Source organism: Notamacropus eugenii, chromosome 3 (genome assembly GCF_028372415.1).
Source record: "Notamacropus eugenii isolate mMacEug1 chromosome 3, mMacEug1.pri_v2, whole genome shotgun sequence".
Lineage (NCBI taxonomy): Eukaryota > Metazoa > Chordata > Mammalia > Diprotodontia > Macropodidae > Notamacropus > Notamacropus eugenii.
Window position 1 is genome coordinate 215047878 of NC_092874.1, and position 144179 is coordinate 215192056.

Genomic DNA, 144179 nt, shown 5'->3' on the forward strand with positions numbered 1-144179 from the left:
ACAATCCCAGTTGAGATGGTGGACTGCTTTTTAAGAATTAAAGTTACAGGACATATAATAAACTGGCAATTTCCCTCATCAGCCCTTCTTTCTATGACTTGTGTCACAAAGCCACATTTGTCTATTCTATTCTATGATAGGCAAGCCCAGGGACTTTACTTCCTTCTCTAAAGAAATTACAGGACAGAGGTGGAGCCAAGATAGCAGAGTAAAGGCAGGGACTTGCCTGAGCAATCCCCCAAACCTTTCCAAATATCTTTAAATAATAACTCTAAACAAATTTCAGAGAAGCAGAACCCACAAAAAGACAGAGTAAACATAGAGACAACTTAGGTTGACAGGGAAGTTCTGTCACACCTGAGTGAAAGTAGAGAACAGTCCAGCTCAAGTTGTGCCAGCACAGCTCTGGCCCCAATAAACCAGGAGCAGACACTGAAAGCTACAAGTAGTAGCTGGTTCCCAAGCTCTAAGCCCACAAACTGTAAAGGAATCAAATAACTGGTCAGAAGGAAATACTTTTTCCTAGCACTGAGGCAGGACTCTGTTGCTTTGCCCATACTCAGATCTGGGTCACAGTCCTGGGTGTCAGTCCCAGGGCAAGGAGGAACACTAGCATACCAGAGCTTGTAGCCACAGTGAGGGGCACCCTCCTCACAGTTCCAGGCCAAAAAGAGTGCTTATGGTCACTCACAGACCAGAGCACAAGCCAGGAGAGGAGTGAATACCTCTCCTTAAATCATACTACCTTAAAAGAAGTGAAATCTTATAGGTCCCTAAAAGTATCTCTGAAAACAATTGCACAAAACCCCTGAAGTTTGGGGCAGTGTGCCCTCTACCCTGGAAACAGAGTCCTACTTTGACAAACAGTTAAAAGTTAAATAATAGGCTGGGAAAATGAGCAAACCAGAAAAATTCTGACCATATAAAGTTATTATGGTGACAAGGAAGATCAAAACACACACTTAGAAGAAGATAACAAGGTCAAAGCTGCCCACATCCAAAGCCTCCAAGAAAAATATGAATCAGTCTCAAACTGAGAAAGAGCTCAGAAAGGATTTTGAAAATCAAGTAAGAGAGGTAGAGGAAAAATTGGGAAAAGAAATGAGAATTATGCAATAATGAAAAATTAGTCAACACCTTGAAAGACCTGAAGAAAATAATACCTTTAAAAAACAGAGTAGGCCAAATGGAAAAAGAAGTCCAAAAGTACCTTAAAAAACAGAATTGGCCAATTAGAAAAAGAGGTACAAAAATTCACTGAAGAAAAAATTCCTTAAAAAGTACAATTGGCCAAATTGAAAAGGAGGTCCAAAAGTTCACTAAAGCCAATAATTCCTTAAAAATTAGAGTGGAGCAAATGCAAGCTAATGACTTTATGAGAAATTAAGAAGCAATAAAAAAAAAACCAAAGGAATGAAAAAAGTAGAAGAAAATGTGAAGACAAAAGAAGACATTTCATTGGGAAAACAACTGTCCTGGAAAATAGTTTCAGGAGAGATGATTTTAAAATTATTGGACTACCTGAAAGTCATGAGCAAAAAAAAAGAGCCTAGACATCATTTTTCAAGAAATTTTTAAGGAAAACTGCTCTGATATTCTAGAACCAGACTGTAAAATAGAAATTGAAAGAATTCAATGACCACCTCCTGAAAGAGATCCCAAAATGAAAACTCCTAGGAATGTTATGGTCAAATTCTAGAGCTTCCAGATCAAGGAAAAAATATTGCAAGTAGCCAGAATGAAACAAGTCAAGTATAGTGGAAGCACAGTCAGGATAACACAAGATTCAGCAGCTTCTGCATAAGGGCTTAGAGGACAAAGAAGCTAGGATTACAAACAAGAATCACTTACTCTGAAAAATTTAGTATACTCCTTAAGAGGAAAAAAATGGATATTCAATGAAACAGAAGACTGTCAAACATTCTTGATGAAAAGACCCAAAGCTGAATAGAAGATGTGACTTTCAAATACAAGGCTCAAGCAAAGTATTAAAAAAGTAAATGAGAAAGTGAACTTACATTTCTACATGGGCACATGGCACTTGTAACTCATAACAACTTTCTCATTATTAGAAGGAGTATATATATAGACAGAGGGCACAGGTGTGAGTTGAATATTAAGGGATATATCTTAAAAATAAAATTAAAGGGTGAGAGAGGAATGTACTGGGGGAAAAAAGGAAAGGAAAAGTTAGAATGGAGTAATTATCTCATAAAAAAAGGCAAGAAAAAGCTTTTATAGTACAGGGGAAGGTGGAGGCATGGGGTGGGGGGGAAATGAGTGAACCTTACTCGCATCAGAAGTGGCTCAAAGAGGGAATAACATACACACTCAGTTGGGTATAGAAATCTATCTTGTCCTACAGGAAAGAAGGAGGGGAAGGGGATAAGAGAAAAGGGGAGATAATAGAAGGGAAGACAGGTTGAGGGAGGCAGTAGTCAGAAGTTAACACTTTTTAAGTGTGAAAGGAGAGAGAGAGAATAAATTGGAATGGAGAAAATAGGATGGAGGGAAATACATTTAGCAATAATAGCTGTGAAAAAAGTTGAAGCAAGTTTCTCTCATAAAAACCTTATTTCTCAAACATATATAGAATTGAATCAAATTTATAAAAATAGAACTATTCCACAATTGATAAATGATCAAAAGATATGTTCAGTTTTCAGATGAAGTAATCAAAGTTATCTATAGTCACATAAAAAATACTCTAATTCACTATTGACTGGAGAAATGACAATTAAAACAATTCTGAGGTACTGCCTTACACCTATTAGATTGGCTAATAGGACAGAAAAGGAAAATGACACATGTTGGAGGTGTTGTGGGAGAAGTGGGGCATTATTGAATTGTTGGTGCATTTGGAACTGATTAAACCATTCCGTAGAGCAATTTGGAACTAAGGGATATAAAACCATGCATATCCTTGAACTAGGAAAATCACTACTACGTCTATATCCCAAAAGAGATCAAAAACAAAAATGTAAAGGACCTATGTGTACAAACATATTTATAGCAGCTCTTTCCTGGTGGCAAAGAGCTGGAAATTGAGGGGATGCCCATCAGTTGGGGAATGGCTGAAAAAGTTGTGATATGTGATTATGATGTAATACTATTGTGCTATAAGAAATGATGAACAGTCAGACTTCAGAAAAATTTGGAAAGACTGATGCAGAGTGAAATGAGCAGAACCAGAACATTATACACAATAACAGCCACAGTGTGTGTGTACTGTTTCTAATAGAGTTAGCCCTTCCCAGCAGTGCAAGGACCTAAAACATTCCCAAAGGACTCTTGAGGCAAAATGCCTTCCACATCCAGAGAAAGAATTGTGAAATCAGAAGGCAGAAGGAAGCAGACTATTTTCTCTTGTGTTGCTTTATGGGTTTTTTTCTCATGGTTTATCCCATTCGTTTTAATTCTTCTATGCAACATGATGAATGTGAAAATGTGTTTAATAAGAATATACATGTAGAACCCACATAAGATTGTATGCCATCTCAGGGAGGGAGGGGAGAGGGAAGAGAAGAAAATTTAAAACTTATAGAAGTGATTGTTGAAAACTGAAAACAAATTAATTTTTAAAAAAAGAAAATTCAATTGAGGAAGAAAAAAACTGGCAAATGGCTGTTATATAAAAATGATTGACAAAAGTTTTACTGAAAGAATGAAGATATTCCATTGATACCATTAAAATGTTAAAAGATCTATAGCTTATTGGCTACATCCTCAGAAGATTTGTGGTGAAAGCTGGATAAAAATTTCACAGGATGAAAAGGGATTGTGAGATTGTGATCAGCCATCAGTAGAGTAGCCACGTCAGTGGAGTTGCATGCCCATTGAAGTTTCCAAGGTTCATGGTCTCAGCAAAATTGTAGGTATTTATGAACAAAACATATTGAAACAAAACACCAAACTGCCAAAAGTTCTTAATAAAATGATCATGAATGGACCTATGTCTGATAAAAGAAAAATTAAATTTATTGTGACACATAGTCCAAGGCTAGTTAGGGAGCTAATTTTTCCCCAGTTTTAGAATCTTTATTAATATGAAATCATCTAATGTCATGTTGTTTGTATTATTTTTATTTTAAAAATTAAATTGACTTACAAATATGAAAAAAGGAAATTATAAATGGGATACTCTCAGAAAAACCTGGACTTAAATGAGCTGATGCAAAGTGAAATGTACTGCATACAGAGTAATAGTAATACTGTAAGAAATAAACTATGAATGACTTAGCTATTCTCAATGATGCAATGATCCAGGACGGCTCTGAAGGACTCATGATGAAATGTGCTATCCATTCTCAGGGAAAGACCTGAGAGTGTCTGAATACAGACTGACACATTTTTTACTTTATTTTTCTTTAAGGTATTTTTGGGGGGCTATGTTTTCTTTCACAAGATGATTATTATGGAAAAGTTTTGCATGATTATACAAGTATAACCTATTATAGAATTTCTGGTCTTCTCAGTGTGCGGGAGGGAGGGAGAGAAAGGAGGGGAGAAAATTTAGAGCTCAGAGTTTTAAAATTAAAGCTAAACATTGTTTTTACATGTAACTGGAAAAAATAAAACACTAAATAAAAAATTAAAAAAGAATCACCATAGATTTGAAGCCTTTTAAATCTGCCTCATTAAATGACCAGTCTAATGTAGTGAGTCCCTAGGGTTACATATTTGTGTGTGTATGTGTGTATGTGTGTGTGTGTGTGTGTGTGTGTGTATGTGTGAATTAATAGTACCTTACATGTAGGGTGTGCTGAATAAAATTTTTCAATTGATAAAAAAGAAATTAAAGGGCATTTTCTTGCTAGCACTATTGAGCAGCAGGAGGCAAAAACAAATCGCTGTTGTCACCACACTCTCCCAACCCCTATGATCAGATCGTGCCACTGAGGGGAGGCAGGAAAGGGGCTTCGTTTTTACTCACAGAAGTACACCCCCCAAAAATTCCTTTACTCAGACTACTTTCAAATCTGCCTATAAGTTTTTAACTTTCTTAAAGCAGATTTCAAAAGAATGCTATTTTAAGATGCACTATGAGAATTTTATCATATAATTCCAATTAACCAGTATATGCCTTGAAGATTAGGAGCAAACCTCATCACTCAGGCATGACTTTCAGAGGCTGCCTGACTGTTAATTTCTTATATATATGTATATAAATGTGTGTGTGTGTATATATATATATAAATTTACACATCTACTACTGTTCTTATCTCTTGTGTACCTTATAAAGTATACACCAGAAATCAATATTTTTAAAGGATAGGATAAAGATGAAACAAACAAAGATGAAAGGTTGAAATCAGATTGTGAAAGACTTTACATGATAAAGGAAGTCACATTTTGATCCCAGGATAAATAAAAAATTACTGAGAAGGGTAGTATGGTTGGTGGAGAATGGACTGGAGTGAAAAAAGACTTGAGGCAGAGAGATCAATGAGGGGTTTTTTCAATAGCCTATGATGTGATAAGTGCCTGGAACTACGATAAGGGTTGTTGGAGTTGAAGGGAAGGAATGATTGCTAGTGTTAAAGAAAAACCCCTGGGGGGGCGGAGCCAAGATGGTGGAGTAGAAAGACACACATACACATAGCTCCGAACCCACAACCCATAGAACATCTGTAAATAGCAACTCACTGCGAATTCTGCAAGACCAGAGGCCACATAACATTGGAGCAAAGGAGATTTCTGTTCCAGAGGGACCTGCAAACCTCTCGCAAAAGGTCCTTTGTGCCACGGACTGGGAGCCAAGTACAGCCCTGCCGTGGCTGCGGCACCGAGAGGAGCAGATCCGAGCAGGCTTCAGGGACGGAGTCTCCAGCAGCAGCGCGGGTCCCTCCACCCACAGGTGATGGGGGTTGGGGAGAGGGTCTCTTTGGCGGGTCAAGAGGGGAGTGGGGTGCCCCCATAACTCAGGCCCCCTCGGGAGGCAGAAGCGGAAGTGGGAGCAGACAGGGGCTCCCAAAGCAGGCAGGAGCCTGGATCCATTGTTGAAGGTCTCTGCATAACCCCCCTGAGGGAACGGAGCCTGTGAGGCGGCCCTGCCCTGACCTGAGCACCTGAACTTAATCTCACACGGAATAGCAGCCCTGCCCCCGCCAAAAGCCCTGAGGCTGGAAGCAGCATTTGAATCTCAGACCCCAAGCACTGGCTGGGAGGATCAGCAGGCGAGGTGGGTGTGAGGAGAATATTCAGAGCTCAAGTCACTGGCTGGGAAAATGCCCAGAAAAGGGAAAAGAAATAAGACTATAGAAGGTTACTTTCTTGGTGAACAGGCATTTCCTCCCTTCCTTTCTGATGAGGAAGAACAATGCTTACCATCAGGCAAAGACATAGAAGTCAAGGCCTCTGTATCCCAAACATCCAGACTAAATATTCTGTGGGCTCAGGCCATGGAAGAGCTCAAAAAGGATTTTGAAAATCAAGTTAGAGAGGTGGAGGAAAAACTGGGAAGAGAAATGAGAGACATGCAGTCAAAGCATGAACAGCAGGTCAGCACCCTGCTAAAGGAGACCCAAAAAAATGCTGAAGAAAATAACACCTTGAAAAATAGGCTAACTCAATTGGCAAAAGAGGTTCAAAAAGCCAATGAGGAGAAGAATGCTTTCAAAAGCAGAATTAGCCAAATGGAAAAGGAGATTCAAAAGCTCACTGAAGAAAATAGTTCTTTCAAAATTAGAATGGAACAGATGGAGGCTAATGACTTTATGAGAAACCAAGAAATCACAAAACAAAACCAAAAGAATGAAAAAATGGAAGATAATGTGAAATATCTCAGTGGAAAAACAACTGACCTGGAAAATAGATCCAGGAGAGACAATTTAAAAATTATGGGACTACCTGAAAGCCATGATCAAAAAAAGAGCCTAGACATCATCTTTCATGAAATTATCAAGGATAACTGCCCTGAGATTCTAGAACCAGACAGCAAAATAAATATTCAAGGAATCCACAGAACACCGCCTGAAAGAGATCCAAAAAGAGAAACTCCTAGGAACATTGTGGCCAAATTCCAGAGTTCCCAGGTCAAGGAGAAAATATTGCAAGCAGCTAGAAAGAAACAATTCAAGTATTGTGGAAATACAATCAGGATAACACAAGATCTAGCAGCTTCTACATTAAGGGATCGAAGGGCATGGAATAGGATATTCCAGAAGTCAAAGGAACTAGGACTAAAACCAAGAATCATCTACCCAGCAAAACTGAGTATAATACTTCAGGGGAAAAATTGGTCTTTCAATGAAATAGAGGACTTTCAAGCATTCTTGATGAAAAGACCAGAGCTGAAAAGAAATTTTGACTTTCAAACACAAGAATGAAGAGAAGCATGAAAAGGTGAACAGCAAAGAGAAGTCATAAGGGACTTACTAAAGTTGAACTGTTTACATTCCTACATGGAAAGACAATATTTGTAACTCTTGAAACATTTCAGTATCTGGGTACTGAGTGGGATTACACACACACACATGCACACACGCACACACACATAGAGACAGAGTGCACAGAGGGAACTGAAGAGGATGGGCTCATATCTTAAAAAAAATGAAATCAAGCAGTGAGAGAGAAATATATTGGGAGGAGAAAGGGAGAAATGGAATGGGGCAAATTATCTCTCATAAAAGAGGCAAGCATTATTAGTGGAGGGATAAAGAGAGGAGGTGAGAGAAAAACATGAAGTTTACTCTCATCACGTTCCACTAAAGGAAGGAATAAAATGCACGCTCATTTTGGTATGAAAACCTATCTTACAATACAAGAAAGTGGGGGAGAAGGGGATAAGCAGGGTGGGGGGGATGATGGATGGGGGGACATGGGGAGGAGGGAGCAATTTGAGGACGACACTCATGGGGAGGGACAGGATCAAAAGAGAATAGAAGTAATGGGGGACAGGATAGGATGGAGGGAAATATAGTTAGTCTTATACAACACAACTATTATGGAAGTCATTTGCAAAACTACACAGATTTGGCCTATATTGAATTGCTTGCCTTCCAAAGGGAAGGGGTGGGGAGGGAGGGAGGTAAAGAAGTTGGAACTCAAAGTGTTAGGAACAACTGTCGAGTAATGTTCTTGCCACTAGGAAATAAGAAATACAGGTAAAGGGGTACAGAAAGTTATCTGGCCCTACAGGACAAAAGAGAAGATGGAGACAAGGGCAGAGAGGGATGATAGAAGAGAGAGCAGATTGGTCATAGGGGCAATTAGAATGCTTGGTGTTTCGGGGGGGGAGGGGACAAAAGGGGAGAAAATTTGGAACCCAAAATTTTGTTAAAATGAATGTTAAAAGTTAAATAAATTAATTAATAAAAAAAAGAAAAGAAAAGAAAAAAGAAAAAAAAAAAAAAGAAGAAAAACCCCTGTGAAATGTTGCCAGGACCCAAAAAGGGAATCTGGAATGAACTAGAGTCCAATCATAGTTTACACAGATTATAAAATACATTTATTACCTGAGAATAAAAAGCTTGCAAGCTGGAACAGCATCTGTGTTGACATGTTCAGTTGGAATGAGTGAGATATCTATACATTTTTTGAACACGGAAAAAAAGAAAAGGTGGGAATTTGGACAGATCTTAGGCTGAAAGCTCCAGGAAACAATTCCAGGTGTCAGAGCTGTGGCCATTTGATACACAAATCAGAAAACATGCTTGGTGATAAGCAGACTTGAACTTCAACACTGGAATTTCAAGGCTTGGGTACAGACAACAAGATTCGATGTTTCCAAAAACCATAAAACAATATTTTTGTCTGAGAGCTCCATAACCAACAATTAAGAGAGTCTATGAAGATAAAGGTGTCTCCTATACCAAGCTACCAAATGGCTCAGGATCTGCTTCAAAGCTGATATGAGCTTAATTGGCTTCAGAGTTGCTGATTTTCTGCACACTTAATTAGTTTACTTTTGGTCACCGAAAAGGATTATTGGTATGTCAAGCCACTCTGTATCCTACCCAATACAGCCAGATCTCATGCAGTTCTTCTGGTTACCTAGTGGGCTGGGGATGGGGTCAAGCAAATCAAGGTATCTATTTTCACACTAGAGATGTTGTTGAGGTAGAAATGGAAAGATTTGATAACTGCTTAGCTATTTGGAGAGAGAGAGAGAAAGCAAGAAGTCAAGAATAACACTGAGGTTTCAAATATCTGCCTGGAAAAATGGTGCTGCTCTAGATGCAGAACTTCTTAAATTTAAACTTAAACCCAGAGATTAAAAAATACTGAAGGGATTGAGTGGAAAAAGTAAAAGAAATCATACTCTAGATAATATTAGGGAAGTTCTGAAGAAGGGTAGCTTTGAAGGAAAGATAACATATTAAGATCTTCAATGAAAATTAAAATAAATTTATAGCTGCTCATCTGGTAGGACAACACCATACAAAAAGAAAAGTGGGGAAGGATGAGGCTGTTATTATCAGTAACACTAAGTACAGAGCTGTGCTTTTGACAGGCACCTGCTATAAGCATCTCCTATAGGAGTGGAGTGAGGATTTTATTATTTTTATCTATTTAGTTGCCACTATGGGTACATGGGCGCAGTTAGATTATCATTATTAGATTCATTCTTCTGATGGGCATAAGATAAGGAGGAAGTAGGAGCTTACCTAAAATGCTGGAGGGCATAAGGTGGAACAGTTTTGGACTAAGAAATGAAAGGTAGTTGTGTTTTTGTCAGAAATAAGCCTGATAATTAGAATTCAGTCCACCCTCCCATCTTCCAACTGATTGATCACAGAATTTCTTGAGGTCATGGCACAGACCCAACTTTGCAAACCACTGCTCTCTCTGTTTCCAGTTTTAATCATTCTACTGCTCTCTTCTTAAACCATTCTCTTTCTTCTACTTATCTACCTTTCCTCATTCTGATCTCTTACCTTTTTAGGCTTTCTTTCTTTTTTTAATTTAATTTTTTTGAGTTTTATTAATTTATATGTTTTCAGTTTTCTACAATCATTTCGTAAGTCTTAGATTTTCTCCCTCTCCCTCCTACCTCCCTCCTCGAGACAGCATGCAGTCTTATATGGTTTCGATACATATATTCTTATTAAGCACATTTTCACATTAGTCATGTTGCATAGAAGAATTAAAACAAATGGGAGAAACCATGAGAAAAACCAAAACAAAACAAAACATAACACAAGAGAAAATATTCTGCTTCATTCTGCATTCCAATTCCACAGTTCTTTCTCTGGATGTGGTTGGCATTTTGCCTCAAGAGTCCTTTGGGAATGTTCCGGGTCCTTGCACTGCTGTGAAGGGCTAAGTCTACCAGAAAAATTCCTCACACAGTGGTTGTTACTGTGTACTACGTTCTCCTGGTTCTGTTCATTTCATTCAGCATCAGTTCATATCATCCAGGCCTCTTTGAAGTTTTCTTGTTCATCATTTCTTATAGCACAGTAATATTCATAACATTAATATACTACAACATGTTCAACCATTCCCTAATTGATGGGCATTCCCTTGATTTACAGTTCTTGGCCACTGCAAAGAGTGCTGCTATAAATATTTTTGTACATGTGGGACCCTTTCCCATTTTTATGATCTCTTGGGGATACAATCCTAGAAGCGATATTGCTGGGTCAAAGGGTATGCACATTTTTATAGCCCTTTGGGCATAGTTCCAAATTGCTGTCTAGAATGACTGGGTCAGCTCACAGCTCCACCAACAATGAATTAGTCTTCCAACTCTCCCACATCTTCTCCAACATTTATCATCTTCCTGTTTTGTCATATTAGCCAATCTGATAGGTGTGATGTGGTACCTCAGAGTTGTTTTGATTTGCATTTCTCTAATCAGTAGTGATTTAGAGCATTTTTTCATATGTCTACAGATAGCTTTAATTTCTTCCTCTGAAAACTGCCTGTTCATATCCTTTGACCATTTATCAATTGGGGAATGACTTGTATTCTTGTACATTTAACTCTCTCTATATTTTAGAAATGAGGCCTTTGTCGCAGACATAGTTTTCTGCTTCCCTCCTAATCTTGGTTGCGTCTTTCTTAAATCATCCTTGCAGCACTGTATGATCCAGATAAACTGAACTTCCATCTCTTGTCTCCATCCATGTCTTTGCACAAGCTGTACCCAATGTCTGGAATGTACTCTCTCCTCTATTCTGTATCTTAGAATCCCTAATTTCCTTCAAAGTTCAATTCAATTAATATGTCCTTCTTGAGACTTTTTCTAATACCCCTAGTTGCTAGTGCCCCTTTAAAAAAATCACCAGGCATTTATTTTGTATATTTTGTATAACCTACATTTGGCCACAACTAGAGCAGGCAGTGACTCCAGAGACCTGAAAGACAGAATCAACCTGCTGGCCCAGCAATTAAGAAGGAATTCCTAAGTCCTAGGATCTACCCCTGTCCTTGAAGAGGATGGGTTTTATAAGAGGGAGACTACCAGGAGCCATCCCATGTGACTGCTTGTCTCCATGTTTCTGTAGTCCCCAGACTAAGATCCTCACTATCTCACAATGGAGCAATCCAGTAACTCGGATTGTTCCTTCCTATGACTATTTCAAGGAGCTGGAATGCTGCATGCTCCCCATTTGTACTCCCAGGGTATCCCTTTAGCAGTATCACTTGGTATTCCTCTCTGCTTTGGGGTTCATACAATCCATATTTATAACTCAATCAATATTCTGGTGGTGGTTTCTCATTTATCATCAATCTCTCCCTGTCTCCTGACTGCATGCTTGCTGCCTGCAAACATGCCTATGTCTCCCTCATCCTCAAAAAAACCCCTTACTTGATCCATCCAGCTGTCACCTCATATCTCTCCTTCCCTACGTCTAAACTCTTTAAGAAAACCTTCTACAATAGATTCTCTAATCTCACTCTCTAATCTCTAATCTCACATTCTCTAATCTCACTCTCCTCTCAGCTCTTTACAGTCTGGCTTGCAATTTTATCTTTCAACCAAAACTGTTTTCTACAAAGTTACCAGTGATCTAAATCTACGTCCCTTCTTAACGTCTTTGAGCCTTTAACACTGTTGAACATCCTCTTGTTTTGTTTTAAATTGTTTATTCATGTTACCTTAAATACAAAACAAGAAAAGAAAAAAAAATTTCCATGTACCCAGCAAAACATGAGAGAGGATTAAATATAAAACAACAAAAATCCATTTCACAAAACTCTATATAATAAATCCTGCAAATTGTTTTAAAAGTAACTCGGCTTTTCAATGCTTCCTTCTAGGTTTTCTTTTGTTTTCTGGTATGTACTTTTTATTTTTTTCTCCTTCCTTCCCCCCTCTCCCAAGAGAAGAAATCAATTAAATATTAATATATATGTGTGTGTGTGTGTATTTATATATAATACACATATATACACAGCCATACCTATAAACACACACACATCCATACACACACACACACACACACACATATGAGCATACCATGAATATTTCTATTTGTCAGTTCTTTCTCTGGAGGTGGATAGCGTCTTCCTCTATTGGCCCAAGTTCTTCTATGTTTTTCTGAATTAGCCTACTCATCATTTCTTATATCAAGCCATATTCCATCACAATTATATCCTATCTCAAAGAATGTCTATGAAAGTTTTTCCCCAATTTTTTGCTTCCCTTCTAATCTTGACTATATTGTTTTTATTTATACAATAAAATTTTAATTAAAAATAATTGAAATTGAGGAAGGCAGTCCTAGAAACCTTAATATGGAAAACCCGCTATCTTACTCATCACTCCTAGCCCACTGTCTGCACTTTCTGCACTTACAGCCTATGCCCAAGAGAGAAATCCTTTTGGAAATGTGACCTACAAATGACTCTTTAGCAGTAACAGCCACAGATAACCAGGAAAAAAAATCTTACTGGCTTACTGTCAAAGTTCCTGGTATTTTCATTTGGTAGAAAGGTGGCATTATAAGGAAACAGAATGAGAATTCAAAAGATGAAAAAATCGTAATAGGCTGGGATAGCTAAAAAAAAAAGTGAAACTTCTCATGCCTAGAAACAAGATCTTTGGAGAGGAGAGGATTAGATATATGGACATGGAACTGACTGAACTACAAAGGACAAAGCCATAATCTGAATGAACATAACTGCAACCATGAAGTCAAGAAAATGGATGTCTGACTAGGATGGCCTCTCTAGTGACCCAAGCTTGTTTTTCTTTTTGCAAATCAGTAAACCACTAATAAATAACATTTAACTGGAAAATGAAATGAAAACCACTCCAGTATCTTTGCCAAGAAATCTCCAGATGGGATCACAAAGAATTGGAAATGACTTAAATGACTGAACAACAAGGGAATTCTCAGTGTGGAATCATCCTTGCCCAGGGAAAATCAGAAACTAATGTAAAACTTATATTCTTAAAGAGGTACTTACGATTCTGCAAATTACATTATTTGTTCAGATCCACATAGTCAGTACATATAAGAGGCGAATAAACTATGTCCCATGTGGTACTGTGTCTCCAGGTGAATTAATTATATTACTACTACTACTAATTACAAATTAAAACAAAAACTTACAGCCAATGAGAGATTAAAAGAATGGGACTATTGATCCTTGACTTGTTAAAACTCAAATAAATCATGACAGACACTAATAAATGGGAAAAAATAGACAGCATTTTACATGGAAGCCAACATAGTTTTCTTTATTCAATGTTGTAGCTTCCTGTTGAAGATATTTAGAGCAATTTTTTTCCAGGTTGGTTTTTTTTTGGGGGGGAGGGGGAGGATTTTGACCAACAAAGTCCAGAGTTCTTAGATTATTCAAGAGAGCAAATTAATTTTATATTGGTAGTATGAAACTCTGAATGATTAAACAAGAGAATTTTTAGTCAAGATTGACCTTAGTCAACGTTTGTGTGGGTTATAATGTTTGTGAAAGCTATGGAATATTATCTAATTGTATCAAGTGAAGCTATTGGCCAATAGCTTGTGGTGGATTAACTCTTAACTCCTCTGAATGGTAGGATAAGAAAAATTGTTTTAAAAAGCCCAGAAGTTGTGACAATTATTTTATAATGCTTAATGTTGCTTTTTAAGAAACTGTTTCTACTGATTAAATTAGTCATAATGAAGAACAATATTTAAATTTAATTTTGATCATTAGCAATAAATGAAACAGAATATGTCAAAAAGTTCTTTCTTTGCAGTCATCAAATACTCTTTTTTATGGTTGTCTTAAATTTTGTCACATATGTAGAGACTATAAAACTCTTTGAAGAATTATTTCTCAATTCAATTTAATTAAATTTAGTTTTCTCCTCTGAATTTAATGATTTTATAAATGGAAGGCACATCAGTATATGAAACATAGAATGCCATTATTTAAAGGGATATTAGGGATAATCTATGCATGCTACTCTTTTTATAGATGAGTTCAGAAAAGGGAGTGATAATTGTAGGTTGGAGAAATTAAGACATCAAATATATACTTGGATAGAAGAAAGGCTTAGGTTACAATTGTAGCAATTTTATACTTTTTCTGTATATTGTTATAAACTATGCTGAATAATAAAATAAACTTGCTTTCCAATTTTTGCATAAAAATATTGAAATTATCCATTTTACACTTCAAAAATACTCTTGCCAATTTAAGGTCTCATATTGCTGAATCCCCTTCCTTTACATTTTACCCCCTTAGTTTTGTTGATATTCTTGAACTTTTATTCTTCCAAATGAATTTTATTATCATTTTTTTCTAATTTAGTACCATAAATGTTTAGTAATTTAATTGGCATGGCATTGAATAAATAGATTACTTAGGTAAAATTGTCATATTTTTTATTATATTGCCTTTACCTACTCATGAACAATGATATTTCTCTAATTATTTAAATCTAATTTTATTTGTATAGTGTTGTATGTTTATGTTCATATAGTTCCTGTGTCTGCTTTAACAGACTTAGTGTCAGTCATTTTATACTGTCTAGTTATTTTAAATGATTTAAAAATATATATTGAATAATATTGTTGACATTAGCATAATTTTCCTAGTTTTCTTTTTTAATAAAATCTACTTTAGTTTTAACTTTGTCTGAGACACTACCTCTGCTTTTTTACATAATAAATTCTACTCTAGGCTTTTATTTTTATCTCTGTGTGTATCTCTCATTTTTGTTGTGTTTCCTGAAAGCAACATATTGTTGAATTCAGATTTTTAATCTATTCTACTATTGGTTTCCATTTTATGGGCTAATTCATCCCATTCACATTCTAAATTGCAATTACTTGTTACATATTTCCCTCTATCCTATTTTTCCTCACTATTTTTTTCACCCTATTTGCCCTATGCCTGTTCTTTCATCTAATTTGTTTCTACTGCTACCTTGCCCTCCTATTCTTTAACTTACCTATCCTTCTAAGTGTCCCTCCCTTATCCTCTACCCCCACCCTCCACCTTAATCTACCTCTCTTTATAAGAGCTTCTCCCTCATCTCCTCCCTCTCCTAATTCTTAACCTATGCAACCTTTCAGAAGTCCACCTTTTATCCTATACCCTTGTGCTCTAATTTCTGTCTAAATCTAGAAGATTTGTTATACCATTCTAGGTATATATGTATGTATGTCTTGGCTACAAGCCAAGACCAAAGTGGAGGGAGTGTTGGTACATGATTTTCTATTTGCAGATGACTGTGCACTCAATGCAGCCTCTGATATCAAAGTATGGATCAATTCTCTGCTACCTGTGCTAATTTTGGCCTAATAATTAACACCAAGAAAACACAAGTGCTCCATCAGGCACCACCACACCATCCATATGTGGAACCATTGGTTACAACAAATGGAGAAGTTTTGAATGCTGTGGATAAGTTCACTTACCTTGGTAGTGTACTTTCCAGGGATGTACGCATTGACAATGAGGTTGATGCACACATTGCCAGAACTAGTTCAGTGTTTGGGAGGCTGCGAAGAAAGGTTTGGGAGAGAGGAGGTATTAGACGGACTACCAAACTGAAGGTCTACAGAACTGTTGTGCTGACCTCATTGTATATGCTTGTGAAACATGGACAGTCTACCAGCACCATGCCAAGAAACTGAATCTCTTCCATTTGAACTATCTTAGGAAGATTCTGAGGATCACCTGGCAGGATAAGGTACCAGACACTGAAGTCCTTGCTCAAGCTGAACTGCCAAGTATTCAAACTATGCTTCAGAGAGCACAACTCCGATGGGCTGGCCACGTTGTTTGAATGCAAAATGTACACTTGCCAAAAAGACTATTTTATGGAGAACTCTCATGGGGCAGGCGATCACATGGTGGCCAGAAGAAACAATACAAGGATACTCTCAGGGTCTCTCTCAAGAACTTTAGATTTGACTGTGCCACATGGGAGACACTGGCACAGGACCACTCAGCATGGTTTGCCTGCATCAGAAAGGATGCTGTGCTCTTTGAGCAAAGCAGAATTGAGACAGCACAAAGCAAATGTAGGATGTGCAAATTTGGGATATCCACCCCAAATATTCACATGGACTATCTATGCCCAACCTGTGGTAGAGCATTCTGAGCTCCTATTGGTCTGATCAGCCACAGTTGGACACACTGAAATTTCACTTATCATGGTGACGTCATTTTGTTCCTCTTCAAAGATGAAGGACAACAGCTAAACAACCATATATGTACATACATACATATATATATATACATACATATATACACACACATATATATGTATATGTGTGTATACCGATACACATAAATGTAGGTATGTGTGTTTGTGTGTTGTTTCCTCTTTAACCTATTTCTGATGAGAGTAAGATTCCAGTACTGCCAACCCTCCCCTCACATACACTTGCTTTTTCTGTATCAATTCACCTTTCATGCCTCATGTGTATAAGATAATTACTCCTAAAAAAGGTAAAAATCTCTCCCAACACAGTTTTATTTTTTTTTTAGAATCACCCCCATCATACACAGCTCAGCCCAAGCCTTCCTTTCAAATTAACCAAATAATGATGCCAGTCATACAAGTACTAATAACATTTTCACATATGAGAAGTAGACGGTTTGACCTTATTGAGTCTCTTATAATTGGCTTTTAATATTTATCTTATATTTCTCCTGAATCTTATATGTTGCATTTTCCAAGTTTGGCTCTTTTTGTCCCAAATGCCAGAAATACTTTCAATTAATTAAATGTCATTTTTTTTACATTCAGGATTATACTTAATTTTACTGGGTAAATTACTCTTGGTCATAACCCCAGGTCTATTGCTCTACAAAATATAGTGTTCCAAAACCTATGGTCTTTCAACACAGTAGTTGCTAGGTCTGCTGTAATCCTGATTGTGGCTCTGCGACATTTAAATTGTTCATTTTTCTTTTACTTGCAATATTTTCTCCTTACCCTGGGAGTTTGAAACTTGGCTCTGTTATTTCTGTAAGTTTTTCCCCTGATATCTCTTTCAGTAGTGACTGGTGGATTTTTTTCTATTTCTACTTTATCTTCTTGTCATTTTCCTTAATAATTTCTTGTAATATTGTATCAAGATTCTTTTTTTGATAATAACTTTCAGGTAGTCTGACTATTCTTATATTATCTCTCCTCAATCTCTTCTCCAGATCAGTTGTTTTTCTGATAGGATGTTTGAAATTCTCTTCTATTTTTTCTTATTCTTTTGGCTTTGCTTTAGTATTTCTTGCTGTCTTTTACATCATTAACTTCCCCTTGCCCAGTTCTAGTTTCAAGGAACTATATTCTTTCTTAAATTTTTGATTCTCTGTTTTCAGTTGGTTGACTTCCTTTTCATAATTTTCTTGTGCTGCATTAATTTTTTCCTAATTTTTCCTTGATCTCTCTTATTTGATTTTTAAAAGCCTTTTAAAGTTCTTCCAAGAACTCTTTTTGGGCTTGTGAACATTTAATGTTTCTCATTCAAAAAGGAGTGGATGTTTTAGCTCCATTATCTTCCTCAAATGTGAACCCAGATCTTCTTTATCTCCATAGTAGCTATCTATGATTGTTTTGTCCTTTGCTTACTTGTTTTTATTTCTATTCTTTTTGGTTTTTAGCAGTTATTATTATAATAAAGTTACAGTCCTCAGGTGTGGGGAATGAGACCCCAAGCTTCAGGTCCTTCTCACTGTTATTTTCTGAACTCTGTCCCAGATCCCAACCTTGGACACTCTTTTCCACCCCAGAATCATGGGTAGGACCCTCAGTCATGCTGTCCTGCAAACACTTCTTGCTCCCTCTTCTTGATACCATTTTCTCTCTATGTTTTCAGGACACTATTCCCTCCTAGGTCTCCTATTTATCCAATTGTTCCTTGGTCTCCTTTGTTGGTTCTTCATCTAGATCATGCCCTCTAACCATTGGTGCCCCACAAAACTATGTCCTGGTCGTCTTCTCTTCTCCCTTTATGTTATTTCACTTGGTGATCTCATTAGCTCCCATAGATTCAATTATCATCTCTCTGTTGATGATTCTTCACTTTACTTATACTAACCCTAACATCTCTGCTGACCACTAGTCTAACTTGTCTGCTGCTTATGCTAATTTTGACCTAACAATTAACAACAAGAAGACAGGTTCTCCACCAGCCAGCACCATACCATCCATACATGGAAACATTGATTTGAGCAAATGGAGAAATATGGAATGCTTTGGATAAGTTCACTTACCTTGGCAGTATACTTTCCAGGGATTTACATAGGGATAGAAGTGAAAGTTGATGCACTAATTGTCAGAGCTAAGTCAATGTTTGAGAGGCTCCAAAAGAAAGTGTGGAAGAGAAAAGATATTAGATTGCCTACCAAACTGAAGGTCTACAGGGGTGTAATGTTGACCTCATTGATGTATGCCTGTGAAACTTGGACAGCCATGCCCAGAAACTGAATTGCTTCCACTTGAATTGTCTGTCTTAGAAAGATTCCAAAGATCACTGGGCAAGACTGAAGTCCTTTCTTGAGCTGAACTGCTAAACATTCAAACTCTAGTACAGAGTATACAACTATGATTGAAAATCAGAGTTCTTTGCCTAAAGGACTATTTTACAAAAAACTCATGCAAAGCACGAGCTCATATGGAAGTCAGAAGAAGCGATACAAGGACACTCTCCAGGTCTTTCTGAAGAACTTTAGAATCAGTTGTGCGACATTGGCAAAGGACCACCCAGAATGCCATGACCTGATCAAAGAAGGCACTGTGCTCTATGAATGAAGCAAAATTGTAGCTTTAAGCTTTCTTTTAAAGAAACAGGAGATGCACAAATTTAAGGACATTTCTGCTCCAATTGTTCATGTGGACTATTTGTGACCAGTCTGTGGTAAAGCTTCCAAGCTCATATTGGTCTGATCAGTCAGTCAGTCACACTGTGCCTTGTCTCCAATATATTTTGATCCTCTTCAAGAACAAAGGATAACAACTAATCAACCAATATATCTTGAACTGGATCTCAAAGATCCATAAAGATCTCAAATGCAACATTTCCAAAACTAAAAATATTATCTTTCATACACGTGTGCATGCACACATGCACACACATACACACACACACATTCAATAAACTCCAGAAGCTCCCTGTCACCTACAAAAGCAAATATAAAACCTTTTGTTTGTCATTCAAAGTCCTTCATAACCTACCCCTATTCTCCCCACCAAAAAAGCAAAACATTTTTCAGCCTTCTTATACTGCATGTACTACAGAGCATCCAGGTAGCACAGTGCTTAGAGTACTGGGTTGGAATCAGAAAGGCTCATCTTCATGAGCTGAATTCTGGCTTCAGACTCTCACTAGTGTCTTACACTTACACTTACTATCCCTGAGCAAGTCACTTAACCCTGTTTGCCTCATTTCTTCATCTTTAAATTGAGCTGGAGAAGGAAGTGGCAAACCATTCCAGCATCTTGGCCAAGAAAACTCCAAAATGGGGTCACAAAGAGTCAGGCATGACTGAACCATGTACTCCAGTTCAGTAACACTGACCTGATTGCCATTCCTAAACAATACAACACATCTCTCAGCCCCAAGCATTTTCTCTGGCTGACTTCCATGCCTGAAATGTTCTGCCTCCTGGCTTCCCTGCCACCTTTCAAATTTCAGCTAAAATCTGAGTTTCTACAGGAAGCTTTTCCTAACCTCTCTTAATTCTAGTGCCTTCTCTGTGTTGATTATTTCCTATTTTTCGCATATAGCTTATATGTAGATTGTTCTTTGTATGTTGTCAGCCCATTAGACAGTGAGTTCCCTGAGAGTAAGGACTATCTTTAGCCTTTCTTTCTATCCCCAGCACTTAGAACAGTGCCTAGCACTTAATAGGTGAATGATAAATGCTTACTAAGTGACTTACTGACCTACCTACCTCGAGGACACCCTCTTTACTTCTTTCATGAATTTAGTGCCTGACCCACAATCTTTCTCCCATTATCAACTCCTATTCTCATGCTAAGGAACATTAACATGTATAGTGATACTCTCACAAACATCCTAATATCCTAGGTCCTCAACTAGTTCAATTACCATGAGCTACTACTACACTCGATCTCAACTATACACAGAAAATAATATACTTCATCATCACTCAAATGCACCACTTCTATGTTCACAAACTCTAAAATTCCTTCTTCTGATCACAGTCTGCTATCTTTCCACCTCTCTCTCTGCTTTCCTATTCTTCATACTCCCTATGAACTCCAGTCACTCCAACCTTCAGTTCTTTTCTAGGCCATCACCCCTGCACTGGGTATATTTCACTGAAAAGATAAGGCTGTTCATTATGAGTTCCCTCTTCTCCCTTACTCCTCATATACATCATTAATATACTTTAGGCCACTTCCTCCTCCTTCACCCCTGTTTCACATGAAGCCTTTCTTTTTGCCAAAGAGATCATGCACACATGATCCTATTCAACCCCATCTTCTTTAGTAGATTTCCCCCTCTATGGCTCTGTATACACTAATCTTCAATCTCTCCCTATTTGCAGTCTTCCTACTGCCTATGAATATGTCCTTGCTTATCTCATTCTTGAAAAATCCTAATGTGATTCATCCATCCCTGCTAGCTCTCAACCTATATCATTTCTCCCTTTTTTGGCTAAACTCCTAGAGAAGGTCTATAATAAATGCTTCAATTCCTCTTCCCCTCATTTCCCGCTTAATTCTTTGTAATCTGACTTCTAACCTCACCACTCAACTGAAACTGCCTCCTCCTAAATTACCAATGATCTCTAAATTGTCAAATCTAATGGTCTTTTCTCAATCCTCCTTCTTCTTGACTTCCTCTGCAGCCATTTACACTCAAATCACCCCTTTCTCCTTGATACTCTCTTCTCTCTAGGTTTCCATGACATTTCTCTCCCCTGGTTCTCCTCTTAACCTATGTAACAATTCCTTCTCAGTCACTTGCTAGATCATCATTTGGGTCATGTCCATTAATGATGAGTGTTTTCCAAAGCTCTAGCCTGGGTCTTTTCCTCTCCCTTTATACTATTTCACTTAGGGATCTCATCAGTTTCATTGGATTCAACTATCATCTCTATTCAGATGATACTCAGACTTATTTGTCCAGCTCTACCTTCTTTCTTGATCTCTGCTCTCATATCTCCAGCTGCCTGTTGAACAGTTTGATCTGGAAGGCTTATGGATTCAACATGTGCAAAACTGAACTCTTTCCCTCCAAACCTTCCCCTCTTTCTAATTTCCCTATTTCTGTGGAGATTACCACCATTCTCCCATTCACTCATACTCAACATCTAGGTGTCATTCTTGCTTATTTAATCTCTCAACCTTCTCTACCCTCAATATTTGATCAGTTTCCAGGTCTGCTTGATTTTACCTTTGTTGAGATATCTCTTATATGTGCATTCTTCTTTCCTCAGACACTGCTACCACCCTGGTACAAGCTCTCATTGCTTCATTCCTGGACTATTGCAATAGATTACTATTTGATCACCCTCCCTTAAGTCTCTTCCCACTCCACTCTATCCTCCACTTAGCTCTCAGACTGATTTTCTTAAAGTGCCAGTTCAAAAATGTCATTCCTCCTTCTCTCTCTGACTCCATTCAGTTAACTCCAATGGCTCCCATTTGCCTCCAGGATCAAACATAAAATTTGCTCTTTGGCTTTTAAAACCCCCTAGGACTGACGCCTTCCTATCTTTCCAATCCTTTACTCCTCACACCTTTTCTACTCTGTGATCCAGTGACACTGGCCTCTTTGCTGTTACTTGGATGAGATATTCCATCTCCTGACTCTGGGCATTTTCACTAGCTGTCTTTTATGACTAGAACTCTCACCTTCCTTTTCTGCACCTCCTAACTTCTCTGGCTTCCTTCAAGTCTCAGCTAAAATCCCACCTTCTATAAGAAGTGTTTCTTCTTTATTGCTAGTTCCCAATTTAGCTTGCGTATAACTCATTTGTGCATATTGCTTGCATACTGTCTCCCTCATTAAACTATTATCTCCATGAGAGCAAGGACTACCTCTCTTTGTAATCCCAGGGCTTAGCCCAGTACCTGTCATATAGGTATTTAATAAATGTTCGTTGACTAACCATTTGTAATGGCTTCTGGCTTCTTCCAACTTAATTCTCTCCTCTACTTCTTTATCATTCCCTTTTCTACCCTTCATGTTATATTTTTTACACTCCAACCCTGTCATTCCATTAACTAAGCTAAATTTAAGTACTTTCAAATATAATACAAGGAGGAGGTAATTCCCTTCCTCACTTAATTTGATTTATTCACAGAACTTAGTTATAGATTATGAAGAATAAATGACATAAAAATGGTTAAACTGCCATACACCAAAATAAAATCTAAATGGTACATGATTTAGATATAAAGGTTGATATTACAAGTAAATTAGGAGAGTAAGTAATAGTTTACCTGTTGGATCTATGGAGATGGGAAGAATTTATGACCAAATAAGAGAGAGAAAACACTTAGAAATGATGCCTTCATCACAGATACTAGCTGCAAAAATTCCTTCCCAGTTTTCTGCTTCCCTCCTAATCTTGGTTGAATTATGTTTGTTTGCACAAAAACTTTTCAATTCAATGTAATCAAAATTATCCATTTTGCACTTCATAATGTTCTCTTTCTCCATTCTCCATAAATCTGACAAATACACTATTCCTGGCTCCCTTAATTTGTTTATGGTATCAGTCTTCATACCTAGATCATGTATCCATTTGAACTTTATTCTTATGTATGGTGTCAGGCATTGGTTTATGCCCAGTTTCTGCCACACTGTTATCCAGTTTTCCCAGCAATTTTTGTCAAACGGTGAGTTTTTATCCCAGAAGCTGGGGTCCTCAGATTTATCAAATAATAGATTGTTATATTCATTGACTACTGCGTCTTGAGTACCTCACCTATTCCACTCGTCTACCCCTCCATTTCCTAGCCAGTACCAAGTGGTTTTGATGATTGCTGTTTTGTAATACAATTTGAGATCTGGTAGGGCTAGGCCACCTTCCCTAGCATTTCCTTTCATTAGTTCCCTTGATATTCTGGACCTTTTGTTCTTCCAGATGAATTTTGATATTATTTTTTCTACCTCTAGAAAATAATTATCTGGTAGTTTGATTGGTATGGCACTGAATAAGTAAATTAATTTAAGTAGGATTGTCATTTTTATTATATTGGCTCAGCCTACCCATGAACAGCTGATGTTTTCCCACTTACTTAGATCTGATTTTATTTGTGTGAAGTGTTTTATAATTGTGCTCATATAATCCCTGGGTTTGTTTTGGCAGGTAGAATCCCAGATATTTTATAGTGTCTACCATTCCTTTAAATGAGGTTTCTCTTTCTAATATATAGAAATGCAGAAGATTTTTCTGGTTTTATTTTGTAACCTGCGACTTTGCCTAAGTTGTTTATTATTTCAAGTAGTTTTTCACTTGATTCTCTGGGATTCTGTAAGTATATTATACATCATCTGCAAGGGAATGTACCTTTTTTTCAGTGGTACATGGCACCTACAACAAAAATTAACCCCCTAATAGAGCATAAAAATCTCACATTCTAATGCAGAAAGGCAGAAATATTAAATGCATCCTTTTCAGATCATGATGCAATGAAATTACACATAATATAGACCATGGAAAGATAGACAAAAAATTAATTGAAAACTAAACAATCTAATCCTAAAGGAGTCAAACAACAAATCATAGAAAAAAATCAATAACTTCATCCAAGAGAATAACAATACTAAGACAATATACCAAAACTTATGGTATACAGCCAAAGCAGTTCTTAGGGGAAACTTCATATGTGTATGTGTGTGTGTTTGTCCTTCATTGCCAAAGAAGATCTGGACATCAGAGAAATAATGACATGACTTACACTTGACTTTGTTTTGAGTGAAGGAGGGCTGTGCCAGTCACCAGCTTCACTTCTCCTCCAGAGCCATGTGAATCCAGTGACCAGATATTCATCAGGATGACTGAAGATGACCCAGGATGAGGCAGTTGGGGCTAAGTGACTTGTTCAAGGTCACACAGCTAGTGAGTGAGAAGTGTCTGAGATGAGATTTGAACTCAGGTCCTCCTGACTCCTGCAGTGGTACTCTATCCACTGTACCACCTACCTGCCCCTAGCTGTGCAAATGCTTAATCTCCAACTAAATACCAAATTAGAAATTCTGAAAACCAAAGGAGAGAGTAAGAAAATTGAAAGTAGGAAAACTATTGAGCTAACAAACAAAACTAAGAGCTGGTAATATTTTTTAAAAAATAAAATAGATAAATTAATTTGATTTAGGAAAGGAAAGAAGAAAACCACAGTTCCAGTATCAAAAATGAAAAGGATGAATTCACCACCAATGAAGAGGAAATTAAAACCTTAATTAGGAACTTCTTTGCCCAACAAATAAATTTTTTTTTTTGAAAATCAGAACAATCGTTTTATTCTTATTTGTGTGTGTGATTTAAATTTTCATTTATTTATTTATTTTAAGTTTTCAGCATTCATTTCCACAAAATTTTGAGTTCCAAATTTTCTCCCCATCTCTCCCCTCCCCTCACCCCAAAATGCCTTGCATTCTGATTGCCCCTTCCACCAACATCCCCTCCTTTCTACAACTCCTCCCTTTCCTTATCCCCATCTTCTCTCTTGTCCTGTAGGGCAAGATAAATTTCTATATCCCATTACCTGTATTTCTTATTTCCCAGTTGTATGTAAAAGCAATTCTCAACATTTGTTCCTAAAACTTTTAGTTCTAGCTTCTCTTCCTTCCTCTCTCCCCACCCATCCCCACTGAGAAGGCAAGCAATTCAATATAGGCTATATATGTGTAGTTTTGCAAATGACTTCCATAATAGTCCTGTTGTTTAAGACTAACTATATTTCCCTCTATCCTATCCTGCCACCGATTTCTTCTATTCTCTCTTTTGACCTTGTCCCACCCCATGAGTGTTTACTTCTAACTGCTCCCTCTTCCCATTTACTCTCCCTTCCATCATCCCCCCCACCCCGCTTATACCCTTATCCCCTACTTTCCTGTAGTGTAAGATAGATTTTCATACCAAAATGAGTGTGCATGTTATTCCTTCTTTGAGCCAGATATGATGAGAGTAAGCTTCACTTTTTCCTGCTCCCCTTCTCCCTTTTCCCCTCCATTGAAAAAGCTTTTCTTGCCTTTATTATGAGAGATAATTTGCCCCATTCCATTTCTCCCTTTCTCCTCCCAATATATTGCTCTCTCACCCATTAATTTTATTTTTTTAGATATCATCCCTTCCTATTCAACTCACCCTGTGCTCTCTGTCTCTCTCTCTCTCTCAGAGACGGAGACAGAGTGACAAAGAGATGTGTGTGTGATTAATCCCTCCAACTACCCAGATACTGAGAAAAGTTTCAAGAGTTACAATTATTATCTTTCCATGTAGGGATGTAAACGGTTCAACTTCAGTAAGTCCCTTATGATTTCTCTTTCCTGTTTACCTTTTCATGCTTCTCTTGATCCTTGTGTATGAAAGTCAAATTTTCTTTCCAGTTCTGGTCTTTTCATCAAGAATGCTTGAAAGTCCTCTATTTCATTGAAAGACCATTTTTTGCCCTGAAGTATTATACTCAGGTTTGCTGGGTAGGTGATTCTTGGTCCTAGTCCTAGTTCCTTTGACTTCTGGAATATCACATTCCATGCCCTTTGATCCCTTAATGTAGAGGCTGCTATATCTTGTGTTATCCTGATTGTATTTCCACAATACTTGAACTTTTTCCTTCTAGCTGCTTGCAATACCTTCTCCTTGACCTGGGAACTCTGGAATTTGGCGACAATATTCCTAGGAGTTTCTCTTTTTGGATCTCTTTCAGAAGGTGATTGGTGGATTCTTTCAATATTTATTTTGCCCTGTGGTTCTAGAATCTCAGGGCAGTTTTCCTTGATAATTTCATGAAAGATGATGTCTAGGCTCTTTTTTTGTCCTGGCTTTCAGGTAGTCCCATAATTTTTAAATTGTCTCTCCTGGATCTCTTCTCTAGGTCAGTTGTTTTTCCAATGAGATATTTCACATTATCTCCCATTTTCTCATTCTTTTGGTTTGGTTTTGTAATTTCTTGGTTTCTTATAAAGTCATTAGCTTCCATCTGTTCCATTCTAATTTTTAAAGAATTATTTTCTTCAGTGAGATTTTGAACCTCCTTTTCCATTTGGCTAATTCTACTTTTTAAAGCATTCTTCTCCTCATTGGCTTTTTGGACCTCTTTTTCAAATCAGTTTAGCCTATTTTTAAAGGTGTTATTTTCTTCAGCATTTTTTGAGTCTCCTTTAGCAAGGTGTTGACTTGCTTTTCATGATTTTCTTGCATCTCTCTCGTTTCTCTTGCCAATTTTTCCTCTATCTCTTTTACTTGATTTTCAAAATTCTTTTTGAGCTCTTCCATGGCCTGGGATGACTGCATATTTATTTTGGAGATTTTAGATGCAGAAGCCTTGACTTTTAGGTCTTCTCTTGATGGTAAACAAAGGATGGGAAAGGATACCTGTTCACCAAGAAAGTAACCTTCTATAGTCTTATTTTTTTCCCTTTTTTGGGCATTTTCCCAAACAGTTACTTGACTTTTGGGTCCTTTGTCAAGAGTAGGGTATACTCTGGGCACCTGTAAGTTCTCAGTTCCTCCAATATGGCACAGCCAAGGGAGAAGAGTTTACTCCCTGGACTGGCTCGTGGCTGAGGTTCAGATCACTTGCTCAATTCCCCCAGGGGCTTTAAGCTGAGGCTCCAACAATGCCTGCCACAGCCACTGCCTCTGCCCACTACTGCCATAGCTGCCACTACCTGGGGCCGGGGCTGGGGGAGGACACTGCTCCCTTGTCACTCAGGTGAAAGAGCTCTCTCACTGACCTTTGAGGTGTCTTTGTTGCCTGTGGGTTGAGGAATCTCTGAACCTCTGCTGCTGCTGTTGGGGACTCCAACCCTAAGGCCTGGTCCAGCCCTGCTCCTCCCTCTTCCCACACAGCCAAGGCTAGACTGTGCTCCACTCTGTGTTTGGTGTGACAGATCTTTCCTGTCGGCCTTTTAGGTCACCCTGGGCTGGAAATCTCCTCCACTCCATCAGTCTGTGGCTTCTGCTGCTCTAGAATTTGTTGAGTCTTTCTTTACAGGTATTTTATGGGCTGTGGGGAAAAGCTAGTGTATGTCCATATTTCTGGTCTGCCATCTTGGCTCTGCCCCCAGTAAAATTGTTTAATAACATTTTTCAGAAAAAAGAGATTGAACAAGCCATCAGTGAACTCCCTAAGAAAAAATCTCCCAGGCCAGATGGATTCACAAGTGAATTCTACCAAACAACTGAAGCGCAATTAATTCTGATAATAAAAATAGGTGAAGGTGTCCTACCAAATTCCTTTTATGACACAAATATGATGGTGAAACCTAAAGCAGGAAAAGCCAAAACAGTGAAAATAAATTATAGAACAATTGGTTAATAAATATAGATGTAAAAATTTTAAATGTTATTAGCAAAGAGATTATAGCCACTTATCACAAAGACAACGCATTATGACTAAGTGGGATTTATACCAAGAATGTAGGGCTGGTTCAGTATTAGCAAAACTATCATCATAATTGACCATATAAGTAAAAAAAAAAAAATTAACAGAAATCATGTGTTATCTCAATAGATATAGAAAAGGCTTTTGACAAAATATAACACCCATTCCTATTAAAAACACTAGAGAGCCTAGGAATCAATGGAGTTTTCCTTAAAATCATAAGTAGAACCTATATAAAACCATCAGCAAGCATTATATGTAATGGGGATAAGTTAGAAGCATTTCCAATAAGATTGGGGTGAAACAAGGATGTCCATTATCATCACTCCTATTCAATATTGTACTAGAAATGTTAGCTCTAGCAATAAGAGAAGAAAAAGAAATTGAAGTTATTAGAACAGGCAATGAGGAAGCAAATCTATCACTCTTTGTAGATGATATGAATGATTTAGAGAATTCTAGAGAATCAACCAAAAAATTACTTGAAATAATTAATAACTTCATCAAATTTGTAGAATATAAAATAAACCCACATAAATCATCAGCATCTCTATTACTAACAAAGCCCAAAAGCAAGAGATATAAAGAGAAATTCTATTTAAATTAAGTGTAGACAACATAAAATATTTGGGAGTCTACCTGCCAAGCCAAATCCAGGAACTACATGAACACAGTTACAAAACACAAATAAAGTCAGATCTAAACAACTAGGAAAATATCAATTGCTCATGTGTAGGCTGAGCTAATATAATAAAAATGGCAATTTTACCTAAATTAATTTACTTATTCAGTGCCATACTAATGAAATCACCAAAAAAAATTATTTTATAGAGCTAGGAAAAATAACAACAAAATTCATTTGGAAAAACAAAAAAATCCAGAATATCATGAGAATAAATTAAGATAAATGAAAGGTAAGGTGGCCTACCTGTACCAAATCTAAAATTGTATTATAAAGCAGCAATCACCAAAATTACTTGGTACTGGCTAAGAAATACAGTGGCAGATCAGAGAGATAGGTGAGGTACACAAGATACAACAGTCAATGCCTATAGTAATCTACAGTTTGATAAACCCAAAGAGTCCAGCATGTGGGATAAGAACTCAGTAGATGACAAAAACTGCTGGGAGAACTAGAAAATACCAGAAATTAGGCATAGACCAACATCTTACACTTTATACCAAGATAAAGTCAAAATACATACATGATTTAGACATACAGTATGATACTATAAACAAATTAGGAGAGCAAGGAATAGTTTAACTATGATATCTATGGAGAATGGAAGAATTTATGATCAAACAAGAAATAGAGAACATTATGTAATGCATAATGGATCATTTTGATTACATTAAATTAAAAGGGGTTTGCACAAATAAATGCAACCCAAATGAGAAGGGAAGTAGACAGCAAGGAAACAATTTTTACAACTAGTGTCTCTGACAAGGGCCTCATTTCCAAAATGTATAGAAAACTAAGACAAATTTATAAGAATACAAGTCATTCCCCAATTGATAAATAGTCAAAGGATATGAACAGGCAGTTTTCAGAGGAAGAAATATGTGAATATAGTTATATGAAAAAATGCTCTAAACCACTACTGATTAGAGAAATGCAAATTAAAACAACTGAGATATCAACTCACACCTATCAGACTGGCTAATATGACAAAACAGGAAAATGATAAATGTTGGCGTTGTGGGAAAATTGGAACACTAATGCATTCTTGGTGGAGTTGTGAACTGATCCAACCATTCTGAAGAGCAATTTGGAACCATGCCCAAAGGGTTATAAAACTGTACATAATCTTTGACCCAGCAATACCACTTCTAGGGTTGTATACAAAAGAGATCATACAAATGGGAAAAGAACTCACATGTACAAAAAATGTGTATAGCAGCTCTTTTTGTGGTGGTCAAGAACTGGAAATTGAGGGGATGCCCATCAATTGGGGAATGGCTGAACAAGTTGAGGTATATGAATACAATGGAATACTATTGTTCCATAAGAAATGATGAGCAGGTGGACTTCAGAAAAATCTCAAAAGACTTGCATGAACTGATGCTGAGTGAAATGAGCAGAACCAGCAGAACTTTGGCACAGTAACAGTCACATTGCGCAGTGACCAACTTTGATAGATAATTTTTGCTCACCTCAGCAATACAATGATCTAACACAGTTCCAAAATTCATGATGGAAAATGCTATCCATATCCAGAGAAAGAACTATTTTTCCTTTTTTTGTTGTTTTTTCTTTCTTGTGGTTTTGGTTCTAATTCTTCTTTACAACATCACTAATGTGGCAATATGTTTGATATGATTGTGTGTGTGTAAATATATATATGACCTATATAATATATATATATATGCCTTTTGGGGGAGGAGGGAGAGAAAATTTAAAACTCAATATCTTGTAAAGGTAAATGTTGGAAACTAAAAATAAATAAATGTTTGAAAAAAGAGAAAATGCAAATCAAAACAAAACCAAACCAGTAATAGTAAAGTTTAAAAAAACATGTTTCAATCTGCATTTAGACGTCATCAATTCTTTCTCTAGAGGTGGATAGCATTTTTCATCATTAGTCCTTCACAACTGTCCTCAAGATGATTTCAGGTAACATTTCTAGGAACCCTAAGGAAGCAAACCACAGTATGTAACAGTTCTATTTTAACATTCTAGAAGTTGAGCAACCAAGTCATTACCACATTTCTCTTGGTATCAATGAGATTCCTTCCAGAGGAGAAGAATATTAAGGATGTAATATGAATAGGATGTAGAGAAGCCACTTCCCTTGATTGATTTGTTGCACCAACACCTTTAGGAATGGGAAAGGTGAGGAGCTAGTTCACTGGGCCCACTCCCTCTCCCTAAGTGTACTTCTTTTGCCCTTTCTCTGCACTCAAGCATATAGTCCAATCAAGTTTAATTCTGTAGAAACCAGGTTTCCAATGAAATGAAAGTTATACTCCAATTTCTCATATATGAATGTCCACGCCCAGTCTCTAGAAATAAAAATAAAAGCTTAAATTTTCTCTTATTTCTGGGGTTCCCCAAAGAGGGATAAGAAAAGTACTCAATGTATGATTATCACTCAATAACCTTTGATGCTGACTCTGTTCAAGTTTAGCAATCAATCCAGATTCTGGTGGCTATTATCTTTCAAAGTCCCTGAAGTTCTCTTTCATTTCTCAATTAATTCAGTGACTAACTCATGGTTTTTCTCTCCACCACAATTCAGGCCATCATATGAGAACAATTCAACAGATGATAGATAGATGTATATTATATATCTGTATATATGTGTGTGTGTGTACACACACACACACACACACACACACACACACACACACACACACCCATAGATATTGATATTCCCTCAACTATTCTACCTTCCCAGTTCTTCTGTGTATTCAATTCCTATATCCTCCCCTTCAATATTCCACATCAGCTGCATAGCAATACCCACAAGTGTTCCACTTCTATATTCATGAATTTCAAATTTTATCTGATCATAATCTTTTAACATTCCTTCTTTTCCTATACTTTTCTCCACTTAACTCTTCTCTTCAGCCTTACTGTAACTTCTATGCCTTCCTCCACTTCTGTTTTTTCCCAAGATCCTTATTCAGTGCTAGTACATTTTTCTCTCTTTCCTTTTTCTACCTCTTGGTTTGACTCTGCACTATCCTCTACCCTCCACTCTCTTGCCTCTTTGTCTTACTGCCTATAAGATTTTACTTGACAAGCACCAGCCTTGGATTGCTCCCACCATCCACATCTTCAGCTACTACTGAGATTAAGATTAATCCTGTATTTTTTTATTGGTCCTGTTTAAAAGTAATTGATTTTGACTGATTAAGTCAGTGGTGGGAAACTTATGTCCTTAAGGTCACATGTAACCTTCTAGGTACTTAAGTTTTGACTGAATCCAAATTTTATAAAACAAATCATTTTATTTTTATTAATACATTTTGTTCATCTTTTATATTTTTATTTTTAAAATGAACATATTTAAGATATCAAAGATGAAGTGTTTCAATGAAACAATCCTTCCAGATTGACCAGCACAATCAGAATATTAGCAAGTCATAAGGGCTAAATTGATGGCTGCTATGCTCATTATTTAGTTCTAACTTCCCCCAGTTGACTGGAGCCACTACTCCATGAGGCTGGTTGGCAAAAGTTGATAAGGGTCAAGTACACCACTCAGTTAGAAGTTTTTGACAACTGTGCACTGTGTTTGTGTTTAAAATGGAATTTGTGAACGGTTGCACAGTTCAACAGTATTTTTTAATTCTGTCTGCTTAAGAGTCCATTATGTCAAAGAAGACCAAGAGAAAGCTAAAGGAAGAAAACAGACTTTTAAATGAAGATTGGGAATTGCAATATTATCTTGCTTCTGCTAAAGATAAGTTGATTTGCTTGCTTTGGGATACTGCAATATCAATATTTTAAAAATTCAATGCACACTCAGAAGGACCACTAATATTTTAAATTAGAGGGATAGGCATGAAAATTTGTATTGCAGAAATTAAAAGATGAAAAGCAAAATCTGTAATAGGAGTTAAAAAATCTTCCCTGCCCACTGATAGGCCGCAGGTGGAGCAATTGAGGAAGGCTTGATTAAAGGAGGCTTGTTTTGTATGGGAACTCACACCTTTTGCTGATTGCTGGTGAGGCGCTGGGTCACCCCTCAGGTTTTGAAAGGTGAGGTTTTCTTTTGGGGCTTAGTTTTTGGAAACTTTAGAGTTTTGTGTGCCAGATGAGACTCTGGGCAGGCCCCCAGCTTTGAATACCCAGATGCTTCTCTCTCTGGTAATGATGTACGTATTGCCTACGGGCAGACAGTTAGGAACCTTGTCTGTTGGTCCTGCTGGTATTTTCTCTGTCGGTATATGTGTTTGATTAAAGTGATTGTTGACCCCTCAAAAGTTGCTTCCATTTCAGAAAAGCAGATCTAAGAACCTGTACGGTAGGCCCTCCTGTGTATGCCAGGATCCTTGCTGTTGAAAAGCAAAAACAATTCTTTCAAGCAGCAATAAGACATGGAAATAATGCCACTAAAGCAATTTATAAAGTAACTTATGTACTCGAGGGGGAAAGGGAAGTCATTCAGTGAAGTAGCAATTGTGAAAGAATGCATCGTCAAAGTTGTAGGATGCTTAGATAACCCTATAATATTTCAGAGTACAAACAACTGCCTCTTTCAAGGAGACCCATAACTGATCAACAGCAGGAATTAGCTTTCAACTTAACAGAACAACTTCATGTCATACCTAAAAAGGAAAATGTTTATTATGCAGTCTCTTTGGATGAGTCAACTGGTACTACTGACTCAGTGCAGGTTTTATACTTCATTTACATCATAACAAAAGATTTTCTTTCCTTTCAAGAGTTACTTGCTTTGGGCCTTCTTGTGAACAGAACCCGGGGAATAGATATCTTCCACAACTTTCAAGAAAATGTCATGCTAATATGAAAATATGCTTAACATGAATGTCTATATGGAGCCTATATTCCATTGCACACTGTCTTTGGGAGGGAGGAGAGAGAGGAGGCAGAGAACATTTAACACTCAAAAGCTTATGGAACTGAATGCTGAAAAGTAAAAATAAATAAATTTTTTAAAAGATAAAATATCATGAAGTTGGACTGAATTTGGTAAATTTAGCGAGTGTATGTACCGATGATGTGCCTTCTATGACAGTAAAATGTCAAGGGCTTATTGCACAGATGAAAAAAGCATTCTCATTTCTTTTCATTGTTATCTCACATCGTCAAAATCTCTACGCTGAAGCTACTTTTTTAAGTGACACTTTGCAACAAGTTATAAGTATTGTTACCTATATTCATGCAAGTGCAACACTGTATCATCAGTTTCATGACAAGCTAAAGCTGAACAATGAGGTACTCAGTGTGGATGTGCTGTTGCATTCTAATGTGTGTTGGCTAACACAAGGACAGGTGTTAGTAAAAAATTTTTCTCTGCAAGAACAGATAGCTAAATTTTATGACGAACAGAATTCTCAATGTGAATTATTGAAAGCAGATTTCTATAGGAATGCTGCAGTTGGTTGTGATGCATCAAATCAAAATGACCTGAATATTTCTTTGCAAGGTAAAACTAAATCTATATATGCGGCAAAAAAAAAAAGCATTTAGAAAAAAAGCTATCTTTTTTCAAAATACTTCTTCAAAAGGAAATTTTGGATGAACATTTTTTCCTAGTTAGCAAAGGTTGTTGATGAGCAGGATGATATATGGGAATCCTTTGAAGAATATGAAGCTGTTACAGACCTATTAATTACAGAATACAATGAAAGGCTCACCGACTTTGAGAATCATGACATTACACTCAAATTAGCATTTCAGCCTCACCTAGCTAATATCACCAAGGCATCTAAAGAACTATGGATGGAATTGATTTCAGTAGATAACATTTTAAAGCCATTTTCTGATGCTAAGAAAGATCCAATTGAAATATGGGAAAATGCAGTAGAATACCCATGCCTTTGGCAACATTCCTGAAAAATGTATTCTTGCTTTTCAACAACTTATTGCTGCGAATTTACATGCTCCTACCTATCCCAAATCAAGATGCCCTAAAGGTCACAAATGACTAACACCCACCCAGAGAATCAACTAAAACTGCAGTTTTTGTGCTGCCACAAAATATTTAAATGCTTTCCAACAAAAAGCAGATGCAACAAAGACATTAAAAGATTAGTTGACTTTAAAGTTAACAAACAGTCTTCAATTTTTGAAATTATTAAGTACATAGTAATTAGATTTTTATAAAATAATGTACATTTTAAAGCATATCTAATTGAAATATCTTGAATGTGACCTTATTTGATTACTGCTAAATAGTAATGTGGCCTTCCAACAGGAAAAAGTTTCCCACCCCTGGTTTAAGTCAAGGGTCTTTCTCTTTGAACTTAGTTCAGAGTTCAACTGGCCTGTAATATGTGAAGTTTAAAAATCCAGCTTTCTTGCCCCAAGGAATTTAACTGACCTTGGGAATATGTGCCTGATGTCTTTACTTCACCAAACTAGCCTTCAAGGATGTCTGATTTGCTGTCCTAAACTCTGGGCTGCCATCTTGTACCTGCACTCAAATACTGAGCACTTCTTAAACGCATGAGAAAAAAAGGGGGGTTGCTAGCCCCTGTTACCAAACTTCCAACCAATCATATTGTTCCCCCTGCCTCCACTTTGCAACCAGTTATGTTGTCACCAATCCCATGATGTCATCTACCTTATTCTGTTCTTTGGTATATACTCCCCAAAACCTGGAAGAGAGGAACTGTACTTTTGCTTGGGATTTTTGGCATAAATGGAGGCAACCCATTGACCAATTTATTGACAGGTAGTATGCCCTTGCTAATAAATGTTATCTTGCCTGAAGATTTGCCTCAATATATCTTTTTGTTAAATTCCAATTTTTTGTTTGTGTTGAGTCATTTCAATGGTGTCTGATTCTTCATAATCCCATTTTGGGTTTTCTTGGCAAAGATATTGGTTTGCCATTTTCTTCTCTAGTTCATTTTACAGATAAGGAACTGAGACAAACAAGGTTAAGTGACTTGCCCAGGGTCACACAATTAGTAAGTATCTGAGATCAGATTTGAACTCAGTTCTTCCTGACTCCAGTCCTGGCATTCTATCCACTGCACCACAATTGTGACACAACAAACTGCTGAACAAAGGGGGAGAAAATTAGCAAACTATGCTGATTGAATCCTCTACAAATTTGTCACTTAATCTCAATTGGGTCCTCACTATGGCAAGATAATCCTTTTATGCTTCTCTAATCAATTTGCTTTCCAAACCTTTTTATCTCTCCTCGATTTTCTCTTTTGCCCTCCTCCCTATCTTGCAGCATTCAGATGTCTTTCTCCCCCACAAGCTCTTCCTTCACTCTGATCTCAAATAAAGAGGTGGCTGCATATGTCTTTCCAAAGGCTGTCCTAGGCATGCTATCCTTGCTCTATACTCTCTCTATGATCTCATCAACCTCCATGGGTTTCATTATCTTCTGTGCAGATAATTCCCAGATCTAGCTAGCTAGCTATCATCGTCTCTTCCTTAAGTTTCATTTTGAGAAGGAAATTTATATCTCTAAAAGCTTTCATCAACAAAAAAGAGAAAGAACAAATCAATGAATTTGATAAGCAATTAAAAAAACTTGTTATGCAAATTAGGACAGAATGTGGCTGAATGGAATACATTGGTAGTGGGATAGGTTAGAATGGTTTATTGATACTCATAGATAAGTAGAGGATAGGAAGGTACAGACAGATATTCTTGCCCTCAAAGTCCCACAGGGCATCATGCGTTGGGTGATGACACAGTTGAATATATGAATATATATAGTTGAGTATATGCTCTCTGATTGAGGCCTAGATTTACACAGGATTTTCAAATAAATGTCCATTGTGGCACCTGTAACATTGCTAGTGGGGGAGAAGGGAGAAGTGGATGAAAGGGTCAGGGAGGAAGAACAGATAGCAAAAGGAAGGTTTCTAAAAATTAGCAAAGAAGGACTAATAAGGATAAGGACAATAGAATTTTAACTATGCCAAAACAGCAAGCTTGCTGCTGAATTTCAGAGGTCAGTTATAATCGGAAATGAATACAGTTTAAGCCTTAAGCAATAAGAGAATTGTGTGATAGGAAACAATCCTAACAGAGTGAGATAGTAATCTCCTTTGGCTATTCAATCCACCCCTTGCTCTCACTATCCTGTCCTGCCTCAGCAAAAGCTTTCCTATTTGGGAGATTCTTCTTACCCAACTGGATGGACATCAGATAAACACTGTGATGTCTGGTGAATATATTTCAGGACACATTGGACCAAGGGTGCTAGAGCTAATTGTTAAATTTTCAGTGTGAGCATTTTACCTTGGAAATTAGCAAATGCTACAAATCAGGGTTTGATTTACTATTTTGTTGATTTCTAGTTTTAAGAAATTAATAGAGAAAAGTATAATAATGCAGATTAAAATTAAATGTGCCATGCATTTTTGAAGATCTGGTCATTAACCCAGCACACCACTGAATTGGATATTATAATTAAGATGAGGATAAGGGTAGCTGATTGCAGAAGGCCTCTGAGCCATCCTCTCAAAGAACCTAACCCAGATCGAGAGAACAAATCCCATGGATATAATTATTCCAGCTTGGAGAATCAGGGGGTCTGTTCTCTAATCTTTTCCAGGGATTATTCTATCTCGCTAATATTTACCGAAATCCTTCAGTACCAATAGATACTAGTCTAAAACAATGTTAGGGTTTCTTTCTTGGGAACCTATGGTCTTATCTGTTTCATTGACTCTAAGGGTTATGGTGACCAATGAGTTATGGATCACGTATTTTGCTTCATATTTAGGATAGAAAGACCCTGACTAATCTGTGGAACCCAGTGTCTCAAACACCTCCTCAAAGGTTGGCCCTAACGACCCTGCCAAATATCTGGGATTCAGGGTATCCTTTTGAACTGCAAATGGTCTGAGACAGCTTCCTGGGCCAATATGACTACAGTATTCTGCTTTTGTGATTTTTTGTGAGTCCCATTCAAAGCTCAGGCCAGGCTTGCCCCCAGGAAGTGTAGTAGGCACTATATAAATGCTTATTCCTTTTCCTTCTCCAACTACTGTTTGTCAGGAATTGTACTAAATGCTTTACAAGCATTATGTCATTTTATCCTCACAACCATCCTGGGATTTAGGTGCTATTATTATCCCCATTTTACAGCTGAGGAAACTGAGGCAGGCAGATGTTAAATGACTTGTCCAGGGTTCCACAGGTAATAAATGTATGAGGCCAGATTTGAACTAAAGTCTTCCTGACTCCAGGCCCACACTCTATCCCCCTGTACCACCTAGCCTGATGCAGACAGAGCTCAAGGCTCTCCTCTCCACCATTCCTTATCTGTCTCTTATATTCAGAGTCTGATAGTTTCTCTACCATATTGCTTTGTCCACCTGTGAGTGTGGAAGAATAAATATAGGGTCTGATGTCCTAATATTTACATGATCCTTATGGATTCTCCTGGTTTCAAATTGTGTGTTTGGGGAAAAATTAATTGGACACAAGGGGAAAAAATACTATGGACCTTTGCCCAATGACAGTAACTATAAGATGAAGAGTTTGGGATGTCCAGATTGCTGTTGGGTATTCCGCTCCCATTATTTGTAGGGCCTACTAAAAACAACATTTGCCCATTGATTTCCAATGGTTTGGTTGAAAAAAGAAATGTCTGGATGTAGATTTATACAAACAGGAACAAATGTCCTTCAGTCTACAAGTTTCAGTGTCAGCTTTATGTGTTCCTCTCTTTTTCTCTACCATCTGCAAGGAACAGAATAAGATCTGACTGTCTCTTCTTGGAATTGTTTGATGATGGTAAAAGCTGCTCTTTGGAGTCTATCAACTCACACTTTCAGACTGCTTAGTATCTTGTGTCTTTAGGACTTACTTAAGACAATTATTCCATCCTTTCACAATTTCTGCTGCATGTGAGTAATATGAATCATGGAATCCTCTACTATATCATGCTGTGTTGTCCATTTCTGAGTGGTTACTGATACAAAAGCTGTGTCCTTATCACTAAAAACATAGTCAGGGTATCCCAGCTAGAAACGAATGTCCTTTTCTAGGACTTCTTTGGTGGACATAGCACCGGGGTAGGATACCCTGCATGGTGACCTCCATACCATGTATAGATGTGACACAGTGGAGCTTTTACAAAGGAATATTTACCCCAAAAGTTATAATCACAAATATACAAATACCTTCTTCCCCAGCATATAGGAGGTATAATCCTCCTACCCCCTGTACCACTACCCTGGAGAAAGGAAGGGGATTAGGTTCGAAGCTAGGCTCAGTTCCTGTCTAGCACAGTCTCAGTTCAAAGTCCAAAACCCCTCTCCAACTCAAGTCCCAGGCACTTTGGTTTCTCTGGGCTTCCAACTCTGCCAGCAAACTTGGCTCCAAGGTCACCACGGCTGAGTAGGGATTACCTCCAGCACCTGAAAATGAGGACAAACAACACAGAACAAAAGCAAACACCTCCTAAGACCCATTTCTTAGAGCTGGAGCTAAAAGACATGGACTAGGAAAGAATCATCCTCACCCCTCACTGGATCAGTTCATGGCTTCCAAGCTGAGCACAACAGAGAGGCAGTGGTTCAGATAAAGGCACCCAAACAAAGGAGGTAACTCCATCCAAGTAGTAGGGGAGTCAATGGACTCCAAGTCAGAGCTGGGCATGCCTAGACCAGCCTGGGTTATACAGGAATCCAAAGCCATCAGAGTATGCTGGAAGGTCTCTCTGTAATGCCACTAATCTTATATACTCAATTTATGTCAGGGGATTTTTTCCTAGCAAAGGATTTTGTATGCAATATCAGAGCTAACAATTTATCATGGGTCATGTGGAGGTTTCTTTGAGAGCCTATTACTGCACATTTTTCTCATGGCAATGACTTTCACAAGCATGAATATACTGGACAATGGAGACTTCACAGCAAAGGTCTGGTTAGCTTGCTCATTTAAGTATTATTCTGAGAAGTGCCCTTAATTCTGAGCAGAGATTTAAATTATTTAGAATATCTAATTATTGGGCTTGGTGATGATGTTTCTCCACATCAAGGCTCCTAGATATGTGATGGCTTGATCATCCAGTAGAAAGATTGCCATGAGGACTACTGCAATGTTCAGAAGTCAGTGAACAAAAATATGTTTTCTGTGGACTATTCCAGCACGAGGAGAACTGCCTGGAGTTCCTTGGGCAGAGGTGGTGTAGATGACCCCATCTGCTGTGAAACAGGTATTTCTTCCTTCAGGGAGCTCAGAAGGAATTTCTGATTGGAGAGATGGTTTCACTTGAGGCTTACTGGGAATAAGATCTGTAGCTGCCTGTTGCTTGACAAAAGTATCTTGTAGGTGACTGATTCGCCAATGGCCTGGCTTGACCTGACTGAATATACCATTTCCACTTGATGATAGATGATTATTGGTCTTGGCCTGCCTTATGGGATTTGGCATCAGCTAGTGCCCCCTGAAGGATTAGAATTTCTGGCCCAAGAATGACAAGGCTGTTTCTAGTCAGTCTTTCAGTTTCAATAACAAGCAAGGAGTTGTTTTTCAAGATATATATATTTCAGCATGGCTCCAGTCAGAGTTCTGGTCAAGAACTCCAAAGGCTTAAGTTCAGCAGAGTCCATCCCACTCACTGCTAGTAGCTTATAGAGCTGCTAAGAAAAATGTGTGAGAGGATTGTAAAAGTGTAATGCATGCTTAGCCATGAAGAAGCAAACTTGTCCTATTCTTCTACCCAAAAAGAACTGAGAAAAATGTATTGGCCAAATCAGCCACAGCATACCAATCCCCAGGGATGACCACCAATGCCTCTGTAATACTCTCAATGGCAGAGACAGCTGGAACCAATGACTCAACTTCTTTACTCAGGTACTGGTAATCTATAGTCACTCTTTAAGTTCCATTAGCTTTGTGTACTGGTTAGACTGGTTATTGATTTGAGAGATGGTTTACCTGAGGATTTAGGCACCTAGCAATTTCTGTATCAACAGAATTTCTGTATCTCTCTCTCTCTCTCTCTCTCTCTCTCACACACACACACACACACACACACACACACACACACACACACACACACACACACCGCCTAACTTTACATTGCCTCAACTGTATTACCCACTGGTAAAGGGGCAACACAGGATGACCATAGTCAGCTTTCCGCTCAACTGTTAAAGCTAGAATGCCAGATAGTATTATAGGTACAAGATTATCTCTTGCACTGATCCAAGCAAGTAAGCCAATTTTATAAATCACTCCTATAAGGTACTCTTTTGTGGGAATTCCCATTAATGTTCATCTCAGTGACAGGAAAAGGGAGGAGTAACATGTGTAGAGACTTGGGCTCCCCACAAGGTGGTGCTAAATCCATATCCAGACAGTGCGATATGATGGCCTCTCTGGTTGTAAATGCCCCTCCCTACCCCCAACTATTACAAGTTCTAGTATCTTAAGAGTACAAAATAGTAGTAAGTTCCTTCATGTAGACACCTTATAATCATGGGCAATAGGGTCTTCAGCCTCTCTGGGGGTGGATGGTACTGACTTGAGAATCCGACATTATTCATAATCTAGTTTGGTCTCTTTAAAAATGCGGTGAGGTCAAAATAGAGTGTCACTTGGTGTCTGTATTTGATCCTCTGAGACCAGGGTTGGGGTGTGTGGTCAAAGGAAGAACTGGGGTAACTTGTTTTAGCTGTGAACACGAACAATAAACTTCAGATGACATCAATTGCGTTTTCATATCATATAAAAATTATTGACAGAAGGATGGACTGTCTTACTAAGTGCAGGCAGTGACTGGCTTGACCCATCCTCCTTCACCCTTTACCCACTGGCTGTGGCTATGTGCTGAACCCAGATACTTCCAGGTTGTAGCTGCTGCCCTTCTATAGAGTGTTGACCTGAAAACTTTGTTAAGAAAAGGCAACAGGCTAAATGCATACATTTTATTAATTAATTAATTAATTAATCAATTCCCTATTAAAGATAACGGTTACATAATGCATTATGGAGCCAGAAATGTTCTGGCTACCCAGTGCAGAAATCTTCTGGCTTATATACATTTTGCCGTGAGAAAGGAACTCTCCTAGTTGAACAAATCATAAATTTAGTAAGACAAGACAATTAACAAAGTAATATTGGTCAGGCCTTGAAATTCCAGCTGGGTAAACATATGTCTCGGTGACGAGAAAGGAAATCCCACCACTAGTGAGTGGCAGGTTTCCTGCCCTAAACAGATAACTGACATAGGAAAAGGCTAAACAAAGTTCAATAGAAATTACGACCTAACATATCTATATTTTCTTTACCATTAATATGCCATAACATAGTATATGTCTATAGATAATAAGATACAAAGGAAAGCCTCATTATTCAAGATATAGTGTCTTAGGTTAAAGGTCTCCTTAAGGAGTGTAGAGTCGGCCTTGGCTAGCTTTTGCTGACATAGGAAGAGGCACTCTCTGAGTTTACTTCAGAGAGAACAAAGAGATTATTCCAAAATTTTATAGTAAACATTATCAAGAGTAATTCCAACCTGGGTCACTAATGGGAATAGCAGTTGCTCCTGGAGGATATTTTGTGGTATCATCGCTAGCCAAATGATCCCCAAACTTCTGGGTTTGTCACCCCAAGAAAGCTTCAATTGTAGGGCTATGTCTCTAAAATCCTAGGTAGTGGGGTCTTCTGAGTATCTCCCAAGTTTCTCTCTAACCTGAACGTGGTCTGAGATGGGGAATAGAATAAACACTTTCATTGTCCCACTAGAAGCAGGCACTACCCTCAGGGGAAAAAACCCTGAGGGCCCTGTAGGGGTGGAGGCTTGGGTAGAGAGATAGGAAGTCCCACTTCTTGTGAGGGAGGGGCTGGGGAATGCTACCCCAATTGGATTAGGCTGCAAGGTTAACAGATTTGGATAGTAGGGGGAAAGATCTGCTGGCACCTGAGAGGGCCTGAGGCCTAAACCGAGGTAGCATTGATTGTATTTAGGTGCAGAAACAGAAATTTTAATAAAGAAAAAAGGAGGGAGTTTGTGGGAAACAAGGAAAGAGTTCTGTTTCCACAGGGTAAAAACTTCCAGCTTTGAGTGGTGATAGTTAATCAGAGTTGTGACCTAGCACGGTCAGACTGAAGGTCAGAAATTTGTTCACATGCTTGATGAGCTATTTTAGGGGAAGTCTATCAGAGAGGAGAACATGAAGTCACATGGCCAGTGGATGGTGTGGCGGGAAGTTCAAAATTCAGAACAGCATAAAAGGACTTGCATTGCTATGAACAAACTATAGTCTTCCTGTAGCCTTACTTAGTAGCTACCACGTTCATTCTCCCTGATTAATAAAAGCTTTCCTGATTTCACAAGTATTGTTCTTTAAGGTAAGCATGTTTCTTCGAGTTGAGGGCTTGCTAGTTGGGCTCATTTCTCACATTTTTAAAAACCTTTCCTGTACCTGAGAGGTCTGAAAATTGCCACTGTTATCAGTGATTCAGTTGCCCCAAATTCTGCAGGTCTGCACTGGAATGGCTTACTCTGAACTGCATTCCTCTCACCCTGGTGCAACAGACCTTTCCTACCAACCTTCCAAGGTGTCAGGCTGGAAATGTGTTTCACTACATCTCTTTTTGGGGTCTGTTGCTCTAGAATTTGTTTAGAGTCATTTTTTAAAGGTATTTGATGAGGTTTGGGAGGAGAGCTCAGGTAAGTCCCTGCCTTTATTTCACTTTCTTGGCTCCATCCCCCAATACATTGTTTTTAAGAAATAGATTTGGAATATAAAGATGCGCAGAGCTGGAATTGAATTCATCATGTCTAACGAGAATTGAAAAAAGCAGAGGTGGCAATCATGATCAAACAGTGAAAATATACAGTGAAGAGAGAAGTAGGGAACTTACATTGTGCTTAAAGACACAATAGACAATGAAATAAATATGCATGCTTGTATACACACCTATGTATATTGTATATATTACGTACTGCATTTAAAAAGGTTTGAGAGACAATTTCTGGGTAACTTAATAATTTTATTAAAAATGATAGCATTTTAATAAAAGGATGGTCATTTGACTTTCTTATACCAAAAATTATCATGGTGATGGGCTCAAAAATTGTATGTTCTTTTGGAAGAGGAGTGTTCAGAAGTATGGCAATCAACTCTGATTTACAATTAATGAGACAATGAAGGGATGAGAAGGGCATCATTTTACCCTTGGACAGAGACTATCTCCATACACTGACCACCCCAGCTTTGGGCAATTTAGACAAAAAGGTCTGTCTCCACCCAACCTTGATCAAATGGAATTCACTTTAGACTGAAGGTTGGGTGGGAACAGACAGAGATTAACTGAACCTTCACATACTGAGGTCTTAGAAGGATAGATAAAAGGGAGACCTCTGAATCTCCCCAAATCATTAGTTATTAATAATCATTTCTCTCAAAACACACTGAACATGCTAATTGATGTAGAGTGAAAAAGAGCCAAACAATTGCTTGGGCCTTCAATTTGCTCCTTTCAGATCTAGGAAAATCTAACAAAAAGATAATCAGGATACTTAATAAGGTATTGAATAGAATTTTTTAAAAGTTAGCAATTACAAAACAGAAGTTACAAGAAGCATGCATAGTCCTCAATTTCATAAAAACTTTACAAAAACTGATTATGTGCTATAACACAAAAAGCTTATACACATGTAGAAACACAAAGACTTTAAATCACTGAACAGGACACAATAAAGAGTACAATTAATAAGAATAATTTTAAGAAAGAATTAAACTAATCAAATTCCAAATAAGATATCAAAGAACAAATCATAAGAGCAATAGGAAATTTCCTCAAAGAAAATAACAATATAGCAAAACTTCTAAGATACAGGCAAGGTAGTGTTTGGCCTGGGGAAAATTTGTTTTTCTAAATATTTTCATGTTTTTTATGGAGAAAAATTACTAATAAATTGAACATTAAGGCAAAAGAATTAGAAAAGCAAAAAAATTTAAAACTCAAATAATAACAGACATCCTAAAGAAAAAATAAGAGGGACATTGCTCTTAAGCTTGCTCAAGGGATCCCTGTTCTCAGGAATTCAGGAAGGATTCTTCTCTTTAAAAACTGAAAACACGCCTCATTTTGTATTTCTAGGCCATCACCTCTCTTATGAGAGATGGGAAGCATGATTGATTATTGCTTATGTGGATGAGCAGAAGTTCCTAATGAATGAGACTTAAATTCAGGACTAAGTTTAATCTCATTTAACAACTAGAGAACTAGGAAGTTAACTGATTTGCCTAAAAATCACATATGTAGTGTAGCTGGCAAGGGTTCACTAGAGATGCCCAGAATATTCCCAACTGAGACATTATTCTAAGCTGAGATGAACTCTTTAATAGATTTGGCCATTCAACCAGTTCTGAGTCCACAAAACCATACTGTCATTTTAGCACATCGTTACATCATAATTATAAAGATAAAATGAGGAACTATCAAATGCGCTATGAAAGGCTTAATGCTTCATCACAGTAAAGGTCAGAGAAGTATAATTAAAGTACTTGGAGAAAGAATAAAAAATTCTGAAGAGGATGAAAACTGGGAGCAAAGAAAATTCAATACTACTCTCTCCCAGATTCTATGCCCGTTTCATGCAGCTTTCAAAATTAACTTTCTTCCACAATAACTTGAACACTAGATCAATAGATCATTCTCTCCAGCTCTCAACTATACTAAAAAAAAATTTTTTTAATTTTTTTTCATCAACAAAAACCACCTCTCCCTCCCTTCCCCACTCCCAATTGAGAAAGGGAGATAAAATCCCTAATACAAATAGTTATAGTCAAGTAAAAGAAATTGCAGCATTGGCCAGATCAAAAAACAAAAAAACCAAAAACCTGTCAATCTGAACTTCCCATGTCTTTACCAGAAGATACGTATATATGTAGCATATTTTAAAATGTGCTCTCTGGAATTGTATTTGGCCACTATGTTCATCAAAGGTCTTAAGTCTTTCAAATGTTGGTTTTCTTTTACACAGACAGACACAGGAGATTCTGTTCACCTAAATGCATCATTTCATGTCTATCTAGGTTTCTCCGAAACAAACCTTTCATTTCTTACAGTTCAATAGTATTTTTTTTATACCACAGCTTGTTGAGCCAATTCTCCAACTAATGATCACCCCTCAGTCCCCAATTCCCTGCTACCTCAAAAAGAATTGCTAGACATTTTTGTAATCTTTTCTTTGTTTTGATGAAGGAAGACTAATCTCTTCTTTCTGGTTCCCAGTCCATTTTGTTTCTATGGAGTGAAATGCATTTCTGTGCCCAACTTAACGTATTTCACCTTCCTTGGATTAGTTCAGATGAGTGAAATTTTCAAGTGTCACTCCCTCTCCCCATCCTCCTGTTTTAAACTATTGGCCCATACTTATTAGATCATATTTCCCCATGCTTCCCTTTCCCCCTCCCCAGTGTATTTCCTATGTCTCTCCTTTTCCATTCTTCTGTTAAAAACATCACACAATAACAGACCCACTTTCAGGACTTTTAATCAGACATTCTCTATGACCCCTGATGTTGATAAGGTTCTGAGAGGACACATGTTATCATCTTCCTATATTTGAATATAAGCTGTTATGTACCTCTGCACTTGTTTCTATGATATTGTGGTCATTATCAGGAATACATTGATGTCCTCTTTTTCATTAAAAGTCTATTTTTTCCTCCTGTGGGATCATACTGCTTTGCTAAGTTATTCTTGATTGTAAGCCTATTACCTTTTGCCTTCTACAATATCACATAAAGTCCTCCACTATTTTATAGGCTACTAAAAAGTGTGTAATACTGATCATTGGAGCAGCAGTCAAAAAGACCTAAACTCAAATCCAGCTTTTCATTTATTACCTGTGCAATCCTGGGCAAGATGCTTAACCATTATCTCAGTTTTCACATCTGTAAAATAGGGATAATTATACTATCTACCTTTCAGGGGAGTTGTAAGGATCAAATGAGGTAATATTTGTAAAGTATTTTGCAAACCTTACTCCATAAAGGATAGTTATTATTTCTGGCTTCCTGTATTTTTTTCTTCCCATGAAAGAAACGTGAACTATGTGCAAAGCACTGGAGATACAAATAGAAAAGATAATCTCTAACGTTTTTATACTACTTTATATACAGTACAATTGTTTACATTAACATCCTATTAAAATGTGTTGACAAACTCACTGAAAATAAAAAAAAACCCACATCAACTTTTTCATTTTTTAAAATAAATGTTTATTTCAAGTACGAAAAGTAATGTTTAAACATCCAAATTGTTTTCAATGTAATAAGTAAAAAAACCAAGACTTTGGGGAAAAGTTTACAATTCAAGTACAAAATTTAAAAGTACAAAATGGCACTTTTAACAAAATACTCAAGAATATATTTCAAAATTCACAATTAGTTAAGCTCTGCTAATATAGCTTATAAACATAAGAATGTATTTACAATTCTAATTAAAGTGTACAAGTAGTTGTTGAACAGCTTTTCCTCAAATTTAAGGATGAAATTTTAACAGTTCTAGTCAGCATTTGAAATACAAAAATAAGAAAAAATCAAACAAAACAATTATTTTGTAATTATGTCTGTTTGGTTCCACAATATAGCAGCTAAATACTTTATGGTTTCCCTGTTAAGCACAATCAGTTTTCTTTGCATCAATTTATTTGATGCTTTTCTAAGCAAAGATATATTAAACTTTCTCCCCATTACAAACAAGTTGTTTCTAAAAGATGTTACTAAGTCAGAAATAAAGTTTATGACTGGAAAGCCTTCATAATTGCAATGGTGAATCCACTGTCGGCTACAGAATTGAATTTTTTAAAGGAGAAAAGAATAGAAATTAATTAATCCTTGGAAGGAAGAGCATTTGGACATTTTCAGTACTACACACTGCTTCCTAAACTTTATCTAACAAAAAGTAATTACTTTGTAGGACTGTCATCTAGGCTTCTACTTCTTTTCTCCAAATATAATTTCTTGTAGGTCTGAAACATGGTTTTTGAATCTTTTGGCGGGTTCTGAACAGCCTTGCATCCATCCACACTCAATGTTTTCTTGTACACTCTTGAATTAGATACAGCATTGTCATCTAAAGGAAATAAATGTTACTGTTACTTAATATTTAGCACCAATGAAGTATGGAATATTAATTTAATGAAAATCAGCTACATTAGTTTCATTTAAAAAGATGTCAACGCAAAGTTTTATTTATGTATAGTCTGTTTTATGATTTTCTTTTCATCTTCTTCATTCCCTAATGTTTCTCTTTATTCTATATCTTTCAATTTTATCATGTCAAAATAGATATAATCATTTAACTCTATATCCACACTTCAAAATAGCTTTGAGTTTTGGTTTGAATGACTCGTATCTCACTTCAACAATCTCAAAGGTCAGGTTTGTGTCTCTCATCTTGTTCAATTCTGTTTCAGATAGCCTAGTTTGTCCTATCAAGGCAGGTATCACCTTCCCTTTCCGTGTCCTTTTCCCTCCACAGGGTGTACTGCTACATTTTAATGTCCCTTTTCTAGATTCCATGATTTCCCTCTCTCTGCCCCATGGATTCCTATCACTACTTGGCTTTGTCTCCATCTGATCTTTCCCCAAATATCCCTTTGTCTGTTCCTTGGCACTTATTCAGTGTCCTGTGTTTCTTTCCTTCTCTTCCCCAACCCTCTTCCCACATCTTTGCAGATTCGTAAGAAAGGACTTCAGATTAAGGTCACAAAATTTTAAAGATTATGTACTCAAAACACCATCCTCAAAAGAAAAATATGCTCTACAACCTCCAGCTTGTGTTGATATCTGATTCCTTGTATTCTTTCCTTTCAAACAATATCCCATGTTCCTTCTGTTTCCCCATGTCTCTGCTTCAGTGCTGTCAATCTACCTCTTCTTTACCTCTGTATCTTACACCTTCAGTTTCCCTAGGTTAGTTTTTCATTTTTCCCATGTTTATCTCATTTTTCCCTTCTATTTTTCTTTAAACTGATAAATCTAATTCTAATCAAAATAATGCTATTATTCTAAGCTTATCATGCTTTCCTTTACCAATTTTATTTTCTCTTTGGTTCTCTTGCCCCATTTCAGTCTGCTTTTTACCCATTTTCTCACAATTTTGGCATTCCTTTTCAGTCTTTTTCCTTCTGTTTTGAGTTTTTGAAATTTTTATTATAACAAACATTTCCATAACATAGTATAATTTAAAAAAATGATTGTACATGAAAACTGCAAATCCATTATATACAATTTGCTATTCCTTTTTGATTTAAGAAGTGTTTCACATTCTACCTTTCCTCTAACAACAGTACAATTTTAGAAAGAATAAGGGGAACTCATTCCAACAAGACTCCTAATTCGGTCTTCGTCAGGAATCCAGCTCACAAGTTCACAATTTGCAGGCTGTACTCTTCCTTTTTAAAGAATCATAGCACCGGAAATTTTGCCACTCCTGCAGCTCTTTTCCTCTGTTAGATTGTTAATTTCTATCTTATTGAATGTTGTTTCCTCTTTGTGCCAGCAGAGGATCTCAACAAATACACTGATTTCAACAGAAACTTTTAAGCATCTTTGCTGAACTGCTACTTACAAACAGGCAAATCAAAGAACTCCTTTTTCTGTACTCATGCATATACACTTGAAATAGGAGAGCTGTTTTATTTAAAGAAAACATGAGAAATAGACACTATTTTCAATGAAAATAATCTGCTATATAGTAAACAAAGTGTTTAAAATTTTGGGTACTTTTAGTATGAGTTAGGGACAATATTTAAAGAGATGAGCTTGAGAACAATAAAATTGGGCAAATTTACAACTGGCTAATTGGATCAAGGACAGGTGACTGTCCCCTGCCAATCCAGAAGGTGGTCTCTAGCGACTAACATTTATATTGTGACTTACATAAAATATACATGGCAGAGTCAACACAAACCTGGAAAAGGCAGCTCACATTAAAAACAGGCTAAAATGGTAATTTAAAGCCAATAAAATTTAATTTAACAGGTCTAAATGTTAAATTCTATACTTGGTTCTAATAATTAACTGACTAAAAGCTGTTAGGCCTTTATTTTAGATATTTCTTATGAAAATTATCTAGGGTCTGGTTTTCATTAATTATAAAATGAATAAGTAAGCAATGTGACATTATAGTTAAAGAAAGGTTTTGCAAACTTGGGCTGTATTAGATTCAGAGAAGCAGCACTTCCACTCTGCTCAGACCATGTATCTAGAGGACATGTTCACTTCTAGGTATCAAAGCATATGAAGAACAGTAACAAAATGAATTATATTAACAGTGACCAAAACGGCAGAAGGACTGAAAATCAGGTTTAGAAGCATGGTTTTTGCTGTAGTTCTGTTGTTTTAGTTGTGTCAGACTCTGTGAACACATTAGAATTTTATTGGCAAAGACACTGGAGTAGTTTGTTTTTCCTTTTCCAGATCATTTTACAGATGAGAACTGAGGCAGAATTAAGTGACTTGCCCAAGTCAGTAAGCTAATAAGCTTGATTTGAACTCAGGAAGACTCATCCAAGGCCAGTACACTATCCACTGCACCATGTAGCTGACTTATATAGAAAGTATAAGAAGAATATAAAAGCCTAAAGGCTGTTGGCTATGACCTGGAAAAGGGAGAGAATCTGTTCTGAGATTTGGCTCCAAAAGCAGGAAACCTAGCCATAGCAGCTAAGTAGAAGATGCAGAAAGTTTCTGGTAAGATACAAAACAAACCACCTTCTTCTGAATCAATGAAAATCCTTTGGAGGCAGTAATTCACCATTAATGGAATCTTTCAAATGTAAATAGGATGGGTCACTTGTTGAGGATTTTGTATATCGGGTATACTTAAGTTAGTGTGAACTAGATAATCTATGTTATCCTTTTCTAGGTGCTAAAGTCCACGATTCTGTAATTATTTAAGTCTCACTCCCTAGTGTCATGCATCCATCCACCTTTCATTTTTCTGTTTTTGCTTTTTTATTTAAATGTGTACTGTGTACCTTTAATGCTCAATGTTTTCAATTAAACAAACTACTGCACATTCAAGATAGAATGTCTCGCTTTTAAATATAAAATTCAGATTACTGTCTCCACTTTTATAAACAACAATCCTACTATTTAGTTTCAATTTCTCTTTTTTCTTCATCAGAACTGTGCTGGAAGTTCCATTTTCTTCTTATTAAAAAAATTAACACAATAAACCAAGATAAACATAAACCTTGCCCACTTCAAAACATATGAGATAAAAAGTAAATCACAAATAATAAAGAACAATAAGTATTAATATGTTATTTTCATTAAATATGATCTACCCCAAACAAGGACAATAACAGTAACATCCATCATTCCAAGGAAAGATGGACATTAAAACTGAGCACAGGCAATGTGTCACCTTTATCTTTGACTGCTTCTATTTTCCTTTTCTTCTGAGGAATACATTTTAACCAGTCTTCTTTTGTACTTTTAATGCCTGCAAATGATTAAACTGTCATTTTAATATATCTTAATTTGCAAATATTTCTAAACTCTAAGATAACTATATTTGAAGTAGAAAGGCTGCATTGCGCACGCATGCACACACACACAGAGAATAAGGCAGAAAGCATTTTATAGAACTAAAAACAATATTAATCTTCATGACTTAAGTTGTCTCAATGAGAACACATTCTTACATAAGGTACTTTTTTTTCTCTTTTGCAGAAACTAAATAGCTTGCCAAATGGAAAAACAATGTTTTCTTCCCCTCTCTGAAGAAGAAAAAGTGCCATACCTGACAAAGATCAAAAGTGCCATGTAATAGTACTACTGAAAGGCAGAAAAATCTTTTAACCTTGTAGAGAACGAATGTTTCTATAGTTCGTTGGCACATCAATTTGATCAGACTGTAAAGTCTAATTTCAGTATTCCAGTACGATATAACAATGCATGTATTAAATATTTTCAATTAAGCTGAGTGATTTCCATATGGATAACCAACTAAGTGTTCTCAAGTACTATTTCAAAACTTGAATGAAATAATACATACCTGTCTTATGATAAATTAAAATAAAATAATCTATCAAAAACCCCAAGAAGTACAATTTCCCTTGCTAATGTTTTTTTTTCCTTTTTAATACAACACATCTCTCTTAACAATAGACATACTGGAACTTTTACATACTATTTCACGTAACATTTATGACAACTTTACTTTTAGAGTTGTGGGGCATTAGTTTTTTAATATAGCAAAATAAGAATATATAGATGAAGAAACGGTGCTAGAAAACAAAGTCTACCAAAGAACAATTTTAGTTGCTAGCAGAGTATTTGTTTTAAACACAAAACTTTCTCACACAGCTGATTACAGTATCAATATTACATTTATAAAAGTATTATGCCATTTGAACCTCACAACAGCCTTACTGAGGTAAATACTAGCTATTATACACATTTTACAGATGATGAAACTGAGTAAAAGTTAAGGGCCTGGTTCACTGTCACACAGCAAATTAAACGTCCTTGGCAGGATCTGAACCCAGGTCTCTTAATGATTCCAAGTCCACTACAAATGTGATGTTTCTCAATTGTAATTAAACTGGGTAACTGAATCACTACCTTATGTAAGCAATCATCTTTTTAAAAATGCCATACCTTGCACAGGAACTTGCTCCTTCCTGGGAAAAGACTTAAAATCTGGATGTTCTTCACTGTTTCCATTCTTAAATAGTTCTTCTGGACATAATTTAAATTCTAGCATTTTGGGTTTTTCAAATTTATCCTTCTCAAGTGAAAATGAATCTTGGTTGGACCCATTATCATCATTACCACACTTAATTTGATTCACAGAACTCCTGGGTGAACAGTCTAATTTTGTCAGGCAAATACTTTCTTGTGCAGTACGTTTAAATGCAACTCTGTTCAAATAGAGTTTCTTTTGTTCCTTTTGATCCTTTCCTTGGAGAGGAATTTGGTTATATTTGTTAATTTTTCTGTTTAAAATAGCAACATTATCAAGCTGTTTCTCACCAGCTTTTTCTTGTACATTCCTTGCAATGCCACATATTTTGGACTCTTTAGAATGATGGATCTTGCGTCTGTGAGACTTAGTGGCTTTCTTATGGTGTGCTAAATTGTCTAATGCCCTTTTATATTTCCGTACACTGTGTCCCTCATTTGATATTGCACAATTAACCAGTTTTATAGTGAGTTTGTTTCGCCATGTATATTCAGAAACATGTGGCCTATTTTTTTTAAATTTCTCGTTTTCGTGCCTTTGCTTTAAGTCTCTTTTACCAACTTTTTCTTTTTGCTTCTGTCTCTGAAAATAATCTTGAGAAGACAAGATTTTATTAATACATGGACTACCATTAGACTTTGTAGAGTTCAAGTTCACATTTAAAGTATTCATTATGTTCTGGTGGACATTTCTTTCCAAGTTTGTTGACTTTGCATCGGTAGAGGTTTTTTCTTCACAAAAATTTTCTTCATTTGTGCTTGAGAGAGATTCACACAACTTAGACCCATTTACTATAAATGTTTTCTGTTCTAGCTCTAATTTTTTCTTTTTCTGCTCCATATTAGATATACTAGGTTGTTCCAACTTCCATTTGGGATTTTTAAACTTTGAGCACCCTGACTTAAATTTCCGTTTTAACTTCTCTGTTGATACATCTCTTGAAGAACTTTCCTTCTTAAGAAATTCTTTGTTTTTAATTGACCAAAAATGTGATTTTCTCTTTTCTCCATTTAAAGCGATTAAGTTTCTTGCCTTAAATATCTTCTGTGCATTTCCTTCAGAATCTCTTTCATTACATTTTGCTGCTTTCTTCCCAGAAGAAAAACTAGTTTTTTCTTTTTCCATGCCCTTTGGTGAACATTTTATTTCATCTTGTTCCATTTCAAGCAAACTTCTTTTACCTTCAGGATATGCTGGAGAATTCTGCAAATTATTCTTTAATGAACTATTAATTTTTGTATCAAGAATGGTCCCATCAGTAGCTGGGTCTCCTTTATAGCAGAAGTTTTCTGAAAGAGAACTCTGGCCTTCAAGCTTCTCTTCTGTTTTAATTTTCTTTCTAGAATCACACAGACACTGGGGCACTCCATCATAAACTGTAGATAGCCAACCTAACGCACAGCAATGAACATCATCTTTTCCTGAAGAGGGTACCGTGGAATCCTGACTGGCATTACTGCTTGTAGTTTTCGCATATGAACCACAATGATTTTGGACTTCTGTTACTGATTCCTTTTTCTGAGAATTTTCCAATTTGTCTAGGTTGTCATCTTCCTTGCAGATTTCTTTATTCTCTTTAGGGAACAATTCTTTCATGCGCTCTGAGCTCAATATTGTAATCTTAATTTGGTTTACTGGATCTTCAGAGTCACAGTTGCCTTTGATACTGGTTTCTTTATCTTTAGTTACTGGCTTCATGGTTAGTTGCAATGATGAATTTCTATTTTCTATTGGCATATTGTGTGTGTCTGCACTTTCAATACCATAAGGAAATTCTTCTACAAGTTCAGACAACTGGTCATCTAGATATTTCACAGATGCTGCCTCATCAAAAATAATCTCACTGTTTGCTTGTTCAATATTTTGGACCATACAAGATAAAGGCTCTTTGGTGAAATGCGTGCTGGATACATCAGCAATTTCCTTAGAGTTAAGATCTGACTGATGATCAGTTGATGAGCAACTATTATTACTCACAATTTCCATCTTCTCAATATTTTGTTCCACATCATTTTTTACTTTTGCAATTCTGTCATTTGTTTCACAATTCTTTAACTTAAATGATTCTGAAGTCCCCAATGTTTTTGTCCCATTAGATAATTTAGGTAGGGAATTAGTAATTTTCAGCAAATTTTGCCCTTTAAAATTACTCACAGATTCAAACTTGGTCTGATTCAACTTCTCATTAAGCTGTTTATTATCAATTGCAGTGCTGTCTGGTAAAGAAGCCTCTTTCTTATCAATCTGTGCTGAAGGGACACAGTTGAACATATTGGCTATTTGGGAATTATAAAACATATCACCTTCAACAAGAGAACAGACACTGGCAATTTGTAACAAGTCATCATTCATCGGAGTATCACCCAACAACTGCTTTGAGATTAGATCTTCTTTGTTTTGTTCTATACCTTGCCCTGAGCTGTTTGCATTGTTGGGAGAACAGATGTCCTTTTCTAAATGTGAAAGGAGTGGCTCAGAGTTGCCTAGTTTTTCTTTCTTTGTTTCAGATGAAAAACTTGAGTTTATGTTTGAATGCACTATTCCAGACGATTTTTTGTCTTGTGATTTTGAATCAAACTTATTAATCTGTGCAAAATTATCTGTTGCAACAGAAATTTCTGTCCCTTTAACAGTATTAACATTTGTTGAAGCAACTGCTTTTTCTTTAGCTTGGTCTTGCAAACTACACACACTGCCTTCTTGAATAACTGGAAACACTGATTCGAATGAAGATTTAATTGGCTTTTGAGGTTGGTCACTTGATGTTTTTACCTCCGAAAGGATTAAAGGTGAAACCACGGCAATTTGAAGTTCAATCCCCTTTGTCAAATTTAAATTTCCAGATTCAAGTTTGTGACCCACAGGAACACTCACAGTTGGTAAAACTGTTTCATTTGTGTTTCTTATAGCTGTAGGAGATGACGTTCCATCTGATACTTTGTTTTTTCCTAATTTGTCACACTTTTGAATGCTAGCAGATTCTGATGGTGCTTTTTTCCATAATGCAAGACATGCTGTTAGCTCTTCCATGGAGTAATTATTATCCTTTGTACAAGATTTCCCATTAAGCAAAACTGAAGTCCTGTCTTTCAGTTTAATAGAATTATCCAAACCATCTGCATTTGAGAAAGTAGTCACTGGAATTCCTGTGTTTTTGAATTGTGATTGAGTACTAGTGACTTCTGTTTTTTGTTTTACTACAGAATGGATAGATTTATTACAGTCTTGCATATTTTCACTTACAACTTTTGCTGATGTTTCCTGATTCATTATTTTGGGAGTAAAATCTAAAGTTGTATTATTGCTTTTAAGGAGATGAGAAAGTAGTTTATAATTGTCCTCTTTATTTTTCAAAACTTTTTGTCTTTGTTGGGCAACAGAAGTTTTCATCATATCTGCAGATTGTTGAGGTCTGTCAAATCTATCACCTTTATTAAAATCTAAGGGGGTCTGATCTCCAAGTGTGTGTACAGGATTAACAGCTGATAGGATTTTCTGACACACAGGCGAGGGTTCTTGAAAAAGAGCATTTACATGTTCTGTTTGCAATTTTCCAGAACAGACTGAATTTGGCAAGACTGAATTGCCTTGATTAATCTGTCTGCTGCAATCTACTTCTTTAATACTAGTGTTCCATGTGTTGTTAGTTTTATTTGTATTTTCTGTAGACTGAATTACTGTCAGTGGTTGATGTTCTGAATTAATTGACATTAACTGTGGAAAAGACTGATCCTTAGAAGGAAGTTGCAGAGCCGTAGCAGGATTCTGTGGCAAGGAAGAATTAAGTGTTTTATCCTGACTTTCAGAAAGAAAGGATTTTTTAATTTTAATTTCTTTTGCTAATTTCAAAAATTCATTTTTCATTGCCAGTAACTTTTTTATATCCCTAAATAATCCTTCTTTTGTTATCTTGGAATCACTTTCTTTTGATATATCAATGTCTGAATTAGTTGAATGACTACCTTCTGTAAGAGAACCACCACCTTTTACAAAGGTACTACTACTACCTTCCCTGAGAGAACCACTATTTTTCCCAAGAAAACCATTGCCTTCTCCAAGAGAATGACTATTTATCTGGTTACTTGGTCCTGGGATTCTGCTCATTAATTCAGAGGAGGCATCGCAATGAGTTGTTCTAATCTGCTTGTTTTTATAGTGAGGTATTCCACCAACCGCCAAAGAATTGCCTGGTTCATTAAAGGGATAGTTTGTTTCAACATTCAGTTTCTGATGGCTGTTTTCATTAGTGTTCTGCCACTGTTGTTGACAATCTCTTCCAAAAACTCTTTTTGGTTCAGAAAGCTGTACTTGTTGAGTATGTACAACTTCATTAGCTGGATTTTGAGCTAAATACTGACTATTTTTTTGAAATGGTGGGATTAATCTACAATAGTAATTAGGAAGATTTCTATTACTGGTCTCAGTAACTGTACTAATAGCTGCATATTGTCGTGACTGTACCATTGGATATGGTGGTGGAGGTGCTGCAACAGCTACAGTAGGGTTTAAAAGTTGATTATTTGTAACCTGTAATGGCGTAGCTGAAATAGTGGGTTGTTTTTGAATGTTTGTATTAGATAAATTGGTTACTACAGCTCTGTGTGAATCAAGATACTGACTTGGTTGATGAAAAGGCAGAGCTGGTCCACTGGACGTACAGGGTGGTACCCAACCGACTTGCTGTTCTGCTGAATATAAATTAGATGCTTGACTTCCTGGATACAACGAAGGAACTTTTGAAGGATTAGATGAAAGCATCTGTAGCTGCATAGTATAGGTATTTGATGAGACATACTGGTCCTGAGATTTAAGGGCATTATGTACACTACCTCCAACACTAGTTTGCGATGTCACACCAGACAATCCTCTGCTGAAAAAGACAGAATCACTCACTGAAGAACTTAACCAAGAGTTTCTTGGAGCTCCAAGTGATCTGTGTGAACTCTGATCTGGTTGATTTGGTACTACTTTCAACTGTGAATAAGGAATTCTTTCAGTGGAAGTTTCTGGGATGACTACCCTACCAGACATATCTGGATGAGAGGCTTGCTGAGGATTTTTAGGACTTTCAATATTTTGATACTGCAGTGACTGTAAAGTTGCATTTTTATTGTTAGAGCAAACAAATACTTCCTGATTATTTCTAGAATAGTTACAAGAATTCTGAGGCGTTAAGGTATGTGGACTTAAGGCTTTTTTCAGAAAACTTGACTGACTTTCTAAATAGGATGGAAGAGCAGCACTATCTTCTGGTTTGGTATTCCAGTCCATTGTTCTTTTGAAGATGTGCCAGTATAGTCCACATCAGCTAATTTTTAAAGATCAGTAATCTGAAAGACAAGAAAAAAATTATTCTTTTTCCAGTAAATTGCTCCTTAAAGAGTTTATGACAAGACACTAAACTGAGAAAAAAAATCTGGCTATTATAAAACATTCAACTTTTGTTCACTGTATTTCCACCATTTTCTCTATCATAGGATCATGAAACTAGTTGGTTTCTAAAGGAAGAAAGACTGCAGGGGAAACTAAATAAGGCCAACACTAAAAAAAAAAAAAACAAAACCCTTTCAGTCCAGACAAAGGAAAGGTAAAGGATAAATAAACACAAGGTAAATGTCAATTTAAAGTTTCACAGATGATCAAAATTAATGCACTTTTAAAAGGTCCTGGCAAAAAAAATTACTCCAATGCTTCTTCACAATACGGATGTGACCATGGGCAAAAGTGTCACATCTACAACGGAAGAAATAAGTTGAAAACAGGTTCTTCCTGAATCCTGAATACAAGCCAATGTTTTAGGCTTTTACACTAGATTTTAAGAAGTAGCTAGACAAAGTATAGAATTTTACTTGTAGTTATGTACGCTACCTCCAACACTAGTTTGCGATGTCACACCAGACAATCCTCTGCTGAAAAAGACAGAATCACTCACTGAAAAACTTAACCAAGAGTTTCTTGGAGCTCCAAGTGATCTGTGTGAACTCTGATCTGGTTGATTTGGTACTACTTTCAACTGTGAATGGTGGGAGAACAGTGGGAGAACAATGTCTACATTGGAAAACATTCAGGAAACAAGTTAAAAATTAACATGTGGTTACAATAAGTTGAACAAAAGTTTCCCACTGAAAATTTGAGAGCCATGAACTTCCTTTTAAAAAATATTTTTATATTGTACTTTAAAATAATTGGCTTCCTTTGTAACTCTATATATTGTTTTATACATTTAAAAACAGTCTCAGAAATCTGGGACAAAAAAAAAAAAGAACCTCTGAGTTAAATGCACTTGCCTACAATCAAACAGCTAAATAAGTTATCAAAAGCAAGACCACATGCTACAAACAAACAAAAAATATTTTACACAGCATTTGCTGCTGAAACCATTTTGTTGTTTTAGAAAAAAGAAGCAGTAAAAACTGTTAAGTTATAAGTGGTTGGTTGAAAAGACTAAATCTTCTACTATATGCTATGAAAAATTTATAACAGAATCATCTAAAAAGCAACATCATAAAGGTCATGATATAAGTAAGACCTTTCAGATCAGTAAGAGGAATTCTTAATTAAATAAAGATTAGAATTCAAACTCCTCTGCACAAGCATTAAGACTGCTAGAAGGGAATCTGATAAATTGGGAGAAGGGAGGGAATCTTTACATCAAATATCAAAATCAAAGCCTAATATCCACAATAAATAGGGAATTAACATAAAAATAAGACTAAGAATCAATCCAAAACAATCAGAAATTTATGTTAAAATAACTTAGATTTTACCTCATATCCAAACTACCAAAGGATAAAAGACAACAATAGTCAGTGTTGAAATGTCTTTGGCAATAGAGACAGACACATGAACAAACTTGGTAGAGCTGTGAATTAAACTATGATGGAAAATAATTTGGGACTATTAGAAACAAAAATATTAATCTACTGATTAATCTTTGATTCAGGGTATTCACTTCTAATATCCACTGTATTTTACTAAGAAGATCAAAGACAGAAAGGCCTTATATACACCAAAATATCAGTGCATTTTTATGATAGCAAAAAAGTGGAAATTATTTTAAAAAACAAATTACTGTCCATACTATTACGCCAAAAGAACTAATAAATGAGGAATAGAGTATCATGGTAAAATCTGAAGTAAACAAGGAAATCAATAACATCAACAAAAAAATTAAATGAAAGATGGTTCCAATAAAACCATAAAAGGTCGCACTATGAAAAAAATAACACATTTTCTACAATTTTCTTTTTTTACAACTTTTTTTCAATTGTACCTACTGGAATTCATAACTAAATAAAAGATAAAAGTTGATCATTAGAAGAGGGGGGAAAATATTTGCATCAAACATCACTAGTCTGACATACAACATACTTATGAGCAACTGGCACATTTCTAACACTACAATCCATTCTCGAATAAATAAGTAGCCAAAGGACAAGTAGTTCTCTGAAGAACTGAAAACCACTAATGACTGACTGTCCATGAAAACATGTTCCAAATTACCATTAAAAAGAGAAATCTACCATACACTTACTTCCAAACTACCAAGGATGAAGGATGTAATCACCTGTGTTGGAAGGGCCGTAGTAGATACATTTTTGGTACAGATGTGAATTGGTCTATTGGTTCTGGAAAGTAATTTGGAGTTATGTGTGAAAAAGTACCCTTTGACCCACACATCCCACTCTAGGACCTACTCCCTCAAGGGGCAATCATTAGCAAAGCAGATATCCAATATAGGAACCTAATTTATGAATCTAGTCACAAAGGGAAAAAATGGCTATTAAGAACTCAAGAAAAATCTAGGAAAATTTGTATGAATTGATGATATGAAAACAAATAGAACCAATGTAAAACAAGAAATACAGCAAATAAAAATGCTGAAAGGAAGCTAAAAACTAAGTAATTATAATGATGTATGATGAATCTTAGCCCCAGAGAAGAGATTAAAGAAATAACACCTTCCTTTGGTTGTGAAATATTGCTTCCATTGTAAAACTAAATTATTACATAGGTTCCTTTTCACCCATTTTTTTCCACACTATAAGTAATGTCTCATGCCCTAACTTACAAGTATACTGAGACTTAAATATGTCTATGAATGGAAAGTTACCACTTCCTTTGCCCCCTTGATCTTCTACTTCTTGTCAGTGTTCCTAGAAGAATCTAGAGGGGTAAAGAATTCCTATAAAATAATGAGAATGCTACTCCATAGATTGATTAATACACTAAGAGGTTTAATAACAGGGTAAGGTAAGAAGAGGAGGCAGGGGACTTAAGACTAGAGTCCTGAGCATCTGGCACTCTCAAGGAAACCTTGTGGTGTGTGGTTTCTCCTTCATTCTTGAAGAAGTCCATGACATCAGGAAGATGACACACACGACTTGCAACTGAATTGGATCTGAGTGAGGGAGGGCTGTGCAAAGTCACCAGCCTCCCTTTCTTCTCCAGTCATCTGGGTCCAATGGCCAAATATAGATCATTTTATATAGATTTTATATACAGATCATTTTATATAGATTATAATATAGATCAACTGGAGACAGTCCAGCATGCAGCTAAGGTCTTTCTAAGTTCTCACACTACCTGAACTGGGGATTAGCTAGATAGAAAGAAGCTTTTCTAATAAATCAGGGGTGAGAACAAGGATGCCCTTTATCACCACTATTATTCAATATTGTACTAGAAATGTCAATTTTAGCAATAAGAGAAGAAAAATAAATCAAAGGAATTAGAATAGACAGTGAGGAAATGATGGCCTACTTAGAGAATCCTACAGAATCAACTAAATAACTACTTGAAATAATTAACAATTTTAGCTGCAGGATATAAAATAAACCCATATAAATCATCAGTATTTCTATATATGACCAAAAAAGCCCAACAGCTAGAGAAAGAAAGAGAAGTTCCATTTAACATAACTATAGACAATAAATATAAAATATTTGGGAGTCTACCTGCCAAGACAAACCCAGGAGCTATACGAAGACAAAAAAAAAAGCCAGATCTAAACAACTAGGAAAATATCAACTGCCAAGCTAATAATAAAAATGACAATTCTATCTAAATGAATTTACTTAATCAAACAACCAAAAGCTATCAAACTTCCAAAGTATTTTATATATAGAAAAAAATAACAAAATTCATCTGGAGAACAAAAGGTCCAGAATATCAAGGAAAGTAATGGGGAAAAAATGCAAAGAAAGGTGGCCTAGCTCTAACAGATCTAAAATTTTATTATAAATAAAGAGGCAATCATCAAAATTATAGTGATGGATCAGTGGAATAGGTTAGGTACACAAGACTCAGTAGTATATGTTGTTTGTCCTTCTTTCTTGAAGAGGAACATCAGGAAAGTGATGCTGTGACTTGCAAGTGAATTGGATTTAAGTGAGGGAAGGTTGTACAAAATCATCTGCCTCACCTTCTCCTCTGGAGCCATCTGGGTTCAGTAGCAAAACATAAATCAGGATGACTAGAGATGGGCCCACATGCAATGGGTCAAGACCACAGCTTTTTAATGAATGCTATGGTCCTTCCCAGGTCTCAGTTTGACTGAGACAATACCTATTCAGCGATTAAGGTTAGGTAAGAAATGAGGCAAAGAATGGCCCCTTTTTAAAAAGAAGTCCAAATGAAAAAAAATCAATCTGGGAAAGGAAGACTATCTACTATTTGACAAATCCAAAGACTCGAGAAGAATTTACTATTTGACAAAAACTGGTAGGAAAACTGGAAGATAGTATAGCACTATCTGTAAGAAACTAGGGATTAACCAACATCTCATACCCTATGAGATCGGTACATGATTTACATGTAAAGGATGATACCATAAGCAAATTAGAAGAACAAGGAATAGTTTACCTGTCAGATCTATAAAGAAGGGAAGAATTCACAATTGAACAAGAGATAGAGAACAATATGAAATGCAAAATGGCTAATTTTGATTATGTTACACTGAAAAGGTTTTGCACAAACAAAACCAATGCAATCCAATATTAGAAGGAAAGCAGAAACCTGGGAAACAATTTTTATAGCCAGTGTTTCTGAAAAAGGCCTCATTTCTAAAACAGAAAAAGTACTGAGTCAAATTTATAAAAATACAAGTCATTAGCCAATTGAAAACTAGTCAAAGAATATGAACAGACACTTTACAGAGGAAGAAATTAAAGCCATCTATAATCATATGAAAAAATGCTGTACATCACTACAGATCAGAGAAATGCAAATAAAAACAACTCTGAGTACCACATCACACCTATCAGATTGACAAACATGACAAAACAGGAAAATGACAAATGTTGGAGAAGACATGGGAAAATTGGAATGCTAATGCATTGTTGGTGGGATTGTGAATTAATCCAACTATTCTGGAGGGTAATTTGGAACTATGCCCAAAGGCCAAAAAAAGCAACATTGCATGACGATCAACTCTGAGAGACTTGGGTCTTCTCAGCAATGTAATCATCCAAGAAAATTCAAAAGACTAATGATAGAAAATGCAATCCACCATCCAGAGGAAAAAACTATGAAATCTGAATGCAGATTGAAGCATACTATTTTCTAACTTTTTTTCTTTCTCGTAGCTTTTCCCTTTTGTTCTGATTCCTCTTTCACAACATGACTAATGTAGAAATATGCTTAATATGAGTATACATGTATACCCTATATCAGATTGCTTATTGTCTTGAGAAGGGGAAGAAGAAAAATTTATAACTCAAAAATTTTATAAAAGTGCATGCTGAAAACTAAAAATACATAAATTGAGGGGAAAAAAAAAACACCACATCATACCAATAAGGAAGGGGAAATCCAAAAGAATGTCAACAGTGAGTCACATTTCTAGCCCAGGTTGGCATAGAAAGAAAGATTGGCTGACACTGGGGACATTCTCTACATGAGCACTCCAGTACAAAGAAGTTGTACACCAGACCAATAGAAAGTCTCTCACTGGAACAGGTGCCAGCTGCTAAGCTTTGGTGCCCATTACCTACTCAATTCCAGATCACAGATCCAGGGCCAACTATGCAGAGGACAGCCTACTTGTGATATTCCCTGGTTAAAGAGCACTTATGGATCCTGGGCTGTGCATAGAAAGGTTTAAAAACAAGGAATAGCAGTGTGGCTCACAATATGCAATAAGGTCTCACTTTGAGTCTCCAGCCCAGTCTGGAGCCTACAAAGGAATAACCAGGGCAGGAATGCCTGATCAGAGAGAAGCCTGCAGTTCTGTCACTCTAAACTAAGTTTCCCAGCTGTATGACAAAGGTTAAGTACAGCAACAGTTTACTGCTATTTACACCCAAACCCAGGTCAAGAACTTGTAGAGCTCAGATCAAGAAGGGCAGAATTGAAACTACTGGATCAGACCACTCAGGGAGTACTGAAAAGCCTGCAGATCTCCAGACTAAGCTGTCCTGAGATTATGGACTAACAGAATACTCAAAATTCCAAGAAAATAATAACAGGAGGAGCCCATACCCCCTCCTCTCCAGAAACAAGCAGAGCGTAGCACTAACATCAAAGTTCCAATCAAAGTCCAAAATTAGAAAACAGACTGAAGGAATGAGTAAACAAAAAAAGAACTCCACCATAAAAAGGTATTATGGTGACAGGGATATCTAAGACACAGCAAAAGATGAAAAGGACTCCAAAACATCTACAAAGCAAAGCCTCAAAGAAAAACACAACATGGGAAAAGGTGAAGCAATAGTTTAAGCAAAAGAATTGAAAATGGTTCTTTATAAATGAAATGAAAGCTCTAGAATAAGAAACCAGAAGCTATTGACTCCATGAGAGAAGAAATATTAAAACATGTCAAAAAACCAAAATAAGAAAAGGGAAGATTATCACATGGGGGGAAAAAACCACAGAAAACAGATCAAGGAGAAACCAGTTAAAAATAAAGGTCCCTGAAAGCCATGACCAAAACAAACAAACAAACAAAAAAAAAGAATCTAAACATCCTTTTCAGACATCTTAAAAGAAAACTCCCCAGATCTCTTTGAACCAGAGGACAAAATAAAAACAGAAAGTCACTGCAGAAATGCCAAAATTAAAACTCCAGTAACATTACCAAAACTCAGAGCTTCCAAGTGAAAGGAAAAATACTATATGCAGTCAGAAAGAATTCAAATATCAAGAAGGAATAGTCAGGATTACACCTGATTTAGTCACCTCTATAAAGGAGCAGGGAGCCTGTTGTTACAGGATACTGAAGGACACAGGCTTATAGCCAAGAATAACTTACCCTGCAAGTCTGTGCATAATGTTATAGCAGGAAAAATGGGCCTTTGATGAAACGGAGGCCTTCCAAGCCTTCCTTGATGAAAAGAAAAGTGAGTGAAGCTTTGAAGTTCAAATGGAAAACATAAAACATGAGCAAAAAAAAGTTAAGCTGCTTAATATTCGAGTATGAGGAGATGGGTAATGTCCCTCTGAACACTAACATAATCAGGGATAAGGGGAGACTAATTAGTCAAGAACCAGGAGTGGTTCTGTTATATCTTGATGATCTAAAGAAAAGAATGGAAAGAGATGAAGAGGGAAGAGAAAAGAATGGCTGGGAAAATTGTCTTACATAATCAGGGTGCATGAGTAAGGAGGAGGGGATCAGGATTGAGAAAGGCTGACACTTGAATCTCATTCCCATCTTAACTGTTCAAAGGAGGGAATACACACACACACACACACACACACACACACACACACACACACACACACACACACACAGTTGGGCACACAAACACAACTGGAAGAAAAGAGAAAGGAGAACTTAGAGGGATGATAGATTAAGGGAAGGATAAGACCTAAGCAAAACAAAGTATATACAAAAGTTTTTATAAATCTTTTTGAGGTATCAAAGAATAGGAATCTAAGGGGTTGTGTTTATAAATTGGAGCATGGATAAACAAATTATAACAAATATGACAGAATATTATTGTACAGTGGGAAAGGATGAAAAGGGATGGTTCAGAGAAACCTGGTAAGACTTGTATGAACTGATACAATGAGAAATGAATAGCATTAGAAGAAAAATTCACACAGTGACATTATGGTAAACAAAAACAATTGTGATCAGTATCATGACAAATCACAATTCCATAAGACTCAAAATGGGGAAAGTGAAGGACTCAAGAATGCAATGAGACAATTTTTCTTGAACATGGTAAATATAGAATTTGTTTTGACTAACTATACATACTGTAAAAGGTTTTGATTCTGTTTTTAAGGGAGAGAAGGCAGATTTGATTCATAAAAATGTTTTATCTCTTTAATGATCTTAAGTACAAAACTCCTTTTTAGGAAAGAGTACCAAAAGAATTCAACAAATTCAATACAAACATTTTTCCATGTACACTATGGATATAAGTGAAAAATGACAGTTCTTGCCCAACTCTGCAGTATTTGCCCTTAAGAAATCATTCACTGCCCCATATAGCTTCAACTGTATTTTGGCCAGATGGCTCTATTGCTCTGGGAAAAACTATCACTTCAGTGGAAAATCAGAGACTAAATGAGGGCAAATGTGATCTTTCCTTGTTCGCAGTTAACAGAAATGTTCTAGCCCTAAGAACTGCTGAAACTAGAACTTCTGTTCAAGGAAAGAAAGAACCCCTTTTCTTTCTAACTGCATACTCCACAAGTTATACAGCTCTCTCTAGACTACTCTCCTGTAGGACAACTTTCCCTGATTTCACAGATGCTAGTGATAAATTTTGAACAACTTACCTACCAAAATGTATGGTCTTGGCTTATATCATAGCAATTCTGGATGTTCCACTGAGATTACTAATGCCTCCATACCCACAGAAGAGATTCTATGTTGGATTGCAGCTGCAATACAAAAAGGTAAGGAAACATCCTTTAAAGTTCACTACTTACATGGCCAGAAGAAACCAAGCATCCTAGGTTGCATCCTATACCCATCACAGGAACACAATACATAGGTATTTGCTCAAAGGTTAGTTTCAGCATACTCAATTAAGATTCCTTAGGCGTATTACTCCAAATCACAGAAAGAAGACTTGAAACCAAAGTCTAACCAAAGAGGCCAAAAAATTAACAAATGACAAGCACTGATTTAGTAGAACCCTGCCCAATGAAGGGATGGGGTTCTGTTCTTAGTCACTGGGGGAAAAAGTATGGCCAACAGAGATATAATAGTACAACTATCCCTGCCCCCATTAAGAAAATGGCATACTTCATGTACACTCTTGTTAATCAAAAACTTTGCAATTTCCTAGCTAAGAGTAATTTTATTTTTCTCACCCAGGATGGAAATGAGTGATCCTAGATTAATTTATCCTAAAAACTTAGACAAAAATCATCTCTGAGGCACCTTGAAACCTTAAGAAACTAAGAATTCCTTAGTTTCTTAATCAAAGATTAATTTAAGAGACTGTAACACAAAATACCTTGTCGAAATTGAAAGGCCTCAAAGAAAAACTTGTTGACTGAAGGAAGAATCTTGAATCTGAAAGCTTAGGAATCCTCAATTATTCCCTAGTGTTACAGCTCCAGAGGAAAACATTCTGTGTTGCCTATCACCTTAAGAGCATTCTAATCTTAAGGGGATGCTCATCAATTAGGGAATGGCTGAACAAGCTGTTGAATGTAATGGAATACTACTGTGCTATAAGAAATGATGAAAATGAGACTTCAGAGAAGCCTGGTAGTACTTATACAGAGTGAAAGGAGCAGAACCAGGAGAACTTCGTACACAGTAACAACCACAATGTGCAAGGAATTTTTCAGGTAGAGTTAGCCCCATTCCCAATGGACTCTTGAGGCAAGATGCCTTCCACATCCAAAGAACTATGGAATTGGATCAAACAATGAAGCAAAATATTTTCTTCTGTGTTATGTTTTGTTCTGAATTTTCTCATGGTTTCTCCCATTCATTTTAATTCTTCTATGCAACATGACTAATGTGAAAATGTGTTTAATAAGAATGTATGGGTAGAGCCCACATAAGATTGTACGGTGTCTTGGGGAGGAAGGTGGGAGGGAGGGGTGAAAAATCTAAGACTTATGGAAGTGACTGTAGAACACTGAAAACAAATTAATTTTAAAAAGAGTATTCTATTCATTCACCCTGCCCTGTCCATGATAGTCTTGGACCTCTCATCTCTTCCATTTTAATATTAACCTCTGCTGCTCTTCATTACTAGCATTCTTCCTGTGCTTCCCCTCAAATATCTTTTTCACACTTGGATCAGTGGCACTGAAATCCAGAGGCCATTCCTTTAAGCATTACTCTAAAAATGCTCCTAAAATTGGATTCTTTGCTCCACGTCTCAAAGGAGGCTCTAAGGGGTTTTGATGACTTCCCACACATCCTCTTCAAAAAAAGAACTGAAAAATTCACACCTAGAACTTTTCCAAAGACAGTGAAGAGTTCACTAAACTTCAGAAGAAGCTTGAATTGACTTTTGAAAGTTATAGTTCCTTTGCCAGATCATTCTCCCCAGTACTTAGCTAAGAAAATTCAGTCATGATGGCCAGAGCCACACACCCTAAGACTAGCTTAAACTAGGGAATAATTCTGTGAGGCTTGAGGTTCAAGGATACCAGATGGGTCAAGAACTGACTCCCAGGGGCAGAGCCAAGATGGCGGAGTAAAAGCAGGGACTTGCTCTAGATCTCTCCCAAACCCTTCAAAATACCTGTAAAAAAAAAAAAAAAAAAAAAAAAAAAGGACTCAACAAATTCTAGAGCAGCAGAAACCACAAAATGACAGGGTGAACAAATTTCCAGCCCACAGACAACCTGGAAGTTCAAGAGGAAAGGTCTGTTGTACCCGTCTGAGACAGGAGCACAGTCCAGTGCAGGCAGAGCCAGCACAGACAGGGCTGGAGTAGGCCTCAAGGAAACACATCACTGGAAGCTGTGGCAGTTTCCAGACTTCTCCACCCACAAAGGCCAAAGACAACCTAGAAGGTCAGTAAGAAAGGTCTCTGGGATCTGGATGAGAGAGAAATGCAGTCTGACCCCAGCCCCAGGAGACAGACTGCAGAGATTTCGGCCCAGAGATGGTGGGAGGATGGAATGATCCTCTCTTTGCTGGCATGGAGGCAGGATTCTCTCACTCTGCATGTGCTTAGATCTGAGTCACAATCCTGGGTGGTGGTCCTGGGGCAAGGACATGTGCTAGCAAGGTGGAGCTTGAGGTGATGGTGAAGAAGTAATCCTCCTCACTGTTCCAAGGCAGAAAAGAGTGCTTGTGGTCACTCACACACCAGAGCACAGACCAGGAGAAAAGTAAACATCTCACCTTTGATCCTACATTCCTGGAAGAACTGAAAATGTATAGGTCCCTAAGAACTATCTCTGAAAACAGTTGCACAAACTCCTGAAACTTCAAATAGTACACCCTTCACACTGGAAGCTAAGATCTACCTTAACAAAGAGCTAAAAAGTCAAGTAATTGGCTAGGAAAATGAGCAAGCAATGGGGAAAAAAATCAGACAATAAAATCTAACTTTGGTGACAAGTCAAAACACATAACCAAAAGAAGGCTACAAAAGTCAAAGCTCCTACATTCAAAAGCCTCCAAGAAAAATAGGAATTGGTCTAAGGCCATGGAGGAGCTCAAAAGATTCTGAAAATCAAGTAAGAAAGGTGGAGGAAAAATGGGAAAGAAAAATGAGAGTGATACAAGAAAATCATGAAAAACAAGTCAACAGCTCGATAAAGGAGACACAAAAAAATACTGAGGAAAATAACACCTTAAAAAATAGACTAACCCAAATGGCAAAAGAGGTCCAAAAAGCCTATGAGCAGAATGCCTTAAAAAACAGAACTGATCAAATGGAAAAGGATGTCCAAAAGCTCACTGAAGAAAATAATTCCTTACAAATTATAATGGAGCTAATGACTACATGAGAAATCAAGAAATTATAAAATAAAACTTAAAAAATAACAGTGTTCACACTGGATAAACAACTGACCTGGAAAAATAGATCCAGAAGAGACAATTTAAAAATTAATGGACAACCTGAAAGCCATGATCAAAAAGAGCTCAAGACATCATCTTTCAAGATATTGTCAAGGAGAAAACATAGCCCAGAATGGGAGTCCAGTGGAACTATGTGAGAGAGAAGCGCAGAACCCAGGTAACAGTAGCACCCGCAGATTGTCTGTAAGTCACCTACTTGAACTTCTGGGAACCAAGATGGCAGAGTGATTTGTAAATGCTATCCCCATCCTCTTGTTGACCTTGAAAAACCCAGAGAATATTTCCAAAGGAAAAAGCCTGGAATAGTGGGATCAGCCAAAGAGGTAAACATTCTTAGTCCATGAGGCTAGGAAAACCACAAAGAGGGGGTCCCTCTTGCTGTGGCTGAAGGGGACCAGTGCAGGACTGGAGCTGTCCTAGACAGCCTCACCTCAGCGAACCAGGAGGAGATCCTGAGCTCCAGGGGGTGGAGTCCGTAAGTGTTAACACCAGGATCCCAGGCATCCTTCAGCACAGCCAGGGGAACTGGGAAGACACTATCAGAGACAGGGTTCACCAAACCACTGAGCTTGCCTGTGCTCTAGCTCAAAAGAGGAGACCTCCTGCAGCCAGACCACTCTTTCTCCACACCTCACACAGAAAGCTCCAAGGTAACTCCAGGGAAACTCAAAAAGACTTTACCTGGACTCTACTTTGGCACACCAGTCAGCTCAGCACCAAGTAAGCTGCAGCATTTTAGCTGCAAGCCAAAAGAGTCTCAAGTTCTAACCACAAGACAGAGGGACAGAGGGCCCTTGTGCCCCAGAAGCAGGGATCTACTTTAAAAGTCAGGAAAAGGGTGATCATTACGAGCAAGAAGCAAATCAGAAAAGACCATAGAATCTTTAAATGGGGATAAGGACTAAAACATGAATACCAAAGAGGACAGACAGCATTCAGATTGTACTCTCATGTGAAACTTCAGAGGATACTATGAACTAGTCTCAAGCCCAAAGAGCATTCTTGGAAGAACTCAAGAATGATTTTAAAAGCCAAATTAGACAAGTAGAAGAAAAACTGGCCAATGATTTTAAGAATATGAAGAAAGAAATCCTGGAAGAATTTCAAAAGAAAACTGGACAAATGGGAAAAGGAAGTACAAAACCCAATTGGAGAAAATAACTTCTTAAAAGGAACAATTGGGCAAATGGAAAAGGAGATGCAAAAGTTAATTGAAGAAAACAAGCTATTAAAAATTAGAATTGGGAAAGTAGACAATAAACGACTCTTTAAGACATCAAGAATCAGTCAAACAGAATCTAAAGAATGAAAAAATAGAAAAAATGCAAACTATCTCATTGGAAAAACAACTGATCTGGAAAACAGATCCAAGAGAGAAAATCTAAGAATTACTGATCTATTGGAAAGCCATGACGAAAAAAAAGAGCCTGGACAATATCTTCCAAGAAATCATCAAGGGAAACTGCCCAGAGATCCTAGATCCACAGGGCAAAATAGTAATTGAAAGAATCCACTGATAACCTCCAAAAAAGATCCCAAACTGCAAACACCAAGAAATATTGTTGACAAATTTCAGAACTATCAAGTGAAGGAGAAAATACTGCAAGCAGCTAGAAAGAGAAACAAATTCAAATACTGAGGAACCACAATCAGGATCATACATAACTTTGCAGCTTCTACATTAAAAGACTGGAGAGACTGGAATATGACATTCCGTAAGGGAAAGGAACTGGAACTACAACCAAGGATCACCCAGCAAAATTGAACATAGTATTTCAGGCAAGGAGATGGACATTCAATGAAATAAGGAATTTCTAGACCTTCCTGATGAAAAGGCCAGAGCTCAATTGAAAATCTGATATTGAAACTCAAGTCTCAAGAGAAGCATAAAAAGGTAAACAGAAAAAAAAAAACCAAAAACCCTTGTTATTCAATATGAACAAACTGTTTACATTCCTATAAGATGATACTTGTTAATCTTGAGAATTGTAATTTACTATATTTAAAAGGGATATACATAGAGGAAGTGCGTATAAATTAAATGATGTGATGATAAAAATGTGACTTAAGGGTGAGAAGGGATTGTGACTTGTGAAGGAAGATGTGAAAAGAAGGAGGCAGATAAAGATAAATTACATCACAGGAAGAGGCACAAAAACAGATTACAGTAGAGGGAAAGAGGGGAGGAAGATGAGCACTGTTTGAGATTTACTCTCATCTGATTTAGTTCAAGGAGGGAACAGCAAACTCAGTTAAGTATAAAAATCTTAACTAGCTCTATGGGCAGTAGGAGGGGAAAGGGGAAAGAAAAGAGAGGGGAGGCTAAAAGGGAAGGAAGAAGTAGTAAGGTTAAAGGGAAGTTAAAGAGAGGGGGCTGAAAGAAGGGCAGGAAGAGTAAGGAAGGTAGTGGTCAAAAATTAAAACTATTGAAGGGTAAGAGAGAAGGGAGAACTAAAAGCATAAACGGGGAAAAATAGGATGGAGGGAAAGACACAGATTATCATAACTATGAATGTGAATGGGATGAAGTCTTCCATAAAATGAAGGCAGATAGCAGAATGGATTAAAACATAACCCAACAATATGCTATTTACAAGAAACACATTTGAAACAGGAGCATACACACAGGGTAAAGATAAAAGGCTGGAGCAAAATATATTATGTTTCAGCTGATGTAAAAAAACGGGTAGCAATGCTATTTCTGCTTTTGTTTTGTCTGAGATTAGAATTAATTTGATTAAATCTAATCAAAAGAGATAAGGAAGGAAACTATATCCTGCTAAAAGGCACCATAGACAATGAAGCAGTATCATTACTAAACATACACGCACCAAGTGGTATGGTACCCAAATTCTTGGTGAAGTTAAGGGAGTTTATAGGAAGAAAGACAGCAAAACTACACGAGTAGGGGACCTCAACCTCCGCATCCCCTCAAAATAAACAAGAAAGAAGTTAAGGAGGTGAATGAAACTCTAGATAAGGTGGATATGATAGATCTCTGGAGAAAACTGAATGGGGATAGAAAGGCATACACCTTTTTGTCAGCAGTGCATGGCATAAAAACCTCACAATCCAGTGCAGAAAGGCAGATAATTAATGCATCCTTCTCAATCATAATGCAATAAAAATTATATGTAAGAAAAGGCCATGGAAAGATAAACCAGAAATTAATTGGAAACTAAATAATCTAATCCTAAAGAAGAAGTGGGCTAAACAATAAATCGTGGAAACAATCAACAACTTCCTTCAAGAGAATGACAATGAGACAACCTACCAAAACATATGGGGTACTGCAAAAGCAATTCTTAGGGGAAATTTTATATCTCTGAATGTTTACATGAATAAAATAGAGAAAGAGAAGAACAATCAATTGGGCATGTAGCTGAAAAAGCTACAACAAAAAAAGAAAACCAAATTACCAACATCAAAAATGAAAAGGGTGAACTAACCTCCAATGAGGAAGAAATTAAAACAATTAGAAATTACTTCGTCCAACTGTATGCCCATAAATTCAACAATCTAAATGAGATGGATGATTATTTTAAAAAAATATAAACTGCCCAGAATAACAGAAGGGAAAGTTGAATATTCCAATAATCCCATCTCAGAAAAAGAAACTGAACAAGCCATCAATGAACTCCCTGGGGAAAAAATCTCCAGGGTCAGATCGATTTACAAGTGAGTACTATCAAACATTTAAAGAATAGTTAATTCCAATACTATATAGACTATTTGGGAAAATTGGGGAAGGAGTCTTACACCAAATTCTTTTTATGATACAAATATGGTTCTGATAACTAAACCAGGAAGAGGCAAAACAAATACGATTATAGACCAATTTCTCTAATGAATATAGATGCAAAAATTTTAAATAAGATATTAGCAAAAAGATACAGCAACTTATCATGAGAATAATACATTATGACCAGGTAGGATTTATACCAGAAATGCAGGGCTAGTTCAACATTAGGAAAACTATCAGCATTATTGATCTTATCAACACTAACAGAAACCTCATGATTATCTCAATAGATACAGAAAAAGCTTTTGACAAAATACAACACCCATTCCCACTGAAAACACTGGAGAGCATATGAATAAATGGAACTTTCCATAAAATAATATGCAGTATCTACCTAAAACCATCAGCAAGTATTATATGCAATGGGGATAAGCTAGATGCATTTCCAATAAGATCACAGGTGAAACAAGAATGTCCATTAGGGTACTAGAAATGTTAGCTGTAGCAATAAGAGAAAAAAAAATTGAAGGAATTAGACTAGGCAAAGAAACTAAGTTATCACTCTTTGCAGATGATATGATGATATACTTGAGAACCCCAGAGAATCAAGTAAAAAACTATTTGAAATTAAAAACAACTTTGGCAAAATTCCAAGTTACAAAATAAACCCAGATAAGTCACCTGAATTTCTATACATTACTAACAAAGCCCAACAGCAAGGGATAGAAAGAAAAATCCCATTTAAAGCAACGGGAGACACAATGAAATATCCGGGAGTCTACCTGACAAAAGAAATCCAGAGACACAATTACAAAACACTTTTGGCACAAATAAAGTCAGACCTAAGTAAGTGGAAAAACATCAGTTGCTTGTGGGTAGGCCAAGCCAATATAATAAAAATGACAATTCTACCTAAATTAATTTACTTGTTCAGTGCCATACCAGTCAAACTACCAGATAATTGTTTTCTACAGCTAGAAAAAATAATATCAAAATTCATCTGGAAGAACAAAAGGTCCAGAATATCAAGGGAACTAATGAAAAGAAATGCTAGGGAAGGTGGCCTAGCCCTACCAGATCTCAAATTGTATTATAAAGCAGCAATCATGAAAACCACTTGGTACTTACTGGTAAAGAAACAGAGGGGTAGATCAGTGGAATATGCTGGGTAGTCAAGACACAGTAGTGAATGATTATGGCAGTCTACTATTTGATAAACCCAAGAACTTCAGTTTCTGGGACAAGTGCTTACTGTCTGACAAAAATTGCTGGGAAAACTGGATAACAGTGTGGCTGAAACTGGGCACAGACCAATGCCTGACACTGTACACAAGAAAAGTCCAAATGGATAAAGTTTTAATCTCCTATGTCCTTGGGACCAGGGAACATAAAGTAAGAAAGATTTATCATAAAACACTTGTAATCCTTTTGACAATATCAGATTCATGAAAGTTGAAGGAATGTGGTTGCAAAGTCACAGACTAACCTATCAAAGGTGTAATAGGACAAACCTCTCTTATTTCAAGTAAAACATCAAATACTTTTTTGGCACAAGCAATTCATGCATAGTTCAAATCCACAGTCAAAAAGATCTCATGGCCAGGCCAATGAGCTAAATGGTGGCAGACGATAAATAGAGTGTGGATGATTCTAACATTACCTTCATAAGACCATGTTCTCAACCTTCCCAGAATTTTATATCTGCTTGATATAATGCATAGGGAGTAATCCCTGTGAGCTCATGGCATTTCCCTCCCAGTGATTATTTAATCAGCTTTTCCTAGATCCAAAGTCAGTGAAAATCAAAATTACAGTTCTAAGAGGCTCCACCTCACATAGCAGGTTTCATTGCTTATAACTTACAGGTGGTAGAGTTGTTTCTAAAGTGAATACCAACAAGTTCACAGTTGTGCCATAATACATGACCATCATTTTATAGTGACATTTTTCGGATTTCATTTTTAAGAAAAAACAAATCACATTCATACCCATTAAGCTCATATAATGTATTTCCTGGGGCCATCTCCAGTAGTTCTGGTCTATATCTTGCCACTGAACCCAGATGGTTCCGGAGCAGAGAGAGGCTGATGGCTTTGCACAACCCTGTCTCACTTAAATTCAATTCACTTGCAAATCATGACACCATCTTTCCTAAGTCACAGTCTTCTTCAAGAATGAAGAACTACGTATTTCTTAAAAACTTCAAATCTTTTCTTCCCTTCCTAGCTTTAAACATACAATTCACACAAAGTAATAAAAATAATCATCCTGAATTTTGTACAGAAAGTGAATGCATATTTGTTCACATAAAACCAGAAAGGCACTGAGACTAGGTCAATATGGCATAATGAAAATATAAAGTCTAGACAGCTTAATGAAAAAGTGTTTCAAAATGGAGTCAGTGGATCCAAGAATAAAATCCTTTGAACATAATAACCTTATAAAAACTGACAAACAGCATACTAAAATGTGTAAAGGTAACTTGCTGTTTCTCTAATGTCCTACTTTTTAACATTACACAACTAGCATGAGTTAAGAAACTATGCTTCCAAAAGGAATGTTAAGAAACTACGTTTCTTATCAAATTACGATTGATCCACAGATCCCACAATAATAGTCAAACAAATTACCATATAAATCAATTCCATCTATATTGTATAAACCAACTTTTAAAACTATTTTCTCATTTTCTTAACAAATTGTCATAGCCTCATATTTGGCTACTAGTGCATGGAGTGGGTGAAAGAAGAAGGGGAAATCATTCTATAGCCTCAGCTCAGAATTCACAAAGTTCTCATTCACAAACGCAGAAACCAGAAACTTGTACTAGCAGGTTTAGGGAGGGGAGGGAGAAGAAGGTAGCTCTGAACTTCAAGACCAAATTCCAAGTTACAAATCACGCCCCCCTTTCCCCTAACATCAAAGCAACAAAAAAAATCCGATTCCCCAGGGACGAGTCATTTTTACATAAATTTCACACAATCTCTAACAAGCCTAAAGAGGTAAACTCAAAAATCCCCAGTAGGCTATTTCAGCACATAAAGTCAAATCTCACACCTCAGTTTAGAGAGAGGAGAGAGGAGAGAGGAGAGAGAGGGAGAGAGAGAGAGAGAGAGAGAGAGAGATATCACCACACACACTCAAAAGTGATTGTTGTAAAATTATAAAGAAAATACATGGAAGAGACAGAAAATAACCTTTGACTAGCTCTTTGTAATAGTGAGAGATCCCTAAGTATGGCACATTTCACACATTTCCAGACTTTTTCAATGTATTGATCAGTTATGATTTTTTCTTCTTCCTCTTTTCCTTAAATATTATTTAAATATTTTCTTCCATATGGGAAAGGGAGGGGAAAGACCACTTGGGAAGATTATGGTGAAGACTTAAAAAATAATTAAATGACGTTAATAAAACTTATTTCAAATAACAACAAAAAATTTAACTAAAGTCACAGAGTCAATCTTTCTTTAATTTCCAGTATCATAAAATTCTCTAAGTTGGGAAGGGGAACCTGCCTATCTGCTTCTATCAATTCTCAACTGACCACAATAAGGAAAGTAAAAATAAAAATTCAATTCTTTTAACCCTTTTTTCTTTGGTTGATTAAACCAGAGAAAAAAAGAATCCTGCCCAGATGACAAAGACACAAAATGCTGAAAGATACTGCTAACAGCATAAACTTCCTCTACACAATATTTCCATATTCTCTTTCTTCGCATGCTCTCACTCACTCTCATATGCATAGAAACTGAGTTTCCTCTAAGGCTGACAAGAGAAAGACACAGAGAAAACTCAGCAAAAGCTTCCAACTTTTGCCATTGGTACTTACCCTCAGGGCAACAGAGAAGTAAGATTCAGAATCAAATGGCCGCTGAGATATACTTCTCACAGGTTCAAGTGCCAGTCCATTTAGTGGCAATTATACCGGACAGATCTGGATGGGTCCTTCAAAACTGTCAAAGAACCAGAAAAACAGTCACATAAGCCAACAGAGGGGAAAACAGTAAGACTGCTCTGAGCACTATTTTCATTATACTTTCACCGACTTTTCTGGAGGGCAAATGAGGTGTCTAAATGTAACACCAATACCCATAACAGCTGCTATGAATATGCACACATATTTCCAGGGTAAATTTGCAAAATATAATAAACTCTGTTCCTCCCAGACAAAACCAAAATATTTATTTGGAGCATCACTATGAGGATACCAGGAAGTAAGATTTAGCAAAGTACTCATCACCAAACCAGAGAGCACAGACATCTCAAGCATTCTTTCTATTAGGCCTCCCCACAGAGTTATTTGTTAACATTTTTTTCCCTTAAGCCTCAGGCTTGGTATAGCACTATCTTCCCCACCCCCAGCAAGTTCCCCTAGGCAAATTCCTCCCCCAGTAGGCTCTATGAGACAGGATGTATCACAGCTGTAAGCTGGGACGGAGTTCAAAGCAGGTCACATAGGCCTATTAATGGACAGGAAAGATCTTCCTATTCCATTAACATTACACCAACAACAGAAGAAAAATTTCACAATGTTAAAACATTCTGTGGTTTTTCTTTACCATCTAAAACAATCTGTCTCATAGCCATCCCTTTGGCTTTATAATTGTATGTTTGCCACAACAGTTCCTCAAAGTTTTGCATGGTTCCAAGATGAACTCATCTTACTTCTCCTACTTCATTATACAAGAAATTACTAAACTGTTCATATTCCAAGGAGTTTATAGTCAGAGAAGATTTCTATCTATACAAATGTTCATTAGCAATATTATTTGTGATTAAAAACAACTTGGTGGGAAAAAAATACCTAAACACGAGGGAATGGATGAGCTAAAGCATATGGGAGTATAACTAAATATGGTTTATGCCATATGGATTATGATTTCAGAAAAATATAGTAAAACTTTCATGAAGTGATACAGAAGAAAAAACACTAGATTAAAACAAATAGGAGGTAACACAACTAGGTAAAAATATGAGATAATGCTGGTAACAAATGAACATTAAAGCGTACTTTTATGTAAACTACAAAGTGGAAAATGTTCTGGTATTAGTCAGTTTTCATTTTGCTTGAATGTCTTGGGAGAGAGGATGCTATTTCAAGCAAACAACAAGCACCTATTCTACGCCAGTGACTGTCAGGCATTGCTTAAGTTGTATCTTAAAGAAAGGGATTTTACAAAGCAGAGGGAAGTAAGGAGGGAGTATATCTCAGAGCACACCTGGTGCAAAGACAGTTTGTGAATGTATGAGTATGTGTATGTGAGTGTGTGTGTGAGAGAGAGAGAGAGAAAGAAAGAGACAGACAGACAGACAGACAAGGCCAGCTTGGCTGATTCACAGGAGTGTGGAAGGATAGCAATATCCAATGGGGTCATGTGATGATAAGCCAACAAAGACAAGTTGAGGCGATGACCATCAATTGAGGAATGCTCAAATAAGTTGTGTTATGTGATTATGATGGAACACTACTGTAACTGTAAGAAATGATGAGCAGGATGCCCTCAGAAAAACCTAGAAAGACTTACATGGGTTGATGCAAAGTGAAATGTACTGTGTACAAAGTAAGAATATTGTAAGGTGCTGACCGGAAAGTTGCTCAGGGTTAGGGCCCAAGCCCCCCAGGTCCCCCAGACCAACAGGTCTTAGTCTGACCAGCAGGGCCTGTCAGTCTTGGCTGAGCGAACTGTGAGCAATGAATGAGGCGGGAGACGAGATGATAAGCAACTCCGTTTATTCAGTTGAGAGTCAGGGTTTATAAAGGCTGTAACCACAATCACATGCAGGCTGAGTTCATCCCATTACTTCACCATCTCATGACTATCCCACGTCCTTATACCCAAAATAAGTAACAAAGCTTATCTTGTTCCTGAAGCTAGTTCCTGGATTCCCAGGCCCTACTGCAACTTTTCTTGACGGAACATCGTATCTGCAGGAACATCAGGTTCCAGGGTCATGGAGAGCTTCTGCCAGAGTGTGAGTAAGCACAAGTCTTGATCACGGGACTTGCATTCCCCTGAGCCTTCTACAGAAAGTTATTTTTTAGAAAAGGAAACAGGCTAAAGGCATACATTATTTATTAATTCCCTCAAAGAAAATGGTCACATAGCCAGGATCAAGACCTGGCTGACCCAGCACAAAATTCGTCTGGCTTAAATACATTTTAGCGTGAGAAAGGAACTCTCTTAGTTGAACAAATTGTAAATTTAGTAAGACAAGACAATTAACAAAGTAGTATCAATTGGGTTTTATGATTCCAAGCTGTATAAATTTCCTCTCTGTAACATATGTCTCCCTGATATATGATAGGGAGAAAATTCCACCACTCTAGTGGCAGGGATCCTGTCATAAACAGGCCCTTGAAGTTGTTGACACAAGAAAGGGTTATCTTAACAGAGCTGGCAAAGTTGGAATTACAACCCAGGACATGTGTGTTTTTCCTTATCACTAAGATGCCAGGAAAAGGGTCTCCTAAGGGAATTGCTAAGTCAGCCCCATTTGCTTTGCTGACATACTAAAAGGTATTCTGAGTTTACTTAAGATTAACAAAAGAGACTATTAGGGCCAGACTCTTAATTCAAGCTTTGGCCCTTATTAAAGTCCAAAATTGATATTAAATATTATCAAAAGTAATCAGCCATTCTCAGCAATACAATGATCTAAGACAACTCTGAAGAACTTAGGATGAAAAATGCTATCCATGCTCAGAGAAAGAAGTGATGGTGTCTGAATACAGAGTTAAGTATACTTTAAACTACTTTTCCTGAGTTTTTTTTTCTTGTCTATGTTTTCTTTCACAACATGACTATTATGTTTTCCATGACTACATATGCATATACAGAATTGCTTGCTTTCTCAACTGAAGGGGAGTGGGGATGGAGGGTGAAAATTTGGAACTCAAAAGTTTTAAAAAACAATGTTAACATTGTTTTTAATGTAACTGGGGAAAAAATACTAAATAAAAGCTTAACAAAAAGTTCAGCAAAGTAGGAGAGTGACATGGTCAGGTCTGTACTTACAGAAAATCAGTTTAGAATGGAAGAGTGGATATAGTTGAGGAACAGAGACCAATGAGGTTGATGTGACTATCTAGGTGAGATAAAGGGGAATACACCACCAGTGAAGAGGAAATTAAAACAGTAATTAGGAGCTATTTTGCCCAACCACATGCCAATAAATATGACAATGTCAGTGAAATGAATAAATACTTACGAAAACATAAATTGCCCAAATTAACCGAAGAAGTAAAATACTTAAATAAACCCATTTCAGAAAAAGAAATTGAACAAGCCATCAATGAACTTCCTAAGAAAAAATCTCCTGAGCCAGATGGATTTACAATTCTACCAAACAATTAAAAAACAATTTATTCCAATACTATATAAACTATTCTTTCTATGATACAAATATGGTGTTGACAACTAAACTAGGAAGAGCCAGAACAAAAAAAGAAAATAATAGACCAATTTCCCTAACACGGATGCAAAAATTTTAAAATATTAGCAGAGATTACAGCAACTGTAAGCATGAGGATAATACACTATGACTAGGTGGGATTTAGACCTGTAATGCAGGGCTGGTTCGATAACAGGTAAACTATCAGGTTAATTGACCACATCAATTAAAAAATTAACAGAAATCATGGTTATTGTCAATAGACACAGAAAAAGTTTTTGACAAAATACAACACCCATTTCTATTAAAAACACTAGAGAACATAGGAATCAATAAGAGTTTTCTTTAAAATGATAAGTAGCACCAACAAGCATTATATGTAATGGGGACAAGCTAGAAGCATTTCCAACAAGATCAGAAATGAAACAAAAATGTCCATTATCATCACTGTTACTCAATATTGCATTAGAAATGTTAGCTTTAGCAATAAGAGAAAAAAAAGAAATTGAAGGAATTAGAAAAGGCAATGAAGCAAAGGTATCTTTCTTTGCATGATATGATATATTTAGAGAATCAACTAAAAAACTACCTGAAATAATAAACTTCTTTACTAAAATTGTAGGATATAAAGTAAATTCACATTAATCATCAGCATTCTATATATTACTAACAAAGTCCAACAGCAAGAGAAATTTCATTTAAAGAAACCATAGACAATATAAAATATTTGGGAGCCTACATGCCAAGACAAACCCAGGAACACAACACATTTCATGCAAATAAAGTCATATCTAAATAATTGGAAAAATATCAGTTGCTCATGGGTAGAACAAGGTAATAAATAGAAATGACAATTCTATGTAAATTAATTTACTTATTCAGTGCCATACCAATCAAACTACCAAAAAATTACTTTATAGAGATAAGAAAAAAAACCAATAAAATTCATCTGGAACAACAAACGGTCCAGAACATCAGTCTATGTGTTTGTCCTTTGTTTTTGAAGACCATGACTCAGAGAAATGATGACATGACTTGCACTTGACTTTATTTTGAGTTGAGGGAGGGCTGTGAAAGGTCACCAACCTCACTTTCTCCTCCTGAGTCATCTGGGTCCAGTGACCAGATAGATATTCATCAGGATGACTGGAGATGGCCCAGGATGCAAGAGGAGACCTTGGCCCCTTTCAGGCTGGCCTTTTCAGGTATTCAGAGGGAGGTTAACACCTATTGAGTGAATACACCGTCCTCTTTAAGAAGTAGTCAGAGAATGGCCCTTTTAATGAACAAAAGAAAAAATAACAATCAACAGAAACTTAGTAGTTATAATCACTCTAAGCTATCCATTAAGTGGAGCTTGGGCAGGGAGTATGGCAGAAACCAGGCACAGACCAATATTTTATGCCGTACACCAAAATAAAGTCCAAATGGGTACATGATTTAGATATAAAGGCTGATACTACAAGTAAATTAAGAAAGCAAGGAATAGTTTACCTGTTGGATCTGGAGACAGGAAGAATTTATGACCAAATAAAAGAAAGAAAACATTTAGAAATGCAAAATGGATAACTCTGATTACATTAAATGGAAAAGTTTTTGCACAAAGCCAATGCAACCAAGATTAGGAGAGAAGCAGAAAACTGAGAATTTTTATAACTAGTGTCTCAGGCCTCATTTCTAAAATATAGAGAACTAAGTCAAATGTACAAGAATACAAGTCATCCCCCAAATGATAAATGGTCAAAGGACATGAACAGGCAGTTTTCAGAGGAAGAAATTAAAGCTATCTATCGTCTTATGAAAAAATGCTCTAAGTCACTATTGATTAGAGAGATGCAAATCAAAACAACTCTGAGGTACCAAATCACACCTATCAGATTGGCTAACAGCACAAAACAGGAAAATGATAAATGTTGGAGATGTAGGAGAGTTAGAACACTATATCATTCACTGGTAGCGCTGTGAGCTGATCCAATCATTCCGGAGAGCAATCTGGAACTATGCCCAAAGGCCTATAAAAATATACATACCCTTTGACCCAGCAATACCACTTCTAGGGCTGTATCCGAAAGAGATCATAAAAATGGGAAAAGGACCCACATGTACAAAAAATATGTATAGCAGCTCTCTTTGTGGTGACCAAGAACTGGAAATCAAGGGAATGCCCATCAACTGGGGAATGGTGGAACAAGTTGTGGTATATGAATGTAAGGGAATATTATTGTGCTATAAGAAATGAACAGTCAGACTTCAGAAAAGCCTGGAAAGACTTACATGAACTGATACTGAGTGAAGTGAGCAGAAATAGAACTTACACACAGTAACAGCTAGTGTGTGAGGACTATTTCTGATACTTACAATTCAAGGACCTAAAATATTTCCAAAGGACTCATGATGCAAAATGCCATCCACATCCAAAGAAAGAACTATGGAGTCATAACACAGAATGAAGCAGAATGTTTTCTCCTGTGTCATGTCATATTTTTCTCATGGCTTCTCCTTTTCATTTAATTCTTCTATCCAACATGACTAATGTGAAAATGTGTTTAATAGGAATATGTACAGAGTCCATATATGATTGCATGCTGTCGTGAGGGAGGGAGAGAAAATTTGGAACTTATGGAAGTAATTGTTAAAAACTGAAAACAAATAATAAATTTGGAAGAAAAAAGAAAATAATTATGGAGTCTGAATGCAAATCAAAGCATAACATTTTGTCTTTTTTTGTTTCTTTCTCGTGGTTCTCCCCTTTGGTTCTAATTCTTCTTTACAACATGACTTATATGGAAATGTTTAATATGACTGTACATGTATATAGCCTATATCATATTTCATGCCATCTTGGGGGGGGGAGGGAATTTAAAATTCAAAACCTCATAGAAGTGAATGCTGAAAACTATGAATAAAAGGAATTAATCTAGGTTACAGTCTAAACTAAAATGATGGCTCCGAGTAGAGAAGTGATCAGACATGAAAGATGATGTGGAGGTAGAAATGGTAGGATTTGCCAACTAACTGGATGTGGGGTAGCGGATGAGGTGTCACAGACTCCTTGAAAGACAAGAATAGTGATGCCAAGGGCAGAAATAGAAAGTGAGGAGGAAATGGAGGACAGTAGGATCATAGGGGAAGGGAGTAGTAGTTATGTCTACATTCCTTTCAGTAAGGAAATGCCTGACTCATGGTCCTGAGTACTTATGTTCCTTCTCAGTATTTATTCACCCATGATCTCTTCACAAATTGCAAGGTTTTTCAAAGGTCATGCAGTATCTGAACAGTAATCTACTTTATAAATGGTCATCAAGACTCAGTTTGGAGACTCACTGCATTATAAGAAAATATGCTATACCTACTAAGGTATCTACTACTTTTGGACTACACTAAATGTTAATTTTTCCTCATATCCAGCCAAAATCTACAAGTGCTTGCTGGAAAAAGCATATTCTTATCTATTCTCTGCATGTATTTACATATTTTCTTATCTATGTACTTGTCTTGTTTCCCTCCCCTCCTTTTCCCTCCAAATACAAACTCCCTGAAGGTACAGACTGGCAATTTAAATTAAATGCCTGTCCTTGGATCAACCAGTCTCTCGGCAACTTCTAGTACTAGAAGGTTCTAGGTGGCAAAGGTATGGTAAGAACGTATTATAAGTTTGGGAGTTAGGTCAGTCAGAACAAAGGCTAAGGCATGGGATGTAATGTTAATTCTGTAGATCTGTTTAGGCAGTGACAGAGTTAACAGGAAATAATTATAGAAAACTAGGTTGATATGCCAGTTACTAAGTGGCTAAAAAATATAAACAAGTAGTTTTCAAATGGAAAAATTGTTTCTGGAAGTTACCAAAGTATGGTCCATGAAGAGAAATATGAAAAATGTAAATTAAGACATTTATGAGCCTCCATTTCACATTGTCAAACTGTCAAAGATGAGAAGATGAAAATGTGGGAAGAGCTGTAGAAAGACAGATACAAAGGTGAGGTGCACATGGATGTATTCTTGTAGAGCTGTAGATTGGACCGACCATTCTAGAAAACAATTCGGAGCTATTCTTCCATATACATAACTCTTTGACCCATTCACAACACTATTAGGCACATATCCCATAACCATAATAATATAAAAGCAAATAACTGAAAGAATAATGGTCATATAACTAATCATGATTTTAGAGGATAATGCATGCTTCTGGTCTCTGCCACAGAAATGAACTAGAATGAAGCATGAGACATGCATCTTCACAAATGGCCAATGTTAATGTATTTTACTTAACTATTTGTTACAAAGGGTATTAGTTACTGGGTAACAAAAGAAAATATCAATAAAAGAAAAAAGTTCAAAAGAGTAAACAGACCAACTGAATTACTCTATTATTTTTAAAAGATAAGCCTGAAAGGGCTTTAAATCTACTGAGGTAGATGTGTGACCCAATAGATAGAGCCCTGGGCCTGGAGTAAGAAGACATAAGTTCCGTGAAAATGGAATGACTTTACTAATCACCCTGATTTGCTTGAGCTCTCTTACTATCCAGAGATGGACTGATCAAGACACTCAGGAAGCAGACTAAGCATCTCTTGAGCTTGACATAACAGAGATCCTTTTGTGATTCTGAGTAAACCAGAAAGACTCCTGCTACGTCAGCAACCACAAGACCAGATTAAGCTTGCATAGACATCCTGAGTCAGGGGCACTTCCTTGCTTTAAGGAAACTGTAATCTTGGCTAAGAAAAGAACAGACATCCTGAATCAAGGACACTTTCTTGCTTCGTGGCTTTATAATTCCCCTCACCTAACCCTTTCATGAGCTCAGTTCCAACAGTAGCTCTGTATGCACGCATGCCAACTTGAGAGAAATAAAAAACATGCATACAACCTAATTCTATTTGTCTTTCTTAACCAAACTTAAGGTTAGAGTTTGACAGTTCAAATCAATGAAACTGATTCTGTAGCAGCAGGTTGGCCACTAGATAATGAATTCACCTTACTGCATTAGTTTCCAGTCTGTTCATTCAAACTTCAAACACTTATTAACTGTGGACACAGCAAGCTACTTAACAGGTTTGCATCCTCTGGAGTTTAGCAGTGTCTAGGCATTAGCTCAGGACTGCACAACATATAGCCTTCGAGTCACCCACGAAAAAAATATAGGGCTGCCACTGTGTGCACTCCTGTTTGTCATGTCACCGCTGCAACCAATCTTCATCAATCCACTATCTTTAGTTTAACCTATCTGCAGCCCATATAAGTTTAGCCTAATTTAATTTCGGTCCCTACCTATTGTCAAGTTGTACAGGTCTACACTAGCACCTACCTCCCAAGGTTGTTTTGAGTATTAAATGAGATAGTAACTTATACACAGAATATCAATGCTAACTATTATTATTAATGGGCAGGTAGGTGGCGAAGCGGATAGGGAGGCCTGGAGTCAGCATCATTTTCCCAAGTTTAAATCTGGCCTCAGACATTAGCTGTGTGACCTTGGGTAAGTCACTTAACACTGTTTATCTCAGTTTCCTTAGCTGTAAAATGAGCAGTAGAGGGAAATGGCAAACCACTCCAGTATCTTTGCCAAGAAAACTCCAAATGAGGTCACAAAGAATCAAACACAACTGAAAATTACCATCATTATTATTAAATGCTATAAGTATTTTACCTTAGGGGAAGTAGGGAACCACTAATGTGCTCTGCAATAATCCAGAAACTTTTTCATACTGGAAGCTCACTCCACCTTTGGACCTGGCACATTGAAAGTAGCTTCTGCTCTTTTGGTCTCTGGCTATTTCCTCCCAGAACCTCCATTTTAAGGGAGAATCCCAGGACCCTCTAGACACACCTACGCCCACACCCACACCAGTCCTCCACTTTTCTGCTTATTTTTGTGCTTGTTCCTCCCCTAGAAGGCAGAAACAATCTTTCTTTCCAACTATATTTGTATTTCCAACAGTGTCTGGAACATAGAATGATGTTAATGAATGCTGGTTGACTGATTTGAGTACGAGAATAACTTGGTCAGAATTATGCCTTTTTGATTCAGTTGAAGGCAACATCTAAAGATTTTATCTGAATTATTACCAAAAGTGTTGAACTTTGGGTACTACACAAGAGATTTCCTACACTTAAGCTGATTCTGCAGCAGGTTTGCTATTAAGATGAATTCATATCAGTTCATTAGTGGCCAGTCTGTTCAATCAAATCATTTTGCTTCCACCCAACTATAATGAGTTGCACTCCTGCCTTAGACATTTGTCACTAGTTATATGCAAGCCACAAAACACTCGGAACCTACATTTCCTCAACAGGAATAAAAGCAATTTTATATGAGACTTTGGGCTGTGTTGGTTAACTTTGCAGAACTGTTTTTCCATTCTTTTTTATTCTTTATTACAAAGGACAGCTTAGGAGTGGGGGTGGGGAGATCATACAGTTGGGAAACGTAGGTGATGCAAAAACAATTAGGCTGTTCTTTTCCTTTAAATGAATTCCATTTACAAAATTCTATTACAAAATCACTGACTGGACAGTAGTGACCAATCTGTTTTCAGTAGATGTTTATCTATTTTACTTTACTCACAGGTTCAAAGAGGTGATTTTTCTTTGAAAAAGACTAATCTTCCCATTTTCAAAGGGAGTATCTCTGCACATGAGCTTTAAGGTTGCTGGGTCAGACTGTGAAGAGCCCTGAAAATTCAATTTCCCTACCTATATAAAATCTTTAAAAGTGGTAAAACAGAGCCAATCATTAGTACCTCCAGGAACTGTGCCAGAACTGAATCAGTTTAGGGTACAAACAGGACTTAGAACACATTTTGACTGTCTGAGTATTGTGACCCCAAGATTCCATTCCACAACAAAAGGATACTGAAGCAAGAGAACTCTGAACAGTTTCAATTTAGTAGGGAAACCAGTGGTCCCTAAGATAGTGCATCCAAGACTCTGCTCTACTGCTGAAAGACTCTCTGTTTTATGGTAATATTTATACCGGTGTGGGGGAGGAGAGGAAACCTGTGGCCTTCTAGGTCCTTGGGTATAGACCTCTGACTGAATCCAAGTTTTACAGAACAAATTCTTTTATGAAGGGATTATTATTATTAAGGGATTGTTATTAAGGGCACTTATACTAAGGCCATACTTGAGTCCTAGGGGGCCACATGTGGCCTTGAGGTGGCAGATTTCCCACCCAATTTATACAATTTAAGAGATCACTAAAAATAGAATATGGCGTGCCATACCAATTAAACTACCAGATTATAGCTAGAAAATATATCAAAATTCATCTGGAAGAACAAAAGTTCCATAGCATCAAGGGAACTAATGAAAAGAAATGCTAGGGAAGGTGGCCTAGCCCTATCAGATCTCAAATTGTATTATACTCAAGACACAGTAGTCAACGGAACATAGTAATCTACTGTTTGATAAACCCAAAGTTCCCAGCTTCTGGGATAAGAACTCATTGTTTGACAAAAATTGCTGGGAAAACTGGATAACAGTGTGGCAAAAACTGGGCATTGTACACAAGGATAAAGTCCGAATGGATACATGATCTAAGTATATGACTGCTACCATAAACAAATTAGAAGAGCAAGAACAGTGTATGTCAGATTTATAGAGAATGGAGAAATTTTTGACCAAACAAGGGATAGAGAGCATTATGAAGTGCAAAAATGGATAATTTTGATTACATTAATTTGAAAAGTTTTTGCACAAACAAACCCAATACAACCAAGTTTAGGAGGGAAGCAGAAAACTAGTGTCTGTGATAAAGGCCTCATTTATAAAACATAGAGAGAAATGAGTCAAATGTACAAGAATACAAGTCATTCCCCAATTGGTAAAATGGTCAAAGTATATGAAGAGGCAGTTTTCAGAGAAAGAAATTAAAGCTATCTATAGACATATGAAAAAATGCTCTAAATCACTCTTGATTAGAGAGATGCAAATAAAAACAACTCTGAGGTTATCACATCACACCTACCAGATTGGCTAACATGACAAAACAGGAAGATGATAAATATTGGAGAAGATGTGGGAGAGTTGGAACACTAATTCATTGTTGGTGGAGCTGTGAGCTGATCCAACCATTCTGGAGAGTAATTTGAAACTATGCCCAAGGACTAAAAAAAATGTGAATACCCTTTGACCCAGCAATATCGCTTCTAGGACTGTATCTCCAAGAGATCATAAAAATGGGAAAGGGTCCCACATGTACAAAAATATTTATAGCAGCTCTCTTTGTGGCGGTCAAAAAGTGGTGGGGAATGGCTGAGTAAATTGTGGTACATGAATGTAATGGAATACTATTGTGCTATGAGAAATGATGAACAGGAAGACTTCAGAGGCCTGGAAGGACTTATATAAACTGATCCTGAGTGAAAGGAGCAGAACCAGGACAACTCCGTACACAGCAACAATTACAATGTGCGAGGAATTTTTCTGGTAGACTTAGTCCTTCACAGCAATGCCAGCACCTAAAAAATTCCCAATGGACTCAAGGCAAAATGCCTTTCACATCCAGAGAAAGAACTATGGAATTGGATCACAGAATGAAGCAGACCATTTTCTCATATTGTTTTGCAGTTTCGCCCATTCATTTTAACTCTTCTATGCAACGTGATTAAGGTTAAAATGTATTTAAAATGTATTTAATAGGAATGTACGTAACCTATATAAGATTGCAAGCCATCTTGGGGAGGGAGCAGAGATGGAGGGAATTAGTTAAGAGGGAGAGGAAAAAATCGAAGATATATGAAAGTGATTATAGAAAACTGAAAACAAATAAAATAATTTAAAAAATATAAAAAGGCGAAAAAAATAGAATATGGTGGTACCATTCTTTGGTTAATTCCAAAAAGGTTACTCGAGTAGCCAAGGAAAGGAAATGGAACTCAACGTTCAGCCATAGGATGGAGTCAAAGGAAAGAGCTCCCATATTTGGTCAAGGGGTAGTCACCTGCTTGTTTAATCAGTGACTAGGCAAAGAGAGTCTGGGACTTTCCACTGTTTTGTCAGTGGCTAGACAACAGATTCTGGGACTTTGCTCTGTTTGTTACAACCATTTGGTGCACAGAAAATAGGAAACTGTGGTTTTCTAGAACACAGCAACTAACAAGAACATGGGGGGAGGGAGGGAGAGGGAGTGTAGTGCAGCAGGTATCTCACTGTTCCTAACACAGGTTTATATAACAAACTTATATAACAAACTATAAATCATTTAAACCATGTAATCAATACATAGATGTTGTCATCAATACATGTTAGATTAATCATAACTCTTATTCTAACATTAACTATCAGAGGTAACTCAAACTTAATCCTATTCTGCTCAATTCACTAATACAACCACTGGTACCCATTAAATCACAAAGAACTGACTAAAGGGTGATTAAATTGAGTAGGGGTATCAAAATTATCTTCATAGGGAGCCAAGATGGCGGAGTAGAAAGACGCACATATACGCTAGCTCCGAACTCACAGCCCATAAAATATCTGTAAAAAAGATTCTGGAGCAACAAATTCTGGAGCAGCAGAAGCCACAGAACAACAAAGCAGAGATTTCTGTTCCAGAGAGACCTGACGCAAAAGGTCCGTTGTGCCCGGGACCGGGAGCCAAGCCTAGCCCTGCCTAGGCCAAGCAGCACCAAGAGGAGCAAATCTGAGCAGGCTTCAGGGACGGGATATCCAGCGGCCGCACAGGTCCTTCCACCCACGGGCCCCCCAAAGGTTGGTGAGAGGGTCTTCTAGGCTTGCCGAGAGGGGAGTGGGGTGCCCCCATAACTCAGGCCCTCTCAGGAGGCAGCAGCAGAGGAGGGAGCAGACAGGGGGCTCCCCAAGCAGGCAGGAGCCCAGACCCAAGGCTGAAGGTCTCTGCATAACCCCCCTGAGGGAACTGAGCCCTGTGAGGCAGCCCTGCCCCAACCTGGGCACCTGAACTTGATCTCATACTGAATAGCAGCCCCACCCCTGCCAAAAGCCCTGAGGCTGGGAAGCAGCATTTGAATCTCAGACCCCAAGTGCTGGCTGGGTGTATCTGGAGGCGAAGTGGGTGTGAAGAGAATATTCAGAAGTCAAGTCACTGGCTGGGAAAATGCCCAGAAAAGGGAAAAAAAGTAAGACTATAGAATGTTACTTTCTTGGTGAACAGGTATTTCCTCCCTTCCTTTCTGATGAGGAAGAACAATGCTTACCATCAGGGAAAGATACAGAAGCCAAGGCTTCTGTATCCCAGCCCACTCAATGGGTTCAGGCCATGGAAGAGCTCAAAAAGGATTTTGAAAATCAAGTTAGAGAGGTGGAGGAAAAATGAGAGAGATGCAAGAAAAGCATGAAAAGTAGGTCAACACCTTGCTAAAGGAGACCCAAAAAAAAGCTGAAGAAAATAACACCTTGAAAAATAGGCTAACTCAATTGGGAAAAGAGGTTCAAAAAGCCAATGAGGAGAAGAATGCTTTCAAAAGCAGAATTAGCCAAAAGAAAAAGGAGATTCAAAAGCTCAATGAAGAAAATAGTTCTTTCAAATTTAGAATGGAACAGATGGAGGCTAATGACTTTATGAGAAACCAAGAAATCACAAAACAAAACAAAAAAGAATGAAAAAATGGAAGATAATGTGAAATATCTCATTGGAAAAACAACTGACCTGGAAAACAGATCCAGGAGAAACAATTTAAAAATTATGGGACTACCTGAAAGCCATGATCAAAAAAAGAGCCTAGACATCACCTTTCATGAAATTATCAAGGAAAACTGCCCTGAGATTCTAGAACCAGAGGGTTAAAATAAGTCTTCAAGGAATCCACAGAACACCGCCTGAAAGAGATCCAAAAAGAGAAACTCCTAGGAACATTGTGGCCAGATTCCAGAGTTCCCTGGTCAAGTAGAAAATATTGCAAGCAGCTACAAAGAAACAATTCAAGTATTGTGGAAATACAATCAGGATAACACAAGATCTAGCAGCTTCTACATTAAGGAATCAAAGGACTTGGAATAGGATATTCCAGAAGTCAAAGGAACTAGGACTAAAACCAAGAATCACCTACCCAGCAAAACTGAGTATAATACTTCAGGGGAAAAATTGGTCTTTCAATGAAATAGAGGACTTTCAAGCATTCTTGATGAAAAGACCAGAGCTGAAAAGAAATTTTGACTTTCAAACACAAGAATGAAGAGAAGCATGATAAGGTGAACAGCAAAGAGAAGTCATAAGGGACTTACCAAAGTTGAACTGTTTATATTCCTGCATGGAAAGACAATATTTGTAACTCTTGAAGCTTTTCAGTATCTGGGTACTGGGCGGGATTACACACACACACATGCACATGCACATGCACATGCACACACACACAGAGACAGAGTGCACAGAATGAATTGAAGAGGATGGGATCATATTTTTAAAAAATGAAATCAAGCAGTGAGAAATATATTGGGAGGAAAAAGGGAGAAATGGAAGGGGGCAAATTATCTCTCATGTAAGAGGCAAGCAAAAGACTTTTTAGTGGAGGGAAAAAGAGGGGAGGTGAGAGAAAAACATGACGTTTACCCTCATCACATTCCACTAAAGGAAGAAATAAAATGCACACTCATTGTGGTATGACCTCCTGTCTTACAATACAGGAAAGTGGAGGATAAGGGGATAAGCAGGGTGGGGGGGATGATGGAAGGGAGGGCATGGGGAGGAGGGAGCAATTTGAGGTCACTCATGGGAAGGGACAGGATCAAAAGAGAGAATAGAAGTAATGGGGGACAGGATAGGATGGTGGGAAATATAGTTAGTCTTATACAACACGACTATTATGGAAGTCATTTGCAAAACTACACAGATATGGCCTATATTGAATTGCTTGACTTACAAAGGGAAGGGGTGGGGAGGGAGGGAGGAACAGAAGTTGGAACTCAAAAAAGTTTTAGGAACAACTGTTGAGTACTGTTCTTGCCACTAGGAAATAAGAAATACAGGTAAAGGGGTACAGAAAGGTATCTGGCCCTACAGGACAAAAAAGAAGATGGAGACAAGGGCAGAGAGGGATGATAGAAGACAGAGTAGACTGGTGATGGGGCAATTAGAATGCTCGGTGTTTCGGGGTGGGGGGAGGGGACAAAAGGGGAGAAAATTTGGAACCCAAAATTTTGAGAAAATGAATGTTAAAAGTTAAATAAATAAATATTAAAAAAAATTATCTTCATAGCAGATTATAGCTAAAGTAAGACTACATGTTCTTATGGTACAAATTAATAGAAAACACAAGTAGTACAGTATTAAGAGCACTCACTTGTCTGTGTAGTCAGTACAGGGTTCAATTTCCACCTATGACGATTTAACAACAGTGTGACCTTGGGCGAGTCCCTTAAGTTCAGGTTAGTGAAAGGGAAAAAATGAGAGCCCTAGACTATCAGTGCTTCTTAAACTGTGGGTCTTTTACATGGAGTTTAAGAAGTGCTGAAAGGGAGAGTGGAAAAAAGTTGAAGAAGCCCTGGACTGGATTGCCTCTGAGGTATTTTTCTAAAATTCTATGATAACAAGATCCTATTAGTACTGGGTCATTTTTCACAACGCAATTCCTTTTCTTCCTTATTAATCAGAGACCAAGACGCACAGATACAGACACACACATACAAATACATAACCCTGCATGCACACAAAAGTGAAAGTATGCTTCAATCTGTATTCAAACTCCAATCAGTTCTTTCTCTGGAGGTGGATAGCAGTAAATTCCATTCCTGATCACCATATTTAGAGTTTTTTCTAGCAACAGTCATAGTTACTACACCGATCAATTCAAACTGCCCTGTCCAATACTTCTTCGGACCCAACACCACAAATCATGGTTTAAAGAGGAATAATTTAGAAACTAAGTAGCCTATAAAGGGATTAGGGCTCATTAGCATAGCAGGTAAAATGACAGGACCTTACTTACCATAACATTTTAAGACAATGACCACTCAAAAAAAAAAAAAACCAACAAAGCAAGAAGCATTTAATAAGCAAATAATTTATTTTAAGCAGTAAGTGCCTACTTTTATAAGACATGGGCAATACAAAGACAAAGGTATGATAGTCCTTTTGCTCAAGAAATTTCCATTCCACTATGGGATATAAAGTTCCCAGATCAGTAAAGAGTGCATATATGTATGTGGATGTATAGAATATATAATGGAGAAGTTACTAACAACTGAGGTGAATCAAGAAAGATAGCACTTGAGATGAGTGAGGCTTTAAGGGAACAAGGAATTCCAAAAAGTATAGGTAAATAGGGAGAGCATCCCACACACTGAGGTATGATAGAATGTAACATATTTCTCCATATTCAGTCAGTTTAACTTCTTCTATGTCACCTAGTTTTGGAAAACTCCCTCCCAACTGTCACCAATTTAAGGAATGTCACAAAATTCTCCCTCTCACTTCAATGTATTCTAGATCTTCTCCACCAATAAGAAACCCGCTGTCTCAATTCCTGTAACTGATTTTCCTGTTTGTCACTTCCAACAAAGTATCTTAACTGTTTAAATACCAATGGTCAGGATCCTAGGCTACCAAAAACCTTGGACCCAATCTGTTTTTTGCTATAGCATCCCTTGCTAAATATATCATTTGTCTGGATGAAACTCAGTTTCTTTATTCTACCAAAATAAATTAGACCCCAGTGTGTGAGGTTAGGATTAGTATGCAATTAGACAGGAAAGATGTGCTGAACCAGACAGTCAAGGGATTTAAATACCAAATGAATTATTTGTATATTGTCTTAGAGATAAAAGAAAATTACTGAAACTTCTTGAGAAGAGGAATGTCATAGTCAAAGTTGTACATTAGAAATATTAAATTGTTGACAGCATAGTAAACGGATATGGAAAGACTGGAAGCAGGAAGATCAATTCTAGAAGGCTATTTCAATAATCCATGCTACAGACGAAGAGGAAGTAAAATCAGGATATTGGCTATGAATGTATTTACGTAAGAGGAGAGAAAAGAACCAACTGTTGTGGTCAAACTGACCAGACTTGCCGACTATGTTTTTTGTTTTTTCTTTCTCGTGGTTTTCCCCTTTTGTTTTGATTCTTCTTTTACAACATGACTAATGTGGAAATGTTTAACATGACTGTATATGTATAACCTGTATCAGATTGCATGCAGTCTTGGGGAGGGAGGGAGAAATATTTGGAGCTCAAAATCTTATAAAAATGAATGTTGAAAACTGTCTTTACATGTAATTGGCAAAAAAAAAAAAAAAAAAACACCTTAAGTGGAAAAATTAAAAAAAAAAAAGACTTGACAACTATTTGGCTATGGGGGTGAGGCAGAGTGTAAACAGCTTAAAATGACTCCTAGTTTGGAAACATGCAAACTTTAAAGAACAAAGAATGGGGGTTTAGGCAGAAAGGATGATACCTGGATAAGCAGGTTTCGGAGTTACCTGCAAAAAAGAAAATTAAATTGGTGGGAAATGACAACACCAACAGATACAGGTACAAAACAAATATAAATTTCTGAGATATATTCTTAGTTCTGTAATTCTTAACCTTTTCTGTCTTGTTAAAACTCCCTATAGCAAGTTGGTGAAACCTATGGGGCCTTGTTTTTAAAAGCATAAATTAAAATACATAGGATTACAAGAAAATTTTTACCAAAATAGTAAAAAACAAAACAAAACAAAACAAAAACCCTTCATGGACCCCAGATTAAGAACCCTTGCCTTACTTTATGCTTACATGTATGTAAGCCTTTAACATATAAGGGCAGCTAAGATACTGGAGTGCCCTTTCCAGCTAATATTACAAATGAGGAAACTGAAGCAAACAGGGCTAAGTGACTTGTCCAGGATCACAAATCTAATAAATGACTGAGGAAAAAGACCATGTTGAAATATAACCTTACTTACTAGCTGTGCGACCCTGGGCAAGTCACTTAACTCCCCCTACCTGTATAAAACTAAAGAAGGAAATGGCACACCAGTCCAGTATCTTTGCCAAGAAAAACCCATGGGCAGTATTAAAATGCTAAAAAAGACACGACAACATAAGATAAGCCCCTCAGGTCAGAAGGGTCTGGTGTCAGGAATAGTGGACATGACTGAGCATCAACAAAAAATGTATACAATTGCTCTATTCTCACAAATTTATCTTTCATTAGTAAAGATAGATAAATAAATAAATAATAAAACGAGATAATAATCAAAAGGTAACAAACAAACTGGATAGAGAGCCAGAGTAGGGAAGACCTAGATTCAAGTCAAGCTTGTGACTGACTTGCTGTGTAGGCCATTATCACCGCCCTCAGCTTCTAAGAGGGTGAATTGTTCAGCAGTGGAAGAACAGCTTGGCCAGAGGGAATCTTCCTCAGTGAGGTCTACCTTTCACCAGTAAAATCACAGGTCCAAATTGAAAACAAAACAAGCTATAAAAAATACATGTAAAACCTTAAGAGTTGACATCTACTTAACGTTTATTTTCTTTTAAAGCTTACACACACACTTAAGAGCTACAAAACTCTCCCCTATAAAAGGGGAGTCAAACATACACACTGGTAAATACTGATGACACCAAGCACTATGCTCAACCCTGATTTAAAACTACTCCTAAGTACAAACCATGAACACTAAGTCTATTTTTACTATTTTGTTACTTAGGCATTATAAAAAACTGCCATGCTTTGAAACAAGCTCTCAAGAGCTTAATGAACCAATTGTTACACTTAATACTCTCCGGACCCTGATTTAGGGGAAGAGATGTCCCTTGAGGCAAGTCTGACACAGAGGTATTTTTGTACAGAAAAATACCCAAGGAAAAAAATACCTTTGAAAACAGAAATTACGTTCCTGTACTTAAGTATTGACCACCTAGAGATGCAAAAACAGAAATAGATCGATTACAAAAAGACATGTGCAGCAAAACAGTAAAAACTGACATAGCCATTTTTTCTTTAAAAAAAAAAAAAAAACAAACCCGATTCACAATCCTAATCATTTAGCTACCACTCTTAATACTAATGCCCTTATCACATCTATAGCTCGTTTGTAGATTTGTCCGCACGTTGTCTCTCCCATTAGACAGAGCTCCTTGGGAGGAGGAAGGTTTTTTCCCTTTGTATCCTCAGTTGCAAAGGTACTGCCTAGAACTTCGCTTCAGAAACGCTCATTCAGGCCGCTAGGTGGCGCCGCGTATCCAGGGCTGGAACTGGAGTCCCAAGACCTGAAGCCGAATTTCACCTCAGTGACCCTGGATAAGTCACTTACCATTTGCCTCGGTTTCCCCATCTCTAAAATGGAGATATTAGCACCTACCTCGCAGAGTGCTTGGAGAATCAAAAGAGCCATTTGAAAAGCGCCTGGCGTTGTTATTATTCACTTCAGTTTTACTCAATCTTCCCTGAGACCCTTCCTCTCGCTGGCATTACAAGAATTCAAAACACTCCGCGCTAGCCAGCCACAGCCGTCCGACTCGCCTCCGGTGTCTGAGTCCCGGCCTCCAAAGCATCCCCCGTCTCCCTCCCAGCCTCGCGAAGCCTCCCCCCCGCACCCCCAGCCCCGGCACAGGCACTCACGGAAGTCTCGGGGATCTCGGCCTCCGCCGGAGGTTCCTGGAGTGCGCATGGGCCGGGGCCGGGGAAGCTGCTCCCGGCCCGGAGTGGAATTCCGTGAGGACCCCCCCGGAGCCGGCCGAAAACGCGGCGGCCAGCGCGGCGCTCGCTGCCCTCCTCTGGGCAGCACCGCTGCCTGGGCGGCGTGGAGTGGGCACTCCCGCCCGCAAAGGCACGAGGAGCCCAGTCCCACGGACCAGACCGAGGCGCCGAGCCTGTCACGGCTCCTCCTTCCGCTTTCCAGGTTCTCCCCACCCCCACCCCGAAGCTACCCACAGCTCCCGCCCCCTTCCGGACCGCGGCGGTCCCTCCGGGCCTAAAGCTGGTCCGCCTTCCGCGAGAACAAAAGCGACGCCCCCCCCCCCCCCCACGCCCTCCGACCGCGGCTAGGGCCCTTTACCGAACAAGTCCCGGGGCTGCTCCGCCGCCGCCGCCCAAGCTACGCGGGACCGCGCTGGAGGCCGACGCACCGCAGGGCAGCTGGCAGCCTCAGGCTGCCCGGGGGAGGCAGGGACGGAGGGCACAGGCGGGAGCGGGCCAGGACCACCTCCGGGACCCTGCCGCACCCACGCCGACGACCAGCGAGTGAGACCTGAGCTCTCCCTCCCGGACTAACCCCGGGACCGCCCCCAGAAGAGGGCCAGGCGGGATAGGAAAAACTGGGTCCTAGCGACCCCCGGATTACTGTTGGCTAGCCTCTGATTCATTGTATCTAGCCTAGTTAAAAATGAGGACCTTCAATTTCAAGATGGGTTAAAGCTTCAGGTTTTTAGCTCGAAAGCCTGAAGATTTAATCAGCTTAAATATTTAAATGTAATGTTGATCTAGAAAACTGGGCTTCTTGATTAAAGGGAAAAGGTCATGCTTAGGGTCTTTAATTGCGTGCAAAGGGTTCTGATTCTGATTGATTAAATACGGTCAGGATTTGGCATCTCCCCGGAAGGGCACCCGTAGTGTGTTCAACTCTCCCTCCTGGGGAAAAAGAAACCAAAAAGACTTTTTAATCTAATCTGCAGTTTGAACATTTTCTTCATCCCTAAGTCTAGCTAATCAACAGAAATAAATCAAGCCCTGATTTTATAGCTTTGCCTGATTTCCGAGATGGCTCACTGAAAATTTAGCAATTGGCTGGATCTCCATGGAGCTAGCTCCAGCGCGTATATCAACACTGTGGTTGAGATCTCTGGGTTCCTCCTAGAACCTCCATTTAAAGAGGTCCCCAGTGCGTGAAAGTCTTTATTTCTTATTCTGGACTATTAATCTGTCAACCAAGACCAGAACCAGCCTCTAATCTGTGGGTGGTCAGAGCTGGACAAACAAAGCAGCCTAAGGACAGGAGAGTCAGGACCCAAAGAAGTGTAAATTCCAGAGTGAGGAAAATGACCTACAGAAAGCCAGCCCCACATCTCATACACATGCTGGGCTGTACCATGATATAATCCTTTTTTTTAGGTCTTGAGTTACTGCTTCCACAGGCCCTGTTTAAACTCTAAAAATCATGGGGGTCATGCCCACCCTTGGGGCATAGAATGAGAGTTCCGTGACTAGCTGGTCCAAGTAATACACTTTGCCAGAGGGTGATATCATCCAGAGTGAAAAGGATTATTGTGTCAAGTGCTGGACCTTAGCTCTGGGAAACAGGATATCTCCAAAATATTTTGAAAAATCTAATACTGCTAACTCAATCACTGATTGACATCACCTCCCTCAGCCTCCTTTCCCCTCTGACTGGACCAAACTCCTCCCAATGCTTTCCTTTCTATAAGGCAAAAACTGGATGTCCATCTCACTCCACTGGGCATCTGTTGGCTTTTTCTGGTTCAAACAAGATGCCCCCTGGCTTCTCTCATCCATTTTTCTGATCCTTTTGTGTGTTGTTTTCCGTTGTGAGATGGTAAACTCCTTGAGGGCAGAGACTGTCTTTTTATGAATCTGATCTCCAGTGTTTAATCTCTCCCTATCTGATGATACCTTCATTATAATCTTTAAATATGCTCAAATGTTCCCATCCTTAAAAAAAACATTCAATCCACCCTGCCATCCCCTCAAGTTGTCCTGCTATATCTCTCCTCCCTATTTCAGCCAAATTCCTTGTAAAAGCTTTCTAAGTTTCCTCCACCTCCTCTCATTCAAATAGTTGGAATCAATTACATCAATAGAAACCACTCTCTCCAAAGTTGCACATGATTTTGATGACCAAATCTGATAATCCTTTTCTAAAATTCAATTTTCTGTTATTTTCAGTTCTAAATCATCTATCCCTCATCCCTTCCCCCACCCATTGAGAAGACAAGAAAAATATAACCTATTGGAAATGTGTATCATGTGTCGACCTGTAAGTTTGATTGGTGGACACATGCAAAACAAATTTCTTTATAACCATGTTCCATTTGTTTTTTTCTATAGAGGCACTGGGTCAGAGGGTTATGCCCTCTGGCTCTGAAAAGTAGATAAATACTTCTAGGGTGAGGTTTTACTTTGAAGGCTTACTGACTGGAAGTGTTCCTTTAGGCAGACTAGGATTATGGGAAGCCGCTTAAGGAATCCTCCCCTTCCTCCCCCCCTTGAAAAACCCAGATGTTCCCTCTCTGGTAAAGATGTATGTTTGTTAATGGTCAGATATTTTGAAAGCATGTCTGTTGACTTTTGATTTCTCTGTATTTTCTCTGAAGTTCAGGGTGCTGACTTTTTCCCCTGAGCTAACTGAATGATACATGTGCTTCATTAAAGTGATTGTTAACCCCTCAAAGGTTGCCTTTCCTTTCAGAGAAGCAGATCAAAGAACCTGTGGTAGCAGGGTCACCCTGAGTGGGATAGGTTTAGTGAAGACTTCTCAGATTGTAATTCTTCTCCCAGGGGTGAGGTAAGACTGAGAGGCTCAAGGTTACTATATTTTTCGAACAGAATAATTCCATATAAGGATATAAAACTGTGTAGTACATTAGGGTCCCAATGATTGGATAAAGTTTACCTAATTCTTCAATGTCTTCATTTCAAAAGGAATTGGTTAGATTTCGTGTCTAGAATGTAAGATCATATTCTCAGCTAATGAGAATAATGGTCAGTGGGGGGGAGGGGCTTGCGTTTGGGTCTATATAAATCACTGCCTTTTCTTTGTCTTCTGGCTTTCCTTCTCCAGGTGAACTGCTGTAGGATTGTCCCGATTCTCAAGAATCTAGTAAATCAACTTTCTGTGATCACTTTGAGAGGCCTCTGAGTAACTGATTTAAGTAGGGACCTGAGTCCCACACAACCCCAACCCCATCCCTCGTACATGTTGAGGTGCTTACTGATACACCATGGAGGTTGTGTTCATCCTTCATTGCCATTGCCAAAGAAGACCATGCCATCAGAGAAATGATAATAAGACTTGTACTTGACTTTGTTTTGAGTGAGGGAGGGCTGTGCAGGTCACCAGCCTCACTTCTCCCCCAGAGTCATCTGAATCCAGTCACCTGATATTCCTCAGGATGACTGGAGATGACCCAGGAAGCATGGGGAGACCTTGGCCCCTTTAGGGTTGTATACACCATGGAGAAGATATCTACAAACACAGCAAATCATAAAACAGATGTTTGTTGCTCTTCAGATAAGTTAGAAACCAAGAAGTCTGTAGCTCTTTAGATAAGTTAGGAACTAAGATACTTATTGCTCTCTCTCAGCTGGTCAAAATTGGTTTTAGCAGTTGCAGGCATCTCTGAGTTCAACTAATGTTTATTCCCAAAGGAGAGATGTCTCAGGAGGGGAAAGTGAGGCTGGTGATCTTGCCCAGCCCTCCCTCACTCAAAACAAAGTCAAGTGCAAGTCATGTCATCATTTCTTTGATGTCATGGTCTTCTTTGAAAAAGAAGGAGAAACACAAACTGTGAGTAGATCAAGCTTGCTGAGTGGGGACCCAGTTAGCTGGGTAACGCAGCTCATACTTTCCCCTGTCTCCCCCTCCCCTTCCTTTGGTGGGGTTTACTGGCTAGATGTCCTTCCTCCCTCCCTCCTTTCCTCCCTTCCTTCCCTCCTTCCTTCCTGTTCTGAAAGCCCATAGCCTTTTCAAGGGAAGTACAGGCATTAGAAGGGTTCATGTCCACGTAATCCATAAATGTTTATTAAGCACCTACTAAGTACTGGGCACTATTCACCAGGTAAAAAACAGTTCCCTCCATGAATCTATAACGAAGGAGAGAACACACGAACAAATATATATAAAGCAAACTACTGTCAACTGCACTGGAACTGGTCCCCAAGCTATGGGTGGTCGGAGACAGGAGAGTCAGGAATCAAGTGAGAAGTTTAATTTCAAAGTGAGGAAAATGCTTGAGTAGAAGTCCTCCTGAGGACAAAATGAAGTGAGGCCTGCTCACTTGTGTCAGGGATATGGTTTTTAAGCATGAACATTGATGGGGTTCAGACTCTGGGAGCCTCCTTGAGCTCCCCTTGAATCTTCACACTTAATCTGGCCTTTCTCACTCAAATCTAACCTTCCCATTTGTTCCCGCAGTCTCAGGAAGCCCATGGGCTTTTCATTATCATTTCAGGTCTCTTGCACCCCCCACCCTTGATCCCAGCAAAACCCCATGCCCCAGGCTGCCGACCACTCCCATCAAGATCTGTATCATTTCCATACTGCCCCCATCAAGATCTCTGGATTGCCCCACCTGCTTCCCACCTGGGCGCCCCCTAGTCTGCCTCCTAGTCTGTCTCATGATAGCCTCCAGCTGTTTCCAGCCTTTGACCCTCCTTGGATTCCCTCCTTGGACTTCTCCTCAAGACCCTTCCTAAACCCCTCCTCCCATCACCCTGGACTACCAGACCACCCCCACCACCCCCAGACCCCTCCTATACTCTTTTCTGTATTTAAGTTCCATCTCGCCTCCAGGAAGGCGCTCAGATTCAATCCACCTCAGACTCTGTCTAGCTGGGATTCTATCTGGCCCGCTTGTGAATACAAGCATTACAAATGCTTAGGCTCCTTAAGAGGCAACCTAAGATGGCGAATCTTTAATAAACTTTGTTTTCTTTGGCTTTAACAAGGCTTGAGTCGAATTGATTCGAGCACGACCCAGACCGTCGGTATTTTGGGGTCCCCATCACCCCTCAACCTCTTCAAACATCACAAAGAGGCAGGACTCAATATAGTCTTCTTAGGTCTTGAGTAAACAGTTCCCTTGGAAGGTCCATACGTACAGGCATTTGGGGGACAATATGGGCATTCTTGGGTCCTGTGAGAACAGTCTCCAAGTTATTAGAATTGCTGAGCCTTGTGATTGTCTCAGGTCTTAAGAGTCATTGAGCCCTGTGAGCTCAGTTTCTGTGGAGTACAGAACTAGAGTTAGGTGGGGGGAACAGCAGTGTAGCACTTCCTTTTGATGGGGTTTAGGCTTTGGGAACCTCCTTTAACGCTCCTTGAATCTTCCCACTTGATTTGGAATTCACCTGAGGCTATAAGCCTTTCATTATCCCAATTCTCTATTAGCCTAGCCCTCTACTGTCTGTTATCTCCTGACTACTTTTTGGCTACTTCCCACCCTAGATCTATCAAAACCCCATTCTCTTAGTTTCTGACCTCTACCTCTAGTTATGGAAGCCTACTGGCCACTCCCTTCAAGATCCTCCCTAGACCTCCCCCCACCCCCATTCCATCACCCCAGCCTACTTAGTCAACCCTAGATCCCACCCACAGTCTTTCTGCATGTAAGATCCATCTGGGCCTCCATGAAGGGGGACAGATTCAATCCTATCCACTTACATTATTACCATTACAAATGCTCAGATTCCTTAAGAGTCTGGTCAATGTGGCAGATCTTTAATAAACTTTGTTTTTCTTTGGCTGAAAGAAAGCTGGAGGCGAATTCATTCAGGCAGTTGTCATTTTGGTGTGTTGTCATTTTGGTGTCTGAGCACCCCTAAACTTCACCAGTTTGGTTCACTTAGCAGTTACAAGCAACAGAGATTGTTCAGGAGTGGGATTGCTTTCTGCTGCAGTATGTCAGCTACAGTTCTAGCTCTCAGGTCAGGATTCCCTAGGAAATAGGGTTCCAATTCTGCGTTTGCTGTGGCTGAGATCATCCAAAGGGTGAGTGCAAAGGAATGTTGTTATGCCAAAGTCATGACAGCCTGCTTGCTGGGCCTTAGCTCTGGACAAGGTGTCTGCTGATATCTTGACAGTATATACAGCATATAGTAGGAAATAACTAACAAAATGAAGGCATTATCAAGAAGATTTGGGAAAAAGATGGTATTTTCGTTGGTACTTAAAGCCAAAGAAGTTAGAAGGTAGAGCTGTGGAGGGAGAATATTCCAGTCTTGGAGAATAGCCAAAGAAATTATTATGCAAATAACTTGTTCAGCTATACCCTATTGATGGGGACCCTCTCAGTTTCCAATTTTTTACTGCCACAAAGTGAGCTACTATAAATATTTTTGTACATATAAGCTATTTTTTCTCCTTTGTATCTCTAGGCTATAGACTTCGTAACTTTTACTGGATCAAGGATATGTACAGTTTTATAGCTTTGTGTGCATAGTTCTGTTGAAAGTGCGTTTTGGGGAAATCATAACGGACTCCATTTTCTGCTGTATTTGCTTTATATTTCTTCTTTTTTTCTGACACTGAATATCTCCTTCAGGAACTTCCTTCCCCCAGTCACTTTACAGTAACAAAAGAAAACTCCAAGGACCTTGAATAGTTCTTCCAAACTCATTTACTTCTCTTAATTCTCCCTACTAAGGTATATAGTAGGAGCTAAACAAATGCTAATAAGTAACTGAATGATAAGGAAGATACTAAAGACACTGTCTTCTTTGGTCTGGTGTAAATGGCTGTGCTAAAGATCTTTAACAGTTTAAGTATTCTTTTTCTTTTGCTAAAAACGTATCTTTTCAGGTGTATTGTACCCCTACCTGTTCCTTACCCAATACTATTTTGTAAGCCTGCCTGTGTCACCTACTCGATCTTACCTAAAATTCTGGTTCATGTGGCTAACTAAGGAGGAGAGACTATCTGTCTATCCACACATATGTACATGTATGTGTATGTGTGTGACCTATGAAATTATAAGACGCATGTCCATCACCCACTCTTGAGTGGATCAATAAATTGTACTTTACTAGTTTACCTGTTGTCTTGTTGGCATATTCATGCACTGGCTAGTGTCAAGTCCTAAAATAAATCAAAGGCATGAGTTGAGAAATAAAGTGTTCTTTATTAACTGAGGCAACAGGGTAGTGTATTTATTTAATTGACATAACAGGGTAGTAAACCTGCCACCCTGGGGGATGTCCCTTGAGTGCAGAGCACAATGAATTTCCTAACTCCAAGACCCACGCAAAAGCTTATACCTTTAGACAAAAAAGGGGGAGAGGGGAATACGAGGTAGCAAAGTCTGGTCATGAGACCTTAGTGACCCTTAGCAGTCTGAACAAAGAAAACCATTTCATTTTGGCTGTTTTGCCCTTTATGCCATGGATCCCAAAGGAAGGGGGAAAGGATGTTAGAAACTTGAGATCCAGCTTAAACTAGGTTCCATTACAAGGTAAAATCTCCCAGTAGGGGGACTTAGGGTGTGGTTCAGCTCAACCTAATCAAGAGTAAATACCTTAAGAGTACCAATGTAAATACATTACTGACATTCCCACATTACTAGAATAATAAAGGGAGTGGCAAGTTACATTTTCTATCAACAATTTTCTGTCACTAGCAAAGAAAATTGTTGCAGCAATTCCAAATTCTATCATGGTTGGACTAATTCACAGCTCCATCAATAGTGGACTTATGTACCAATTTTCTCACATCCCCTCCACAATTTGTCCTCTTCCTTTTTGTGTCATATTGGCCAATCTGATTGGTATGAGATGGAACCTAATTGTTTTAATCAACATTTCTCTAATTATTAAAGTTGTAGCGTGTTTTTTCATGCCTTGGATTTCTTCTTCTGAAAACTACCTGTTCATGTCCTTTGGCCATTTATCAATTGGGAAATGGCTATAATCTCCTTATTCTTGGAAATTTGAGTCCATTGCCTATATATTTTAGAAATTAGATCTTTTTCAGAAAGACTTGCTGAAAAGATCTCCTCCCCTTTTTAATTTAAGCTGCATTGGTTTTGTTTATGCAAAAATTTTGTATGGTCAAAATTGAACATTTTACTTCCTGTGAACCTCTCTGTCTTGTTTGCTCATGAACTCTTCCCCTGTCCATAGATTAGACAGATAATTTCTCCCATGCTCCATTAACTTATTTATAATATCACTTTACGTCTAAATCAGATATCCATTTTGAATTTCTCTTGGTGTATGATCATTTCTTGTTTCTCCCAGATTACTTTGTGTTTTTCCCAGGAGTTTTGTCAAATAATGAGTTCTTGTCACAAAACAGATCTTTTGGATTATCAAATATTAGTTACTATAGTCATTTGTTTCTATACCTCATCTGTTCTATTGAACAACTTCTGTATTTCTTTTCCTGTATTGTATTGTTACAATTACAGCTTCATAGTATGGTTTGAGATGTGCAAAGCTGCCTTCTTTCCCATTTTTTCTTCATTCGTTCCCTTGATATTCCTGACCTTTTGTTCCTCCAGATGATATTTGCACTTTTTTTTTTCTAGTTTCATAAAGTAATTCTTTGATAGTTTGATAGGTATGGCATTGCATAAGAAAAGTAATTTAGCTAGTACAGTGATTTTTAATATATTGGTTTGATCTACCCATGAGCAATTAATGTTTCAGTGTGAGGGTGCTTTTAATCAATCAACAAGCATTTACTAAAATGCCAAAGACTGTGCTAAGTGCTGTTTGAGCTACATCTTAAAAGAAGAGAAGGATTTTCCAAAGCAGAATGATATAAGGAAACGGGAGTACATTCCTGGATATAGTCAGTACAAAGACAAGGAGATGGGAGATGGAATGAGATATGTGTGTGTATTTGCATGTATGTGTGATTTCTTCTATGTTTTTTAACAGTGTGATATTTTGTAAAAAAAAAAAAAAGCAAAACAAACTTTTTCTGCATCTGTTGAAATAATCATGTGATTTTTGTTTATTTTGTCATTCTCATGATCAATTATGCTTATAGTTTTCCTAAAATTGAACCATCCCTGCATTCTGAGTATAATATAGCCATAGTCATAAAATATGATCATTGTGATATATTGCTATAATCTCCTTCCTAGCATTTTATTTAAATTTTTTGCATCAGTATGCCTTAGGAAAAATAATCTAGAGTTTTCTTTGTCTGCTTTGACTCTCCATGATTGAGGTATCAAGACAATATTTGTGTCACAGAAGGAATTCATTAGGAGTCCTTTTTTTGCCTTTTCAAACAAAGTACTGGAATTAATTGTTCTTTAAATGTGTGGTTGAATTTGCTTATAAAGTTGCTTATAAATCCATCTGGCCCTGGGTTGTTTTTTTTCCCTTAAGGAACTTATTTATGATGTATTCAATTTCTTTTCCTAAGATAGGATCATTTAGATATATTCTTTCCCATTCTATTAATCTGGGCAACATATATTTTTTGTAAATATTAATCCAATTCATTAAGATTGTCAGTTTTACTGGAAGATAATTGGGCAAAGTGGCTCTAAATAACTGATTTTATTTTATCTTCATTGGTTATAAATTCACCTATTCTATTTTTGATACTAATAATTTGAGTTTCTTCTTTCTTTTTAAAAAGCAAATTAGTTAATGGCATATTTATTTTATTGGGGTTTTTAGGTTTGATTGGTTGGTATTCTAATTTTCTTTTCTAATTATTCTAATTTTCTTTAGTTGCATGCCCAATTTGTTGATCTGCTCTATCTTTTATTAATATGTGTTTAGAGATTTAATTGTTCCCATCATTAAATTGTCCCCCAAATTTTTACATCTCATTGTTATTATTATCTTTAATGAAATTATTGTTTCTATGATTCAGTCTTTGACTTACCCATTCTATAGGATTAAGTTATTTAATTTCCAACTAATTTTTAATCTTTGCTTCCGGGACCTTTTATTGAATATAATTTTTATTACATTGTCATCAGAAACAGATGCATTTAATATTTTTGCCTTTCTTCATTTGTTTGTGAGGTTTTATGCTTATTTGTGAAAGTGACATGCACAGCTGACATCAAATATATTCCTGAAAGGAATAGAATCCTTTCAATATTTTCCAGAGATCTATTATATCTAACTTTTCTGAAATTCCATTCATTTTCTTAACTTCCTTCTTGTTTATTTTATAGCTAGATTTATTTAGGTCTGAGAAGGGTAAATTGAGGTCCCCTACTATTATTGTTTTACTATTTCTTTCTGTAACTTAAATGTTCCTTTAAGAATTTAAATGCTATTACATTTGATACATGTATGTTTAGGGTTGATATTAATTCATTGCCTATGGTAACTTTTAACCAAATGTCATTTCTTTGTTTATCTTTTTAAATTAGGTCTATTTCTGCTTTTGCTTTGTTTGAGATCATGATTGCTACCCCTGCCTTCTTTTTTACTTCAGCTTAAGCATAGTTGCTTCTGCTCCAGCTCTTTATTTTAATTCTCTGTATCTTTCTGTTTTAAGTGTAGTGCTTATAAACAACATTGTTGGATTCTTCTTTCAAATCCATTCTGATAACCTCTTCCATTTTATGGGTGAGTTCACCCCATTCACATTCATAGTTAAATTTCTTAACTGTATTTCCCTCCATAATTTTCTATTATGCTTGTCTTTCTCTTTTTTACTCTTGTCTCCTCTTTAAGAGTTTATTTTGCTTTGACCCACTTCTTCCCTTAATTTATCCTTCCTCTTATTTCTCCTTCCCATTTCTCTTAACCCTTCTCCCTTCTACGTTTCTGTTAGGTAAGATGAGTTTCTGTAACCAACTGTGTGTGTATATTTATTCTTCTCTCCAGTCAGTTCAGATGAAAATGAAATTCAAATGTTACCTACTTCTGCCCTTTGTCACCTCCATTGTATTAACTCTTGCATGTCCCATTTATGGAAGATAGTTTCACCATTCCTCCTCTCCCTTTCCTCCTCTCCCTGTGTATCCTTCTTCCGTACCCTTTCATTCTTCATCTTGGATCATCTGCACATAATAGGATCACAGCTATACCCTCTGTCCAATTAGACTCCCTCTAAGAATCCTGGTGATGATACGGTTCTTATGGGTTACATGTATCCTCTCCCCATATAAGAATGTAAACAGTTTAACCTTATTTAGTCCCTTGTGATTTCTTGCTCGTTTTTACCTTTTTATACCTTTTCTTGAGTCCTGTGTTTGAATGTCAAATTTTCTATTCATCTCTGTTCTTTTCATCAGGAATATTTGAAAGTCCTCCATTTCTTTAAATGTTTTTTTTTTCCCATGAAGGATTATACTCATTTTTGCTGTATAGATTTTTGTTTGTAATCCTAAATCTTTTGTCATATTCTAAACTCTCCTTTTCTTTATTATGGTGACTGTTAGGTTTTGTATAATCCTAACTGGTTCCATGGTATTTGAATTATTTCTTTCTGTCTCTCTGAAATATTTGCTTTTTAACCTGGGAGTTCTGGATTTTGACTGTGATATTCTTGGGAGTTTTTATTTTGGGGTTTCAGTCAGTTCTTTTAATTTCTGCTTTGTCTTCTGGTTCTAAAATATCTGGGCAATTGTCTTTTAGAAATATGATTCCAGACTCTTTTTTACTTATGGCTTTTATGTGATTTGGTGATTCTTAAATGATTTCTCCGTGATCTGCTTTCCAGGTCAGTTGTTTTTCTTGAGATGTTTAACATTTTTTGTCTTTTTTTTCAGTCTTTTGTCTTCTTTTTTTTATTCCTTAATTTCTTATGGTATCCTTAGCTTCCATTCAGCTAATCCTAATTTTCAAGGAGTTATTTTCTTCGTTAATGTTTTATACCCCTTTTGCTAATCTGCTAATTTTCTTTTCATATCTTTCTTCCATAGCTCTCATTTGTTTTTTAAAATAATTTTTAGCTCCTTCTTTAAGCTTCTGGGAATTATTGTTGGGCTTATTTCCATACATTTTTGACTTTTTTAAAATCAGTTTTTTTGTCAATATTTTCTTGTTCTTACATCACCATGGTATCTCAACATACTCTTCCCTCTCTCTGAGAGCCATCCCAGATGACAAATGATATTTTTTTTAGATAGGAAAAAAAGTCATTGAAAAATTACAAACACATGTGCAATGTTTAATACCTATAGACCTCTCACTTTCATAAAGGGGTAGGTTGGGGGTATTTTCTCATATCTTTTCATTCAAGTCCCACTTGATTTTTATGATTTTGTTACATTTACTTTTTTTTTTTTTTTTGGTGTATCATTGTTCTTTCCATTTACATTGTCATAATTACCAAACATTTTTTTTTTATTCTGTTTAGCGTACATTCATGTACATTTTCCCAGGATTCTCTATAGTCATCACATACATAATTTCTTATAGCACAGTCCTTTATAATCATGAACCACAATTTGTTTAGTCATTGCCCAATTAACGGGCATCTACTTTGTTTCCAATTTTTAGCTAGTGATATTGTGTTATATATATCACTGCTATAAATATTTTAGAGTACATGGAACTATCTGCATTTTTCTTTGAGACTTTGCTCATAGATGTTTTCAAGTCATTGTATTCTTCTGTGTTTGAATCTTGAGCTTCCCATTGCCATGGTAACTTCTTTTTTTGTTTGTTCATTTTTGACTTTGGAATTTATGTTCGTATTGGGCTCTATTCACTTTGGGGTAGGAGGGAGTGTCTGGACTGAGCTCTCTTTTTATGTACTTCTGCTGTTTTCACAGCTCAGTCTATGGGCTTACAAGTTTTCAGTGTTTCCTAAGTGGTGTAATCAAAGGACAGTTCTATTCACTGGCCTCTTGGTCTGAGTTCTGCAAGTTGAGTCTTGGATTTTGTGTAATTGACTTTCAGTAGAGTGCTACTGGAGTCAGTCACTGTTAGCTTGCTGGGAAGTTCTTCAGGTTCAAAGTGACTGAACTTCTGACTCCCCTTTATTCGTGGTCTCCAACCCTGGTTATTTACTGCAGGCTTATGCATTTGGCTAAGGCTTAGAAATGAGTCACTGCTCTGTTCCTGGCCCCAAAACCATAAAGCTAAATATCTGGAATTTGCTCTGTGCCACTATTCAGATAGGACTCTGTGCTCACTTGCTGTTGTTCTTCTCCTCCCCAAATCTGTGACCTAGATTTTGGTAATGGGTGATGGAGATACCAGATGATACCTCTTTCTGTGCCTAGTACTGGTTCATGAGTCCCTTGTGACCTCTTTCTGCCCTGTTGTTTCCTGCCCTGATGTTTTGTTTCAGCTCCCTTCCCATAACTGGGTTCTACAATACTCCCCATCCCTGTCATCACTGCTGCACTTTTCTCCTGCCAAGTTTCCACCACAGTATTTCCTGATCTCTCTCTGTGTCTTCCTAGCTGCCCTGGACTGGAAGAGTGACTTGCTGTGATTTTTTCTTGGCTTTCTCATGCAGAATTTGGTCTGGCATATTTTCTAAGTTTTTGTGGAGGAAGTATGCTGGAAAGTTAAGGTCAAATGTTTCTTCTTACTGTGCATCTTCACTTTACCCTCTCCTGATAGTCTTTTCTCAATCTTCATTCTTCTACTGCATTTGACACTGTTGAACACCTTTTCCTTGTGGATACCCTCTTCCCTAGTTTTTCACTATTCTCTACTAGTTCTTCCCCTACTTCCTTCTTAGTCTCCTCAATTAATTCATCATCTGTCAGAGGAGGGACTCCATTCTCAGCACTCTCTTGGTTCAGGATAGATTCTGGGAAGAGATGGGACGCTCATTAGTCAGTCAACATTTAATAAAACAACATTTACTTTTTCCCTAACAGCAAGAACATGCAACAATGATACAGTAAAACTTCAACTTTGGTAGATGTCTCAATGTCTCACAGAAACACATCTGATTAACTTGTGTGGTTTTAGTTACTCACCAAATCTGATTAGTCTATATTCTATGTAACTGGTATATTTTATGACCCAAGATAACCAGGAAGCTGCTTCAGGGAAGCCATGGCCAATCAGATCCAGGGGGAAGCTTTGTTTTCTTGTATCAAAAGCTTTCCCATGCAGTGGGTGGGGGGGAAAAGCTGCTTTCAGGAACCAGTGTTCCTATCATGTACCATCCTACAGTAGCAAGGTCCTAAGCATCTTCTACAAGCAAGATATCATAGGCCTCTCTACCTGTAACAGACTATGCATGTGTAAAATTGATTTGACATTATATATGTTTATTAGGGCTGACGGTGATAGAATATGGAATCTGGGAACCTCCTTGAACTCTTCCTTGAATCTTCCAACTTGATCTGGTAGTGTCTTGAGGCCCATAAACTTTTCATTATTACTATGCCCAAAATCTCTGTTATACTTCCCACCCTTGATCCTATCAATATCCCATTCTCCAGGCTACTGACCACTCCCATCAAGATCCTCCCTAGACCTTTATTCACCCCAGCTTACTGGTCATTCCCATCCAGACCTCTAGACACCCCAGGTTATTGACCACTCCCATTAAGACCATTATCCCTGGAATCCCCACTTTTCTAGACCATCCCCAGATCCCTCCCCAGTCTTTCTGTATATAAGATCCTTCTTGTCTCCATGAAGGTGCTCAGATTCAATCTAGCTCAAACTCAATCTAGCTCAGATTGTATCTGGCCCTCTTGTTAATATAAGCGTTAGAAATGCTTAGACTTCTTAAGAGTCAACCCAATATGGCAAATCTTTAATAAACTTTGTTTTACTTTGGTTGAAAGAAGGCTTGGGTTGAATTCATTCGAGCAGGACCCAGTGTGTCAGTATTTTGAGGTCCCCAGCAGCCTGAACCTCAACAATGGTACCCTAATAAGACTTACAGTCATCATTCCATGCAATCAAACTTTATTGGTTACCAATACAAACATCAAAACCTCTAGGAACAACCCACCAATCTGATTCATAAAGTCTAGTAAGCATATCTCATCCTGGCTACTCACAACAAGTTCCTCTCTCTGCCAACCCAGAGGCTGTGTGTCTTCCTTCAAGGTGGCATTTTGGCAAGTCTCCATCAGTTAGAAATACTCTTGTGTAAATACAGAAATATAGGAGCTTTTCTTAGCCACAACCTAGGAGTAAGATGATAGGGCTCTGGTGGTTTTTACGATTCTGTCTAAGGGAGTTTACAAATTACTTTTAAGTTCAGATTAGTGATAATATCAACCAAAACTAGTATCAGTTGTTTACTTGATTTGGAACACATACATCATTAGCCATTGTTTACCAAATCTGGGAGACACAAATACATATGCAGGCACATACCATTTGTTTTCCACATTTGAGTGACACATTTCATTGTCAAACTATAACGTTCAAGTGCTTATCTTGTAACAGAGAAACAACTTACATAACTACTTAGTCACAAAATAGAAGCTTAAAACAAAATATTTTGCTCACTCTGAGTTAACCTTCTAATTCACACTGGATATTCCAACTGTTCTTTGTGCTTCCTTTTTATTCTTTGGGAGTTTCAAACTAACATCTTTTCTACTACTAGTTGGAAAATTGATGCTCCCTCTAAGGTCCAAATCATACCTAGAAACTTAACTGATGGTTGAGCATTCTGTATCATTTGTAAGGCAAGTATCTGTCTTTAATTAATCCCTCATCAATTCTACCTATAATTTTCTCTACTGTCATTTGTGATGTCCCCTAATTATAATATTATCTCAATAATATTGAATAAGGCAAGTACTCATGTCAATTTTATCTAGGTCTTGTCTACACAAATTATGACATAAAACTGGGCTATTAACATATCCTTGTGGCAACATTTAAAAGAAGGTATTTACTCTGCTCCATGCCACATGAAGGCAAATTGTTCCTGACTTTCTTTCAACCACTTGTACAGCAAAGAACCTGTTACTTAAATGAGTAACTTAAAAATCAACATCAAGCATATCTTTAAAGTTTGCAAATGATTTCTGAAATATTAGGAAGGGTTTCCTTAATAGGTTCAGTCTTGGCATTAAGTGTCCTATAGGTCATTGTAAATCTCTCCACTGGCTTTTATTGACTGGCCAAAACAGAGAACTCTAAGTGTTAGTTTATCTTCCTAATTATACTTTCTTTTGCTCAATTGCAGCAATTTCCTTGTTTCTTCCTTTGAATCTCTGCCCTGACCTGCAGGGCCAGTATGAGTGGGGGGATCGAGGAGAACGCCTACCTGAAGGGGATGGGTGAAAAGAGGAGTGAGACCAAAGGGGTGGTAAGCAAGGTCTGATTTTATTATCAGGGTTGCAAACTTATATAGAGAAAAGACAAAGAGATTCCAAGCAAATTCCGTGGTGGGCCAGCTCTATCTTAGGATATCGTACTTTGGCTATCTGTGTTTACATAACATCTACTGCTTCACCAGGTCCCGCATTGGTATGTTTGCATAGCCTCAGGCAGTCCCTTCTCTTATCTCTCCACGGGATCGTGGGGTGCGGTTTTTCTTCTCAGGCGGGACGAAAGCAAGCAGGTTAGAGGAGGTACAGGTGGGGGGCCTCAGTCCCCGACATGTCCCCCTTTTGACTAAAATTAAAACATGCGGGCGGACTGAAATTAAAATATGCGGGCGGGTGAGAGGCCTGTCTTAGGCTATGAGGCTGGTTTCCATATTCAGAGCGCTTTTTCGGCAGATGACCCTGTCTTAGGCTAAGCAAGGGGATCTACGTGGCCGAACAGCCACGGCCTTGCTCTACTCCCGTCATAGGGAACAACTGCAGCCGCGCCTATGATCCTGATATATGGGGCCTCAATATTCCCGTCATGGGCACTCTCACAGCTGCCGCTCCGTGTTTATCCCCTAAAGGCCTTCCACCACCGCATGCAACGGGACTCTGACTGCACAAGCTTGGAGAACTGAAGTCCGTCCTCCTCGTTGTCTGCAGGGTTCTCCAGAAGTGCCAGGCGATGATAATGGATATTGATAGGGCTTTTAAGAGAAGCCTCAATCTGCGTTTTAATGAAAGAGGTTAGTCTACTAAAAGCCCAGGGCCCAAAAGAAAGAAGTAGGAGGAGACCAATCAAGGGTCCAAGGAGAGGGAGGAGATATGGGAGGACTCCATTCAAGCCACTCCAGAGGGGATTTTCGAAAAGTTCTTTGCGTCATCTCCTGAAAAACAGGAAAAGAAAAACAGATGTGTCTCAGGGAGGTGTAGTCCCCTGGACGGTATTGTAAGCATCTGGCTTGTCCATCAACTTGATCAGCCTTTCAGGCAACCATCTAGCATTTTGGCACTTTGAATCATAAATACAAGCATGGCCTTTGCCCCAGATTAACACAGGATCAGGGCCCTGCCATTTGCCAAGAAGGGGATCTTTCCATTTTGCCTGAGCGTAGGTTTGGGCCGTAGAGGAATGCCAAAGGCGGTCTGCTGCACTCTTTGCCGCAGCGTCAAGGGTGAGAAAATTTAAAACAAAAAGGGCGTGATTGAGCAACGTTTTGGCATTGCCAGCTCTGGGATAAAGAACTTCCCCCCCTGACTGTAATTTCAGGACCATGTTTTTCAATGTTTGATGGGCCCTTTCCACAATTCCTTGCCCCTGAGGATTATAGGGTATGCCAGTTACATGCTTAATATGTAGTTGTGTACAAAAGGATCTGAAAGAAGAGCTGGTGTAGCCGGGGCCATTATCTGTCTTAAGAATTTTGGGCTGCGGGAGGACTGCCAAGGCACTAATGAGGTGATTAATGACATGCTTGGTGGCCTCTCCAGGTTGCAAGGTGGCAAAGATAAAACCACTGAAAGTATCAATGGACACATGAATATATTTAAGCCGACCAAAAGGGAGGTAATGAGTGACATCCATTTGCCAAAGCTCCCCGGGAATGAGACCTCGGGGATTGATGCCAGTATGAGGTTCAGGGAGAAGAGTCAGGCAGCCAGGGCACTGTTTCACGATCTGTCTGGCTTGTTCCCGGGTGATAGGGAACTTGAGACGAAGCGTATGGGCATTAAGGTGATGCAGCTTATGGGCTTGCGTGGCAGCAGCAACAGGAGAGGTAGACAGAGCAAGTAAAATGCGACGAGTTGCCTGATCAACCTGATCATTCCCTTCAGAAAGGGGACCGGGGAGGTCGGAGTGGGCACGAATATGTCCAATGAAAAAGGGGTGCTTGCGGGAGAGGATTAGAAGCTGAAGAGTGGCAAAAAGAGGAGACGCATTAGTGGAGGGACGAATATACGGGACAGTTTCCAATAGAGGGACCGAATGTGCAATGTAGGAGCTATCAGTATAAATATTGAGAGGACCCGGAACAGATTCAAAAACCTTGATGACCGCTGCAAGTTCCACCAGCTGCGCAGAGATGAAGGGTGTGTCAAAAGAGGTGGCCTTTCCATCAACACTGAAGGCTGCCTTCCCTGTGGCGGATCCATCAGTGAACGCCAAATGGGCGCCTCTGATGGGCTCCGCCTTGGTAATCCTTGGGAAGACAACAGGTGTTTTCTGAAAGAACTGGACAAGCTTGTCTGAGGGATAATGATTGTCTATAATCCCTGGGTAGGAAATGCAGTTAACTGCCCAATCGTCATCATTCTGAAGCAGCCATTGAATCTGTGAAGCGGTGTAGGGGCAGACAATATGATCTGGTTCCCGACCAAAAAGCCGAAGGGCTGCCTCTCGCCCTAGGCGCAGGAGGCCAGCCGTTAAATGCGGGTAGGAGGGGAGGATCTTTGTAGGTGTGGCTGGCATATGAATCCAAAACAACGGATGCTCCTGCCACAATAATCCAGTGGGGGAAAAAGCAGTAGAAAAAATTAAGAGCCAAAGAGGTTTTAGAGGAGCGTAATACCCAATATGTTGATCATGAATAGCTTGCTCAATTAAGGCAAGGGCCTTACGGGCCTCCGGCGTGAGAGAACGGGGTGAATTTGGGTCGGAGTCTCCTTTTAGAATATCAAACAAGGGTCTCAATTCCCCCGTAGTGAGCTTAAGATAAGGCCTAAGCCAATTCAATTCTCCCAGAAGCTTTTGGAAATCATTAAGGGAACAAAGGTGACTTACTCGCAAGCGAACCTTCTGGGAGAGAATGCGATTAGTTAAAAGTTCAAACCCCAAGAAGAGCTGCGGGGGGTAGGTTTGTATTTTATCGGGGGAAATTTTAAGGCCCCGATTTTCCAATGCCCTAATGAGCTCCTGTGATACCTGGGTCAATTCCTCATCATCTGAACCTGCAAGGAGGATATCATCCATATAATGGATGATATAAAGCTTGGGATACTGCAAGCGAAAAGGGTCAATTGTTTGTGCTACATATTTTTGGCACAGCGTAGGGCTATTAGCCATGCCTTGTGGCAAGACTTTCCACTGAAAACGCGGGGAAGGGCCCACACAATTGGTAATAGGAACACTAAAAGCGAAGCGCTGGCAATCGGAGGGGTGGAGGGGAATGGAAAAGAAGCAATCCTTAAGGTCAATTGTAATCTTAGAGAAACCTTGTGGTATGGCTACAGGAGAGGGGAGCCCAGGTTGAAGGGCCCCCATAGGAACCATAGTTTTATTGACGGCCCGCAAATCATGTAAGAGCCGCCATTTACCTGACCTTTTCTGGATAACAAAAATGGGCGTGTTCCACGGGGATGTGGACGGTTCTATGTGCCCTGCAGCTAATTGCTCCTGCACTAAAGCGAACGCTGCTTCCAGCTTTATCTTGGGTAAGGGCCACTGGTCTACCCAGACGGGTAGGTCATTTTTCCACGAGATCCTATCTGCCTGGAGTGCAGGAGGACCCGTGGCCCTCACGAAAAATGGTTCTGATTATCTGGGCCTTCAAAGCCAAGGCCTGCTCGCCCTTTCCTCCCTTCAGCAACAATTGGGGACGGTTGTCCTTGCCCTCTTTTGCCTAGCCTTTTCCCTGGGAGAAATCCCTGGGAGACCATCTGACGGGTTACAACTGTATTTGGACTGCACATAATTATCCCCATCTGAGAAAGAATATCCCTTCCCCATAAGTTGACAGGTAGGCCGGGGACCACAAAAGGCCGGACAGTCCCTTTATTTCCCTCCTTGTCTTGCCAGGGCAACCATTGGGAACTCTGTAGAGTATAATGGGACTGGCCTATGCCCTGTAAGTGCGTCATGGATGGTTGAAGGGGCCAAGAAGGCGGCCAGCTATCTTTTGAAATAACAGTTGAGTCAGCTCCGGAATCTAATATTCCTTCAAAAGATCTGCCTTGAATGGTAAGCGTAAGCATGGGGCGGTCCTGGGAAATGGCCTGAACCCAATAGATGTCTGAGGACCCGGGCTTGGAGTGGCCTCTAACGGTGGTGAGGGCAGGGTATGGGGTTTGTAGGGGGAGCGGGAGAGCCTGTGCAAGGCGTTGCCCCTGATAGACAGTGAGGGGTCCCTGTAGGGTTGAAGCAAGTATCTGGATTTCCCCCATATAATCACCGTCAACAATGGAGGGGTGGATTAGAAGGCCATTAATAGTAGTGGAAGCACGACCAAGAATAAAAAAATAAAAATTGGGGGGCGGGGGGCCAAAGATGCCTGTAGAAATTATATGCACCCCACCTTCCGGGGTCAATATTGTGGTGGAGGCGGCACACAGGTCCACCCCTGCGCTTCCTGAAGTGGCTCTGTAGAGTTGGGTGTGGGCGGGCTGGTCCCCGAGGCCCGCGGGACGGGGATCGGCTGGGGGGCCCGGGGCTGGCCCCTCCGGCCGTTTCCCTGCAGGGGGTGGCCATTGACATCTGTCGCGGAGCGACAAGTGTTCGCCCAGTGCTTCCCTTTCCTGCATCTGGGGCAGAGGGTGGAAGGTTGAGAACCCCTATTTTGGGTTGGAGGAGGGGGGGTATCTGGCGAGCTGGGGCACTGCCGGGCAAAGTGACCGGGTTGCCCACAGCGGAAACACTCCTTCTGGGAGTCCCCCGGCTGGAGAGCCGCCCCGACAGCTAAATGTACAGCCTGGGATATTTTCGTAGTAAAAGGATCTATGTCTCTGCAGAGGCGGATCATCTCCTCTAGGGTTTTATCCCTCCATTTCCCGCGCAAGGCAGAGCGACAAGCAGTATTGGAGTTCTCATATGCCAGACGCCTCACAAGCTGATCCTTAGAGGCCTCCTGACCGAGGGTCCGCTCGGTGGCCTCCAGGAGCCTGCTAACGTATTCAGAAAAGTCCTCCTGAGTCCCTTGTATTATTTTATTAAGCGGGGCAAGAGGAGAACCAGGGGTTGGTAAAGCGCGCCAGGCGGCAAATGCCGCGTTGGCGGTTTGCGCCAAGAGACCTATGGGAAGGCGGCGTTGCTTGGCCTCACCTGCATATTTGCCTTGACCACTCAGCTTTTCATAGGTCCATTTTGAAGCGGGGGAGTTGGGGGACTTCCCATTGCTCTTTGCCGTGGATTGACAACGATCATAGAAGTCGGCTTTCCACGTCAAAAATTGTCCCCGTGAGAGAACAGCTCGAACCACGCGGAGCCACTCCGCCGGCAAAAGATACCCTCCACGGGACATGGCCTCAAGGGCGGAGAGGGTGAAAGGGGCATTGGGGCCATATGCCTTAACAGCGGCATTGAGATCTTTAAGCCCCTTGAAATGCAATTTTCGGTATTCCGGCCATTCCCGTTCCGCCTTCCTACTGCTCTGCCCTTCTTCTCCCTCCTCTTCCTCCTCCTCCTCCTCCTTATTCTTTTCCTCTTCCTCCTCCTCTCCCTCACTCGCGGAGGAGTCTGTAAGTTCACCCGCCCCAGGGGTTTGTGGGGGCCCAAGTCGGCGGGACCGAGTTATAACGGGGAACATCATGGGCTGCGCTTCTTTTGAGTTTTTAGTCTTAGCGCCAGTCCTGTTGGACGGGTCCTTGGTCGACTGAGGCTTACTGGGAGAAAGAATGACTGAGCTCTGGAGGGAGTGCTGCAGGGAACTCAACTCCGAGGAGAGCTGTACATATTGCTTTTGTAGGTCTAAGACTTCTCGGAGCTCCTTAACCTGGGTGGAAAGTTGGTGTCTAGCATTGGTAAGGACCGAGGGAGTGGGAACAGGGGGCAAAAGTACAGGGGCGCAGGTTTGGGATAAGTAAGGAGGAAGCAAATGTTGAAGAGCAGGCCAATCGGGATCATTATATCGGGCGGCCTCATCCTCAAGTTCCGCTTCATCCCCAGGATCTAACGTATCAGGGTCAGGATTCTTTAAGGGAGGGGTCTTGTGTTTAGTAATAATAGGGAAAGTTAGGGACTCGGTTGTAGGGCGGGGCCCTGTAGGGAGGGGAGGATAAATGGGCTTTGGTGGCTCTGGCGGAATATCAATGACCACGGACGGGGGCCTTGGGGGACTTTTGGCTATTGAAGGTAGTGATTTTACAGGAGCCGCCCGTGGTAAGGGGCGCTCTAGTGACTTAACAGAGGCGGCCCGTGACAAAGGGCGCAAGCAAAATTCTGCCACCGAAAGGAGCTGTCGCTCACCCGGATCTCTGGAGGCGGATTCCACTATGTCTCTAATGATTCCCCAATAGGAAAAGACAGAAGGGGGGATGGCCTCCGGGCCCTCAGTTTGCAATTTCTTATTAAGCTCTCTCCCAACCTTTTGCCACTTGCCCGGATGGATGTCCGGCCCGTTAACAATAAACCAGGGACAGACCTCATCAACAAAAAGAAAGAAGTTCACTAAGTCCTTTTTCTTAACCTTAACTCCTCTATCCTTAAGGGCATGCTTAAGGTCATGGATAAAGACCTGTTCCTTGGAAAGGTTGGAACCCATGATTAGAATGAGGCGGACGAAACTCAACTTACCAAAACGCAGGGGCTCTTCATGAGCGATGAGAAGGAAGGGGTCGCGACGAATCGTCTCTCAATGTTGGTCCGCCTGGCAGAAGTCCGGACCTCGAGCCCCACGTCTGGGCGCCACTTGCCCTGACCTGCAGGGCCAGTATGAGTGGGGGGATCGAGGAGAACGCCTACCTGAAGGGGATGGGTGAAAAGAGGAGTGAGACCAAAGGGGTGGTAAGCAAGGTCTGATTTTATTATCAGGGTTGCAAACTTATATAGAGAAAAGACAAAGAGATTCCAAGCAAATTCCGTGGTGGGCCAGCTCTATCTTAGGATATCGTACTTTGGCTATCTGTGTTTACATAACATCTACTGCTTCACCAGGTCCCGCATTGGTATGTTTGCATAGCCTCAGGCAGTCCCTTCTCTTATCTCTCCACGGGATCGTGGGGTGCGGTTTTTCTTCTCAGGCGGGACGAAAGCAAGCAGGTTAGAGGAGGTACAGGTGGGGGGCCTCAGTCCCCGACAAATCTCTACTAAAGAGTACTTACAATTCATTTTGTGTCAGTCAAGATTACTATGTCTCATAAGACTCTTCCTACCAGTAATCTGATATTAATTTTTTGGTTTCTGCCATAAAGTTTTTACTCAATGTATCCATCCCAATTATTGCTTCTCCTAAGTTTGGAAAAACAATTGCTCTATAGATTTCCTCAAGTCAATCCACAATTTTTAATTTTCTATTTACAAACTCCAAAACCATTTATTTAATATGGCCTTGTGTTTTTCTTTAATATTTCTGATATTATTTATGAGCCAGTATCTAACAGAACCATTGCCTATTGTTCTTGACTCTTGTGTCAAAATAAGAGTTCTTGTTAGGGATCAATTATGCTCTTGTCAGAATTTAACAAGGACCTCAAATCCCTGAAGCAAATTTAGGTTCTAGTCTACTAGAACTCAGGTACTAGTTACAGCTTAGCTGATCCACACTCAAGGTTGTGGAGGTCTAACATTTCCTGAAATTTTCTACAGTACTTGTGTAAATCCTGAGATTTTCGGCCCATATTGAAGATATGATAACTGGCAAAGATCAAGACTTTGTATGTTTCCTATTTGGATGAAAAATCATTTAATCTATATACTTGCTACTGAGGAATCAATATTAATTTGCATTTTAATTTATTCTTTTAAGAACACATATACTTTCATTGCCTTTTAATCAAGTTTCAAGTCTATAGTGTGTCAGAGTAAAATCTTTAATTATTAAAAATTTTCTCTCTTTTCTGACTCTGATCAACTCAGATTAAACCTTGCAAATCACAGAATTGCACTTTTCATTATATAGTATTTTCTTTCATTCACTTTCAATTTGATTCCACTTCTTTTCCCCCAACATTGTTACTTTCTCAATAGTGAACCTCTCTGCTTCCATATACCATCCATCTTCCAAATGAGTTTCATTTTTTTCCATTGTGTCTCTCTTTTGCAAATTAGCACACTTTTCATATATATCTTAAATTCTTTGCAGAGCTTTACTTTTCCCTGATCAGAGCTGAAACGGCAAGATTTCCAGATAGTAAATCATTGAGTCAGATAAAAAGCTTCCAATTTGGTTTCTTACTTAAGAACTTGTAAATGCATGGCTGCTTTGAGTTCCTTTTTTAGGATACAGCTTCTAATTTCCCTAGGCAGTTAAATTCTGCTTAGTCATTCCCTGAATACTACAGTGGTCATAATAAATCAGTGGAGTCAAATTCAAGTGAAAATGTTTACTCAACCCTTAAGTAAGGATCTCTGCATACTAACTTAGGAAACCACAAAATTACATTATCTATATTCTATTTTATTTTCATTTATTTTGTTAAATATCTGTTTTGTTAACTATTTCTCAATTGTATTTTAATCTGGTTACTGCACTCAGAAGTATTGCTTGCACTATATTTGGCATCTCTGCTGTAAACTACGATGGGAAAACTTTACTGCATTTTTTTAAACCTAGCCCTGTGTGTCTGAGAGACCAGACTCGTTACTTAGAGACCAGATTTGTTTAATGCTTAACTCAGGATGTTCAGGTTAGGTTGACCCCAGAAATCTTCCAGGGGAGCAAGAGATTGCTACATGGAATGTAGAAGTTTTTTCTTGTTATACCTCTCAAGTAAAACTACCCACTTTATTTGGAAAGTGCTTCTGTGCTAGCCTCATGTTCCCTCATGTCTTTGTTTGGATTTAAGATCATGTAAACCTTTTAAAGAATTAAGGGGAGCAGGCCACCAGTTTCATCTCTTCCTAACGACTTCAGCTTCTTTCTAAAACTTTTTCAGCTCTGTGTTTGTTGGAAACCAACACTGCTCTTCTAAAATGAAATTTTGCCCTTTCCCCAATTATTTGATTTTTTAACTTAAACTTGTCTTCCTTTTCACAGTGGAGAGAAATTAACACTAGATGGTCCTTAATCACCACATAAAGATTCAGAAATTTTTACTGCAAAACTGTTTTTCCCACTCCTCTCAGTATTTGGAGTCACTGAAGACAAACTTACAAAGTGACTGGTTCTATTTAAGATTGAGCGTCCTCTAGTCTCCCTAATACTAAAGTAACAAAGTCACTCTCCTGGAAAGAGAGTGATAGAAGGACCTAGGTATTGTTTGAGTGCAAATTTCTCAAAGTTTCTATTTTTAACAATTGTAAGGAGCCCCCTAAAACCGACTAGGATATTTCAGCATCTAGGAAAACATTCAAACTGATGTGGATACAAACGGTGCCCTAAGGGTTAGTAAAAGTCACTTTCCTAGGCTCTCTGAGGGGGTTTGAGGCTCATTCTGTAGTCCATCCTGTAACGCGAGGGTATCCTAATGCCCTTTACCCCTTATCTTGAAATACCGTGCAACTTGTATCAAAAGAATTACTTTTGTCCCCCTTATCCTGTTCCCTATCCTGTCATTCATCTTCCTCATCCTGTGTCATGACAACTTTTCCTTATCTTGCAAGCAACCACCTTCCTCACCTTGTTTGTACTTATCCTGTCCCTAAATCTCCAGCCCCCATGAGAAACCCTAAAATTACATCTTCATCCTACAGGCCGAATAGCCTTCTGTCTATATAAGTCTGGGGTTTTTTCCTATGTCAGGACCTTTGTTTAGTTCCATGCTAATGTCCCTGATGTTGACCCCCTAGTACCCCCACCCTTTCTTATCAGAAAGAGGGAAGGGTCCCAGAGATAGAGGAGGGGGTACTTAGAAGGTATGAGTTTCAAATTGGTGTGATCTTTCAGAAAGATGAATTTCTGAAAGCAACAATAAAGTTCAGGACAGCAGACAAGTCAGAAATGATGAAGTGACCTCCCTGGGCCCCCTCCTTAAATGGCAGATCTAAGAGGATCCTCCCAAGAAATCTTCCTGAGATAAAACTTCAGGACTTAAGATCTTTCATTAAAGTTTTAAACTTATTTTTCAGGGGGCATTACAAGCATATCCCAATCTTGTTACCAAATATATTATATGGTAGACCCATAAATCTGATTTACCATTATGTGTGCTTATTAGGGTTGATGGTCTATTAATAAGACTTACACTCAAATCAATGCATTTAATCCAACTTTGACAAGTCAATAATCCAAACACCAAACCCTCCAGAAACAAACCACCAACCTGATTGATAAAGGTACTGGTAAACACATCTCTCAAGATTCCCTCTTTGACCAGTCAGAGGTCATATATCTCTCTCTGTAATGTTAGTACAATAGGTAGATTTTCCCTGCCCCATTAGCAAGCTGTGAGAGGCAGCAGTTGGCAGGAGCAGAGAGAGAGGAGCTAGCTATGAGTGGGCAGAGAGAGGAATTTGCCTAGGGGAACTTGTTTTTGTGGGGAGACCTGACAGAAGTTTAAAATGTCTGCACTCCCTGGAGTAGTAATAAATACTCTGTTAAATTTTACCTCCAGGTATTCTAATGATGTTCCAAATAAATGTTTTGGTTTTGCTTTTGAGGAAGAGAATTTATTACATTTTGGGAATTTACCCTGGAAATACGCATGCAGAATCATAGTGGCTGCTACAGGTATCGACATTAGGTATGTGAACACAGGATGCTTGAATTTCCAAGTGAAAAGAACACATAAGTGTGTCCTAATCACAAGCCAAGAGCAAGCTGGAATGGCTAAGGGTTTTTTCTGTTTTTGTCTCTGGGAGCTTGTAAATTACATCTAAACTCTGACTGGCGATAAATTAAGCTTATGAAAAAAGAAAACTATCAATTAAAACTAAGGACATTAGCTCGTGGTTGTCAGTTGTTCATCAGACTCAGAATAAACTCATCATTAACAATTCTTTACCAAATCTGGGACACACATACATATCATTTGTTATCAAGTGCTTGTGTTGTAACAAAAAAAAAAACAAAACAATTTACATAACAGTAATCCCAAAATGAAGAATTAAAACAGAGTTGCTTATCCTAAATTAACATACTTATTCCTACCCCTTTGGAAGGGCCAAGTCTTACAATCCATGTGGTGGGTGATGACAAATTTTTGCAATTCTTTACACAGTGGTAATGAAACACCAGGAATGTCAGAACTACAGCCTCCACTAGTTTTCCTGATCTGAGATGGTGACAATCAGGAGGAACAACTCCAGTAAGGACACTTCTGGCACAATCAATAATTCTTCCTGCTTTAGGGTCATCTGTGGTAAAGTAGCTCAAAGGTCATAAACCTCGTGTATGCAACCTAAGTTGATAGTGAAGTTCTTCCTTCACCTTAACCCACTCAATATTCCCTGGCCCTCTTACCAAAACCTTCCCCTTCTTGGGAGCCTCTTCATGGGACAAAATAAAACCCCCTGAGAAGCTCTACCCTCTCAGTTCCCAGGAGCTGAGTAAAGACTATCCCTCACCTTTATCCAGTGATTCAGAATTGCCACCAAATTGGTAGGCTAAGGTAGTGGTGTCAAAGCCAAATAGAAAAGTGGAGAGCACTAAAGCATACATAAGGATCCCTGTAGGCACATATTAGTACACTATATATTAACATTATCTGTTTTATTATATTTTTATTGATTTTGTTAAATATTGTAACCTGATTCAGACCAGGTTACAACATTCAGGAGTGTGTGCTTAGGCATGTGCCTAGACCTCTGCTTTGATACCTCTGGGTTAAAGGAATCTCTTTTCTTCCATATAAATTCATAATCACCATAATTACACAGAGACAGTTTTACCTCCTTCATGTCATTAAAAAGCCGTAACATCCTGAATCCTGCTACTCTATTGCCTGTCTCCTAGGACTGGTTTGGAGATAGACACAAGACATGACTGCCTTCAAGTCCTTTCCCTTTTCTTCAGTTTCTGAGATGATTTCATGGACAGGATACTCCCACTAAGAACCATGACTGGGTACTGTAAATTAGGTCTTGATGGCTCTTTAGTAGCTTCCATTGTATCCCTATATGATGAAACTCTGTACATGCCCACGAGCTTGTTGCCCTAACCCTGACTTTTCATATTGCCAGAGGGGCTTCCTACAATATCTTCCTACAATTTGCCAAAGGGCAAATATGGAAAACTGGGAGATTCCTCATCTCTTCTGGAATAGCTATTTTTCATGGGAACCTTATTGCCACTCTCCTTGATATCATGATGCAGTTGCCTTTCCAGATTCACTGCTTCGCCCACACCTATCTCTATAGAGACAATACCATAGAGGATTTGGCAGCAAAGACAGTGGCTACCTTGTCTCATACATGATGCTTGTTTCCCTTTTTCTCCCCTTAACATCTGACATACTGTTCAAAATGATGGAGATGCAAACAGTGCCCTAAAGGTTAAGAGTTGCTTTTCCAGTACTTTACGAAGCCCCTAGCTTATTCTCTAACCTGAAGGCATCCTAAAGTCTTTTCCCCTTATCTTGAAATACCATAAAACTTCCCCCTTATCCTGGACCATAAAATTCCTGGTCTCCCCCCATCCTGGGTCATAAAATTTCCCATCTCCCTTATCTTGTGTCATCCATCTTCCTCCTCCTGTCCCTAATCTTTTAACCCCCACAAAAATCTCCAAAACTACAACACCATTCTCAAACCTGTATATAAGCATAACTCCCCCAAATAAGGGGGACTCACTTGGCTTTCTTGATAGGAGTCTCACACTGCTCTTGTGTCAGAAGCTCCCAATGGCTACAGAGAGGGGCTAAGTGAATTTTTTCACACCTGAACCTGATTTACCAACTCTGAACTTCAGCAAGCAGGCAACAGCAGAGAGGAAGAGGGAAAAATTGATTGTGCAGAGGTGCAAATTGCTCCCATCAGAGAGAGGGGATACTAGGTTAGAATTATATCTAACTGCTTCCTTAAATTATTAATCTAGGGATGTGATTTTCAGGTTCTACTAATTTCTCATCAGTTTCATTATTTAGAGAAAGGTGGAGCCCAAGCTCAACCACGGCTTGACTCCCTCCCCACCAAATTCCAATTCCATAATGAATATGCATAATTATTATCAAAGAAACCTATTTATCCAGATCCAAAACAGAAATCGGAGAAAGAATGCTTAGGAGAACATATAATAGACAATACAAAGTCAAGAGCTCTCTTATTGGAAGCAAGGTAACAACTCAACCAAAAGAGAGTCCTAGATTTCACCCAAAGATGAATTTCTCAAAGCCTCTAGTGTAGCAAACTGGGGATAGGGACATGATGGAAACCACCAGCTTCTGTCAAATAGACTTCTTCCTAGGTCTTTTCCTTCAGTCACCTGAAGTACAGTTGACTTTGTTAATTTTTCCTATGGAACAGGGTGGTGGTGAAGATGGGGAAAATGACATGATAGATGTCTTTAAGTATATGAAAGTCTATCACATTGAAGAGGCCTTAAACTTGTTCAGCTTGTTCCCTGAGGGCAGAATCAAAAACCATGGGTAGAAATTACAAAGAATCAAATTTAGGATTTAGGTTTTAGGAAAAAAAGTCTTAACAATTAAAGCTATGACAATTTAGAATGGAATGCTTGAGAGGCAGTGGATTCCCCGTGCAAGAGTTCCCCAAGCAAAGGCTACAAGACATTTGTCCAGTGTATTACTGAGGGGATTATTTTTTATGAAGTTTAAAATATTAATATGTTGTTATTTTCATTATGTATTATACAGCATCCTATAATTATATAGAAATAAATATATTGTAATGTAATTAAAATACTAATATTAAAATTAAAAAGACCTCAGGATCCTTTCCAGTTTTTGAGTCTGTGGTTCTGTGAGAACAGCTATAATTCAAATATAAACTGGCTCATTTTTTCAGAGGGGAGACAGGGCATGGAGATTCAAAGGGCTCAAGTGAATGGCTGAAGAAGCTGCCAATCGGAAAAGTCAGAGTAATAATTGGTTAGGGATTAAGAAAGCAAAATTCAGGCAGTACCAGGGAGCTGATATCTTTGCCTCCTCCAGACTCAGTCATCCCAAAGATCTGGAGGCCTATAAGTAATGAGTGTACCTAACATTTTAAAAAAAACATCACACCTATAACAGCTACGAAGTTTCCAAAGTCCTTTTCTTCTTTCTTATTTATGTAAAAAGGTTTGATCCAGGGCTCCCCTGATCAACATCCCATTCCTCCTTACTGATGGGGTACAAGCTCAAGCCAAGATGTTTTCCCTTTGGATCGAGAGGGCTTTTGTCCCATTCGTGTGAAGGGCCGCTAGAAAGTCTGGCCTTTGGGACAGATGGGGGGGCCTCCTTGGATTCCCTTTCTATTTCTCCCAGGCCAGATACTCCTTATCTTGTATTTAGCATTCTTTTGATATTCCTCCCTTTGATCCTATTACCAGCCATTCCCATCAGGATCCTCCCTGGGGTTGATCTATGAAGACCATCCTTGGGACCCCAGACTACCTGGTGACATGTGCTTCTGACCCAGGCCCTCCATTGTCTGATATCTCCTGATTGCCTCCAGCTGTTTCCAACACTTGACCAGTTACCTCCTCCTTGGACTTCTCCCCAAGACCCTCCCTAAACCCCTCCTTCCATCACCCTAGACTACCAGACCACCCCCAGATCCCTCCTACAGCCATTTCTGTATTTAAGTTCCATCTCGCCTCCAGGAAGGCACTCAGATTCAATCCAGCTCAGACTCTTGTCTTGTTGGGATTCTATCTTCAATACAGCGTTAGAAATGCTTAGGCTCCTTAAGAGTCAACCCAGTAAGGCAAATCTTTAATAAACTTTGTTTTCTTTGGCTTTAAGAAGGCTTGAGTTGAATTCATTCCAGCAGGACCCGGCATGTTGGTATTTTGGGGACCCCAGCACCCCTAAACCTCATCACTTACACTGTGACATTCTTCTACTCTTCAGTCTCCTGACAGTCATTAAGATTCCCTGCTTTCTTTTCTGCCATTATTTTCAAGAACACTTCATTTTCCCTTGTAAACTTGAGGCACTCAGGGGTGTGCTGGCTGCCTATCTTTGCTCTTTTCAATATTGTGATCGACAGATGGCAAAGAGCTGAAGGGATTGCAGAAGATCTGACACTAAAACTATTGGGATCAGAGCCAGAAACATTTAAGAAGCAAACCTTATAGGTTTGGGGGTGCTGCTGCTCCTAGCGGGGCACCTGGGTCTGCAGATGGCTTATACATGAGGAAGTTAAGTTTATAAAAGGGAATCAGGTAATGCTTTGCACTAAGCTTCACACACCTTGCCCAAAGTGTTGCCTCAGGGCATGCAGGAGTCAAAATATAGATAGCTCAATAATATGGGGTCAACCTCCAGGGTGAGAGATTATCCAGTTTACACAGACACTTCATCTTTTATGGATTTAAGTTAACTGTTCCTTCATCAATACCAAGCCATCACCTACTTAAAATTTCATACTGTGAAAACACCTTTGACACTCTCATTCCTATGACTGAGTTCATCCTAATGAATGTTGAAAGCCTGCCATATGGAAGTTCACCTACAACCTAATGAGTTGCAAGTAATTTCTCTCTTCTTATGATCATTGTGATGAGGTTAGGGGGTGATGGGGGACCCCAAAATACTGACAGCCCGGGTCGTGCTCGAATAAATTCAACTCAAGCCTTCTGAAAGCCAAAGAAAACAAAGTTTATTAAGGATTCACCAAATTGGGTTGCCTGTTAAGGAACCTAAGTATTTGTAAAGCGGGCCAGATAGAATCCCAGCTAGACAGAGTCTGAGCTAGATTGCATCTGAGTGCCTTCCTGGAGGCGAGATGGAACTTAAATACAGAAAAGAGTATAGGAGGGGTGGGGGGTGGAGAGTGGGGGTGGGGGTGGGGGGGTCTGGTAGTCTAGAGTGATGGTAGGAGAAGTTCAGGAAGGGACTCCAAGGAGGATCAAAGGCTGGAAACAACTGGAGGTAATCAACAAACATCAGACTAGGGGGCACCTAGATGGGAAGCAGGTAGGGCAATCAAGAGATAACAGACTATGGTCACAGATTTGAGTATGAAAAGCCAGGTTCTGTGGAGAGATACCAAGGGAGCTCAAGGAAGTTCCCAGAGTCTGAACCCCATCAATTGCGCATAATACATTCTAACTTACAACATACTATGAGATCACAGCACACCCGTTTTCTTTGCCTTGTGAAGTTATTATCCAGAATAGTGAGGAATATAACTTCTCAGGCAAATAAATCCCTGATCAATGACTAGATGTGTCCCTAATTTTTCAAAGGTCAACCAACAGTTAAAGGAGATAGTATTGAAACTATATATCCTATATGGCATTTTTCTCACCTCTTACCTCTCTCTGATCCTAAGATTGCATTTCTTGATTGAAATAGGCAGAAGAACAATGAATGAAGGAACATGAAAATATATGTTTGTTCCACAATGTGATACAGTTTAAAAGGAAGAAACTGTAATGGATGATTGGTGATCGTGGGCAGCATGCTTGGCAAATGGAATCCTCATGTGCAAGAGGCTGGGGAACCTGCTTATAGGAAAGCATGTAATGGCTATGTAATGAAAGGACCCTATAAACTGAGACCCTGAACCCTAAGAAATCTGAATTTCTCTTTCCCCAAAGGGAAGATATCTGGAGGGTGCAAAGGCCAGCCCCGGGAGAGCTAAATTTCTCTTTTCCCCAGAGGGAAGTAGAGGGAGACAATGCTTCTGAAATCAAAAGTGACCTTCATTAGACCAGTGAGTGGGATAGGTTTAGTGAAGACTTCTCAGATTGTAATTCTTCTCCCAGGGGTGAGGTAAGACTGAGAGGCTCAAGGTTACTATATTTTTAGAACAGAATAATTCCATATAAGGATATAAAACTGTGTAGTACATTAGGGTCTCAATGATTGGATAAAGTTTACCTAATTCTTCAATGTCTTCATTTCAAAAGGGATTGGTTAGATTTTGTGTCTAGAATGTAAGATCATATTCTCAGCTAATAAGAATAATGGTCAGTGGGGGGGGAGGGACTTGCGTTAGAGTCTATATAAATCACTGCCTTTTCTTTGTCTTCGGCTTTCCTACTCCTACAGGTGAGCCCCGCTTCTCGAGAATCGAATAAATCTCTTTTCTGTCATCACTTTGAGAGGCCTCTGAGTAATTGATTTATGTAGGGACCTGAGCCATCCCACACACCAGGAAGTTTCTCGTGCGCATGGGAGCAGACAATTTAATGGCAAAACACCTCCATTTGGGAAAGCAGGAACAAGGTTTATGTTATTTTCAGACAAAGGAAAGTAGGGAATGGGCTGATTCAAGGAGGAAAAGGGGCATGTTATAGATGGAGGGCGCTCTAGGCATGGGGGGAGGATGAGTGCCAGAAAGCAGGTAGATGAAGAAGCCTAGGGATGGAAGCACCAACATAGTCCAAGGCTTGAGTATAAACAACTTAAGTGAGATGTCAGATGCTTCAGGATAGCTCCAAGAATCCAAGGCTAGCTGATAGCTTATCTCCAGAGACTGCTCAAGGCTGGCTTGAGCTGTCAGCCGCAGGGTCACTGATTCTGCACTTCCTGCTAGGTTTCACTCTTGGTCACCACAGAAGATTGTTGGTTTGTCAAGCCACTCTGTATACTGACTGGTCAAATCAGTCCCATAAAGTTCCCTTAAATTACCTGGATAATTGGGAAATAATTGGGGATCTTCAAGTAAATCAAGGTAGTTAGCATATCCATTTTCACAGTCCTACTACCTGTTGTGGAGCATGTATAGATATGCTGAAACTGGTTCTAGTCTGCTTACCACAAGGTGAAAAGGAACCTATTTTGATTGGTTGAGGACCTGGAACTATGGTGTCTTTTAAAGGCGCTAATGGGCCAAAGTAAGTCTTTTGCTTCCTGTTGATCTTTGCCTGCATGGCATTTGAGAAGGAGAATGAGCTGCTCTGGGCCTCCAAGTAGGGGAGGAACCTCAGGGCCTCCCTTGTCTGGAGCAAGCATGAAGCTGAGAAAACATCTGTTTCTATTGGAGCTTTTCTGTCCTGCTTTTAGATTAAAGAGAATATAGATTGTGAGCTTTGAAAGGAGAGTAAACAACAAGACCAGAAACTAGAATCTATGCTAGGATTTTCCAGAAGCCAGAAGAAGCAACTTGTCCACCCCAGGCCAGAAGCAGTAGAGACATGAACTCAACCATCCATCCATTATGCTACAATTGGTTTTGAACTTCGTGGAACCAATGCTGTGTAAAAATGGCTTTAAATCTGAGCCCACTTTTTCAGGAACTGAGGTGATATAGGGGAAAATGTGTCCCTAGATGTTGGGAGAAAATGTTTGTATTTTTGTTTCTGCTAGATAAATCTCTCATTATAAAAGCTGATTGATGTTAATTAAATGAAACTGGGGTGGTAAATTACAGGTAGTTAACAGTTTCAGAAATATTCCGGAATGGGGATAGCATTAGAGATAAAGTACCCCAAACCTTTAGACAAGATCCCTGATATCTTAAGGAGGTAATGTAGTCATATCTGCTCTGGTAGAGTGAGTCCAAAGTCTCAAACCTGTGTATGGAATTTCTCCCACTCCTTCCTTGATCCTAAAGATTTCGCTTCCAGAATAAAAAGGTGGAAAAAGAATATGAAAAGTAATGAACAACATGTTTTATGTTGTATACCGGGTTAACCAACAGGTCTCTGAATTTAGATTTTGGTTTTTGTTTTTCTTGATATCTAAATTCAACCCTAAGAGAGACCCAAATTTCAATCCTTCATTGATTGTTGTCTAAAGGAGGAAATCCTTCTGAGAGAAAATCAAGTTGCTGAAGAACGTTTAGTGGTTGCTTCATCATAATGCACCATGTAATTGATATTTTTCCAGACATAACATTTTAAGAGGCCTATTTTTTATTCAATAATAATTTCATAATAATATTAACTTCCCTGCTATCCTGAATACCCTTCCCCCAAAAAATCCTTGTTCCACATCACAAAGTGTATTGTAAATAGGGGAAATAGGTGTTTTGTGTTCTTTTTAAATAAATGCTCAAGAGGTTAATCTATTGTATCACGTGTTTAATTATACCTGGGCATGCTGAAACATGCTTTGAGAACATCTGGACTAATTTTACTGTCAATTCTTTTTATTTATATTATCTATATTTGTAGATTTTAATACCATTCTTTTTTTTTTTTTTTAAATAACCTCTCAGTACTGGTCATTTCTTACTAAAGAGATAAATCAGGATTGGGGAACCTGTGGCCTCAAGGCCATATGTGGCTCAACCCTGAGATAAAGAATTGCATGAAATACTAGGACAATAAATACACAAATCATATAAAAAGATGATATGTTGAAATGTTTCGAATATTTACAATCTTTACAACATAGCCTAGTTTGAATATACATGTAATCTAGGCTTTTAATTTTAGAATTGCATAAATTTTTGTGATTTATTTTAAAAGCTAGACAATGTTTTCTAATAATGATAATAATAAAAATAAACAATATTTTCTAATCCTTTAAGGTATGCTAGGAACTCTAGGACTAGGCATCAGGACATTAAAAAAAAAAGATTTATTGATCATAATCTAGGTAGGCAGTAAAGTCATCTTTTCCCTAGATAGTGCAGAGGAGTTTCAACCACTAAGCCACTAACTCTCTGGGGCTCTTAGTAACTCTGCTTCTGAGACAATATGACATAGTAAATAGAGTACTAGACTTGGATTCAGGAAGACAGATTTAAATCCTTTCTCAGACACTTACTAGCTATGTGACTATGAAAGACACTTAACCTCCTGAAACCATGGGCATCTCATTTGTAAAATGAGGAGATTGGACTTGAAGATTTCTAGAGACCCTTCCAACTCTGAATCTATGATTCTACTGATGAAGTTTAGAGATGGTAGAGCAGACTCGGATGTGAAAGAATTCATTTAGATGATTTTCTCCTAACCAAGGGGAGCTTTACTGATGCAAAAGCAGTGGGCTAGCCCTGGAAGAAGGACTAGTAATTTACAGAGGGATAGGAGCTTGTTTTTATAAAGACAGGATAAGGAAGACAGGAGAAAATTTATGACACAGAATGAGGGAGACAAGGAATTTCATGGTCCAGGATAAGGGGGAAGTTTTATGGTATTCCAAAGAAGGTGAAGAGACTTTACGATGCCCTCAAACTCAGGAGGGGCCTCACAAGGTGCTGAAAAAGCAACCCTTAATATTAACCCTTCGAATACCTTTGTATCCACATCATTATGAGCATAGGGAAATAGACTTTTCCTTTGCATTAGGAAGTGGTAATAAAAATAGGCATTATGATCATCAACTACATAGACATTTCTCTCTCAAGAACTGAGTAGACATAATGAAAGATTAGAAACAACCCAAATGCCCTCCTCACACATACATGCACACAACAGAAGAATGACCAAAAAAACCTTTGGATTATAAAACTCATAACTATGAAAATGACAAATAACTAGCAAATATGTAAAATGACGTACAACATACAATGCTGAGTAAAAACATCAGAACATCAAATGACAAGCCCATATCAATCACAGCTTATGTAAAAGCTTACCTATTTACATTAACAAAGGTTGAAAAATAAGAGTAATAGAAATAGTTCAATACTAAGTTCTTTTTTAGACAAAGTATATATAATCTTAAAATCACATATCTATATATGTACACATATATGCATATTGAGGAAGAGGCCATGCAGTCATCAGGGTACTATAATACATTGAGAACCTCTTTTGGAGCCAGGAAGATCTAGGTTAAAGTCTTACAGAAGTTGTGATCTATTTCAATGAATGGATTACCTTTTAGATCAATTAAATCATGAATCCTTGAAATGTTGAAATACTCAGTATGGCCTTTGGAAAGTATAAGGGAAACTGGAAGGATTCTACACAGTCCCTTGGATGATCGCCACATAACTTAACTTAAAGTCAATATGCATCACCAGGAGTACCAAAGGAAACAGTGCATAAACAACAAAGGAACCATGTAGCCAGGGTGAAAAGACACTTATCTAAAGGATCATAAAACTCCTTAACAGAAAATATGTGATCCTTAATGGGACATTAAGGATCTGTCCCATCCTTGAGCACATACATAAAAATAGACACCTTGGGTTTGTCCTTCCCTCTCAAAAAGGACCATATCATCAAGATGATGACATGACTTGCAGTTGACTTTGATTTGAGTGAGGGAAGGCTATGCAAGGTCACCAACCTCACTTTCTTCTCCTGAGCCATCTGGGTTCAGTGGCCTGATATTCATCAGGATGACTGGAAATGGCCCAGGATGCAATGTGAGACCCTGGCCCTTATAGGTTAAGGTCTTCTCACATTCTCACTTTGAGTGAGAAACACTCATTCAATGAATAAGCTTCTTTAAGTAGTTACTCAAAAGATGAGGGTCAGCTAGGTGGTGCAGTGAATAGAGCACCATTGCAGGAGTCAGGAGGACCTGAGTTCAAATCTTACCTCAGATACTTGACACTCACTAACTGTGTGACTTTGGGCAAGTCACTTAACCCCAATTGCCTCAAACTGGGTCATCTCCAGTCATCCTGATGAATATCTGGTCACTGGATTCAGATGGCTGTGGAGAAGTGAGGTTGGTGATCTGCACAGCCCTCCCTCACTCCAAACAAAGTCAAGTGCAAGTCATATCATCATTTCTCTGATGGCATGGTCTTCTTTGGTCTTCTTTGGCAACGAAGGACAAACACACACTCAAAGGATGGACCCTTTAATTAAAAAAAAAATTAAACTGGGAGGGGAAGAACCTCAGGGTTTCTGGGTAAAAGAGAAACATTTACTATTTAGTAATTGGTTGGTTGGTTGGCCGTTGTCTGCTCTTGAAGAGGACAAAAATGACATTACCATGATAAACTCAAGTTTCAGTGTCTCTGGCTGTGGTTGATCAGACCAATACAAGCTCAACATTCACTCTGCACTAGGTGGGTGGGGACTTGTTGTCCAGTCTATAAGCTCCAGAGTGAATTGGGCTTAAGGCTTGATCTCTGAGCAAGAAATGTAGCCAGTAAACCCAGAGGGAAAAGGCAGCTTTTGGGCATGGAGTGTACCTTCCCCTGGGTAGAACACCAGAGAAGAGGAGAAGGAAAAGAAAGAGGAGGAGGAGGAGAGGAGTGCTACTCACTCACAGGTTATGTTTGTCCTTCATTCTCAAAGAGAACCATGACATCAAGGTGATGACATGACTTGCAGCTGACTTTGATTTTTGTGAGGGAGGGCTGTGCAAGGTCACCAACCTCACTTTCTTCTCCTCAAAAAAAAAACCAACCAAACGTCTTGAACTTTGGCTGAGTTCCATCTTTGTTTTATGGTTGTTTTCCCTAGAGCTACATGTATAAAAGGACTGTGTGGGAGAGGGATCTTTGGAGGTTTTTTGCATCAAAAAGTGGGAATGCCCACTCTGTTGACTCTCCCAGCCAGGACCCTGAAAACTGTTCCTTGGAGCCTCCCCAGTCATATCAGATATTGGAGCTCACCTGGTTGGTGATGTATTTCTTCTCTTTCTCTTCTCTGTCTTAACTACTATCTATCTATCTATCTATCTATCTATCTATCTATCTATCTATCTATCTATCCATCCATCCATCCATCCATCCATCCATCCATCCATCCATCCATCTATCTATCTATCTATCTATCATCTATCTGCTAACTTTCAATATTTGTAGTACTGTTGAATAAACTCAATTACTTATTAAGATCGTCTGAGTGTGTGTCATTGTATCTTAAGATCCAAACCTAAAATGAAAGTATTGCACAGTCTATAATCCCTTTTGATTACAGTAAGTTACTTATTTTGTAAAAGGAAGGGTTATAGTAACTCTAAAATTTCTTTCAATTCTGTGACTCATCCATATACACAACCTAAATCCACAATCACCTTTTTCCCAAGGTAAATGGTGTTGTGTTATTCCTCCCCCATCACCCTGTCCTTCTTCATGATGCCCTTTGTTGATATCTTTTCTACTTCAAGGATGCTTTTCTCACACTTCCAGTTGAATTAAATTTGAAGCTGATCCCCTAAGGAGTCATTATTCACTAATCACAATGGTTTTTTGAGGACTGGGTCAGTGAATAAGCAAGAGTCTCAGGGTATAGCAAAAAAGGTCTTTATTTGGCTAGTAGGTAGATACTTGTACAAACCTACTATAACAGGGTAAATACACTCTTTTATACACCACTTTTAGGAAGTATTCTGCAGCTTTAGCAAGAATTTAAACCAATCATAGTAAAAGTCAACTTTAACATCAGCTAAATCTCAGGAAGTGGCAGATGCAGTTTATCTCAAGAAAATGTTTTGAGAATAAGGGAACAGGATATGTGCATTTTTTTTTACTTATTGAAACCTAGAATAACAAAAGTCCTTTCCACAGCTGTATTATATAATCTTGTATTTTTCCACACAGTGTTAAGGGAGAAAACTGGCCAAAGACCAAGGCAAGGAAAAGACTGAACCCAGCTAAAAATATGAAGACGGTATTCGAAAGGTACATTAACTTCACTAGTTACGTGTCTGAATATGTTATTTTAAAACATACTTTGGTTAGGCAAAATAAGTTAGGGGAAGTAGGAAGGAAAAAAGAAAGAGGATTTTTTTATCTTAGTATCTGACACTTGAATCCCTCCAAGCAGAATCAAGAAATAGCCTCAAGGAAGAATATAAGAATGAGAAAATAGAGGAGTCCAAACTAAGAGTCAGAGAAAGAACCCAGCATAAACTTAGAATGAACTGAGTTATAGAAAAAATATGAATATTAAAAATATTAATACTATATATTCTGAGATTTAGGCTCAAGTCTGCCAGCAAGCTTTCATTAATTTATCTAATCACTATCAATTCTAAGCCATTTCTAGCTTGGAGACATATGTTAAAACTGACATAATTCCTTATGCACTCCCGCATTACTCGATGATCCAATATTTCACATAATATTTATAAGGAATATTGAACAATGTATGACAGGGGCAATGAGTTCATAAGTTCATGTGGTTGGTCTCAGACAAAAAAAAAATAAACCCAAACCCAGATTAAGATACTAACAAGGCCTATTACAGACAAAATTATATAGGAGACAGAAAAATAATTATTATTGCAATCTTGTATATTCTTTTTAAGACATAAAAGTTAAAGAAAAGACTAATGCATAATCCTGTGCTCCTTTCAATGTCATAAAAATTGAACAAATTTCGAGTCATAATCTCTATGTTCCCTAAGGAAACAAACCTAAACATATGCTATGAGTAAACTGAATAACATTATGGCCTAAACTACAGTACAGTTAGGGAGTCCACAAATAGGCTGATTAAGGGAGAAGGGTTTTACATGTTGCCAAGGAGTCTAGGACAGTTGAGATTCTTCCTCTGGCTTCCTATCTAAGGAACATTCAAGGCTTTAAGTAAATTTTCACATCCCATGGGACAGTTATCAGCCAACTTCAATAACTAGAAGAAATGGCTCTACTCTTCCCAAATAATAAAAATTAATGAAAAGAAATCAAGAATAAAAAATTCCCATAACAAATGGAATATCCTAAAATACAGTCAGAGTTAACACTCCAGAACTGAGTAAGCAAGTCCCTGTCCCATTTTTCTTGGAGTATTTCCCACATTCTGTAATTAAACAAAGGGATTTCCTCCCTTCTATTGAAATCTCAATCCTTTCACCATGAAAAAGTATGGTTGCAATTGGTTGATCACTCCAACTGGGTGAGGACATCTGGCTATTACTCTTAATTTATTTTCCTAAGAAAAGTCTTTTTGTTCTCTCACCTGTTACTTTTCAAAGAGAGTTTTCTCAGGACTCTAGAAGGGACTTCAGAGAAAATATTATTTCTTAATATTTGTAAATAAACTAAAAAGAAGGGTTTGAATATGGCACTAATCCCCAGACAAACTCAGATGGCTATCAAGACAACAAAGGTCAGACTTGGACTGGGTATATACAAGGCTATGTGATTTCAATCAACAGCAATTGAGGTGGGACATTCCAGAAAGATGATTGAATGGTATTTAGAAAAGACAAGGGTGGGACTGATGGCTAATAGCAAGGGGGAAGAATGGGATATAATTAGATGTTTGACTGCAAAAATGCTCAGACCATTGTCTGAATCTAGGTAAACTAAGGCAATTCTCTGAGCATGATGCAGTTATTAACAGGGACATGATGCCTGTCAAATAGGATGGCTTCCATTTATACCAAAGACCCCCAGAAGATGGACAGCTTCCTTTTCAGAGGTTTTGGGGGGAACAGAACAGTATAGATGATATCATGGGACTAGGAGTAACATGATTGGTTACAAAGCAGAGGCAAGGAGAACAATGATTGGTTGGAAGTTTTATAATATGGGCTAACAAGGACTCATCTTCCTCCCCTCTGCCCCCTCTTTTTCTGATGGGTCTAAGAAGTGGTCCTAGTCTGAGTCCAGGTGTAAGATTTTGGACATCTGAACAGCAAGCCAAGCATCCTGGAAGGATATACCTTGGTGGTATAAAGATATCAGGCCTGACTCCCTGCTGTTCACACATATTCCCCCAAGGTCAGTTAAATTCTTTCAGCAAGTAGGAAAGCTGGATTTTTAAACTTAACCCATTATAAACCAGCTAAATTATGAACCAAGTTCAGAGGCAGAGAACCAGTTAAAGGACAAAAGCAATCAATTGTAAATAGGATCGATAACAAAATTTTACATGATTAATTCACTTTTTCATCATGTATCCACAAAGTGCATAACTCCTGTTTTTCTTAGCTGAAGCTACATAGACTTAATACAGTAGCTAGATAAATTCAGATCTTTTACTTCAAGGCTTAAAAGGCCACTGTGGCTAGTCATGGGGAAGAGAGTAGTGCCCTAGAGCTAAGGGTACTATAAAAAAATTAAAGAGGAAAAGAATAGATAGACTAGATCAAGAGCCTTTAAAGAAGACATTTAATTCTAGAGAAAAATCCATTTTGAGGGCATTGAGGGATCAGTCATAAAGATATCTGAAACAGTTAATAGTCAATAGATATTTAGTAAACACCTATGAGTCAGGGACTATTCTAAGGGTTGAAGAAACAAAGAAAAGTATAAAATAGTCTCTCCCCTCAAAGAGATCACAGTCTAATGGGGGAAAATAACACATTAAAAAAAAAGCTGAAAAGGGATGGAAAGAGTAACAGGCTAGGTATGTGCAGTGGGGTTGGAAATGATCTGAGGAGGTGGGAATTTCAGAGTTGATTTCCTCTTCACAGGATTTGGTTCAGGCCTTCTATTTATTTTAGCATTTGACCATTTTTAGTTTTTGCCCATTTATATCAATCTTCCCTCATTCTTCCTGAAGCCATTTGGGGTTTTCTTGGCAAAGATACTGGAGTAACTTGCTATTTCCTTATCCAGCTCATTTTACAGATGAGGAAACTGAGGTAATCAGGGTTAAGTGACTTGCACAGGGTCACACAGCTGATAAGTGTGTGGGGCCAGATTCGAGCTCAGGAAGATGAAGTTTCTCTGACTCTAGACTTGATTCTTTATTCACTATGCCACCTAGTTCCCCTGTTATGTACCTTAGCCACCATTAAAACAACACCTAGAAGAATCTACCCACTACATTGGGTGGATTCTCTGTGTAGGATTTTTGAGAGGACATGAAGAAGAGTTACATGGGATGAGAAGCCAAGGATAGGTTGTGATCTATACTAAAGGGAATATCAACATTATTGAGATGATAGATCCACTCAAATATGGAAAAGTCAAGCATATGTAAATATTTTATTAACTGTAGGTGAAACCCCCTCCCCATCATAAAACAAGTTGTCATTATATGAATTCAAATTTATTTAAGATCAAATTGGTCTTGAAGCTGTTAAGAGTGGATTGTTAAACATTGAAATGACCAGCTCCATTTTGTTCTAATTCACCATTTGCTATGTAAGACCTCATTATATACTAATTATGCAGAGAAAAATAATAGCTACCTAATTTTCTATGTTTTCTTGTCTCTTCACTTGTAATTATTTTTAAAGACTTTCTGTGTTTCTTCTTTATCCCATGTCACAAGTGTATCCTCTTTATGATGTGTAACTAACTTTATTGTGACAAATTCACATTTCTTCTTTATCTCATGTAACCAGCTGCTTTGTAACAAGCCTCATTTCCTCTAAGTGATAAATGTGTGTATGACTAGCTGTTTCGTAAGAAACACACATTCCCATCCACTTCGTGGAGAGTGGCTCAGAGTGAATAAAACTACCGTGCTCTTGTCTCAGTCTTCTTGGAAGTCATTTGGCAGTGGCTAGTAATGAACTCAACAGAAGGGAACTCATGAAAAAGGCCAACTATACAACACATAATAAAAACCCAGTAAAATATCCAATTCATAAGAATAATCTTGATCTTGTCTCCCAATGCCAACTTTATAAAAGTACTTCCACTGGACAATGATATATTGTATGAAGGAATTTAATTATGCAAAGAATGATTTCCATTCAATTTAAAAAAATAATTATCTAGATTTTTTTTTTTTAGCCTCTGAGCCTACATTGTAATCATGGTCTCTATCACTTCTGTAGGGGTTGCAGGAAAACAGAGAGTAAGACCTTTAATGATATGTCTCGAGAATCTTTATTGCCCATATAAGCATGGCAAGCCAGGGAGGAAGATTGCAAAGCACTACTCCATCTATGTTTCTGAATAAGGTCTTTTATAATTCTTCAGTATGATGCAGTCCTTCAAAATCTTTCACCTTTTATCCATTCTCCATCTCCATAACCAACCTCAAATAATAGCTTTTCCTGAATGTGTAGGCATAACTTATTTGGTAGTCATTTCCTAAAACATAATCTATATTAATCCCCTTTTTTATGCAATTTGGAAATTTGAATTAATGGACAGCACTTATCCTTCTTTGCTATAATCACACTATCAAGAAAAGAATTTTGGGTAAATCATCTACGGTAGATTTATGGGAAAACATAGACAATAGTCATGGAGATTGGTCAAACGTATGTGGCTTGAGAGCTGTACTGTTGGAGGGAACTTTTCACATCAATGAGGTCATACAAAGCAATATTGAAATTTAATTCTCATCTTTCTGATCGATGCTACTAATTTCCACATGCCCTCTTGATCTAGTGGTTAATACAATTCTTTCTCATTAAATCTATTTATTAGCTATCATATGTTAATATATTGTATTAGCTTGACATACCATACAACACAAATATTAGCTTGACAAATACTTTGTTGTTCTTATTATTTAGTTGTGTCTGAATCTTTTTGATGCCATTTGAGGTTTTCTGTGCAAAGATATTGGAATGGTTTGCCTTTTCCTTCTCCAACTCTTTTTACAGATGAGGAACAGAGGCAAACAGGGTTAAGTGACTTGCCCAAGGTTACACAGCTAAGTGTTTTACACAGTAAGTGTCTGAGGCCAGATTTAAATTCAGGAAGATGAGTCTTCCTAACTTCAGGCCCAGCACTCTATTCATTGTGCAACCTACCTGTACCATTGATAAATACTTCAGGACCTTTAAGCAAGCTGTACCTCTGCTTAGACTTACACTAACAATTCATACATACATACATATATATATATATATATATATATATATATATATATATATATATATATATATATATATATATATATATATACACACATATATATGTATATATAAAACCCCATTCATTCTGTTGCCATTTCCCAAGCTTTATGTGACTTTCTCAAGTTTCACAGCAAACAAGACTATATATTTCTCAACAAGAATTAGAGATCTATTATCATCTAGCTCTTGTCAATTTTTTCTTTGAAATATCTCATACACCTATTCCTTCTTTTAAATTCCCATTGTCATCGCTCTAGTTCAAGCCTAATCATCTCAAATATGAGTATTGTAATCGCCTTCAACCTGGTCTCATTCTCTTGAGGTTTTTCACTCCAAATGATCTTGCACTAGATTCTAAAACATAACTTCTTTTTTTAAAAAAATCATGCTTGTGTTCAGAAACCTTTCATAAATCCACTAACTACAAATAAAATCTAAATTCCTCACCGTAGAATTCAAATCCTTCTACAAGCTGACCTCAATTGGCAAATCTAAATTTCTCTCTCTCTATTACATGACATTAACCATGTACTTCTAGCTAAATTGATCTCACTATCTCAGTATGCCATGCTCATTCCCACTTCCCAGGCTCATCTGTATTTCTTTGTTGACTGAACTTGTCTTACCTTGTCCAGCCACTCCAGGCTATACCAGTCTTTCCTTTCTCCTGTAGCACATAAGCCTGTCTCCACTCACTTGAGCACATTATCATAGATTTTGCTGGTAGAATCATATATCTAGAGTTGAAAAGGATCTTGGAAGTCATCTGTGTTATCAGGCCCTTCATCTAAAAGAAATTATTATAAATGAGAAAATAATCAAGAATTTTATTTATTTATTTATTTTCACTTTGTTTCATCTATTTATTTATTTATTTATGGTTATATTAAGAATTAAGAAACATGAACATTACCAATTAAAAAGGACAAAAAAAGAGAATTGTATATAAATTATCAATATATCAATATAGCTTTATATTATATATGCATACGTAATTTAATATGGAAATACTAACATTGCCCTCCTTATCTATGTCCTCTTCTGAATTCCTTCTACTTTCTTCTGTGTATTTTAAAAATTCTTTGATATTCTTTTTTCCTTTCTTTTTTGACATTACTATTACTATCTTGACTCTCCATACCAACTTCTCCGCAAAAAATAAAAGCCCTCCCTTGCAACCAACACAAATGATCAAGCAAAATAAATGCATTGTAATGGTCAGCTTTGAAAACAGATGTCTCATTCTGTACCTATAGCCTAATGAGATGCTTCATCATCAGTTTTCTGTGATTGGTTACTGTGTTTATCTAAGCTCTTAAATTTTTCAAAGTTGTTTTTCTACACAGTTTTGTGATCATTCTGTGGGTAGTTCTCTAGAGTCTGCTCACTTAATTCTTCATTAGTTTAAATCAGTATTCTGGTGTTTCTTTGATCTATTCCTTTGTGATTTCTTACATAATATTTCATTACAGTCATGTAATAATAAGGACATAGTAGAGTACTACTCTTATTCCCCAATTGATAGGTACCTCTTTTGTTTATGGTTCTGTACTACTGCTGCTGCTGCTGCTGCTGCTGCTGCTGCTGCTGCTGCTATTACAACTATCCAAAAAAGCTGCTTTAAATGTTTTTGTACATATGGCTATTTTACCTCTGTTTCTGATCTCTTTGGAGGGGACAGGATGTATATACCTGGTAAAGCTATTACTACAAACCCCTCATTTTTAGATGAGTAAACTGGGACCAAAAGTGTTTTGAACAGTAACTTAATGACTCTGTGTGTGTGTGTGTGTGTGTGTGTGTGTCTGTGTCTGTGTGTCTGTGTGTCTGTGTGTCTGTGTGTCTGTGTGAAAGGGAAACTAAATTCTCTGGGAGCATTTTAAACTTGTTCAATGTCTCTTCTCCATAGCATTTTGACAACTATTGTTGAGTAAGCCAGTTATATGTGTCAACATATCCATGATATTTAATATACATATGTATATATATATATATGTGTGTGTGTATATATATATATATATCATATCCATTTATAACTTGTAATGAACCAGATCAAAGACAGAATCTTTTTGGTAGACTGCCAAAGATTTTAATCCCTTTGGGGGTTGTTAGCAAGTAGGGTACTGCTGCTGGGAAAACTCTGGCCATTTAAAAGGCATATCCTCCACCTGAACCTTCTTTAAATCCCCAGTGAGATAAGGAAGTTTGGGAACTTAGTAGAGAGAGTCATATAAATGAGTATCTCCTGAACTTAGTGAAAAGGCAAAGGCAGCCAAGGATAGGGGGCCTCTAATAACTAGAGAGATAGTTGTGTGATGACTACTATGTCAGGGGGATGCATCCCAGAGTGAATCACATGCTGTGTCCCTTCCCTATAACTCAACCTTTTTTACATAGGGGAATCTTCAATATCTCAATATTTTGATGACTATGTGATTTCATGAATGTGTTATTTTACTGGCAATTGTGAAATTCACAACTATCC

At 38.2% G+C, this 144179-nt stretch overlaps 1 protein-coding gene and 1 long non-coding RNA gene across 15 annotated transcripts; both read right to left on the reverse strand.

The window, feature by feature from the left end:
- Nucleotides 1-46774: 46774 nt before the first annotated feature.
- RESF1 (retroelement silencing factor 1) lies at nt 46775-97569 on the reverse strand. 14 transcript variants are annotated; one of them, XM_072654367.1, is made up of 8 exons: nt 97342-97546; nt 96158-96201; nt 94755-94779; nt 76815-76938; nt 66016-66116; nt 52196-57610; nt 50958-51035; nt 46775-47654 (listed from the first exon to the last, which is right to left on the reverse strand). In XM_072654367.1, exons 6-8 carry the CDS (start codon nt 57549-57551, stop codon nt 47488-47490), a joined length of 5601 nt encoding a protein of 1866 aa, XP_072510468.1. In that variant the 5' UTR covers nt 57552-57610; nt 66016-66116; nt 76815-76938; nt 94755-94779; nt 96158-96201; nt 97342-97546; the 3' UTR covers nt 46775-47487. The 14 variants fall into 14 exon arrangements, with proteins under 14 accessions (XP_072510468.1, XP_072510466.1, XP_072510461.1 ...); XM_072654365.1 differs by having other exon boundaries at nt 66012-66116; XM_072654360.1 differs by lacking the exons at nt 94755-94779; nt 96158-96201 and having other exon boundaries at nt 97342-97555.
- A 15619-nt stretch (nt 97570-113188) lies between these two features.
- LOC140533941 (uncharacterized) lies at nt 113189-120198 on the reverse strand. Its single transcript, XR_011977114.1, has 2 exons — nt 119700-120198; nt 113189-114081 (listed from the first exon to the last, which is right to left on the reverse strand). It is a non-coding gene; the product is annotated as an uncharacterized lncRNA (long non-coding RNA).
- Nucleotides 120199-144179: the final 23981 nt, after the last annotated feature.

Excerpts from the sequence above, each read along its gene's own strand:
- RESF1 (XM_072654363.1), bottom strand. The coding sequence starts at position 57,551 with ATGGACTGGAATACCAAACCAGAAGATAGTGCTGCTCTTCCATCCTAT. Across the intron at positions 51,036-52,195 it reads GGAGCAAGTTCCTGTGCAAG|GCATTAAAAGTACAAAAGAA; the intron begins GTATGGCATTTT and ends AATCATTTGCAG. Across the intron at positions 47,655-50,957 it reads AGAAGCAGTCAAAGATAAAG|ATGACAATGCTGTATCTAAT; the intron begins GTGACACATTGC and ends TATTTCCTTTAG.